Source organism: Cnephaeus nilssonii (genome assembly GCF_951640355.1).
Source record: "Cnephaeus nilssonii genome assembly, chromosome: 5".
NCBI lineage: Eukaryota > Metazoa > Chordata > Mammalia > Chiroptera > Vespertilionidae > Cnephaeus > Cnephaeus nilssonii.
This window is the reverse complement of record NC_137076.1, coordinates 19,289,929-19,408,350: the sequence shown is the minus strand read 5'-3', so window position 1 is coordinate 19,408,350 and position 118,422 is coordinate 19,289,929. Positions and strand designations below refer to the sequence as shown.

Genomic DNA, 118,422 nt, shown 5'->3' with positions numbered 1-118,422 from the left:
CGGGTACTGGGTTCTCAGTCCTAAGAATTTTTAGGGTAGAGATTTAAAATATATATATATATTTTTATTGATTTCAGAGAGGAAGGAAGAGGGAAAGAGATAGAAACATCAATGATGAGAATCATTGATTGGCTGCCTCCTGCATCCCCCCCCACTGGAGATCGAGCCCACAACCTGGGCATGTGCCCTTGACTGGAATGGAACCCGGGACCCTTCAGTCCGCAGGCTGATGCTCTATCCACTGAGCCAAACCAGCCAGGGCAAGGGTGGAGATTTTAGGGGAGGTTCCAGGGGGAAGATCTCAGTAGAATATTCAGCCGTGTTCAAGGCGTGTTCTTTTAGGGTTGGAGTCTCCACTGATGGATTGGTCGGCGCCAGGGCAGGGGTCATTATTCAATGCAGCTGGTCCTGAGGTCAGCTGTGGTGTCACTTGTCTGGTTTTGTTGCTCTTCAGGGCCTGGAGCTGAAATACAACTGAGGCCTAGATGTTATTTCTAGGGAGGAAAGGTCAGGGGTCCAAAGCGCCTGACCAGCCATATGCGAGGGGAGGAAATGTCACCCTGAGGAGGAGGCCCCACCCTACAGTTGCCGTTTGCTAGGCGCCCGGGGCTTTCCACACGGGTGGCCTCTGTACCTGGCCCAGCGTCCTTGCTCTGATTGTGCCTACCTAACTGCCTACCACATTTTCAACCCTACATATATGATGATTCACAGAAGAAATGAACAGGACAAATAACTAGGCAAAGCCAAGAGAGCTGTATCTGACTCAGTGCCACATCACAAACGGGCGTCTCACCATCCCTCAAGTGTCCATGGTTCCTCTCTAAAAACAGACCTTTACCAGTCAGGTGTCTTAGTCCCTTCAGGCCGCTGTAACAAATTACCATACATCGGTGGCTGAAACACCAGACATTTCTCATAGTTGTGGAGGCTGGGGAGTTCAAGATCAAAGCACCGGCAGATCTGGTATCTGGTGAGGGTTCTCTTCCTGGTTTGTGATCACTGTGTTCTCCTTGTAACCTCACATGGGGGAGAGCAGAGAGAGATCTTTCATCACCTCCTCATTTCATAAGAGCATCCATCATGAGGGCCCCACTCATGATCTAATTGAACACTAATCACTTCCCAAAGGCCCACCTCCAAACAGTATCATGTTGGGAGTTAGGATTTTTTTAAAAAAATATGTTTTTATTGAATTCAGAGAGGAAGGAAGAGGGAGAGAGAGAGAGAGAGAGAAACATCTGTGATGAGAGAGAATCATGGATCGGCTGCCTCCTGCACGCCCCCTACTGGAGATTGAGCCCACAACCCGGGCATGTGCCCTTGACCGGGAATCGAACCTGGGACCCTTCAGTCCGCAGGCCGACGCTCTATCCACTGAGCCAAACCAGCCCGGGCAGGAGTTAGGATTTTAACATATGAATTTGAGGGGACACAAACATTGAGTCTGTGTGATCAAAGGAGACATAATTCATTCAACAAACACTTGCCGAGGCTTACTGTGTCTGCCCCGGGGCTGCGCCCTCGGGAGCCAGAGAGGCAAAGGCCTGTCCTTTGCTGTTAAGGAGTGCCTGAGAGAGGGAAGGAAGCGCCGGGGGTGCTCAGAGGGGCTGTGGAGTTAAGGAGGGCTCCTTGGAGGAGAGAGATTTGTCTAGGGCCTTGAAATGCACAGGGAGGATTGGAAGATGTCTTGGAGAATACTCCAGATGAAGAGCACAGAGTGGACATAAGCTGGGAGGTGTGAATATTTGGAAAACAGGAGGCAGAGATCATCAGGACCCATCTAGAGGCTGCCTTGCACACCCATGAAGACTGTATGGCTGTGGGTGGCACCTAACCACCCCCAGCCTCAGTTTCCCCATCTGTGCTCCAATCTGAGCTGCAGTCACTGCTTCTCATCATAACTGAGGACTGCCTAACACATAGCTGGGGATGGTCCCGCTTCTAACCCATCATTGGCTTCAAAGTCTGACCATCTCCAGCGTTGGCTTCAAAGCCCTCCAGAATGTTTCAGCATCTTCTAATGAAAAAACAAACAAACGTTAGCAACAATGATGCCCGTTGACAAGGAGAATAAACAAATTGCTCTATAGTCATATGATAGGATACCATCTATACTAATAAAAGGGTAATATGCTAATTAGACTGGACGTCTTCCAGATGACCATCCGGACATCCTTCCTGACAAAGCCGGGCCTGGGCGAAGCTGCCTGCCCCGCAGTCCAGGGTGCCAGTGCCTGCAGCTGTGGTCCGCGAGATGGAGTAGCCTTCCACCCATGGTCCCCTGCGACTGCGGCCGGCCCTGGTGAAGCCAGCCCAGGTCTGGGTGCCTGCGGCCAGCCAGAGGGAGGGAAGCCTGGGTCCCGGGTGCAGGGCTGAGGTAGAAATGGTAAGGGGCGATCAGGTCAGCAGAGGAGCAGTTAGGGACAATCAGGCAGCAGGCAGAGGTGGTTAGGGGCGATCAGGCAGGCAAGCAGAGGGGTTAGGGGTGATCTGGCAGTCAGGCAGGCAGGCAGGCAGGCAGGTGAGCAGTTAGGAGCCAGCGGTCCTGGATTGTGAGAGGCAGTCATACATCCCCCGTGGGGTCTTGGATTGGAGAGGGTGCAGGCTGGGCTAAGGGGACTCCCCCCCACCCCCTGTGCATGATTTTTGTGCACCAGGTCTCTAGTACAGCATTGAAAATGAGCAAACTATAGCATGTTCAACCTTGAGTACAAAAAGCAAGTTGTGTCAGAATACCTACAGCATGGTTCCCCTTTATATAAAAGCCAAAAATACACAAACCTAACGATATAATTTTGGAATACATATTTATGCAGTAAAAGCATCACACAAACTAAAAGAATGATGAACCCAATTTTCTCTTTTTTTTAAATATGTTTTTATTGACTTTTTAGAAAAAAAGGAAGGGAGAGAGAGAGAAACATTAAAAAAAGAAAATTTTGTGAAATTAAAATGTCAGTGTTCAGGAATAGTGTTATTGGCACACATTCACACCCATTCCTTTATGCATTTTCTATGGTTGCTTTTGAGCTACAATGAGAGAGTTGAATAATTGAGCCAGACACTGATTTGAAAAGCTGAAAATATTTACTTTCTGGTCCTTTATGGAAAAAGTTTGCTAGGTGATGGGTATATGGATGTTCATTTTGTTATTTCTTAGACCTTATGTCTAGATTTTATATCTTTATCTAATATGGAGCCTCTATAAACAATACACAGTCCCTACGACATGCCGTGTCCTCTCTCATCCCTGGGCATCTGCGCATGCCATCCTCTCTAGGGGAGGATCCTTCTTGGCCTCTTTCAGCTTCGGTGGTTCCAGGGGAATCCCCAGCTGGTGGCCACATCACTCCAATTCCTCTGCCTCCATCGTCACCTAGCCGTCTCCTCCTCTATGACCATGACTTCTTCTCTTCTAAGGACACTTGTCATTGGGTTTAGGGCCCACCTTGGTCAGCCAGGATGATCTCATGTTGACATCCCTAAAGTAATAACATCTGCAAAGACTTTTTCCAAATAAGGTCACATTCACTGGTTCTGGGGCTTAGCAGCCTCCGTTCAACCCACTACACTTGGTTCAGTTAAAATCTATTGGTCTGCCTGGATAATTTTATTAATCAATGCCACCCCAATAAATTCAATAAAAAATAAATGAAAAGGAGAGGAAAGCAAAAAAGGGACCTTTGAAAACAAACAAACAAAAAACCTGTTGCTCTCTCTTGCACTCTGCATGGACCCCCTCCAAGGATTGTAACATCATGCACTGGCCATTAGTTCACTGAGTTATGCAGAGGTTACCACATTTCATTATTCAATATCAGAGAGTCAGATTCTTTAATAGAACTACCCATGTAATCAGACAAGCTTTGAAGTATCAGAAAGCAGTCAAGCTCACAGTGGTCGATACAGGTTTTTCCAAAATTCTGATTTTTCTCTTGAAAGCTTGAATTTTATTCTTGGAAACAATAACCAGCAGTTGTTTTCCTTGAAGTGGCAGGCTCATTTTATTCATTTTTGAGAACATTTCTGCCAGACAGCCAAGTCTAACCCATAGTTTGTCAGACATTTCAAGAAAAATAGTGCTCCCTGAAAAAGAGGCCAGGTTGAACTCCAGCGTTTCTCAAGTACTTTCCCTGGAGACGGTCACTGAGCTTACAGCTCCATTGGAGGGCTTTATGTGTACTTTCAATTTTGTAATGAAAAAGATTAAGACATGGACTTTTTACAACCTGGACCAGCAGAATGGCTCCCACAAAGAAAGGTGGGGAGAAGAAGGTCCGTGTTGCCCTCAACGAGGTAGTGACTGGAGAACACACCATCAACATTCACAAGCATATTCAATGGATCGGGTTTCAAGAAGGGTGACCCTCGGGCACTCAAAGAGATTCAGAAATTTTCCATAGAGAAGATGGGCCATTGATACCAAGCTCAACAAAGCTGTCTGGGCCAAAGGAATAAGGAATGTCCCATATGGTATATGGTGTGGTCGTCCACAATACGTAATGAGGATGAAGATTCATCAAACAAGCTCTATATATTGGTTACCTACATACCTGTCACTGCTTAAAAAAATCTACAAATAGTTCATGTGAATGAGAACTAACTGCTGATTGTTGAATCTATATATATAAAAGGCTAATGCGCTAAGTGCCCGTCCAGGGAATAACATCACGTAGCAACGCCCGGGTTCCTCTCCCTAATGACTAGCCTCCTTGCAGTTTGTTCAGCCTAGGAACACAACTTGCTTTATAGCCGGGTGCAAACATTTCACACTTTAATCAAATGTTTGTGAAGCATTTTCCCGTGCCTCATCTCATTTGATCCTCACAGAAGTCCTGGAGTAGGTAGAAAGGAGACTCAGTGGAATCCTATTTTATTTTCATTAGCCAGAAAACAGAGATTTAGAAAGCTTAGAAACTTGACCAGACTGAAAAGAAGTAAGAAATGGTGGATCTTGAAAATGACTTCAGGTTTTCTCACTGCACAGAATATAGTCAAACACTGCTGCAGTTAAATATTTTACCTTTGTTCTCCCTGCGTGACCTACAATAATAATCTGCTTTGTGTTGATATTTACTGCTGTGTTGCTGGCAATTACCTGAAAGAGAAGTTGGGGTGCTTCACTGGGTTGGAAAAAGTTTAGCTAAATCAGAAAGCAGGTCTATATTAAGCAAGTTTATTCTATATATATAAAAGGCTAAGTTGATTCGCGCATGCACAATACATATAAAGCTCTTGCTGGCGCCAATCACATGCGTGTATTTCCCTCTGTCATTGTCGATCGTGAATTTGGTTGACACTTCTATTATAGAGAAAGGGCGAATAGCAATATTAAAATATTTCTTCTAATTAATTTCCTTTCAATGTGCACGAATTCGTGCACCAGGCCAGTAAAGTTATAAAACTGCAAAAAAAAAAAAAAAAAAGTCATGGAGTCACCAGTTATGGGGTGAATTGTGTCTCCCCAAAAGATATATTGAAGTCGTAACCTCCAGCACCTATGAATGTGACCTTATTTAAGAAATAGAATCTTTGCAGATGTCACCAAGTTAAGTTGAGGCCACGAGATGGGATCCTAATCCAATGTGACTGCTGTCCTTATGAGAAGAGGAAGGCCATGTGGTGATGGAGGCAAAGACTGGAGTGATGTATTTCCATGCCAAGGATTGACAGCTATCACCAGAAACTAGAAGAGGCCAGGAAGGATCCTCTCCTCGAGGCTTCAGAGGAAGTATAGCCTTTTTTTCAGACTTCTGCCTTCCAGAACCATGACAGAATACATCTGTGTTGTTTTAAGCCCCTCAGTTTGTGGTACTTTGTTATGGCATGCCCTGGAAACTAATCCATCACCCAAATATCCTGAATGGACAGAGACTGCTACATGAAATGGAGAGAACTTTTAAAAATATGTATGTTTTTATTGATTTCAGAGAGAGGAAGGGGGAGGGAGAGAGAGAGATAGAAACATCAATGATGAGAGGGAATCACTGACTAGCTGCCTCCTGCATGCCCCCTACTGGGGATTGAGCCCAAAACTCTGGCATGTGCCCTGACCAGGAATCAAACCGTGACTTCCTGGTTCATGGGTCAATGCTCAACTACTAAGCCACACTAGTGGGGCTGGAGAGAACTTTTAATACATGGGACAATCTGGATGAACCTGAAAAGCATTATTCTAAGTGAAAGAAGCCTGTCTCAGAAGGTTGCATGCCGTATGATTCCATACATGTGACTTTCTCCAATACACAGATCTTTCATGACGGAGAACACACCAGTGGTTGCCAGGAGGTGGAAAGGGGTGTGAATACAAAGGAGGCAGCGTGACGGAGCCTTTTGGGAATCTGTGGATGCCCAAAAACTCAGCTAAAACTCACACTGAAGTCAGTTTTACTGTATGTAAATTATAAAATAACATGATACAATGAATGAGTGGAAAAAGACATACAAATTATGCTGTCGGTTGTTCCTTAGATGGTGGAATCACAAAGTATTTGTCTGATTTGGAGCATCTTAACCTGGACTTCATTGGCCCCATTCGAATCCAAGGACAGGAATTAGAGGCAAATTGTGTGCACGTGCCGTTTTCTAGGAAAGGGTCCAAAGCTTTTATTGTGGAGGTTGACGAGTGGTCTGTGACCCCAAAACCTTAGGAACCACAGGGCAAAAATGAGGCCAACTGTTGATTTCCAAAAGACCGTCCTTCTGGACCCTGCCAGGATAGGTTCAGTGCGAGGCATTGGGAGAGGAAATTAATCAGAGACTTTAAGGATGGGGCACAGACCGACCTGGGAAACTGGCGGCTAAACGTGGTCACCAACAAGGGCTGACATGAGGCGTAAGTTAATCCACACTAAAGTGATTAATTCAAAATACAGACCACAATGGGCCTGGGTTCCCCATCTGCAAACTGTGAGTGATCACAGTGGCAACACCCGGCGGGAGGTGGGACCAGGGCCTGGACTGGCGAGAGGCACTCACCTCCGGCAAGACATCTGGGGGTGCAAAAAACAACTAGTGATCAAGCTAATTTTTTCCTATTTAAATACATTTTTAAAAATTGAGGTTAAATTCACATAGCATAAAATTAATTCATTTTCAGTGTGTAATACAGTGGCACTTAGTACATTGACAATGTTGTGCAGCTACCACTATTAGCTAATTCCAGAACATTTCATCACCCCCAAAGGAGACCCTATCCCCATTAAAGTCACTCCCCAAACTCCTTCCCCCAGCCACTGGCAACCACTGATCCACTCTTTGTCATGATGGATTTGCCTTTACTGGACATTTCATATTGATGGAATCACACGTCATGTGGCTTTTTGCATCTGGCTTCTCTCACTCAGCATGATGTTGTTTTTTTCTTTAATATGTTTTTATTGAGTTCAGAGAGAGGAAGGGAGAGGGAGAGAGGAATAGAAATGTCAATGACGAGAGAGAATCATTGACCGGCTGCCTCCTGCATGCCTCCTACCGGAGATGGAGCTCAAAACCTGGGCTTGTGCCCTGACTGGAATCGTACTGTGACTTCCTGGTTCATGGGTTGATGCTCAACTACTGAGCCACACTGGCTGGGCATGTGTTTAACTTTTTAAGGACCTAACAGACTGTTTTCCACAGTGACTGTCGCAGTTTACATTTCTAGCAGCAGGGTACGAGGGTTCCAGTTCCTCCACATCCTCACCACTTGTTATTTTCTACTTTCTTTACTCTAGCCATCCTAGTGGGCATGAGGTGGTAGTATCTCATTATGGTTTTAATTCGCAGATAAATACTATTTTGAAGTAATATTTAAAAAAATACAATCAATGCAAAATATCCACGATGAGCAAAATAAAAATAAAAACAGGTTCCAGCCCTGGTTTCCACATCCCCTCACTTGCCTCGCTGTATTCAAAATTGTGACATCTCATTTATTGTGAAATTTCTCTTCATTGATTTGGATTTTAAAAAATTGCATTAAAATAGTTATCCTTTTACCACAATTTAAAAATTGAAAAGAGATTATTTATCTTTATTGCTGGTTTTTTGGGGGGCGTTACCCCCTCCCCGCAAATGTGTTCCAGGACAATGTCTCAGCTGCCTCCCCCTCCTACACTCTGGGGTTACAGCGGCTTCTGCCCATTCACGTGACAATTTCTGTCCTGGCCCCCAGGGGGCGCTGCTACCCTGCTCATGCTCCACGCAGGCACCTCGGAGGCTGAGACTGCGATTCCGTTTATAACCTCTCCCGGCCTGGATTTCTCCTCTGTAAGGTGGGGGTGATAACATTGGGCGTTTGGGGATGGCAGAGGCATGGAAAGCCCCTGGGCTCAGCACCTATCAACACAGAATAACCATGACCATTCCCTAAGAACACAGATGGAAGAATAGTTTACACTTTCACTACGGAGAATTTCATACATAAAAGTGGGCAGAATCATAGAAGGAGCCCCCAGTCCCAGCCCTGATCGCCATCACCCCCTAGCCAACCTCACCCCATCCTCCTTGCCACCTGGGATTATTTCTAAGCAGATCTCAGTCGTTCTATATACCTTATCACTCTATAAATATTTTTGCTATGTGTCTCCAAAAGATAAAGATTCTTTTATAACCTAACAATACCATAATCATACTTTAAAAGCTTTGAATAGAATTCTTTAACACCCATAGATCCTAAGATGGCCGACAAATAGGTTGGACTCTCTGTTCAGCTTGGGCAACTTATTGAATTTCTCTGAAGCTGATTTTCCTCATGAGTAAACCAGGTTAGCAAACTGAAGTCCCCAGGTCATGTAGTAGTGGAGAGTATATGTATTTGCACCTGAAGTTAAAAAGTTACCCAACATGTAGCAACATGATTATAGTAACACTAGAGACCCGGTGCATGAAAATTCATGCACTGGAGTGGGGTCCCTCAGCCCAGCCTGCTCCCTCTCACAGTCTGGGAGCCCTCAGGAGTAGGAGGTGACCTGGCAATCAGGGGAAGGCAACGCCCCATCACACCTCTGCTGCTGCCACTGCCAGCAGTCCAAGCCTTGGCTGGCCCTGGTTACCTGAACCTCGGGCAGCCGCCATCCGAGGCTTGCCTGCACCTTGGGCTGGCCCTTGGCGGCTGGGGGGCTGAGGGGACTGGGGGACTCTGGAGGCAGGCACCCCGGCGGGGCTGAGGGGACTGGACACCGCCATCTTTGAGGGAGTGACAGTCAATTAGCATATTCCCTCCTTATTGGCTGTGGGCACCGCCATCTTTGAGGGTGTGACAGTCAATTAGCATATTCCCTCCTTATTGGCTGTGGGCACTGCCATCTTTGAGGGTGGGGCAGTCAATTAGCATAGTCCCTCCTTATTGGCTGTGGGCACCACCATCTTTGCAATGGTGTGAGGGTCAATTAGCATATTCCCTCTTTATTAGATAGGATGAGTATATAACATGATAGAGCAGTGGTTGTCATCCAGGGGATGGAGGTTGGGACTCTGCCCTGCAGGGAACAAGGAGCAATGTTGGGAGTGGTGGTACTACGTGCATCTAGTGGGGAAGAGGTCAGGGACACTGCTAAACATCCCACTGTGCACAGGACGCCCCCCCCCCCCCACACACACACACACGAGGATGAACTGGCCCCAAATGTCAGCAGTGCCAAGGATGGGAAACCCTGCTCTAGAGACTTCGATTTTATTAACACCTGCTGGAACATGGACCCCGGAGGCGTTGATTCCAGACTCTGCCACTTGTTGAGCAAGTCTGGTAATAATAGTAATTAATCATATCCAACATTTTGAGGGCCTTTTGCATGACCCAAGAGTAGCGCTAGGCTCACTATACATGTGCATTTCATTCTCTTACCAACCCAGGAGGTTGCTGAGAAGACTCAAGTTCAGAGTAGCCATCACAAGGGGTCTCACTCTCTCTGGACCTCATTTCTCCATCCGTGGTACAGGATCACAATATTTGCCTCTCGGGTTGTGTGTGGACTGCCGATACCAAAGGCCAACCGGCTGACACCTCACGGACCCTCGACAGAAGCATCTGCTATATTGACTACATTAGCCTGGCACACAACAGTTAACTGCCAAGCCTGGCTAAGTGCCCAGCTAAGCCAGGGCCTGAGAACCACATAATTTCTTTCATTATCCCAGTTGCTGGGGGAATTGGCAGCGAGAGACCTGTGAAATACCTAAGACAAAAGTGACTGGGATTGCCAGGGGCTTGCCTTCCGATCAGTGCTGAGCCCCAGAAAACTTTCTTTTCCAACCTGCTTCCATAGAGGATTGCAAATTGGCCCTTCCGCCAGCAGCAGGAGTGAGAGGGAGGCTGCAGCCCCCCAGGAAACCCAGGAGGCAGTTGTGGCAAGTCCTTCCCAGGAAAGGCCGGTCCTGCTCCGTTGTCTGCAGTGACAAACAGGAGCTGAGGAAGATGGGCAGCTGTGGATGAGCCTGTTGATGTGACCATTATTTACTGAGCACCTACTATGCTCCAGGCACGCCGATCTTGACAGACAAGGTCCTTCACTCGTGGAAGTCACATTCTCGCAGGAGAGACAACCAGTAAACAAGTAAAGAAGAAACACCAGCTGGGGGTGAGTACCGTGCAGAGAATTAAAATAGGGTGATGGCGTCAGAGTGACTTGGGAGGTCACTGAGTAATGGGAGGGTAAAGGAGGGCCTCTCAGGAGGTGGCATTTAAGCGGAAATGTGGAAGACATGAAAGGATGAAGAATGGGGTATTCATGGCACGTGCAAAGGTCCTGAGGTTAAAATGAATCAGCTATGTTAGACCAGGGGTTCTTTTTTTTTTTTTATAATATATTTTATTGACTTTTTACAGAGAGGAAAGGAGAGGGATAGAGAGTTAGAAACATCGATTCAGCTGCCTCTTGCACACTCCTTACTGGGTATGTGCCTGCAACCAAGGTACATGCCCTTGACCGGAATCAAACCTGGGACCCTTGAGTCCGCAGGCCGACGCTCTATCCACTGAGCCAAACCGGTTAGGGCAGACCAGGGGTTCTTAACCAGGCATTGTTATAGCGAACCTAGTCAACATTGGCAATCTCTGGAGATAGTTGGTGTGTGTTTTTTTTTAATCTCACCATAGGATATGTTTTTATTGATTTTAGAGAGAAGAAGGGAGAGAGAGAGAGACCAATTGGTTGTCTCCCGTATATACCCTGACCTGGGGGGTCAAACCCAAAACCTAGGTACGTGCCTTCACTGGGAATCAAACCCACAACTTTTCGGTGTACAGGATGATGTTCCAACCAACTAACTAAGCCACCCAGCCGGAGCTGGAGATAGTTTTGATCGTCACAACCTGGGGAGAGGGGTCCTGCTACTGAAATCCAGTGGGTTGAAGCCAGGATGCTGGTCCACATCCTACAGTGCACAGGACAGCCCTCACTGCAAAGGATGACATCCCCACTGTCCGTCACGCTGAGACTGGAATTGTCTGGGCGAGAGGGAAGAAAGAAAGCCTAGTGTGAGTGTCAAGGTTAACACCTCCCAATCCTTCTATGGACATCAGATAATGGTAACCGAGGGAATGTGGCCCTGCACTGGAGTGGGGTCATGTCCAAGGGGCATCCTGGGGACCCAGGACGTAGGAAAAGGAACAGAGGTTTCCAGGGAGGCAAGTTCCAAGTCAGGAGACTGATGAAGAGAGGCTACGATAAGGCCCTAGACCAGTGGTTCTCAACCTGTGGGTCGCGACCCCTTTGGAGGTCGAATGAGCCTCTCACAGGGGTCGCCTAAGACCACCGGAAAATACAGATATTTACATTATGATTAATTAACAGTAGCAAAATTACAGTTATGAAGTAGCAACGAAAATATTTTTATGGTTGGGGGTCACCACAACATGAGGAACTGTATTAAAGGGTCGCGGCATTAGGAAGGTTGAGAACCACTGCCCTAGACAGACACTAGAGCCCAGAGCTGAGGCCTAGGAGCAGTCAGCAGAGTGTGACTAAACCAGAGGGTCTGGGTGGACTGGGGGAAGCTGGCTGGATGGCCAGGCTGGGGGTGGAGGTCCCTGGAGGAGAGGGATAGCAGTATTTGCTCCCCAATCCTGTGCTTCTAGGCTAGTGAGAAAGTTCTCCCTCTGAGCCAGTTTCCTCATCCATAAAATGCCGACAGCCAACTCCACATCACAACTTCCATCAGGCCCGCGCAGCAGAGGACTAACTCGGCAGGCCTGGCTTGCCCATACCCGGCGCAGGAAGTTCTGGCCTTGGCCTAGCTCCTGGGAGGTGCCCCTTAAAAGCCCTGGAAATAACCTGGCTGATAAGAGGGTCTTTGTTAACTTGGGGGCTTTGGGATATGCCAGGCAATCGATGCTAACACTCTGACTTGTGCCAGGGGCCCTAGGCCGTGCGGTATGAACTGGACTGCTGGAGGGGCTGAAGACTGAGGTCCGCCATGTCTAGATGAGCAACACCCAGCAAAAACCCTGGACACCAAGGCTTTTGTGAGCTTCCCCGGCTTGCAGCACATCGTGCATGTTGTCACACGTCGTCACTGTGAGAATTAAACCCTGTCCGCACGACTCCACGGGAGGGACGATTAGAAGCTCATGCCTCTTCCCTTGGCTCATTTCAATCTGTATCCTTGAGTGTGTGTGCGGCTTCCTCAAAGGGGCCTTCACGCCAAAACCGGTTTGGCTCAGTGGATAGAGCGTCGGCCTGCGGACTGAAGGGTCCCAGGTTCGATTCTGGTCAAGGGCATGTACCTTGGTTGCGGGCACATCCCCAGTAGGGGGTATGCAAGGAGGCAGCTGATCGATGTTTCTAACTCTCTATCCCTCTCCCTTCCTTTCTGTAAAAAATCAATAAAATATATTTAAAAAAAGTGGGGGGGGGGGGCTCAGTTACCACCCAGTGTCAAGCAGGAGCTTCCTGTTCATCTTTTCATGAAACCAGTGTTAGAGTCATCTTACACGGAAGGTCTCCTTTCAGCTCACCTTGTTTTAGTAATGAGACGTTTACAGAAGAAAGGGGACAAAAAAATAAAAATAAAAAATAATTTAAAAAAACCCCATACATGCACAAAAAGAAAAGGGGACATCACAGAGACATCAGGTGGAGCTGTTTTATTTAGAAGAGGCATGTTGGAGTTCTGAAAGACGACCAAGAACGCATCCTGTCTGTTATTTACTAACATTTAAATGGAAATAAGATATTCTAAACGGCCAGCATTAAGGTGTATAACAACTTATGCAGATGGTCCCTGACTTAGGATGGTTTGACTTAGACATTGTTGACTTTGCAATGTGGTGGGAGAGTGATATGCATTCAGTAGACGTCCTCCTTCGAATCCTGAATGTTGATCTTTTCCTGGGCCAAGGATATGTGGGGCGGAACTCTCTCCTGGTGCTGGGCTGTGGCAGGGGGCCCAGCTCCCAGTCAGCCATGTGGTCATGAGGGTGGACAACAGATACTCTACAGTGTGGCATTAAGTGCATTTTTGACTTACAATATTTTCAACGTATAATGGGTTTATTGGGATGTAACCCCATCGTTAAGGCGAGGAGCATCTGTATAATAAAAAGTAACTTTCCCTTCCGATCCAGGCCTCGAAACTCTCTGTTAATCTGCATTCTTTCACTGCAACAAACCATAATTATGAGTAAAACAGCCTTTTCTGAGTCCTGTGAGTCCTCTTAGTGAATCCCTGAAACCGAGGGTGGTCTTCCCAGAGCAGCAGTGTCTTTCCTGAATGGACAAGGCAGGGAAGGAAGTTGAGGCAGAGAAGGAAGAGGTATGGAAAAGCTCAAACTACTCGGTTGAACTGATGCTACCATTTCTTGAGTGCCCGCAGGCAAAGTGGGGACTTGACTTACCGTCTCCCACGTGCCCGGTGCACTTGCTGTTGGTCACGGGCATTTTGGCATTCATCTTGGTCTTCGGGCACATCGCGCTTCCTCATGTGCTGCCCCGAGGGGGGTGCCTCACTGTCCTCCCCCTGGCCCACCCCTGAGTGGGCCTCACCCCGTTTCACAGACCCTGCGGCTGATGTCCTGGGAGAGAGGCCACCTGCTTGGATCCTCCGGGAAGGCGGTGGAGGAGACGGCACTCGCGCCCGGCCCATGGACGTGGAGGTACAGCTCCCTTCGGCCTGTGCTTTACTAATATTGACAGGCGGGTGGGCAGGCCTGAGATCACCAGGGCATTCCCAATGAGGTCTAATCGTGAGAAGGTCTTTTCCTGGCCACACAGCCTGTGTTTTTTTATTTTTTTTTTCCTCGCTTTATTGTGATGTAATCAACACATACTATTGTTTAAGTTCGAAGTGTACGGCATGTGAACTTGATGCACGTATATGTCACAAAATGGTTACCATCGTAGGTTATCTAACGCTTTTATCACATAGTTACCATTTTGTGTGTGTGTGTGTGTGTGTGTGGTGAGATTTAAGATCTACTCTCTTAGCAAGTTTCAAGTATATAATACGGTATCGTTAACTATGATCGCCATCCTGTATGTCAGAACTCCAGGACTTATTCATCTGTTTTTGTGTGTGTTTGTTTGTTTGTTTGTTTGTTTATTTATTTATTTATTTATTTAATAGAACTTATTCATCTTATAATTGGAAATTTGTAACCTTTGACCAACATCTCCCCGTTCCCTTCACCTCCCCTACTCTCTGTTTCTCTGAGTTTGGCCCTTTTAGAGTTTACAGGTAAGCGCGGTCACAGTTATTTGTCTTTCTCTGTCTGACTTATTTCGCCTAGCACCGTGGTCGGCAAACTGCGGCACGCGAGCCACATGCGGCTCTTTGGCCCCTTGAGGGTGGCTCTTCCACAAAGTACCACGGCCTGGGCGAGTCTATTTTGAAGAAGTGGCGTTAGAAGAAGTTTAAGTTTAAGAAATTTGGCTCTCAAAAGAAATGTCAATTGTTGTACTGTTGATATTTGGCTCTGTTGACTAATGAGTTTGCCGACCAGGGGCCTAGCACAATGCCCTCCAGGTTATCCATGTTGCTGGGAGTGGAATGTTTTGCTTATTTCAAAGAGCTCATCCATTGGATGTGGGCAGGGTCCTACCTGCCCCTGGAGACTTGCTAATCTCCCTTCTTATCAAAGACAGCTGGCCTCGGCCCCAGGCCTCCTGCAGGCAAGGAGATGGGATGAGCTTATTTAAAGCTGCTTTCTCAGTTTCCCCGCACTGCTCACATTGGGGAACGGAGAATTCTCTGTGGTGGTGCTGTCCTGGGCTCAGCAACATCCCTGGGCTCCGCCCACTAGATGCCAATAGCTCCCCCTCCCCAGTCATGACAACCAAAGCGTCAGTGGACTTTGCAAGTGTCCCCTGGGGAGAAGAATGGTCCCCGGTTGAGAACTGCTGGTTTAAATAGTACACGAGGTGCTTGGACATTTGCTGGAGGGAATGGTGAGCGCAGGACCGGGTGGGGAGTTCCTCTGAGTGTTCATCCTTTGGGCTTACCCGGCCAGGCCTGGGCACAGCTCCCAGCATCCTACAGCCTCCCTCTGCACACCTGGGCCCAAGCTCAACTTTCATGGAGCCCCGGGGGACCCAGGTGTTGGAGAGGCTGGCTGGTCCCTGGGCCCCAGTGCCAAGCGCCAAGAAACCACAGTTGCTGTGGCGACTGCTGAGCTCTTAGGGCGAGAAGCTGGTTGGTTGAGGGGCAAAAGGCTCCGGTGCCTGGAGGAGCCAACATCCAGGGACCTTGGCTGAGAGGTCACAATCCAATGTCCACCCATTAGCGTTAGCAGACCAAGCCGAGCAGCGGGGAGCAGTTGGTTCAGTTCCCCAGGGACACTGCAGGTGACAGGGCTGCAGGTCACTGAGGGGGCCTTGGAGGGTGAGATAGACACACCCCACTCCGATGGCCCTGCCTGGCTGGCCTCCCAGGAAGGCCACTAGGCCACTGGTGTGAGGTGTCTGAGACCCAGTCCCTGTCCCGGGGAAAGATCGTCCGGGTGGGTGGACAGCATGAGCGCGGGCCCCCTCAGCCCAGGCACCCGCCGGCGGCTTCTCCAGGGTCAGGCAGGCCCTCTGCCAGAACCTCCATCCAACAGTGTGGCCATCTTCATCAGCTCCACGGTCTCAGGTAAGGGGCGGAGCAGGGCTTGGGTTTTCGAGGCCAGGGGGCTCTCTTGGGGGTGCCAGGGCAATAGGCATGGCTCACAGTGTCCCCTAAGAGACCTGGATGTGAATGCAGCCTGGCCAGTGACCCATGTGGGAACCGGTAAAGGGGAGCATCCCAGAACCTCTGTTTCTTCTTTGATAATCCAGGCTGGGAGCCTGACTTGACAGAGTTGCTATGAGTGGCAAATGATATTACAACTAACATTTCTGATGAATGCACAGTGCAAGAGGCTTAAAGAGTGCCAGAGTCTTCCCCCGGCCCTGCATGACTGGACTGCTCACCTCCCCAACTTTATCTCATACGACCCTCTCCTCACCCGTGTGTTGCAGTCACACTGGGTTCCAGCAGATCCTAGAACCCATGAATCCCCAGGCCCCAAAAGCTATAGTTATTTAATTTATGTGTTTGTTTAATGCCTGGCTTCCCCCACTAGGCTATGAGCTCCGCCAGGGCAAAAACTACATTGAGCGGTGTTCTGGCAAATATTTAATAACCTGATCTTCAAAAATTTTAAAGAAAAACAACAACAAAAACCACATAAGACACCTGATTTGCACTGTCTGCCAATTTCTGTGGTGTAAGTCCTCCACCATGGTCAATTTCAAGCTGCCAGTGTGACTTCATAAACATGGAGTGGGGAAGAACTGGGCAGTGGGTCCCCCCGCACCTCCCCCCCCCCCCCCCCACCGCCATCCTCTAGTATTTTTCTGCTACAAAGGCAATAGCAGTAAACAAACTCAGGAGCAGAGCTCACAGCCAATGTGGTAAGATGATTTGGAAGCGGTGACTTTTGAGTACTTATGATCTCTGCTTTTGCTATAATGTATTCCATTGCAAGTTCAGATCATTTAATTTTTCATAATGGCTATGTCAACAACCACTGGCTCGAAGAATTCCTGAGGATTTAGCCATCAGCTCTCCCAAGCCAATAGGGGCCAGCTCTGGCAGACTGCATTACTTATATATGTCTCATTTGCTGTTGTGCCCTTGATCTAAGCAGTGTCTAGATCTAAAGAAACTTCCCAGTTGGTATTTTATGGACAAATGTAAATAACCTGTGGGATCTATAAAACGGGCCTGGGAAGGGGAGGGGGAGGGACAAGATTGGCTTTGAGGTCAGCTCCTGTGCCAGGACCTGGGCAGCTTCTTTGTACCAGTGGCTTTGGGGGGCCTTTTATTTAATTAATTTAGTTAGTTAGTTAGTTCATCCTCACCGGAGGATATTTTTTTTGTTCATCCTCACCGGAGGATATTTTTCCATTGATCTTTTAGAAAGAGTGGAAGAGAGAGGGAAAACAGAGAGAAACATCGATGTGAGAGAACCACATTGATTGGTTGCTTGCCTCCAAGCGCCCCAACCAGGGCCCTGGGCCGGGGAGGTGCCTGCAACCAAGGTACACGCCCTTGACTGGAATTGAATCCGGGACCCTTTGGTCCGCAGGCCGATGCTCTATCCACTGAGCCAAACCAGCTAGGGCTGGGAGGCCTTTGAAAGACACTAATGTGACCTCCACCTGGCCAAGTGGAGAAAACAAATGCGTCTTCAAAACTTATGTTGCACTCGGTACTTTAACTTGTAGACTCAGTGGTTCTACCAACATTTATTGAGTGCCCGTGTTGAGTGCTGAGAAATCAGGAATGGCTGCGACGAGAAGAGGTTTTTCTACTCTGGGAGCTTGCAGGCCTGAAGAACAGAGGGGGAAACTGAGGCTAGCCTGACACTTGGCATAAGGCCACACCGCGAAGTCAGTGGTGAAGAAGGTCTTAGGATCCATCCAGGTGTGCGCTGGGTAGGGCTGCCAGATTTATCAAAAACAAACAAATAAACCAAAAACAAAACCAGGGTTCCCAATTAAATTTCATTTCAGATAAACCACGAATAATGGTTTTCTGTACGTCTGTCCCTTATGGCAACACATGATTTGTTGTTTACCTCACATGCAAATGGAACTGGGTTTATCAGATACGCAAAGGCATCCAAATATTGCATGGAACAGGACACACTTATGCTAACAGATTATTTGTTGCTTCTCTGAAGTGCGAATCGAACAGGGTTTATTAGAAATGCAAATTTATCCAAATGGTGTGTGGAATGGGCTATAGGTATGCTACCAAGTTATTCATTGTTTATCTGAAATGCAAGTTCTAAAGAGCATCCTGTAGTTTATCTGACAACCATAACCCAGGGCAACTACCCACCGGGTTAGCTGGGAGCTAAGGGATGTGGGACGTTTAGTGCTACTAGTTGGGAAGTCCCGGGCAATCCAGGAGGTTTGTCTCCTTAGGTTTACCTCCTGTGTTTGTATCTTTTGATGTCCCCTCACGGGCCTCCGCCTGGGTGGGAGGGGATGGAGCTAAAATCAGAGCCATGGACCAGGATACAGCTCTGGGTTCTCCCATCGAGCACCGTCCATGTCGTTCCTTGCAGATATGGATGCGGAGAGAGAAGCTCTGCAGACGACCGCGTACCCGGAAGTGCAGACCTTCTGCCAAAAGCATGGCCTGATGTTTGAGGTAACCACCACCCGCCCACGCCTCCCTGCCTCAGTTTCCTCTGCCTGGGAAGAGGGGACAAGGGTGTGCCGCCTGGGCAGTCCCCGCGGGGCTCTGTGCTCAGTTTCATGCTTTCCTGTTGAGTCTTGAAATTCATCGTGATTTTTGAACAAGAGACTCGCGTTTTCTTTTTTGCAGCAGACCCTGCAAATTCTGTAGCTGGCCCTGGCAACGGGCCAGGGAGATAAAAGTCTTTTGAAAAGGCAGGTGGAGGGGTGATGGCTGAGCGGTGGGCGCTGCGGCTGGCACAGGCGGGGTGACACAGTGCTAGGAGCGAAAGCCTTGAGACCCTGCTCCTTGGACGCGTCACTTGTATGGTGTTTTCCCTGCCCTCCTGGCCCTGCCTGCCCTGGGGCAGCTTGAGGACTGTGGGATATGCAGGATGGGTGTTGAGTGGGATGTGCCTTTTTCCGGAGTGCTGGACACAGTCGCTACTGGCCCCAAACAGAGTCTCCTACAGCTCACACCAACCTCGAGGTGGGGGTGTGGGGGGGCGCGGGGAGTCACTGCCTGCATGTTTTGTTTGTTTGTTTGTTTGTTTGTTTTATTGATTATTTTTACAGAGAGGAAGGGAGAGGGATAGAGAGTTAGAAACATCAATGAGAGAGAAACATGGATCAGCTGCCTCCTGCACACCCCCCACTGGGGATGTGCCCGCAACCAAGGTACATGCCCTTGACCGGAATCGAACCCGGGACCCTTCAGTCCGCAGGCCGACGGTCTATCCACTGAGCCAAACCGGTTTCGGCTGCCTGGACGTTTGATGTGGAAACCGAAAAACCATCTTTGGGGTCTCAGCTCTAACGGGCGCTGCCTCCTTGCCATTGATGACAGCAATTCAGCACCTCAAAGTCCCTGGATTACAAGACGAACTGCCATCGATATATTAGTACGAAAGAAGCAGTGCTGGAAATTCGACTGCCTGCCTTTGAGCAGGAGACACAGCTCCATGGCAGAGGCACTGGAAAGGAAAACCTACACGCTGAGAACGGATGAAACGCCAGTGTTCATCCCTTAATGTCTACCTGGGCGCTCGCTGTGCAGCACGCACTGCAGGCATCCTCCGTCAGAGACGGGGGACGGTGGCCCACAGTCACATTCACCCCGTGCTGTCGTTCACTAGGAATTGATGTGTCTTTCCCTCGGGGCAAAATAATTTAAGGAGGTAGGGGCTATTCTGAGTCCCACCCTCCCCGCTTCCTCATCCCAGCCTTTCAGGGGGTCAGCCTCGCTCCTTGAATTGAGCCATTCTGCCGGGGCCCTCCTCTGGCTAGCAGGCAAAAGTGGCCCGCAAGCGTGCGGTTGCCAAGGCGACTTGGCCACGTCTGATTTTGGCCGAACGGAACACCCTCCTTCGCAAAGAAAGCTCTGCGAACAAGCGTGGACATGTCCGTGCTTTAAAAGAAACAGCCTGAAAATGCTCAGGGTCTTAAATTTTATTTTTACATGTTTTTAAGAAAACTTCTACTTTGGGATGGAGATTGACAGGAAGCTTGTGTGGGATACAGAGTTCCCATATATCTTGCACCCAGTTTTTCTCCTGAATGTGAACATCTCACATTATCAGGTGCATTTATTTGTACAACTAAGAAATGGACACTGGCACATTGTTATTAACCAGCCTCCTGATGTTACCCGGATGTCACCACTTCTCTCTGGTCTTGAGCGCCCCCCGCCCCCCGCCCCAGGGAGCCCCAGGTGCATTTAGATGTCAGGTGTCCCCAGTCTCCTCCAGTTTGGGATGACTCCTTGGTCTTCCAGTGTTGCTCATGACCTTGGCAGTCTCTAGGAGGACTGGCCTGGCATCCTGCAGGAGGCCCCCGGTCTGGAGCTGCCTGATCTTTTTCTCATGATTACTCTGGGCATTCATTCACGTCCTTTTAATCCAGACATCCCCCTTCGGGGAGAAGCTGTCAAAAAGTTTTGAAAGAAACGTTATGCCTTTGCCAAAGGTAACGGAAAAGTCCCCCATCCCGCCACGTTCCTGACTCACCCACACTTGTCATCTCCAGGTCGTCGATCTGAGGTGGGGAATTCAGCACACGCAGGCCACGGACCACATGACCACGGAACTCTGCTTGGAGGAGCTTGATCGGTGTCGGAAAACATCCCTAGGGCCGGCTTTCGTTGTGAGTCTCTTGGGAGAGATGGGGTCACTCTTACGTCTCTTCTAGCACAGGGATATGGCCCCTGCTTCCCAGCCAGATCCAGGCGTGGAGGGACACGGGTGGCATTTCTGCTATCATACCCTATCTCCATAGCCTGTCTGTGGCAGACATTGTTAATCGTTTGCAGCACGTTTTCTGCAGAGCTAGCTGAGATCCAGACATTAACAGTCAAGTGGAAGCAGCAGGTAAGTTAGAGAGCAGAGTGTTGAAGTCCAAAGGGATCTTCGGATTGGCTCTGGACTTTCCATGAGCTTTCCCACCCCATCTACTTTATTTATTTATATTTTAAGTCTTTATTGTTGAAAGTATTACACATATCTTCTTTTATCCCCACTGACCTCTTCTAACCCGCCTCCACCCCCCACCCCAGGCCTTCACCACCCTATTGTCTGTGACCATGGGTTATGCATATATGCATACAAGTTCTTTGGTTGATCTCTTCCCACCTACACACACTCCCCCTTCTTCCCTCTGAGATTCCACAGTCTGTCCCATGCGTCTGTATCTCTGGATCTATTTTGCTCATCCATTTATTTTGTTCATTAGATTCCACATATGAGTGCGATCATATGATACTTGTCTTTCTCTGACTGGCTTATTTAGCTTCCCATAACACTCTCCAGGTCCATCCATGCTGTTGCAAATGGTAAGAGTTCTTTCTTTTTTAACAGCTGGGTAGTATTCCATTGTGTAGATGTACCACAGTTTTTCTATCCACTGATCTACTGATGACCACGTAGGCTGTTTCCAAGTCTTAGCTATGGTAAATTGTGCTGCTATGAACATAGGGGTGCATACATTCTTTCTGATTGGTATTTCTGATTTCTGAGGATATATTCCTAGAAGTGTGATCACTGGGTCAAAAGGGAATTCCCCTTTTAACTTTTTGAGGAAACTCCTGTTTTACACAGTGGCTACACCAGTCTGCATTCCCACCAGCAGTGTACAATACCTCTTATAATCATCCTTTAATTGAAAAAAGTGCCAAAAAACTGCCCAGCGGGTTGGAAAATCATCCCATGCACCAAAAGTTTGTGGGTTTGATCCCCAGTTGGAGCACGTTTGGGAGGCAACCAATCGATGTTTCTCTCTGTCTCTCTCTCCCTTCCTCTCTCTCTAAAATTAACAAACATATCCTAGGGTGAGGATTTCAAGAAAGAATACTAAAAACTAAAATAATCATTGAAAAGTATTCCAACTCTGAAAATGCCTTACCAGTTTAAAAAAAAATAAATAATTTTTAAAACATTTTATAAATATAGAGAATAAAAGAGACCAAAAACAAAAACAAAACCATTTTTTTCTAAACAAATGCCTTAACATTTATAAACTCCAACTAAAACCCCCAAAGAACCTGTGAGGCTCTCCAGTGAGGATTAAAGAAAAAGAATAGTAAAAGGGGAAAAGCCAAGAAAGTATTGTTGCCCAACACACCTTAATCACAAAGAAGCTTCGAGCAGCTACCAATAAAAATAAAAATACTCTGAACCTGTCCTGGAGAAAAGAACGTAGAATGTAGGAGAGTATGGTCCCATTTTAAAAGCTCTTTTCTAGGGAAATAAAGAGAACTAGGTGAGGTGTGTTTGGCCTTAGAATTGCCTGCCCAGAGCGGTAGTCATGAACCACATGTGGTGATTTAAACTTAAATTATGTAAAATCAGGCAGAAGCAAAATTTCAGTTCCTCAGTCCTCCTACCCACACTGGGATGGCAAGGAGCCACTGTAATTGGAGAACACAGATGAGAACACTTCCAGTGGTGCAGAAAGTGCTGCCCAAGACAGCAGGCCTCCCTACAAGAAACAAGGTGTGTGAGAAGTGCCTTTGTTATACATTGTTTTGTCTATACAACTAGAGGACCAGTGCATGAAATTCGTGCACTGGTAGGTTCCCTTGCTGCTGCCAGCTGCTGGCCAGGGTCTCCCTCCCTTCCCCCAGCGGGCCCTGCCCCCTGGTCGAACTCCCGGACGAACTCCCAGTCGAGGGGACAATTTGCATTCTACGCTTTTATTATATAGGATGGCACTTGGGTTCACTCTTTTGCTGTATACTTTTCTTGGCACCATCTTTTTGTCCCCTTTTCTCCCTGCCCTCTCCAGCTTTATTGAGATACTAGTGGCCCAGTGCATGAAATTCGTGCACAGGGTGGGGTGTTCCTCAGCCTGGCCTGCACCCTCTCCAATCTGGGACATTCCTCTCACAATCTGGGACTGCTGGCTCCTAACTGCTCACCTGCCTGCCTGCCTGATCGCCCCTAACCACTCTGCCTGCCAGCCTTCTTGCTCCCAACTGCCCCCCCCCCCAGCCTGATCACCCCCAACTGCCCTCCCCTCCTGGCCTGATTGCCCCTAACCTCCTCTGCCTCGGCCCCACCACCATGGCTTTGTCTGGAAGGTGTCCCGGTCTAATTAGCATATTACCCTTTCATTAGTATAGATAATTGATATACAGCATTGTATACTGTCTGTTTAAGGTATACAGCTTAATGACCTGACTTACATAAACTGTGAAGTGATTACTACAATAAGTTTCGTTAATGTCCATCATTTCATATAGATACGAATAAAGAAAGCAAAAAAGGAGGATTTTTTCCCCTTGTAATGAGAACTCTCAGGATCAGCTTTCAACTATCCCACGGGGCAGTGCTCAGTACAGCCGTCATATTGTACATTACATCCCAAGGACTTACGTATCTTGTAACTGGATGTTTTTACCTTTTGAACCACTGTTTTCGTTATTGTTGCTTTAAAATACAACCTAACATCTGGAAAGCTCTACACTCTTGCTTGCGTATCTCCTTCATAAATAATGTTTTCCCAATCTTCTCATTTAGCTTTCCAAATGAGCCTGGTGATTGATCATTTTGTTAAGTTTCAAAGAAAAAAAAATTGCTAAAGGGAAAAGGGAGGTGGGGAGAAAAAGAACTCCAGGAGGAATTGGATTTTGCAACCCAAATCGCAGGCAGTGAAAAGCACAACACAGTTTCCAGGTGACCGGGGAACCGGAGGCTGATCTCTGAGCTTCTCCCCCGCCCCGCCGGCCCAGGGACCTCGCAAATCCTTCCAGAGGGGCTCTGTGGGCGGCCGGATGGAGGACCCCTACCCACGGCCTGCTTTCCTGCTGCACCAGGCCCCTCCCCTCTGTTGCCCCAGAGTCAAGCTTCCTTCTCCTTTCGTGGCTCTGATTCGGGGGGCTCTCCGTGGAAAGCAGAGCTGTGCGGGGGGGCCCTTGGAGAGGCTTCTCTCTGGTAAATAAGTCATTAGGCGGCGTGGCAGGGGACCGCTCCCCAGGCACTTCTTCTCAAGGCCCTGGTCTCTTGGCGCACCAGAAGCTCCAGGGCCTCCAGACAATTGCTCCTGATAGCTCCTTGATCTCATTCTTTGCAGCTCTTCCCACTCCCCTTGCTTTGGTCCCACTGACCCCAGTATTTAATTTTTTAAAAAAGTATTTTTTTAACCATCTGTCTTCTTCCTAAGATCTCTGGTCTGTGGTTTGCTGGTGACACCTTTCTCAACTTCCCTCCAAGGCTGTGGCTATTGGGAAGGCCCTGGGAGAACCGCGTCCTCTTCAACATCCTGTCATCTCAGATTCCATATCCAGGTTTCCGGGGTGCACACCCCTGGAATATTCCGAAACAATCCCATGAAGAGGGAGGGGTGCTTGCTTCCATTTCATGAGGAAACTCAAGACTTGAGGCCCTATGTCCTAGACGTAATTCTCTTGCATTCCAGTCTGCACTTCCTCAGAATCTGTTGGGGCAGAGAGAGGGCCTCCTAGCATTCTCAGCACCAGAACCAAAATATTTGGTCCTCACCACACCCTACAAAATCTTGCCCATAGGATGGCCTTGTCTCCCTCCACTGCTCCCTTCTTATTGGTGCTTTCCTGCACTGGAACATGCTGTTTCCTCTGCTTGTACATGCCTGCACTTCCTGCCACAGGGCCTTTGCACATGCCGTTTTCGCTGTTTGCCAGGCTCTCTGTCCAGTGCATCCTTCTCAGATCTTATTCTGCAGCTCAATCCTCATTTCCTCAGGGGAATTTTCCTGACTCTACGGCCCACATGTTTATCCTTTCTTCCTAGCATCAGCTGCACTTTGACATTGGTGCCTGACTCACCTGTTAGGACTCCCAGGTCCAGGAAGGCAAGGACCAAGACCGTTCTGGTCACTGCTGTCTCTTGAGCAGCTGTCATGGGCTTGGCTCAATAAATATTTGGGGAATGACTATGTTCAGAAATCAGAGGTTCCACGTTGGGACCTGATCTCCCCCCCCCCCCCCCCCGCCCCCCACCATGACCTCAGACCAATTCCAATTTGGCACCTTCCCTGGGGCCTCAGTTTCCACATCTAACAAGGAGGAAGCAGGACTTCGGGTTTTCCAGGGAGCATTAGAGCTGGGAGGAGAGTGAGGCACTCGCCTGCAGCACGAAATTTAAGGGGGTGACAAAAATCGTAGTTATCAAGATAAATATTTTAGTGCAATCTTTTTTTTAAAAAAAAATCAAAATTGATCCAAAAAAATCCACAAGGAACAAAATATAAAAATTCTACATAAAGACAGGATCCTTCCTGCCCTGTGAGTCGTCCCTGGGCCCGGCTCCCTGGCTGCTGTTGGGGACAGGCCTGCTGCCAGGGCCACCTGCGGGCATGAGGCTTGAGCAGAACCCATGGAGCCTGTAGCTCTTGTCCCAGTGCCTACTCCTGGGGCAACCCAGGGCCTACATATGAGGAGCTGCCATTCTCTCTTATGTACAAAGAAGGGGAACACGAATGTCCTGGGGCTGCTGCAACGAATGGCCACAAACCAGTTGGCTTAAAACAATTGAATTTATTCTTTTGTGGCCTGGAGGCCAGAAGTCTGAAACCAAGGCGTCAGCAGGGCTGTGCGCCTGCCTACATTTCTCAGGGAGAATTTTTTCTTTTCTTTGCCAGCTTCTGGGGGCTCCAGGTATCCTTGGCTTGTGGTTGCATCACTCCAATCTCTAGCTTTGTTGTCATATCATCTTTTCCACTTTTGTTTGTGTCAAATCTCCCTCTGCCTGTCTCTTATTAAAGACTAGAGCAACGGTCGCCAACCTCACTGGTGGTCCATGAGGTCCGAAAGGTAGGTGACCGCTGGACTAGAGGCCTGGTGCACGGATTTGTGCACTGGTGGAGTCCCTAAGCCTGGCCTGCGGGGATCGGGCTGAAACCTGCTCGCTGACATCCCCCGAGGGGTCCCGGATTGCGAGAGGGCGGTTCTTGGGTGACGCATTCCGGAATCGGGCTCCCTCCTCTCTGGTTCTGGGTGTGTCAACAACTTCGGCTGCCAAGTCACTGCAGCTTGGCAACTCCCACGTTGAGCTCCTGCTCTCTGGTGATCAGTGTGTGTCACAACTACCGGTTGGATGGTCAGACGGTCAGACAGTCACTTAAGCTTTTATATATATATACTAGAGGCCCAGTGCATGAAAATTCATGCACCGGAGCTGGGAGGGGTGGGTCCCTCAGCCCAGCCTGCCCCCTCTCACAGTCTGGGAGCCCTTAGGGCAGGAGGAGATCAGGAGAAGGCAACGCCCATCACACCTCTGCTGCTGCCACTGCCAGCAACGCAAGCCTCGGCCGGCCCTGGTTACCTGAGCCTCAGGCGGCCCTGGGTAGCTGAGCAGCCGCCATCCGAGGCTTGCCTGTGCCTCGGGCCGACCCTGGGCAACTGGGGGACTGAGGGGACTGAGGGACTCTGGAGGCAGGTGCTCAGAGTGGCCGGACCCGCCTGGAGGTGGGCCCGGCCTTGTCGCACACCTGCCGCCCTGGCAGGCCTGAGGGGACTGGGTGCCGCCATCTTTGAGGGTGGGGCAGTCAATTAGCATATTCCCTCTTATTAGATAGGATATATTCTCAGGATTGCATTTAGGGCCCATCTAACTTAATTGCATCAGCAAAGATTCTAGTATTAGTGAGGGATCTCCAGAGAAACAGAACCAATGGGATAGATAGATAGATAGATAGATAGATAGATAGATAGATAGATAAGAGGAGATTTGTTATAGGAATTGGTCCACATGATTATGGAGGCCGAGAAGTTCTACCATATGTCATCTGCAAGCAGGAGACCCAGGAAAGCCAGTGGTGTAATTCAGCCTGTGTTGAGGCCTGAGGATTGAGGGCCTGATGGTGTAAATCCCATCTGAGTCTGAATACCTGAGAACCGATGTCCAGCAACAGAAGACAGATATCTCAGCTCAAGCAGAGAGGAAGATTGCCCTTTCTCCTCTTTGTTCGATGGGGCCCTTCGTGGGTTGGATGAGGCCCACCAGCACTGGGGACCATCTGCTTTACTCAGCCCACCACCTCCAATGCTGACTCTTCCAGAGACACCCTCACAGGCACACCCAGGAACCATGTTTGACCAGCTATCTGGGCATCCCTTAGCTCGGCCACACTGACACATGAAATCAGCATCACAACCTTTTTTGGTTAAAGGTACATTCACAGGGTCCAGTGATTAGGACCAGATGTCTTTGGGGGAGGGGCTGCTACTCAACTGCCACAGAGGGCTTCCCAAGCAAAAGATGCTCGCTCAGATTCCAAATGTACCTCCCGTGCTCTTGGTACCTCCGCACGCAGGTGCCATCTCTGCCTGCACTTCTTCTTTTTTAAAAAATATATATATTTTTATTGATGTTAGAGAGGAAGGGAGAGGGATAGAGAGATAGAAACATCAATGATGATAGAGAATCGTTGATCAGCTGCCTCCTGCACGCCCCCTACTGGGGATCGAGCCTGCAACCCAGGCATAAGCCCTTGGCCGGAATCGAACCTGGGACCCCTGAGTCTGCAGGCCGATGCTCTATCCATGGAGCCAAACCGGTCAGGGCTGCCTGCACTTCTTAATGTGATTTTCACCATGGCACTACAGCCAGACACATTTTTAGGAGCTCTGCCTGCCTCACCAAGGGTCATAGAGCTAAGTGCCAGAGCCGAGATTTGAACCCGTGCCCCTCTCTCTTACCCTCTCTCTGCCAGGCCCTCCTCGGTGACCAGTACGGCCCCTGTCCGGTCCCCACGCTGATCGAGGAGAAGGAGTGGGAGGCACTGAAGGCCCAGCTGACCGCCAGGCCAGGTGACCTGGAGCTGGTGGCTCACCACTTCCGGAGGGACGAGAACACTGTGCCCCCCAGCTACGTGCTGCAGGCCCTGGGCACCGGGGACACCCGCAGGCCGGAGGAGGCCACCCTGACCTCGGTGCTGCGCTGTGGAGCCCAGGAAGCCAGGAGGCTGGGCCTCATCACCCAGGAGCAGTGGCATCGCTACCAACGGTCAGGTGAGGTAGTGAGACTCCCCCGGGACCCATGGGAAATGCCCATGTGATCAGAATACACATTGAGGGTTGTCCAAATGCCACGGTCCGCATTTTCACAAATGCCAAACCAGCCTAGCTCCCCGGTCCTGAGAAAGGTCATTTGACAGATGACCCAGGAGAGTTCAGCCGTGTTCCAGTTAAATCTTGGTCTCTCGGGATCCTCCTCTCCTCCTCCGGCTCCATCGCTTCTCCCAGGGAGGCCCCTGGCTTTAGGGGACATGTTCTAAGACAACGACCATCCCTGTTGGCCTTGGACCAAGAGGCTCCGGGGATGCAGGACTGTTAGGCCAAACCCAGGACAATCCTGGGAAAACGGAACGCCCGAGTTAGACCCTGCTGAGAGCTCAGTCCTCTGGCCTTGCGGCACCTGCCTCAGAGTGGAAACTGAGGCCCCAGAAGGAGTCTCACCTGGCCCAGGGTGAGAGTAGGGATCAGACCCTCTGACTGCTGAGTCCATCACCCGCTCCCACCTGGCCCCTCACCTCTCACCCCACCCTCCACCCACGTCATCCTCCACTCCAGATATCAGAAAGATTTTTCTAAAAATGCAGCATAATCAGTTCCCTTCCCCACCACTTGCTGCCAGCAAGAAACAGGTTCTTATTGCTTGTGGGTTAGTAATACATCAGTTTGTGGGTTATTAGTATGTCAACTTATATTACCAAACATTACATGTAGGAATTTATGTTACTCAAACTATTAAATATATTAATTAATTTATCTACATATTCAATATATGAATTTAGATTATAAGTATACTAGGGGCCCAGTGCATGAATTCGTGCACCTTGAAAGGAACTGTGGGCTGCGAGGCTGCGGTGGACACAGGGGCGGGTCTTGGGCCATCATCCATGCCCCCGCCTGGCCCCTCCCACCATGGCCCCCTGTCCCCTGTCTGCTGGCATCCCCACTCCCGCCACCGCTGCTCCCACGCGCTGACGGCACCTGGCCCTGCTCACACCCACTGACTGTCAGCGGGTGCAAGTGGGGCCAGTGTCGTCAGTGGGTGCGAGCAGCTGCTGCTGCCCCAATTGCCCCTCAGGAGCAGGGGGAGGTGGAGAAGCCCTCAGGGGCGATCGGGGCCTGCAGCCGCTTGCACCTGCTGATGGCGCTGAGCGATCGGTGCTTGTGCTGGGCACCGGCAGCGGGTGCGAGCAGTGGCTCTAGTGCTGGCAGCAGGTGCGAGCACTGGGCGGGACCATGGCGTGACGGAGGAAAGAATTTTCAGTAACCACCAGAGGCTCACCCCGATGGCAGCGACTGGTGCCCCACCTTGGTCTGGCACCCCCTGCTCACCTGCTCCACCATTCCACCGCAGCCAATGCCCGCCATGTTCTGCACATGTTCCCTGGTGGTCAGCGCACGTCATAGCGACTGGTTGTTCAGTTGTTCCACCATTTGGTCTATTTGCATATTAGGGTTTTATATATATACTAGAGGCCAGGGGCATGAAATTCGTGCATTCGGCGGCAGTGGGGCGGGGGTCCCTTAGCCTGGCCTGCACCCTCTCGCAGTCCGGGAGCCCTCAGGGGATGTCCAACTGACAGCTTAGGCCCACTCCCCTAACCCAGCAGTCAGACATCCTTAGCATTGCCACGGCTTCTGGCTGAACGGTGCTCCCCCTGTGAGAGCACACTGACCACCAGAGGGCAGCTCCTGCATTGAGTGTCTACCCCCTGGTGGTCAGTGCATGTCATAGCGACTGCTTATTCTGCTGTTCAGTCAATTTGCATATTAGCCTTTTATTATATAGGATATATGTAAAATATGTGGATTTATATGTAAACATTAAATATATTGATTTATTTAAAGATATTGAATGTAGTAATTTATATTAATAGTATCTTAATTTTGTTAAAATATACTAATTATATATTTACTATTACTAAAATATTACATATATAAATTTATTTATAAACATATTACATATATGAATTTAATTTTATTAAAATATATTGATTTTATTTTATCTATTACTAAAATTTAATGTATGAGTTTATCAACATTAAATATGTGAATTTATGTTATGAACATTAAATATGTGGACAAATTTAATATATTGATTTTTTAAAGATACTAAATATAGTAATTTATATTAATATTTAAATTTTATTAAAGTATATTGATTATTATCTGTTAGATATATATTAATTCTAGTAATGACCTATTCACTTTTAAAAAATAAACTTTTTGGAGAGAGGATCATTTAAAAATTTTTAAAAATATATTTTTATTGATTTCAGAGAGGAAGGGAGAGAGATATAGAAACATCAATGATGAGAGAGAATTATTGATCAGCTGCCCCTTGGGAATCAAACTGTGACCTTTTGGTTCATAGGTCGATGCTCAACCACTGAGCAATGCCAGCTGGGCAAAGGGAGGGTCATTTTAGATGAACAGGAAAGAACAAGGTTATAAAGCTACCAAGATCGTGCAAAGTTCCTGTATGTTTTTTGCTCATAAGTTAACATCTTATGTGATCGCAGTACATTTGCTGGGACTGAAAAATTGACACTGATACTTAACGTCAGTACATGATGATTACCTAGACTCCAGACTTCATTCCGATTTCCTCAGTTTCCCCGTTAACATCCGCTATGTCCCAGGACCCCATCCAGGGCCCCACATTGTGTTTAGTCGGCATGTCTCCTTAAGCTTCTCTGGTCTGTGACAGTTTCTGTCTTCCCTTGTTTTCCCATGACCTTGACCACGTTGAGGAGTACTGGCTAGGTGTTTTGTAGGATGTCCCTCACTCTGAGCTGGGCTGGTGTTTTCTTGTGATTAGACTGGGGTTATAGGTTTCTGGGAGAAAGATCACAGAGGTGATGTTCCCTCTCCAAGCCATCATATCAGGGGTATCGGGTACTTGATGCCCACCTGATATCACATGTGATGCTAACCTTGGTCCTTTGGTTAAGATAGGAAAGACATATCAATTTTGAATACATGGTTGATATGACTAATGTTGATGACTACTGTTTATTGAACACTTACTAGGTCGCTATTGTTTGCTCCATGACAGGGAGCTAAATATGCTAATTGCTTTCATGACATGTCTTCCATCAAAGCCATAATCAGTATCTGGGATCTGTGCTTTAAAATGGGGCTGGATTTACAGCTCAGCCTGGCCCCTTTCCAGCTGTATTGACTTCTCGCAGGCTTATAGCCTCAGTTTTCTCATCTGTAAAATGAAACTAGTCAGAGTTGGTATGTCATGGAGTCATTGTGGGGTTTAAAGGGTCTTGTCCTAGCCATGACCTCATTGGAGCTCTGAGCAGCAATGTCAAACCTAGCCAGTTAAGAAGTCCCACATGAAAGAACAGATAGGGACTCCTCGAAAGTAGCAGGAAGCATGATGCATGTCAGCAGTGGCGTCTCGGGCATGTTGTTTTCCAGTTACCTTGCTCAGCTTTCTTTTCTAAAACCTTTTTATTTTGAAATTCACAGGAAGTTGCAAAAAAATAGTAGAAAGAGGTTCCATGTATTCTTTATTTATTTATTTTTAAAGAAAAAGGTTTATTACTTACCGGCCCAGGAGTGGATGAGGCAAACCACGGGGCACACAGCAAGGTGGTGGTGGGGAGAGTGCGCGAGAGAGCAAGCCTGGGGATCTGCTTTTTATTTATTTATCTATCTTTTCAAAAAAATTTTTATTGATTCCAGAGAGAAAGAGAGAGGGAGAGAGAGAGATAGAAACATCAATGATGAGAGAGAATCATTGATCGGCTGCCTCCTGCACATTCCACACTGGGAATGGAGCCTGCAACCCATGCATGTGCTCTGACCAGGAATTGAACTGCAACCTCCTGATTCATAGGTCGAACTCAACCACTGAGCCTTGCTGGCTGGGCTGCTTTTTATTTATTTATCTGGACATTCAATATTATTTTATATTAGTTTCAGGTGTGCAGTATAGTGGTTAGACATTTATATAATTTATAAAGTGATTCCCACCTAGCACCATTCATAGTTATTACAGTACTAGAGGCCCAGTGCAGCCTGGCCTGCAGGGATAGGGCCGAAACCAGCTCTGTGACATCCCCTGAGGGGTCCCGGATTGTGAGAGGGGGCAGGCCAGGCTGAGGGACCCCACCGGTGCATGATCGGGACTGGGAAGGGACTGCGGGAGGGCTCCAGGGCATGTCCAGCCAGTCTCGCCCAGTCCCTATTGGCTGGATCCCAGCAGCAAGCTAACCTACTGGTCGGAGTGTCTGCCCCCCTGGTGGTCAGTGCGCGTCATAGCGACAGGTCGAATGGCCGATCGGTGGGACACTTAGCATATTATGCTTTTATTATATAGGATGATTGACTAAATTCCCTATACTGCTATTTTGTCACTACCAACCAGGCATTCTTTAACCAGTTTCCACCAAAGGTAACAGCTTGCAAAACTAGAGTACAATATTACAACCAAGATGTGGACATTGTTATAATCCAGAGAGAGAGCGCTACTTTTACAGGCACACACTTGGTGTGTGTGTGTGTGTGTGTGTGTGTGTGTGTGTGTGTGTGTGTGAGAGAGAGAGAGAGAGAGAGAGTGTGTGTGAATGCAACTAGCCTATGCATGTGTATTTCATTCTGTGCAATTTTATCACCTGTGTAGCTTATAGTAACCACCACAGTCAATACACAGGGCTGTTCTCTTACTGGAAGGATCCCTCCTGCTACCCCTTTAGAGGCACACTTACCCCTCCAAACACCCAGCCCTTGGCAACCACTAACCCATCTCCATCTCTATAATTTGATTTCAACATGTTATAGGAGATGGAATTGCACAGTCTGTAATCTTTTGATTGGCTGTGTTCCATCAGCATAATGTGCTCAGCTTTTCACAGTATTAGTTCATAGAAAATCCTCAAAACAGCCCCTCACGATTGGACTGGTATGTCCATGTTACAGGGAGGAAACAGATTCAGAGAGGTACAGTGGTTTGCACAAGGTCACACAGCTTGAATATGGTCTTGGATTGGTTCATGCTGAAATGTGTTCAAGAAGGATCCCATTTTGGGACGATGAGTGGCCTTCACACCTGTTCACAGGGCTGAGGCGAGTGTGGGGTCACTCCAAGGAGGACTTTTGAGTGGCTCTTGTCATTGGCTCAGAGACTAAGTCCTGTCTCCAAGGGGCTGGCTCACTCAGCTGCAAAGAGCTAGGAGCCTCTGCTGAGTGCAGGGCAGCTTCAAAAATAACTTCTTAGGTCTGATTGCTATTTCCAAGCAATGGCTTCTAAGAAGTCAACGTGGCCCTTCGGTTCTGGAAAATATGGGTTCTCAGGGCAGCTGCTACCTGCTCTGGGACAAAGGTCTGGCAAAGGATGACCCGAGGACCAAATCTAGCCCACCATTTGTTTTCTTAAATAAAGTTTTATTGGGATATACTCGAGAGCATTCATTTGTCTAAGGTTATGCCATAGCACTCAGGCGCATGTTGAACTTCACAATCCCCACCTCCCACATGTGTCTCCCAAGTGTCCCCACTCAGGCCAGCGCGTGACACACACTCTCTCCCCTTCTCCTCTACTTTTGCAGTCATCGAGTGGGAGATAGAACGGGGTCTGCTGAGCTTGACAGATGGGGAGCAGGGGGCCACTGTCTTCTTGAGGGAGATCCAAGACCTTAACAGACACATCCTGGAAGACTGTGCCCTAAAGATGGTGGACCGGCTCGCAGACGGCTGCCTGGACACAGATGCCCAGAACCTTCTCAGCAACCTCAAGGGACGCATCGCTGACATGCAGCCGGGAGTCCTCAGGGCCCACCACCTGCCGTGGAGCCGCGACCTGGTGAATCCCAAAAATAAGGCTCACTTCCGGTACCTGCAGGAGCTAGGGGAGCAGTTTGTGGCCAGGGCTAACCACCAGGTCCTCGAGCGCCTCCGGGAGCTGGAGGCGGGCAGGCAGGAATTGGCATGGCTCTACCAGGAGATCCGTCACCACCTGGGGCTGAGTGCCGAGGCCACGAGGACCTTCTGCGGGCGCCAAGAGCTCCTGGCCCGGGTGGGACAGCGACTCCGGCAGAGTGACAATCACCCCCACACGCCCCTGGTGCTTTTTGGCCCCCCAGGCATCGGGAAGACGGCTCTGATGTGCAAGCTGGCCGAGCAGATGCCGGGGCTGCTGGGCTGCAAGACGGTGACCGTCCTGCGGCTTTTGGGGACATCACAGATGAGCCGCGACGCCCACAGCCTGCTCCAGAGCATCTGCTTCCAGGTGTGCCTGGCCTACGGGCTGCCCCTGCCTCCTGCTCAGGTCCTGGAGGCCCACACCAGGGTGGTCCAGTTTTTCCACACCCTCCTGCACACTGTCTCCTGCCGGAACTTCGAGTCCCTGGTGATCCTGTTGGACTCGGTGGAGGATGTGGACTCCACCCACCGTTGGAGGAGGGTCCCCTGGCTGCCTCCCAAGTGTCCCCCCAGGGTCCACCTCATCTTCTCGGCCTGCTCAGGGCAGCGGGGAGTTTTAGACGCTGTGCAGCAGACACTCATGGACCCAGAGTCCTACTGGGAGGTGAAACCCCTCTCCAGCAACCAAGGGCAAGAGATGATCCGGCTCCTGCTGGCGGCTTCCAGGAGGACACTGAGCCCAGGGCAGAGGGAGCTGCTCTGGGCCGGCCTCCCGGAGTGCGGGCACCCTGGGCAGCTGAGGCTGGCCTTTGAGGAGGCCCGGAAATGGGCATCCTTCACTGTGCCCGCCCCTCTGGCCTCCACTGCTGAGGAAATGCTGCACGAGCTGTGTGCCCGTCTGGAGCAGACCCACGGGCAGCTCCTGGTAGCCCACGTGCTGGGCTACATTGTGTCTTCCCGGTAAGTCTATGTTTTTGCCCGCATTAAAAAAACACACCTGGATTAATTTTATTTTTTACTAGAGGCCCGATGCACGAAGATTCGTGCAAGAATGGGCCTTCCTTCCCCTGGCTGCCAGCACCGCCTTCGCTCTGGCCAGAGCCGCATTTCCGCCTTGCTCAGGCCCAGAGTCGCCTTTCAGCCTTTCCTCTGGCCCGGAGCCGCCTTTCCGCCCTCCCACGCTGCCCAGAGGCCCGGAGCGGCTGGGGCTGTGTGGAACGCCTGTGTATGCAAATTAACCTGCCAGCTTTGTTGGGTTAATTTGCATACTCACTCCTGATTGGCTGGTGGGTGTCGCAAAGGTACGGTCAATTTGCATCTTTCTCTTTTATTAGTGTAGATGCTAGTAAATAGAGCTCATGTACAAGAAAAATATAAAACATGCTACATAGAAGTCCCTCTCTTAAAAATAAATATGATTTAGTGAACTAAGTTGTAATCTAATATACAACTCATATTATAATGCATATTGCTGAGAAACATTAGTTGCAATGCATTTTTTTCTTTTTTTGTTTTTAATCCTCACCCGAGGATGTGTGTATTGATTTTAGAGAGAGGAAGGGGGAGGGGGGAGAGGCAGGTTGCCTCCCCTACTGGGGATTGAACCCATAACCCAGGTATGTGCCATGATTGGGGATGGAACCTGCAACCTTACAGTGTATGGGACAATGCTCCAACCATCTGAGCCACACAGGCCAGGGCAGTTGCAATGCATTTTTTGGAAAGATGCTTTCGGCCTTATTTTTTACACGTAAAATAATTTTTAGTTTTTTTGAAAACAAGAAAATTCTCAGAAAACCTCAAGCAAAAACCTTGCACAGACCTGAGGGAGTCTGATGGCAGTTTATAATATTAATCTGACCTTTATTATTATTGTTATTATTTTCAATATTTCCTTGTTCTAGATCATATATTTTTTTCTTTTCCAGCCACCCCCATCCTCCTCCCCTTTGGCAACCATCAGCTTGTTCTCTGTATCTATGGGTCTGTTTCTGTTTCGTTTTGCTTATTTATTTGTTTAGTGTTTTAGATTCCACATATAAGTTAAATCATACGGTATTTGTTGTTGTCTGACTTATTTCACTTAATGGACAACCCTCTAGGTCATCCAGGTTGTCACAAATGGCAAGATTTCATTCTTTTTTATGGCAGAGTAATATTCCAATATATATATATAGTGGCCAGATTATTATGATCTCTGAATGCATAATAACCTGGCCATTCAGTGTATGTATGTGTATATATATATATATATATATATATATATATATATATATATATATTAGATGCCTGGTGCATGAATTCGTGCATGGGGGGGGGGGGTCCGGTCACCCTGGCCAGGGTGAGGGGACATGAGCAGTTGGCCGGCCTGCCTGCTGGTCGAACTCCTGGTCGAGGGGACAATTTGCATATTAGCCTTTTATTATATAGGATATACACTGAGTGGCCAGATTATTATGCGTTCAGAGATCATAATAATCTGGCCTCTCAGCATATATATATATATATATATATATATATATATATATATATATATATACTAGAGGCCCAGTGCACAAAATGTGTGCACTGGTAGGGTCCCTAGCGGCTGCCGGCTGGGGCCTCCCTCCCTTCCTTCGGCTGGCCCAGTGCCCTGGTCGAACTCCCGGACAAACTCCAGTCATAGGGACAATTTGCATATTATGCTTTTATTATATAGGATACCATCTCTTCTTTATCCATTCACTCATTGAAGAACATTTAGGTTGTTTTGATATCTTGGTTATTGTAAATAATGCTGCACTGAACATTGGGGTACATATGTCTTTTCCAATGAGTGCTTTGGATTTCTTCAGATAAATACCCAGAGGTGGAATTGCTGGGTTCATATGGCAGCTCTATTTTTAACTTTTTGAGGAACCTCCATGCTGTTTTCTATAGTGGCTGTGCCAATTTACAACCTCACCAACAGTGCACAAGGGTTCCATTTTCTCCATGTTTAACTCTTTTTATTTATTTATTTATTTATTTATTTATTTATTTATTTATTTATTTTTATTAATCCTTACTCAAGGATATTTTTCCTATTGGATTTTTAAAATATATTTCTTTATTTACTTTAGAGAGAAAGGGAGAGGGAGAGAGAGATAGAAACATCCTATATAATAAAAGAGAAACATGTAAATTGACTGTACCTCCGCTACGCTCACCAGCCAATCAGGAGTGAGTATGCAAATGAACCCAACAAAGATGGCGGGTTAATTTGCATACACAGGCGCTGGGCGGAGAGCAGAGTGGGAGAGCCAGTGGAGAGTGGAGAGTGGAGCGGCTTGGGGAACTTGGCTCCCCAAACCACCAGACGGAGAGCAGAGAGGGAGAGCTGGTGGCTTGGAGGACTTGGCAGAGCGGGAGGCTGTGGGATGGAGACAGAGCAGGAAGGGAAAACCAAGAGTGGGGGGAGCACCAGAATTCTGGGAATAGTAGTTCTGGTGGCAGCCCAGGACAGGAAGTGGAAGCCCAGAGCACCAGGAATGCTGAGAATCATAGTTCTGGGGGCAGGCGGATCTCCTAGACACTAGAGCAAAGTGAGCCTGGAGCAAGTTACTGTTGTGGTGGGGGATGGAGGGAAACCAAAGGTGAGAGACATAAGTCAAGTCAGAGTGTCTAGGAAAAATTAAAGGGAGGATATCCTAAAACTTCCAGGAAATCTCCACCAATGAAGCAAAGAAAAAAAAAAAAGCCTCTATTATTTTGTGAGCAACAAACCAAACTGGGTTGGGGTCTCAGACAATTCGCTCATATGATTGCAAAAACAGAAACTCCTGGATTGGAGAGGGCTCCCCTGAGGGCTCCCAGATTGGAGAGGGTGCAGGTTGGGCTGAGGGACCCACCAATTGATGACTAGTCAATGATAATAGAGAATCATTGATTGGCTGCCTCCTGCATGCCCCTACTGGGGATCAAGCCCACAACCCTGGCCTGTGCCCTTGGCCAGAATCGAATCTGAGATCCTTCAGTCCGCAGGCCAATGCTCTATCCACTGAGCCAAACTGGCTAGGGCTGATTTTTTTTTTCTTTAGAGAAAGTGGAAGGGAACGAGGGAGAGGGGGAGAGAGAGAGTGAGAGAGAGAGAGTCATCGATTGGTTGGTTGCCTCCCACACAGTGCACCCGAACAAGGCTGGGGATTGAACCTGCAACCCAGGTCCTCTTTTTAGACTTGACCTATAAGGCACGCAGTCATCTCCTAGGGCTGCTGTAACAAATGACAAACTGGGAGGCTGGCTTAGAACAAGAGAAATTTGTTCTCTGACAGTGCTGGAGTCCAGCAGTCTGAAATCAAGGTGTCCGCAGGGCCGTGCTCAGGTGCGAGAGGAGAACCTGTCCTAGGACTTCCTTGGGCTCCTTAGCGTCACTCCAGGCTCTGCGCATGTTGTCTCCTGGCCTCTCCCCGTGCGTGTCTCTCTGTCTGAATTTCCTTCTTCGTGTAAGGACCCTGCTCGTTAGATGAGGGCCCACCTTAATCCAGGATGACCTCACCTTAACCTGATCACGTCCCCAGAGACTGTTGTCAAATAAGGTCCCATTCACGGGTTCCAGGTTGACGCTTATTTGGGGGAAACACTATTCCACCCACAACAATTCATGTATCGTAAAGTTCACTCTTTTAAAGTGTGGCTCTGAGAAGGCTACAAAGGGCTAATTCCAATGCAACTCTGATATTTGGGGCTAGTGATCTGAATTCATGCCAGCAAGCTCAGTGTACATTCTTGATAACCTATAATTAAGTCCCTACCTCCTTCCCAGATACTGGTCTTGCAGAACCTGTTACTGTAAACAGTGCACTGCCCTGGAGGGAGGGTTATTAATGCTGTCGCCAGGCCAGTCCATCAGCTATGGCCTGGAGACCCCCAACACCTGGGGGCCTTCTTGCAAGGCCTGCGAAAAGGACCGGAAGCATGGTCCATATTTGTGGGACAAAGACCACAGGGAGATATAAAAAGAAGCCCCATGCATGTTTCCGCACTCAGATTTGGAAAGCTATTCCCTGAGTCCGCCGGTGTATTAAACAGTATCCCTCCTCTTCCTTAAAGCATTGCTTGGTTTTTCTTTGGTCTTCTGCAACAGCTCCATTGGTCAGGCATTGTCTTGTGCACTGAAAGGTTGCTGGTTCGATTCCTGGTCAGGGCACATGCCCAGAGTTGAAGGTCCAATCCCCAAGAGGAAGCCAATTGATGCTTCGCTCTCACATCCATGTTTGTCTCTCTCCATCTCCTCTTCCTCTCGCTCTAAAAAAAAATCAATAAAAATATTTTTAAAAAAGAAATTATAAAGTGTACATTTCAGTGGCATTTTGTACATCTCCAGTGTTTAGCAACCACTATCCATCTCCAGAACATTTCATCACCCCCAAAGGAAACCCCATCTGCATTAGCAACGCGCCCCCCACCCCCATTCTCCCTCCCCTGGTTCCTGATACCCACTGATCTGCTTTCTGTCTCTATGCAGACAGAAATATAAGATTTATTTTGTAAAATTTTTACTTTGAAATACTTTCAAAGTATAGACTAATGGAAGAACTCCCATAGTGCAAAGAATTCCCCTACATCAGGTTTTCTCAGCCTTGGTGCTACTGACATTTGGGGCCAGATTCTTCTTTGCAGTGTGTGTGGGCCTCCTGTGCACAGTAGGGTGGTAAATAGCATCCCTTGCCTCCACCCACAAGATGCCATCCTTATCAGGGCGACCAAAAATGTCTCAGGGTGTTGCCAAGTGTCCCCTGCAGGCAGAATCGGCTCTAGTTGACAACTGCTGCCAAATGCCCTTCCCCCAGAATCACCAATTAGCCACATTAGCTTTGTCTCCCTCCCGCCTTCTCTCCCCCCCCCCCTCAATCTCTTTTTCAATATGTGTTTATTGATTTCAGAGAGGAAGGGAGTGGAAGAGAGAAATAGAAACATCAATGATGAGAGAGAATCATTGATTGGCTGCCTCCTGCATGCCCTGCACTAGGGATCAAACCCGCAACCCCGGCTTGTGCCCTGACTGGAATCGAACCGTGACCTCCTAGTTCACAGGTCGACACTCAACCATTGAGCTATGCAGGCCAGGCTCTCCCTCTCATTTATTTATCAATGTTTTCCTTCATACTCTTCTATCTATCTATCTATCTATCTATCTATCTATCTATCTATCTATCATTTTTCTTTCTATTTTTTCTACTGATCTATCATCTATTTTTCACTAGCTAGCTAGCTATTTTTCTTTTATTTATAATCCTATTTATCTATCATTCTCTCTTTTTATTTACCTACCTATCTAATCTCTGTCTTAATATCTATCTATTTAAACACACACATAACCATACAAACACATACATAGTTTTCCCCTGAACCACTTGAGAATTTATTACAGGCATCACTCCTCTTTACCCTTAAATATGTCACATTTTTCCTAAGAACAAGGACAACCAGAACCCCACGTTGCCACAGGACAATGACAAAACTCAGAAAATGTATCACCAACACAATTATATTATTTAATACACAGTTTATAGTTAAAACTTGCCAATTGTCACAAAAATGTCCTGCATAGCTGCCAATTCAGAACCACACATTGCATTTAATTATCATCTCTTTGGTCTCCTATAATCTGGAATATTCTGTTGTCTGTCTGTGCCCTTTTGAAGAGCATGGACCACAGTCCTCAATTTTTAATGGGTATATGTATCCTGGTCCTGCTTTTGAATAATGGGTCTGGTACAGCAGGTCTGGGGTAGGGCCTGGGACCCAGGTATCACTCCTTCGATGCTACTGGTCCAGGGAGCACAGCTTGTGAGGGGGGGGGGGGGCGGGTGTGTAAGGAGATTGTAGGTCCTTCCACCTGATGTTTGGTCTGATGTTTCCTTGTGATCACATCCAGGTTAAACCCGAGTGATGCTTGGCCCTTCTTGGGCACGATTTTTCCCCCCACTGTAAATATGCAATGTTTCCATTTGTAATTACAAAACAATGTGCGGGGAGATTTCAGGAAAAAAAAATCTCCTTAAAGCAAACTTCTCTGGCCCAGCCAGTGTGGCTCAGTGTCTGAGCATCAACTTATAAACTAAGAGGTCACTGGTTCAATTCCCAGTCAGGACACATGTCCAGGTTGCAGGCTCGATCCTCAGTAGGGGGTGTGTAGGAGGCAGCCGATCCATGATTCTCTCTCATCATTGATGTTTCTATCTCTCTTTTCCTCTCCCTTCCTCTCTGAAAAAAAAAAAAAAATCTAATAAAAGAGTAAGATGCAAATTGACCATACCTTCACGACGCCCACCAGCCAATCAGGAGTGAGTATGCAAATTAACCCCAACAAAGATGGCGGGTTAATTTGCATATGCAGGCGCTTAGTGGTGGAGGCGGGGTGAGATGCTTGCCACGATGCAGGCATTCCGCATCACCCCAGCCACTCCAGGCCTCTGGGCAGCATGAGAAGGCAGAAAGGAAGCTCCGGCCGGAGCAAAGGCGGTGCCTGCAGCCAGGGAAGGAAGGCCCATTCTTGCACAAATCTTCATGCATCAGGCCTCTAGTATATATATATTTAAAAAGGAAACTTCTCTGAAGAATCAACCTCAAACCTGTATCTACATCTAATTATAGGCTTGTGGCATGGAAGTCAGCAAAATTGTAACAGGAAAATCTAATTCTATTGTGTTTATAGAGTTTAAAGAAATGAAGGTTGCTCAGCCCAGAGAAAGTTTTGGGGCTGCAAACTCTGGTGAAGCTGGGTCAGGATGGTCAGGAGGGATTGCTCAGAGATGCCAGGTGTGGACAGTGAGTCAGAAAAAATGAGCAGGAGCTAGAAGCGTGTTCATCTCACGCACCCAGCAGCCCAGCTGAGCTCCCGCCCCCAGGAGGGTGGATGGAGGCCAATTAGCAGACACACCAGGCAACAGAGCTTTAGCTTAATAAAAGCCGCCAGGAACGCTCAAGCCCATAAGCAGGGATGCTTGACAATGCAATTTTGCCTCTTCTCCGTTTTAGGGGCAGTTTTTCTCTTCCCGACCTTTGTCTTTTGCCACAAATCAGGCAAGGTGGGCGGGGATCACGGAGGGGGCTTTTTGTTTGTTGTTTGGTTGGTTTGCCAGGAACAGAATCCCATTCACACTAACGCTTAAGCAATAAGAGCTTTAAGCCGAGGCCGAGGGAGGCGCTCGGGAATCCAGGGCCACTCCAAAGCCAACTCCAGGGGGCATACCCCAGATTTTGCCAGTAGTACCCCAGAGTGGGGGCCTGGCATGGACTCTACAATGATAGACTGGGGAATGTTCCGGAATAAAGGGTTTGGGCCATCAGGCCACTGCGCTGCTGTCTTTATGGAGGAAGCAGGTTGTCATGGAAACAGGCAAGCCACAGGAATCAGGGCAGCTTTTCATCCCCTCTCCCTCTGGATCCGCTCCACACATCAGCTTTTGTGCTAGTCCCTTCCTTCCTCCTCCCCAGACGTCCAGCTTGCCACAAGCTTCGGTTGGCATCCTGAGCTCCCATCTCAGGGGCCTGACGCCATCGTCCTGGCTCCCCCTTGAATCCTGCTCGCAAAATCTGGGGAGACAGAAATCAATTGGCCTTTCTGGCTCCACATCTGATGCAATTAGTGGAGCAGAGGGGCCTCGCAGAGGGCAGGACAGCCGCTCCTGCGGGTGCGGAAGGCGCTTGAAGGTTGGTGATGACAGGGGAGGGGACTTGAGTGCCTCCAGCTCCATGAACGTATGCTGTTTACAGATGGAGTTGTTGGTGTGACGGTGGAGCCAGGAGTGTGCTCACCTCACAGCACCCAGCAGCCCAGCTGAGCTCCCGCCCCCAGATCAGAGTTGGAGCAGATCTGAGTTGTTCTAGGCCAGCGCCCCGCCCCCCAGGGAACACCTGGCAATGCTTGGAGACATTGTTATTGTCATAACTTGGGAGGGGGGTGCGACTGACATCTAATGGGTGGAGATCAGGGATGCTGCTCAACACCCTGCAGTGCTCAGGACACCCCCTCAGGGAATGATGAAGCCCCAAATGTCAGCAGTGCTGAGTGTGAGAAAGTCTGCCTTCCCCCCTCCCCATATCTCTCTCTCTCTCTCTCTCTCTCTCTCTCTCTCTCTCTCTCTCTCTCTTGTTGATACCCACCTTGTCATACATCAGAAAATTCTGAGTAGGCCATCTCTATATGTGAAGAAGGTGGCAAGTGTCTTGATCAAAATGAAGACTCTTAGATTTGATCAACCCTAACAAGGACTTTGCTCAACATAACAGAATTTAAAAAAAAAATCCACATGAGTTTCTAAGTGAGGTGCAAGCAGAAGCCAGAGCCTCCCTCGCTCCCCTGCTCCGAAACGAACTCTGATGGTCTCCATCCCTGCAAAGCTCCCACGCTCGCAGGTGTTAGAAAGTCCATTCAGTTCAGCACCAAAACCAGACGATCGCCCCATTTAAAGCCACTCCCTCCCTCTCACTCAGCCCTTTCTCAGGCCAGGAAATATGGGGTAGACTGGGGTGGGCATAGTTGGTTTCTGCATTATTTTCCCAAGTTACCTCCTCTCTCCCTCCCTATGCTCCCCTGGGGCGGGGACGGTTGGAGGTCCTGCAGCTGTGTGGCCGCAGAAGGAAAGGTCAGGAAAGACCTTAGGTGATGGGCACAGATGGAACCAGGCGTTGGTGCCCACTGGGCCTGGGCACGTCCAAATGCTGATCCTCAGGGTGACGGGCAGGACACTGTGCAGCGAGCTGGCCATGCCCCTCTATCCCTTGGCGTCTGCGTCCTCCACGTGCAGGAGACACAGGTGTGTTTCCCATCCTTCCTTCCTGCAGGCACGGGCTCTCGGAGGCTGAGCTGAAGGACGTCCTGTCCTTGGATGATGAGGTCCTGCAGGCTGTGTACCAGGACTGGGCCCCGCCCAGCAAGGAGCTGCTGCGTTTCCCACCCCTGCTGTGGGTGAGGCTTCGTCGCGACCTGGGGAACTGCTTGGCCAGGCGGCCTGTGGATGGCTTCACACTCCTGGCCGTCGCCCACAGGTAGGCCCAGTGCAGAGGCGACGCTGTCCGCGTGCCTAAGAGCAAGAGCTCGCTGACCAGGCTCCTCCTTGGCCCAGACCCTCTTCTCTCCCCACCCCCAGGAGTCAAGTCCACTTGGTCCAGCATTCAAGGGTGTCCGTGCCCCGACTCTAACATAACTAGCTTGTTGTCTATGAGGAGAAATTCACATGTAAAATTCACCGTTTTAAAGTGTACAACTCGGTGGCACTTCGTACATTCACAGTGTTTGCGACCAGCCCCTCGAAGTTCCAGGACATTTTCATCACCCCGAAGGAGACCCCGGCCCCAGGAGCAGTCTCTCCCATTTCCCCCACGGCCCCTGGCAACCTCTAACCCGCTTTCTGTCGCTGCGCTTTTGCCTGTCCGGGACATTTTATATCGATGGGATCAGCATGTGGCCTGTTGTGTCTGGCTTCTCTCACTCAGCATCATGTTTTCGAGATTCGTCCACGTTATAGCACGTGTCAAAGCTTCTTTCCTCTTTATGATTGCAGGGATGCATCACTATTTATTTATCTGTTCATCCACTGATGGATATTTGGGTTGTTTCCGCCTTTTGGCGAGTGTGAATAGTGCTGCTGTGAACTTGTGTGTGCAGGTTTTTCCATTCCCTTGGTAAATACTCAGAATATATATACGCATATATACTCTATATAATTCCAGGAATAGAATTGCTAGGTCATTCAATAACTTATTTTATGTTTAACACGAGGAGCCCAAAGGTATGTTTTTTAAATAAATTTATTTGGGGGGGGGGGGAAGATGGGCCCATTAAGAGATAAATGTTAAGTAGCAAATAGGATGGTGATTTAGGATGGACTTGCATTTGGGAACTGTCTCCTGGAAGGCCAGTGGTCAGCTCTGAGCTTGCCGGGTTCCAAGGCCCACCAGCCCATGTCCCCTCTCTGCAGACAGCTGGCTGAGGTGGTCCGAGAACGCTACCTATCAGGGCCTGAGAAAGCCATGAGGCACGGAATCTTGGCTGACTTCTTCTTGGGAGCCTGGAGCCAGGGCACCAAGAAACTCATCACCCTGCCACTCGTGGGGAAGCCCCTGAACCTGGACCGCAAGGTGAGATGTCTGCACCCCTGTTCTCCTCCACCTTCAACCTCCACCCAGCTGTGCGGGCAAGACCAAGTCACTATTCACACATTTCCTTCCAGTCTTTCTTCTTTTATGCCCAGGAGCTGGGCATCCTTAGCTGATGTGCTGCCCCCTCGTTTTTTTGTTTTGTTTTTGCCTCTCAAACACCTCAAGGCACAGCTTAAATGCCTCTTCCTACAGGAAGCCTTCCAGGTTTTTCTTCCTTCTCAATTACTTGGTCTTTACTTTGTGTTTCCTTCACTCCGAGGCAGAACTTACACGTTTTTAAAATCACTTTTTAAAATGATTTTTGGAATCATTTTAGATTTACAGAGGAGTTGCAAATTGAATACACAGACTTCCCCTGGGCTCTTCTGTCAATTTCCCCCGACATTAACATTTTCCATAACTGTAGCCCACTAGCAAATACACTTGCAAGTCTTCTGTTGTCATAGATTTTTTTTTTTCTTTGTCCCCTGTGATGGACACACAGGAGGCCAGAGACAGGGCCAGACCTGGTGGTTTCTCGTTGCTGCCCTTCCTCCTCTCTCAAGACTCACAGGTCTCCCTTGTGCCCAGAACCCCTGCAGGCTGTCGCATCCTTTCCCTCTGGGATGTGGTCTGTACTCCTTCCTGGCCTCCCAGCCTCAGGACCTTTAGTCCATCCTCCCAAGGAATGCTTCTGACAATGCAGTCTGATCATGCCTCTCCTCTAACACCTCCCATGGCTCCCCAGTGCCCTCTGTGCCCTGTCCAGCCTCCCCAGCCTGATATTCATGATCTTCTGCCTACAAACTCCCCAGTCTCTTTCCCACCATGATTGCCCACTATGCCTTATTATTCAGCCCTCCCCAAACTCTCATTCTGCTCTCTCTCTCTCACCTTTGGACGGTTGCACATGCCATTCCCTTGCCCAGGAATCCCATTGTTTGCCCTCACATTTCACCAGGCAGACTCCTATTTATCCTCTGAGGCTCTGCTCTAATGCCCCTTGGGCTCCCGGAACCCCATATCCCTCCCTCTGCCCCAGCCCAACGTGTGGTGGGTCTAGGGCATCTCTGTCGGGAATTGTGTCCCCGTTCCCCGCAGCATCACGTAGTGCCCGGCCTGGCCTGCCATCCCCTCCTCCTCTGCAGGTGGCCCCCCAGCCTTTGTGGTTCTCGGATACTGTTGCAAACCTGCGGAAGCTGAAGGAGTTGCCCTATCACCTGCTCCACTCGGGCCGCCTCGAGGAGCTGAAGGAGGAGGTGCTGGGTAAGCCCTGGGCAGGACCCTCCACTGTGCTACCCCTTTCAAGAGCCTGGGAAGAGTGAAGGGCAAAAGTCAATGTCCTTGGCTTCTCTTGGGCACTGGATCTCACCTGGTGTGGTTCTGTGCCCCCTTTTCAGGGGACACTTGGCAATGTCTGGAGATATTTTGGATGTCAAGACTCGGGGAGGGGGTGCTATTGGCATTGAGTGCTGGTTGATAGTGCAGAGGGCGAGAAAGTCAGCCTTAGAATGAGAACGACCCTGTCTATCAATATGGCAATTGTCCCTATCTGTTTACCTACCATCTTTCTATCATGTCTATTCCTCAATCATATCTACCTGTCATATCTGTCTATCATTTCTACCTCTATCTCTCATTTATGTCTTTCTATCATCTTTATATCTATCTATCCATCTATTATCTATCCATCCATCTTTCTTTTTGTCTATTTATTATCTACTAGAGGCCTGGTGCACGACATTTGTGCACTGGATGGGGGATCCCTCAGCCCGGCCTGCGCCCTCTCGAGAGAGGCTCCCACCACCGCCGCTGTGCTTGCCAGCCACAAGCTCAGCATCAGGCTGAGCGGCGCTCACCCTGTGGGAGCGTACTGACCACCTGGAGGCAACTCCTGTGTTGAGCATCTGCCCCCTGGTGGTCAGTGCATGTCATAGCCATTCCGCCGTTCAGTCAATTTGCATATTAGCCTTTTATTATATAGGATTATTATATAGGATTATCTCTATCTCTAATTATCATCTATATTTGTCATTTCTATATCATCTATGTCATCTTTATGTCTTCCCATCTGTCATCTACCTATTCATCCATCTTTCTGTTTATCCATCTGTCTATTCTATGTATCTATGTATGTATAGGTATATCTGTGTATCTATGTATCTATGTATGTATGTATCTCTCTATCTATCACTCATTCATCCCTGTGATTCTCAACCAGGGGTGATTCGGCCCCCCAGGGAACACTTGCCAATGTTTATGTTTTTGATCATCATGACTCGGGGGGATGCTACTGGCCTCTGGCGGGTGGAGACTGGGGATCCTGCTCTACACCCTGCAGTGCACAGGACTGCCTGCCGCAGAGAACCACCCGGCCCCGGGTCGCAGTGCAAGAGTGAGAAGCCCTCCTCACAGCCCTCCTCCCAGGATGAACTGCTCCTCACAGCCCTTCTCCCTGCAGGCAGCATGAGCTGGATTTCCTGCCGAGGTGTCTCTGGGGGCATTGAGAGCCTGTTGGATGATTTTGACCTGTGTGCCCCTCACATGGACTGCCCCGAGATGGGCCTGGTCCGAGAAGCCCTCCAGCTGTGCCGCCCGGCCGTGGAGCTCCGGGGCCTGGGTGAGTCGGGCGGGCCTGGCGGGGGTCCGCTCTGTACTGACCATTAGAAGCCCATTCCTCACTGAGCCACCTGCTGGATTTTTACTACCCAGCATACACCCGTCTACACCTTGGGCTTTCTCCTAGTCCAGTCTCTAGAACTTTAAATTGAACCCAGGAGAGTTTTGTAGTGAAAACTACCAAAGCAGTGTCTACCCCTCGCCCTGGCCCAGCACCATTTCTAGAAAGGACCAGATAGGTGACAGTTCAAGTAAAATCAAAGAAAGAAGGTCAACACTTAATATAACAAAAGAGAAAACACGTCCCCACAGATTTAAATATATATAGCTGATTTCAGAGAGGGAGAGAGAGAGAGAGAGAAACATCAATGATGAGAAAGAACCATTGATCGGCTGCCTCCTGCACGCCCCACATTGGGGATGGAGCCCATAACCCAGGCATGTGCCCTGACCAGGAATTGAACCCTGACCTCCTGGTATAGAGGTCGACACTCAACCACTGAGCCATGCCAGCCTGGCCCAACAGATTTTTTTTTCATTGATAAAATGTAAAACGTAATTGTAATAATTGAGCATGACTTTTTGCTAATTCAGGTCTACTAATGAGAAAGAGGAGGGAATCCTTGTTCTGAGGATTAACATTTTGCTTCATTGTGGTTCAAAGTCAGTGTTTCCTGTCATCCCATCAATGGCAAACATGGATCTGAAAAGTCCTTCTCCGCTCTCAGGGCAAGTCATGGGGCTGACCTAGGGACGGTAGAATCTCACATCCTCAGCTGATGCTCCGTCCAGCATGGCATTTGTTTGTTTGCTTTTTGTGGTAAAATACATGTAACATAAAACTTACCATTATAACTTTTTTTAATATTCTTTTCTCTTGATTTTTTTTTTGAGAGAGTGGAAGGGAGCGGGAGAGACACAGAGAGAGAAACGTCGATGTGAGAGAGACACATTGAGTGGTTGCCTCCCACATGCACCCTGACCAGGGCGGGGATTGAGCTTGCAACCCTTCAGTCTGTGGGCTGATGCTCTAACCACTGAGAAAACTGACCAGGGCCTATCGTAATCATTTTTAAGCACATAGTTTAGTGGCGTTAAGTCAATCATATTGTTCTGTAGCCATCACCACCATCCATTTCTAGAACTTACCATCTTCCTAAACTGAAACTTTGCCCCCATTAAACACTAACACCCCATTCCCCTTCTCCAGCCCCTGGCACTCGCCATTCTACTTTCTGTCTCTAGGAATCTGACTACTCTAGGGACCTCATGTAGCTGGAATCACACAGTATTTGCCCTTTCATGACTGGCTTCTTTCACTCAGCATAATGTCCTCTAGTTTCATCCATGTCATCGTATGTGTCAGAATTTCCTTCCTTTTAAATGTTGAGTAATATTCCACTATAAGGATGGACCACACTTTGTTTATCCGTTCACCCATTGATGGATACTCGTGTTGTGCATAATGCTGCTGTGAACATGGATGTACAAATATATTTTCAAGACTGCTTTGTTTTAAAAAAATTTTTTTATAGATATCAGAGAGGAAGGAAGAGGGAGAGAGAGATAGAAACATCAATGATGAGAGAGAATCATTGATTGGCTGCCTCCTGCACGCCACACACTGGGGATTGAGCCCACAACCCGGGCATGCGCCCTGGCTGGCTGGAAATCGAACTTGACCTCCTGGTTCATAGGTCGATGCTCAACCACTGAGCAACACCTGCCAGGCAAGACTGCTTTCAATTCATTTGGTGAATACTCAGAAGTGGGATTTCTAAGTCATACAGTAATTCTATGTTTAACTTTTTGAGGAACTTCCATGCCGTTTTCCATAGCAGCTGCACCATTTTGCAATCCCACCACCAGTGTCCAAAGGTTCCAATTTCTCCACATCCTCACCAACACTTACAATATTCTGATTTTTTAAAAAGCATTCTAATGAGTGTGATGTGGCCTGGGTGGCCTTTATCACATGATTCCCACCAGGTTGTGATTAGAGGGTTTTATAAAGGTGCTGAATTTCTATATCCCTCCCACGGTTCCCTCAGAGCTCAGCCAAACACTGCACCTCCAAGAAGCCTGTCCAGCCATCACTGAAGCTGAACACCCCCTGCCCGCCCCGCCCGCCCCCAGCCCTTGCTTTTTCCATCACTGCACCCTGCTTCCATCTGTCTTAGCTCTTATTTATTATTTCTGCTGGTTTTCTTTTACATCATGTGTCTGCCCCACCAGCTTGAGCTCCGTGAGTGTAGGGGTGTCATCCACTTGCTCCCTGCCAAATCTGCCCCCGCCCCCACGCATAGACCAGTACTGGCCAAGCGCATGCGTTTTGAGCCCCACTGTGTTGATTTAAATCAGGGCTCTCCCACTTACTGGCAGTGTGACCTCGCAAGCCCCTTATCCTCCCCACCTCACCCCACCCTACCCCTGCCTTGCAGTCCTCAGTTTTCCATTCTCAGCCAGGGCTCTACCAAAATGGAATGATGATTGGTCCTCCCACCGAGGGCTGCCTGGAAGGGTAGGTGAGTCAGTTCATGCAGAGCCTGTCCCCATGGTGCTATCGAGGGTCTTTTCACCGTCACACGACAGCATCAATATTGTAAAGAACCTTGGACGGGCCATTTCTGTAATGAGTGAGCCTCGCCTTCCATCATCTACATTAATAAAAGAGAAAGATGCAAATTGACCGTACCTTCGCAATGCCCACCAGCCAATCAGGATAGAGTATGCAAATTAACCCAACAAAGATGCCAGGTTAATTTGCATACACAGGTGCCAAGTGGCTGGGGGCAGGACGCTTGCGTCATCACCATGGCGACGACACAGGCATTCCACACCGCCCCAGCCGATCTGGGCCTCTGGGCAGCGTGGGAAGGTGAAAAGGTGGCTCTGGGGCCAGAGCAAAAGCGGTGCCAGCAGCCAGGGGAAGGAAGGCCCATTCTTGCACGAATATTCGTGCATCGGGCCTCTAGTCTGTGAATAAAGTGTCTAGGGTCCCACCCAAGTCGAGGCACTGGTGTCCACCATTAGTTATGCATTTCTCGCACAGTCTTGCTCACCAAGAGTTGTAAACCTCACAGGGAGTGATTTCCCAGGAAAACAGCCTTGCGCACAACTGCCTGGTTTAAGGGAAGAATTAAAAGCCCCAAAATACAGCATGTTCTTTGCAACATCCTTGATTGACAACCTGTGGCTCCCCCAGCACAAGGAGGTGTAGAAACAAATGTTGCCACCAGAGGACCCAGCTGGGCAACCATCTGATCTCTGCACATTCCAGAACTTTCAGCTCCTAACAATGGGTGGATATTACTGACTTCTGTTGCCTTGGGCACGGTGCCATTTATTACCCTGTTTTTATTTAAAAGACTGTTTTGTTCATCATGGTGTGAGAAATGGCTCACCTGTCCGAATTTCCAATGACAGACTGGGAAACAGAAGCACGGCGAAAAGGGGACTTTTAATACCACTCTCGAGAGCAGGGACACACCTGGGGCAGGGATCATAGCCTATGTAGTCCCTCCTCTGGTTCCTCATTGGCTGAGTACTATCTGGTCAACTGCTTCCTAATAGTTGCCTACGTCTTGCTGTCTCCCATTGGGCCATTAAAAAAAAAAATGGACTGGCTTTCTAGCTGACTCCACCTCCCTTTGTTTAGGGGAATCTTCCTGGAAAATGTGCTCTCAGCTCTTGTACCCTCTCCCCATCCATACCCTCTCCCCATTCCCCCACATCCTGTTTGCTCTGGGGAAATTCAGTAGCTGCCTGGCCACATGCTGTTTCTTTTCTATGAAGATGAATCAGAGGCATGTTTCTTACAATGGGTTTTAGGTACATTCATTTTTATTTTTAAAACTAGAGGCCCAGTGCATGATTGAATCATGCACATGTAGGGTCCCCTACACGCTTTCCTTTCGATCACGGGGGAGCTGGGTGCCTGTCTGCTCTAGCACCGGGCCTGTCGGAAGCCTCCGCCGCGCCGGAGGCTTCCGAAAGTCCTGGTGCACCAGCAGACAGGCACCCAGCTCCCCTGCTTTTGATGGTCCACGGTGGGACATGAGCTCGCTGCCCCAGAGGCCCCTTCTGTTCCGCAGCACAGCCATGGCGCAGAAGCTGAGCTCGCACCGCCGCTGGCAACGCAAGCTCAGCGTCCCGCTGGCCCAATCAGCTACCCCGGCCACCCAGAGTCCCGCCCCCTGCACCTCCAGCTGGCCCAATTGTGGGTGTAGCGGAGTGATGGTAATTTACATATTACCATTTTATTAGGTAGGATATGGCATTAAAATTATATTTATCTTAATGGTTGAGCTTATAGGCGCCACCTTAAATTCTGCATCCTTGATGAGTGAGGCACTTGCCCTCGGTCCTGGTTCTGCCCCATTTCACCCACCAGCAAACAAAGGCACAGGGCATTGCCACTACTGCCCCGGGACCCAACGACAGGGACAAAATAAACTGTCTGCCTTCAGTGTCCCTGGTCTTTACTTAGCATTGGAATCAAACTCTTTGGGTCAGATTCCTGCCTCTGACTGGCTGTGTGGCCTTATGCAAATTGATTAACCTCTCTGTGCCCCAATTTTCCCCTTTATAAACTTGGGATAATACTGATGGAGCCTCTGTGTGGTAGGCAGAAAAAACTGCCAACCCCTCACCCCAAATATATATTCACTTCCTAATGCCTGGAACCTGTGACAATCACCTTTTATGACAAAAGACATGATTAAGTCAAGGATCATGAGATGAAGAGTTCATGCCAGATTATCTAGGTCAGTGATGGCGAAGCTATGACACGCGTGTCAGCACTGACACGCGTAGCCATTTCTGATGACACGTGGCCGCATGCCGAGGATGAAACATTTGCTGCTCCTGAGGATGAAACATTTGCGACTAGAGTCTTGGAGTTAGTTTTTTCCTCAAAGTGACACACTACCCGAGTTATGCTCAGTTTTTTGGCGAAGTTTGACACACCAAGCTCAAAAGGTTGCCCATCACTGATCTAGGTGGACCCTCAATGAAATCACAAGTATCCTTATAAAAGAGAAGCAGAGAGAGATTTGAAACAGGAAAGGAGAAAACATGGAGACACACAGAGGAGAAGGCTGTGTGAAGATGAAGGCAGAGATCTGGGTGATGCAGCCACAAGCCAAGGACACCTGGAGCCCCAAGAAGCTGGAAGAGACAAGGAAGTATCCTATCATAGAGCCTTCTGAGGGAGCACAGCCCTGCCGACACCTTGATTGTGGACTTCTCGTCTCCAGAACTGGGAGAGAATAAAGTTCTGTTGTTTTAAGGCATCCAGTTTGTGGCCATTTGTTACAGCAGCCACAAGAAACTAATACACCATGTAACTGTGAAGTGCTGGGGAAATGATCGGTATTTCTCTAACCAAGACTTGCTGGGTGTCTATAAGGTTCTAGGCAGTAAGGACACAGCGATGAACGAGACAAACATTATTCCTGTTTCCAGGAAACTCCAGGTCTAGGGTAGTGGGGGTGGCTGGGCCCTGAATAAACACACAAAGAAATGCCAGATTGCAACTGCGATAAGGCCTGAGCATGGGGACTGTGTGGACTGGAGGGTTGGACTGGAGAATGCTTTTTTTCAGAAGTGACCTTTGAGCTGAGATGAGAATGAGATGATTGGCATGAGAAAAGGGAGGGGAAGGAAACGTTCCAGGCAGAGGCCCAAAGGCTGGAAACCACCTTGCACACTTGAAGTAGGGGCAAATGTACCTGGATAAGAGGCAGGAGAGGATCGATGGGCAAAAGGGGGCGTGCTTGACCCGGAAAAGCAGAGCCCCTCCCTTTAACTGGAGTCCCCTCTGTTGCAGAGAGGAGCATCCTATACACAGAAATCCTGGCCAGACTCCATTTCTTCGCTACCTCGCATCCGGCACTGGTGGGAGAGCTGTGCCAACAGGCCCAGCGCTGGTTCCGGGAGTGCCCACACCCTGTGCTAGTGCCTCTCGTAGGATTCCTCCAGCCCCCAGGAGGACCCCTCCGGGCGACCCTCACTGGCTGTCACAAAGGTGGGTCTCCCCCATGTAGCAAAAGTCCCACCAGGCCCCCCCTTGCCTGGGAACAGTGGAGGATAGTTGTTTCAGGCTACTCTCTGGGGCTCCCCTCTGCCAGGCTGGAGGCCCTGAGGGTGCCCACAAAGCTACCCTCGCTGTCTCATGCTGACTTGTGCTCTCTGGCCCACAGGGACTGTAGATTACTAGTGTGAAGACTGCTAATGAGCCCAGAGTGAGAGGATGCCAACTGCCTCAGGGCTCTAGTCTCTAAGAATTTAGTGCCCATCCTACAGAGTTTCTGCAATTTGCAGGCTGATGCTAGTAAGTCTGGGAGCTAAGGGCTGGTGCCTGACTGGCCCCTGAGATGCTGATAGAACTTGTAGATTCCCTGGGGCACCAGAATGTCAGTGGGCCAAGAGAATTTCATTCTCTCTATTCATTTGTCATCCATTTGTCCATGCGATCTTCCTTCCTTCCGTCTGTCCTTTCTTCCCTCCCTCCCTCCCTCCCTCCCTCCCTCTCTCCCTCCCTCCCTCCCTCTTCTTCTTTCCTTCCTTCCTTCCTTCCTTCCTTCCTTCCTTCCTTCCTTTCTTTCTTTCTTCCTTCCTTCCTTCCTTCCTTCCTTCTTCCTTCTTTCCTTCCTTCTTTCTTTCTCCCTCCTTCCTTTCCTTCTTGCCTCCTTCCTTCCATCCATCTGTTCATCTATTCATCAACCTATCTTCCCTTTCTTCCATTCATATATCTATCTGTCTGTCTTATCCATCCTTCCATCAATTATCCATCCATCCATCTATCCATCCATCCATCCATCCATCCATCCATCCATCCACCCACCACCATCCATACTTCCATTAGTTACCTTCCTTCCACCCTCTATCCACACCACTTATCTTTCTATTTCCCTCATCTGGCCATCTTCCATCCACTCATTTACCCTCCACCCATCCATACACTCAGCCATTCACCAGTTTGTCTACCCATCTATCAATTGACTCATCTGTCTACCCATTTAATACCTATCTATTCACTCACCTACTCATCTAACCAGTCATCCATCCATCCATCCATCCATCCATCCATCCATCCACCAGCCCACCGCCATTCATCCATTCCTTTTTCTGCTCACCCACAATCTCTTGCATTAATCAGGAGGCCACTGAATACAATTAGCTTGTGGTTCAAATGTCAGTTATTGCAACTCAGAACATTTCTATGCCACATTGCCTTGTAGGGAAAGCTATACTCCCAAGGCATAACGCTCCCAAAATAGAAATTCTAAGCAACATTAAGTAAATTAATGGAACAATTGGTTTAGGAACAGCCACTATAATGCTGTATTGAGAAGGATTCTGAGACTGAATCTGGTTTAATGGAAAACACTGTGTATTTGTTAGGATACAGTTGAAATGTTGTAACAAAGGCCAAAATAATAGCAGCTTAAACGAAATAAAATAGTTCATTTTTCTCTCACATTACAGCCCAGTGTTCCCTAGGGAGCAGAATCGGCCCTGGGTGGGAACCGCTGAACTAGAGAGACACTTATGACCAAGTTATGGTTTAGTCCCTAAGAGCAACATAAACATTACAGCCGAGATCTGAATCTGGTGTCTGATAGCTCTGGCTTCAAAGTCCTGGCTCTGCTACTTCCTAGGTGTGTGGCTCTGGACAGGGACTGAGTCTGCCCATGCCTCCGTTTCCCTGTCTGTGAAGTGGGGACCCATTAGAGGACCTCATGGCTGAGCACTTGTACATGGGAGCTGAGGTCCTCACTGTTGTCTCCCGTGGGCTGCAGGCATCACTGCCATGGCGTGGAGCCTGGAAGAGAGGCTGCTGGTGGTTGGCACCCAGGATGGCATCGTGGCTGTGTGGGACATGGAAGAGCATCAGGTGATCCACATCCTCACTGGACACACAGGTGAGGCTCGGGCGGTGGCTCAGGATCACCTTCTTCCTGGTGTCCCGCATCCATCCGTCAGTCCCCAGATCCCCTTCACTGCCAATTCACTTCCCTGTATCAAAACCCTGGCTTTGATCCTGCATCTGTGAGTTATCACCACACAACAAAACACCCCAAAACACAGTCGCTTCAAACAATAGCTGTTTATTGAGCTCACCTTCTGTGGATTGACAAGTCAGGCTGGACCGAGCTGGGCAGCTGTTCAGGTCTGAGCCAGGCGTGCTCATGCACCTGTGATCAGTTAGTGAGGCACCTGGGAGCTGATTGGCCCAGGATGTTCTCAGCTGAGACAACTCAACGGTGCTCCACGCGGTCTCTCATCCTCCAGCAGGCGAGCCGGGGCGGAGGCAGCGTCTCTGAAGGGCAAGCACCAGGTCTCTTAAGGCCCGGCACTGTCCTGGGAACTGGCACCCTGTCCCATTCTGCTGGCCAGAGGAAGTCACAAGAACAGTCCAAAATCAACGAGCAGGGAAATAGGCTTCATCTCTTGGTGGGAGGAGTAGAGCCACGCTGCAGAAGGGATAGACCAGGACGGGTAAAGCGCTGTGGACATCTGTGCAATTTGTCTAGCACAGTCAAGTTTTCATTTCTGCAGAGTCCCATCATCACTATAGTTCACTCATTTGATCAATCATTGACTGTCTACTTGCACCAGGCCCTGTTCTAGAGGCTGAAGCGGGACAGACCAGGGCTCAGACCAGGGTGAGAGGGGTAAGGCACACACTTTGGATGTACCATTTAAAGGGGTACCCTGCCCGGGCTCCGTTGGTTAGAGCATCGTCCTGGACGCCACAAGGCTGCAGGTTTGATTCCCTTCCTCAAGGGGTGTTTGGTTTTATAGAGTCATATCCCGCTTAACGAGAAGAATCTGTTCTGGGACATGCGTCGTTAGGCAATTCCATCCTTGTGGGAGCATCATAGTATACAACTGGCAGCGCAGGAGGTTTGTTTACACCAGCAGCATCACAAACACATGAGTGAGGCATTGCCCTACAATGGCTGCAATGTCACGCAGCCATAGGGATTTTTCAGCTCCATTGTAATCTTAGGGGACCACCATCGTATATGCAGTTGTTGACCAAAACGTCATTATGTTGCATAGTCATATAAGCGTTTGCAACCATGTTTGTTTGTTTGTTTTTTTCAGTTAACATAATATATTTTACCTTTTTCCATATCGTGTATATATCTCTAATTCATGTTAACAGTAATATAGTGTTATCTATGGGGATATATTCTAAAGCATTACTATTTATAAAAATGTTGCTTGAAAATACCCAAATTGCAACAAATAAAAATCACCCACTATCTTGTTGGAATTTAAATTATAAAGACCTAAAACTCTCTTCCTTTAGTCTCCCCTTTCAGTCTCCTCCGGGAAGTGATCAGTGTTCACAGTTTGTCGTATACCAATAGCGAATTTTCTCCAGGCTTATGCTAACATAACTCTCTATAGGCTCATATACTTTGAGTTTTTGTCAAAAATCAGATCATGCTATTTTATATACTGTGCTGCAACTTGCTTTGATCATAATATAATGTAACAATATTTTGTAGTGATTGAGAGCTTGGGCTCTGGGCTCAAATAGTACCTTCATTACTTATTAACCAGGTGGCTTTGGATAAGTTACTCTATTCTGCTGAGCCTCAGTTTCCACATCTGTATAATAGGATAATAGTCATATCTCACACTGTTACAAGGATTAAAGGAATTTAATGCATGTAAACCACTTACAACTATGCTTGGCTCATAGAAGCAGTAAGTGTTGGCTATTAAAATAATAATGATTATCATGGTCAACTGACATATATATATATATATCTTTTTATTTTTTTATTTTTTTATTTTTAAAATATATTTTATTGATTTTTCACAGAGAGGAGAGGAGAGGGATAGAGAGCCAGAAACATCGATGAGAGAGAAACATCAACCAGCCGCCTCCTGCACACCCCTCACTGGGGATGTGCCCGCAACCAAGGTACATGCCCCGACCGGAATCGAACCTGGGACCCTCCAGTCCACAGGCCGATGCTCTACCCACTGAGCCAAACCGGTTTCGGCTATCTTTTTATTTTTAATGCCTGCATAATATCTTCATATAAAACAATGATACAATTAAAGTCCTTTTATATTCTTATTTCTGTAAGACATTTCTAGAAGTGGAATTTCTGAGTCAAATTGTATGCACGCTTTTTCTTTATTCTTCTTTTTCTTAGCTATTTATTTTGAAATACTTACAGACTCACAAAAAAGTTGCCAACTAAAATAGTACAGAGCTCCTGTGTACCCTTTATTCACCTGAATGACAACATCTTACATAATTATAGTATATTATCAAAACCAAGAGATTGCACATTTTAACTTTTAATAAATGCCACCAAATTACCTTCTTACAAATATATGTCAACTTAAACTCCTATTAGCAAGGTAGGAGAATAACTGATTTCTTATGTCTTTGCCAGCAATCCAGCGATCAATCTATAAAATTTTGCCCATATGATGGATAATAATAGTATTAGTATTTCATCTTGCATTTTTGTGGTAACTATGAGGTTGAGCATCATTTCATAATGCTTATTGTCTACTGTACTGTTTCTGTCAATTTCCTGTTTATATTCCTTGTCCAATTTGTGAGTAGGTTGTTTGTGTTTTTCTTGCTTATTTGTAAGAACCTTTTGTTTATTAAGGAGAGTCTCCATTTATCTGTTATATACTGCAAATATTTTCTTCCAGTCTGTCATATGCCTTTCAGTTACATTTTACCTACTGAAGTTTTACATTTTTATGTAATCCAATTGGTTAATTTTTCCCTCATTATGTCTTCAAAATTTCATGTTTTGCTTAGAAAACATCTCTCCAAAATTATACAGTCTATAATTTTGCCTTGCTTTTCTTACACTCCCTGGATGATGCGGAACTTTTATTTAGTTCAATAATCTCTTTTTATTACAGACTCAACATCTGGGCAGTTGATTTAATCCCAACCGATTGTTACACTCTCATGTTAGCTTTGCCACATTCCATTATTTCTAACTTGGTATGTTCAAACCTATCCATCTTTTCTTTGGTAAACCAGGGAATTTCCAAGCCAACAGGCATTTTGGTAGGTGGAAGGTCAAACTGTTCCCAGGTAATATCCTCTCCCCACCCCGGCCTGCTGCAGGAGAGGTGAGGTGTGTGACAGTGTTTGCCAGAGGGACGCAGGCCATCTCCGCCTCCAAGGACCGCACCCTGCGCTTGTGGAACTTACTCTCTGGCCAGGAGAAATTCACCATTTGGGATGGAGGCTCAAAAGACCCCACTGTACCTCAGAGCCTTCATGTGGACGAAGCAAAGAAGGTTGTGTATTCAGCATCTGGCTCAAAGGTAACCAAGGTGGCTAATAAAAATTTAGTCACATGTGGCTTGCATTATATTTTTACTGGGCAGTGCAGGCTTAAATATTAGAGAAGTGTTGGTTGATTTAAAAACTGATTATGGAAATCATCTTTGTTATCAGCAGAAGTTTGCAGTTTTATAAAGCTACTGGAGGCCTGTTGCACGAATAGGCCTTTGTGCAAGAATAGGCCTTCCTTCCCCTGGCTTCGCTCCCGGCCGCCCGGGAGCCTGCAAGTCCCCGCTCCCGGAGGAGCACCGCTCCTGTAGCTCCCTCCGCCACCCCTCTGCCCCCTCATAGCAGGCGTCCCGCCCCTCCTGGCCGCTCCCTGCCTGCGTATGCAAATTAACCCACCATCTTTGTCAGGTTAATTTGCATACTCACTCCTGATTGGATGTGGGAGTAGCGGAGGTACGGTCAATTTACATGTTTGTCTATTATTAGGTAAGATTTTCATTGGCTCATACCCTTAAACATTCTTCAAAAAGAGGATCTTAGTGATTTCATAGGATTCCATCCCCTGGCTCCACTATAGTTTATTTAACTAATCCTTTACTGTTGGACATATTGGTTGTGTCCAGTGGAGCTTTCAAATAACTGAGATAACTTTCCTTATGCATATATTTTTGTGTGTATCTCTCCTTATTTCTTTAACATAACCCTAGAAGTAAAATTAATGGACAAATGTTTACTATTTAAATGGTTACTGCTAATAAAAAGATACCTTTTTTGTGAGGTTAAACAGGAAAACTTCTTTAACCAGTTAACTGCCACGTATCCAAAACGGAAACCATCCCCACATGTCATATTTTGAATTTAATTTAAAAAAACAATTTGCAATGAATATTATAAAAATAAATATATTACTCACAAATCAGGTGTTCTTGAATATTTTCAGCTGAAAATTCCCACAAAAAATTATTTTAAAGTTGGTCAGGCCTGCCACTTAGGGAAAAGATTTTTTTTTATAGACGCGCATGGCATGTGGGGAAGGTCTGCCGCTTGCATCTACAGACGCTTATGGTGTACAATAGGTTAATCAATAATTACTTGTAATGGACATATATGTCAATGCATATGGTATGCCTGGCTTTTTTCTATTTTTAAAACCTTTTTATTTTGCAGCAATTTTAGACTTATGCAAAAGTTTTAAAATGTTATAAAGAGTTCCCACATGCCCTTGATCCAGCCTTCTCTAATATCAACATCTTACATAACTACATTTGTCAAAACTAAGAAATTAATGTTGATAACTTCCATCAACCTAATTCCAGGCTTTATTTGGGTTTCATCAAATATTCCACAGATGGCCTTCTGCTCTTCCAGGATCCGATACCTCTCTCCAACCCCCTACGTTTGGAACTAGCAGAGCGTTGAAAATAAAATGCATCAACTATGAAAAAGAACAGGTCTTGCATTTGACTCTGGAAAACTTGCAGCCTAGGTGTCCTGCTGAGTTTTCTCTTCATTGTCATCCTTCTGTTAGGTCAATGCTTGGAATCTGGAAACTGCGGAGCTGATTTTCCATATCCGGGGAGATGCCTCTGACCCCTGGATCTGCACGGCAGCGCTGGCTTCCCAGGCCACGCTGCTGACCGTGTCTGAAGGCAGTGTGGTCAGTCTGTGGAGCTCAGCCACAGGAAAAGCGCAGGGGAAGCAACACTTGTCCAGCATCAAAGAAGAAACACCTACCTGTGGGGTCTCCATGCAGAAACCAGGACACATGGTTGTTGGGTTCAGCAAGGGCTCCATCTCTTTGGTAAGCAACTTTATTGAATACTAGAGGCCCAGTGCACGGATTCGTGCACCGGTGGGGTCCCTCGGCGTGGCCTGCGGGGATCGGGCTGAAACCGGCAGTCCAATGCCGCCTGCTGCTCCTGCCTGCTGCTCCCTTTCATCCTGGCCCCACTGTGCCCACCACGGACTCGTGCCCAGTCAGTCCCAATCAGGAGAGGCTCATGCTGCCCCAGCGGCACTTGCCAGCTGTGAGCCCTGCGTCTGGCACCCCTCAGTCAGCTGAGTGGCACTCCCACGTGCAGACCACCAGGGGGAAGCTCCTGCATTGAGCATCTCCCCCCTGGTGGTCAGTGCGCGTCATAGCGACTGGTCGACCCGTCATTGGGTTGTTCGGTCACTTAGGCTTTTACATATATAGTGATGTCAACATTCACTCAACTCTAAAGTGCTCAGATGTCCTAGAAGTTGGGAGAAACCATCTCACCATTGATCTTTTAATAAATGACACATAGCTTCTTAATCCTAGAGATTCACAATTCAGCGGAGTTCAGGAAACATCTAATGGTGTCTCCTGGGGGATGGCCAATGCAGGCAATTGTTGGCACTCAGCCCTGCTGAAGATGATGTGGGAGACAGTGTAAGAATGAGTTTTAGCGCTGTCCCCACCGAGGAGCCAGGAGTTGGGGGACTACCCACCAGCTCCATCAGTGGTTGGACACTCCCAAGAGCATTCATACAGGGGCCAAGTGTGATGGTGGGATGGGGGTGGGGAGTCAGAAAAAAATACCAACCCAGGTGCAGAGTTGTAGAGTGCAGAAAGCAACCTTCAGGAATAGAAAAGAACCTTGAAGGGATATTCACGGGCCACCAATAGCAAGTTATATAAGGAATTTTGGGTGGAGAAACAGGGGCATCACACCAGGCACTGGAGGGGCTGTGGAAGGACCAGGAGTCCAACTGCACTCTCGAGAACTCAACGTAGGCCCTGGTCGGTGTAGCTCCGTTGGTTGGGCATTGACCCATGCACCAAAAAGTTGCCGGTTCTACTCCTGATCAGGGCACATGCCCAGGTTGTAGGCTCAGTCCCCAGTAGGGGGTGTGCAGGTGGCAGACGATCGATGTTTCATTCTCACATTGATGTTTCTCTCTCTCCCTCTCCCTACCTCTCTCTCTAAAAGTCAATTTTTAAAAAAACCAAACTCAACTTAGGGAAGGAGATGAGCTTGCCAATGACATAGCCACCCTAAAAGAAACAGATAATTTTCAGTAGAGGTAGGGGTAGTGTGTTGGATGGGGGGAGGAACAAATACTTCTGGAAGAGGTGATCTGGGGAGGCTCCCTGAGGGAGGCATCCTTACAGCAAGAAGGATATCCAAGATGGAAAGGGAAAGATAGAGGGGATAGGGGATATCGTGGTGGAGAGGTAGGACATGCCTGGCATTTTAAGGAAAAGAGAGGTGCCATTAAAACAGGTCACAGAGGGTCTTCTATGCTGTGCCAAGGAGCTGAGAGTTTGATGAGGGGAGGAATATGGCCACTAGAGAACCATCCCAGAGCTCCACACTTCTGAACCTCATGGCCTCTTAGCCTCCCTGAGCAATCGAGGCATGTTTTATATTACCTGAGATCTTCAGAAATATACCCCTTACTTAAAAAATGCAACCAGCCTAGAGGATGGTATTTCCTGCAGCACTCAGGAAAACATTGATATGATCTTAAATGTTCATCTATTGAAATGTGGTGAAATGAATTTAGGAATAATATCTATACAATGGAAGATTATATAGCTATAACAAAATCAGATAGTCTTGCCCTAGCCAGTTTTGCTCAGTGGATACAGCGTTGGTCTGTGGACCAAAGGGTCCCAGGTTCGATTCTGGTCAAGGGCACATACCTCGGTTGCAGGCTCCTCCCTGGCCCAGGCCCTGGTCAGGGCACTTGCAGGAGGCAACCAATCGATGTGTTTCTCTCACATCGATATTTCTCTCTGTCTTTCCCTTTTACTCTCTCTAGAAATCAATGGAAAAATATCCTTGGGGGAGGATTAACAACAACAACAAAAATCAGATAGTCTTGAGCAGTGGTAGGGGAACTGTGGCCCATGGCCTGTTTTTCTGTAGCCCATAAACTAAGAATGGCTTTTCTAATTTTAGTAGTTGAAAAAAAAATTTTAAGTATCTTGTGATGTAAAAATTCTATGGGATCCATATTTCAGTGTCCATAATGAAGTTCCATTGGCACACCACACCCATCCTATATAATAAAAGCATAATATGCAAATTGACTGAATAGCAGAACGACCAGTAGCGATGACACGCACTGACCACCAGGGGGCAGACGCTCAACACAGGCGGGCAGTAAGGAGTGAGGGGCCCCTGACTGCGAGAGCCCTGGACTGCGAGAGGGCGCTGGATGGGCTGAGGGACCCCCCTCCCAGTGCACAATTTCGTGCACCGGGCCTCTAGTTTGTTTATATGTTGTCTATGGCTGTGTTTGTGCCATAACGGCAAAGTTGAGACCATATGGCCACAAAGTCTAAAATAGTTACTATCTGGCCCATTGCAGGAAAGATTTGCCAACTCCAAGCTAGAGCTATCTTCATGGAAATTACAACAAATTTTCAGGTAGTGCTCGCTGGGTACTAAGCATTATTCCAGGCACTTTCTATTTGTTAACTTATTCACCCCTCAAAGCAATGCCAAGATGTAGCCGCTGCCATTTTCTTTGTTACAGATAGGTAAACTGAGACACAGAGAGGCTCACACATGGGATTTGAACTCAAGAAGTCTAGCTCTAGGACCCATGCTCTTAACCGCTATGCTACCCCCTCCCCGGCACTATTGGCATTTGGGGCCAGGTCCTTCTCTGCTATGGGCGGCTGTGCTGTGCATGGCAGGATGTTTAGCAGGATCCCTGGCCTCCACCCACTAGGTACAAAGTATCTCCCCAATCTTCACAACCAGAAATGTCTCCGGACATTGCCCAATCTCCTCTGGGGAGGCAAAATCACCCCTCAGTTGAGAACCACTGTCCCAGATACATTAAGTGAAAAAGCAACTTGCAAAACATCTGTGATGGATTGTGCAACAAAGGATGCTCGTGTAAACATTTATCTACGCAAATGGATAACAGTCCCTTCTGGGGAGAAGGAAGAACATAGGGAAGGAGAAAAGATGCTCATGGTGTACATTGGGTATTTCTTAAAAAAAAAAAAAAAAAAATATATATATATATATATATATATATATATATATATATATATATATATATGTATGTATATTGATTTCAGAGAGGAAGGGAGAGGGAGAGAGAGATAGAAACATCAATGATGAGAGAGAATCATGGATCAGATGCCTCCTGCATGCTCCCCACTGGGGATCAAGCCCACAACTTAGGCATGTGCCCTTGAATGGAATCAAAACGGGAACCCTTCAGTCCATAGGCCGACGCTCTATCCACTGAGCCAAACGAGCTAGGGCTGGATATTTCTTTTTTAAAAATATCTTATACAGTATTATTGCTTAATTTTTTAAGGTTTAAAAGAATCACATGTTTTGCCATGGCTGGTATGCTCAGTGGTTAGAGCATAGGCCTGTGCACTGGAGGTTCGTGGGTTCGATTCCCAGTTAGAGGCACATACCTGAGTTGCAGGGTTGATCCCCACCCCCAGTTGGGGTGTATGTGAGAGGCAACCCATGGATGTGTCTCTCTCATATTGATGTTTCTATCTCTCTCTGTCTCTCTCTCTCTTCTTCCTCTTTCTCCTCCCCTTCCTCCCTCCCTCCCTTCCACTCTCTAAAACATCAATGGAAAAAATATCCTCACTCTTTGGGTGAGGATTAAAAATACATAAATAAAAATAAAAGCATCATGTGTTTAGCCCTAGCTGGTTTGACTCAATGGATAGAGCGTTGGCCTGTGGACTGAAGGGTCCCGGGTTTGATTCCTGTCAAGGGCACATGCCTGGGTTGCGGGCTTGATCCCCAGTGTGGGGCATGCAGGAGGCAGCCGATCGATGAGTCTCTCATCATTGATGTTTCTAGCTCTCTCTCCCTCTCTCTTCCTCTCTGAAATCAATAAAAATTCATTTTTTTAAAAAAGTTTACTTAAGCCCTAGCCGGTTTGGCTCAGTGGATAGATAGAGCGTTGGCCTGCGAACTGAGGGGTCCCAGGTTTGATTCTGGTCAGGGGCACATGCCCAGATTGTGGGTTCGATCCCCAGTGCGGGACGTGCAGGAGGCAGCCGATCCATGATTCTCTCTCATCATTGATGTTTCTATCTCTCTCTCCCTCTCCCTTCCTCTCTCTGAAATCAATAAAAATATATTTTTAAAAAGTTTACTTAAAAAAAATCATGTGTTTAAAAATATCAGCAGTAACATCCATAAAGAAATTCACTTTCTCCTGCACCTGCTAAATAAATGTTGAACAAATATTTTTAAATTCCTGGCTTGAATTGGTACAAAGGACTCACTTTCCTGGGCTGCCCACGTGTCCTGTTCCCTCTCGCCCCAACAGATAATGACCGTAATGCTTTCAGCACATGGCTGATGGCAGTCAGGCGCTCCAAACCCAGGGCCTGGATTGGGGCTGAGAATCAGGGTAAATGAATGAACCTCACTCTTAGATTTGCTCAAAATTGGCTCATTTCTGCAACTCGGGAATGAGGAGAACAGTGCTTCCTTCCTCTGGCTCGGCCTTGTGTTTTGATATTTGAGATCGCCAGATCTCCTCCGGGGGCAGAAAACAAATGCTGGAATGTTCTCTGGGTCCCTGAGTTTGTTGCAACAACAAACAATAACAATGTCAACAATAATAATACCTGCCACTTTGGAAGAGCTGACTATGTGCCTGAGGGTAGAGGGGTGAGGGGACCGTTCTACACACTTCTTAGCCCAGAATAGCCCTGTGTGGCAGTCCTGGTTTCATCACCCATTTCACAGATGAGGAAACTGAGGCACCCAGGGTTTAAGGAATTTGCTTAGGATCACATTGCTGGTAACAGCCCTGCGTCAAGCTCTTGACCCTGAACCCTTAAGCCTCTGGGAATGCTTGATGGGAATATTTGACTTTGTGCAGGTTTCCTCTGAAGGAGACAGCCTGCTGGGGAAGCTTCCGGAAGCTGTGGGGTTCCTGGTCATCTCTGAAGATGAGTCCCTTCTCGCCGCAGGTAGCGTTTAGCTCACTGGGGAGTGGTGAGGAGGCAGCTCTGGATCTGGTTGGAAGTGAAGAAGGGCTTGGGGAAAAGGCGGAGTCCTAGACCAGCGATCAGCAAACTTTTTGCAAAGGGCCACGTAGTACACATTTTTGGCTTTGTGGGCCTGACGGTCTCTGTCAAGACTATTGAACCCTGCCCTATAATGCAAAAGCCGGTGTAGCACTGAGCCAATAAATCTTCATGTATTCTGAAATTTGCATTTCATATTATTTTCATGTGTCATAAAATAGTCATCTTATTTTGAGTTTTTTCAACCATTGAAAAATGGAAAAACTCTTCTTAGCTCATGGGCCATACAAAAAAATAGGTGGCCAGTTCAGGCCCATGGGCTGTCTTTTGCCAACCCTTGTTCCGGGCAAATCTCCTAACCTCCCTAGGTTTCTGGTTCATTATCTTTGAAATGGGAGTGGATAGTCACAGGGACAGAGTGGGGCTGGGTGAGGGGATGGTGAGCCAGACCACACAACTCCTGCTTTTAGGGCTTCCAGGCTAGCAGGGAAGATGGACACATAGGTAGGCACAAGAAAGACAAGAATCAGGGGCCATGGAGTGTGTGACAGGGTTTCCTTCTTTAGTTCGAAGCAGTCAAGGAAGGCTTCCTAGTGGAGGCGACTAACAGATGCTTGAGAGCCTGATTTTTTTAAGGTCTTCCCCCCACCCCCACCCCCAGATCAGTTTTAGGTTCTTCACAACCAAATTGAGCAGAAGAGACAGAGATTCCCATATGTCCTTCCCTGACTCCCACACATGCATAGCCTCCCCCATTATCCACATCTCCCACCAGAGTGGTGCATGTTGATAATCAATAACCCAACATTGACACACCACCCAAAGCCCACAGTTTACATTAGGTTTCACTCTTGGTTTTGTACATGTTATGGGTTTGGACAAATGTATAATGACATGTATCCATCATTGTAGTCTCATACAGAGTATTTTCACGGCCCTAAAATGGGCCTGATTTTTGCAAAGCCGTTTCCAGGGGTCAACGACACTGTAGATCAGTGCTGTCCAGTAATGTGAAACACAAAGGTGAGCCGTGTTTCTAATTGCGAATGTTCTCATGGCCTTATTTCAAAAGGTAAAAAGAAGCAGGTGGCCTTCATGTCAACAATGCCGTATTTAACCCAACACATCCAAAAATTCAACATGAAATCAACATAAAAAATCATTCATGGTATACTTCACATTATTTTTTAAATTCTTGTGTGAAGTTTCCAAATCTAGTGTGTATTTGATTCTTATACTTATCTCAGCTCAAACCATTAACAGCCACCAATGGGACCCTATTGGAGAGTGCAGGGCTGATAGGTGAACACGTACACTCTGAGATCAAATGATAGGTGATAGATTGGTATATACCCTCTGTCCTATCTCCAAAACAATGTCAGATGGCTTAAACATGTGTAACATGTAGCACAGGAAAGGGGAAAAAAAAAAAAAAAACTAAGATGGAGTCAAGACCGAGGCCACAGACACTGCGGAGCTCAGTGACCTAAACACTTGTTACAGATCACCCGGCCAGCGTGGCTCAGTTGCTGGCTCGATCAGAGTACATGCCTCGGTTTCGGGTTTGATCCCTGGTTGGGGAGTGTACCAAAGGCAACCAATCAATGTTTCTCACATAAATCTCTCTCTCTCTCTCTCTCTCTCTCTCTCTCTCTCTCTCTCTCTCCCTTCCTCCCTCCCTCCCTCCCCCAGCACTTCCTGACTCTTTCCTTCCCTTCCTGATTCTCCCTTCCTCTCTCTAAGCACATCTAAAAACACCCCACAAACCCCTCCCCGCCTCATAGTCGGGTTTCAAGTGTGGCTCTTATCAGCAGCCAATGAGAAGAAGGAGCCTGGACAGCTTCCCCATTCACATGTGTTTTTTTTCTTTCTTAAAATATATTTTTATTGATTTCCAGAGAGTAGGGGAGAGGGAGAAAGAAACATCAATGATGAGAAAGAATCATTGATTGGCTGCGTCCTGCACGCCCCCTACTGGGGATTGAGCCCACAACCCGGGCATGTGCCCTTGACCGGAATTGAACCCAGGACCCTTCAGTAGGCAGGCAGATGCTCTATCCGCTGAGCAAACCAGCTAGGGCGCCCATCCACAGTTTTGAGGACCAACCTGTTGGTTAGGAGATGTAGTCTTCATTTACCCACCTCCCTGCTAGCAGTTTTCTCAACACCACATTCACCTCCAGGGGTCCTCAAACTTTTTAAACAGGGGGCCAGTTCACTGTCCCTCAGACCGCTGGAGGGCCGGACTATAGTTTTAAAAAAACTATGAACAAATTCCTATGCACACTGCTAAGTCGGCTGCTAAGCAGGACAGGCAGCGGCGGCAAAAACACCCGGCGGGCCGGATAAATGTCCTCGGCGGGCCGCATGTGGCCCGCGGGCTGTAGTTTGAGGACCCCTGATCCTAGACCATATGTGAGCAAGTGAGCAAGTCCCCTTGGGCAGCAGTTGCCAGATAAAATACAGAACTCGCAGTTAACTTTCAGATGAACAGCAAATCAAAATGTTAGTACAAGGATATTCCACACAACATTTAGGATATACTTATATACCAATAAAATGTCTCGTTGTTCATCTGAAACTCAAATTTAACTGTGTGTGCGGTTGTTGTCTTGCTAAATCTGGCACCCCTTTCCCTCCCGCATCTCCCCCTCCTTCTCCGCGCTCCAGCCTCCCTGGCCTCCATGCTGCTCCTCAGACACAGCAGGCCTGTCCAACTCCTGGTTATCCATCCCGTCCCTGCTGTTCCCCCTTCTCCCTGTGCCGGCCACTTCCTCATTCCTCTGAAGTCAGCTCACAGGTCCGGAGGTAACAAACCACCACGCAAATGCGGTGGCTTAACACAACAAGAATTTCTTCTCCGGCTGTTTTAGAAGCCAGAAGTCGGAAATTACAGTGCTGGCAGGGCTGGCTCCCTCCACAGGCTCCGGAGAAGAATCCTTTTCTGCCTCTTCCAGCTTCTGCCTTGTGATTCCTTGACTCGTGGCCACATCCCAGTCTCTGCCTCTGCCTTCACAGAGCCTTGTCTGCCACGTGTCTGTGTGACATTTCCCCACGGCACCCAGTCCCCTGACCACATTGCCCTTATCGGAAACTATAGCCTTTTCAGTTTCCTTCCTCCCTCCCTTCTTTCTTTTCTTCCTTCCTCCCTCTCTCCCTTCTTCCCTTCCTCTCTCCCTCTTTTCCTTCTTCAAAACAATTTACTCTGTGCCCAGCTTTGTGTTGCATTCTGGGATACCATGAGCAGCCCAGATAAGCAGTCCCAGTCATCAGAAAACTCATTGTCTTCTCATCATAAATATCTTTGTTCTGTGAGATTATTGATCACGGTCACCCCCCAACCCCCTCCTCCCAATGGTAGGCTCTGTGAGGACGAGGGCTGTGTCCATCTTGCTCACCATTGTATTCCTTCCTCTGGCACATAGTAGGTGCTCAAAAAAGGTTGTTGACTCAGTTGAATTACTCAAGCTCCTCCAGAAAGGAAAGGCATAACCCCGGTCCCTGTCATTTCAGGCTTTGGAAGATCCGTGCGGATATTCTTGGCCAACTCACAGGGGTTTAATCGATTCATGGCCACTGACCTTGAACATGAGGACACAGTGGAGACGGCTGCTTTTGGTCCTGAGAACAATGTGATTGTCACTGGGTCCCGGGACGCACTCATTCAGGTGAGGGGGGACCTGGGACCTGTCATCCTCACCTCTGCCTCTGAAATAACAAGTATGATTTTTTTAAAGGTATCTTTGACTTTCAAAATATAGAAACCCACAAAAAACTAGTGCAGGCAAAACAGGGCAGGTCATTGGGAGGATAAGGGGTGGGTGTCTCTTAGGACCCAGTCACAGACCTGGGGGAATTACCAAAATATTCAAAAGAAGAGATAACATTCCCACTAAACCTGAAAGACTAGGAGGATTTTGACCTTTAGAGTGGAGCCAGGTCTGGGGGAGGGGAGGAAAGTTCCTGTTAAGCTCAGAGTTCTCAAGGTTGGTTCTCTATCATTCTGATCTCACCACAGCTTTACATTCTTAAAGATTTTTGAGATACCCACCCCCCAAGAGCTTTTGTTTAAGTGGGTTATATCAATTTGATCTATATGTTTTTAATAACTGATTTATTTTGAAATGATTTTAGTATTTCAAGAAGAGTTATGTCTAAGAGAGTCCCCAAATATTTATCTACTCTTCACTCAGCTTGCCCCAACTTTCACATATCATATTATCTTGGTCTCTTTATCAAAACCAAGATATTAACATTGGAATAATACTCTTAACTGATCTGCAGATTTTGTTCCAATTTCACCAGCTTTCCCATAAATGTACTTTTTTCTTTAAAAAATATTTTTATTGATTTCAGAGAGGAAGGGAGAGGGAGAGAAAGATAGAAACGTCAATGATGAGAGAGAATCATTGATCGGCTGCTTCCTGCATGCCCCTACTGGGGATCGAGCCCACAACCCAGGGAATGTGCCCTGACCTGGAATGAACCATGACCTCCTGGTTCATAGGTCGATGCTCAACCACTGAGCCACACCAGCCAGGCCAATTGTACTTCTTTTCTATTCCAGGATCTAATTCAGAATCCCACATTGCATTTATTACTTATTGGCAATTACCATATTAAAAATAAAAAATAAGGAAACCCAAAAGTACTTATCCATTAATTCAGTAACATGAAATGTCAACATAATACCTTACTTTTATGAAAATAATTCCATTTTCTGAAACAAACCAAATAACTCATCAGAAGAGTGTCATTATTTCACATTTTGGCAAATCTCTTTCACATCTGACTTAATAGATGCCTATTGAACTCGCCTACTTGATTCTGCGTACTCCTATCTGTTATAATAGCACATGTCCCATAACTCTGGAAAACTCCACTGTTTGCTCATGAGAGGAATAGAATGAAAAAAGCAAATAATATCTTAGAATTATTATGAAAATAGTCTCACTTTTGCAGAAACCTTCAGGGGTTCCCTGGAACACACTTTGAGAACTGCCATGATGGTAGACTGGTGAGATGTAGGGATGTTGTAGGGGGTGGGGAGGCACGAAGGCCTTTGAACCTCACAGCCTAAGAATTCACTTTCGATGGACAAATGAACTTAAGCATATTTTCAAACTATAGCTGCATAAGGAAGAAGTCAGCTCTGCCCCTCTGCTCTCCATCCTCAGGTGTGGAGTCTGTCAGAACAGGGGACCCTGCTGGCCATCCTGGAAGGCGTTGGGGCCCCCGTGAGCCTGCTGGCCCAGGGTGGGGCTCTGGTGGCATCCGCTTCCCCGCAGTCCTCATCCTTCAAAGTCTGGGATCTCACTTACACTCAGAAGCCACGAGCCCCTGCCCCATTTCTGGACCGCACTGGGCTCACTGCTGTGTCACACAATGGAAGCTACATTTACTTCCCCAAAATCGGGGACAAAAACAAAGTCACCATTTGGGATTTGGCAGAAGGTTTGTATAAGCACGGTCAGTGTGTGTGGGTAAGCACTGAAGTCTCTTTGGGCCGCTATAACAGAATACTATCAATTAGGGTAGTGGAAACAGGGAAACTTGCAGTAGCCAATTGAAGCTTATGGATGATGAAAGCATTGAAAAATTGGAAAAACTGTGGAATGAGCATTTCTATGATCCATTCCTTTTTTTTTTTTTTAAATTGATTTCAGAGAGGAAGGAAGAGAGAGAGAGATAGAAACATCAATGATGAGAGAGAATCATTGATCGGCTGCCTCCTGCGCACCTCACATGGGGGATCCAGCCCGAAACCCAGGCATGTACCTTGACTGGGAATCAAACCTTGACCTCCTGGTTCATAGGTTGATGCTCAACCACTGAGCCACACCCACCAGGCTATGATCCATTCTTAAATTTTTTTATTTTTTTGTTAATCCTCTCCCGAGGATGTTTTTCCATTGATTTTTAGAGAATGGAAGCGGGGTTAGGGGTTGGGGGGAGAGATACAAGAGAGAAACATAGATGTGAGAGAGACCTATCGATTGGTTGCCTCCAGCACATACCCTGCCAGGGCCGGGAATCGAGCCTGCAATCCAGGTAAGTGTCCTTGACTGGAATCGAACCAGGACCCTTCAGTCTGCAGGCCGATGCTCTACCCACTGAGCCACATAGGCTAGGGCTTGATCCATTCTTGATGCAGGCTTAAACAACAGACATTTATTCCTCACAGTTCTGGAGTCTGGGAGTCCAAAATCAAGTGTTGGCAGACCCAGGATTCGGTGAGGGTTCTCTTCCTGGTTTGCAGATGGCCATCTTCTCCCCGTACCCTCACATGGTAGAGAGCAAAGAGAGAGCAAGTTCTCATGTCTCCTCTTATCGGGGCCCTCATCCTACTGTGACCTAACCACCTAATCACCTCCCAAGGACCCCACCCTCATGACCTAATCTCCTCCCAATAACCCCACCTCCAAATATCATCACATTCGGGGTTAGAATGTCAACATAAGAATTTGGGAGGGGCACAAACATTCAGTCCATATCACCCCCACACTACAGTAAAATTGTAAGTGGCTGATAGGAAACAGGATTTGGTTTTATAAATTTCTGGCACAGGGCAATTGATAACTGGTTGTCAGTCTCTGTTTTAGTTCAGGTTCCAGGGAAAGCAGGGCATGTGATGGGGAGATTTGCCCAAGTGGTGTATAGAGGGGAGCTCCCAGGAGAAGCCTGGGAGGTAGTGAGGAAGCAGGCAGGGCCGGGGCGGGGGGAGTGGGGGGACTGAACAAGGGCAGGGGGTTCAGCCTGGTCCCACGGGGAGCTCTAGAGCATAAATTGCACCTCAGAGTTTTCCCATTCAAAGCAAGGGGGCCAGCATTTTGAACCCCATATTAGGCAGTCATTGGCCTGATGCCATCCTTGGGGGTGGAGCGGGCATAGCCCCCAGGCATTTCCAGATGAAGGTTCCCTTGGTAAGGGCAGTGGGAGCCTCGGGTCTGGGTGAACTGGCCAGTAAAAGGAATCTGGGTGTTTTACCAACAGTATCTGCTCCCACTGTGTGAATAGAAATATAGAACTTCCTGTTTATTATAAAATAATGTAAGAAAAGAAATTCATTCTCAAGTTCCTGCATTCATTGATTTGACAGATGTTTGTGTAGTGCCAGGCATTGGGGGGTGAGTAAAACAGATTCTCGAGGTGCTTGCCTGCTCGTTGCGGGGCAAAACCAGATGAAAAGGAATGGAGTGTGGTGGGGGATAAGATAGGAGTCGGCAAACTCTGGCTCGCGAGCCAATTCCAGACAGACCCGCTTGTTTATATGTTGTCTGTGGCTGTTTGGGGGGATACCAAGGCAGGGTTCAATGGTTGCCACAGAAAGCATATAGTCTGCAAGGCTAAAGTATTTACAGAAGTTTGTAAAGGAAACATTTGAGATGAGGTCAAAGAGGTCATGTGAGAGGAGTGGGAAGTCACTGGTGGTATGCAGAGCAGTGAGATGGTGAAATTTTCTTTTCTTTTTGATTAATCCTCACCCAAGGATATTTTTCCATTGATTTTTAGAGAGAGTGGAAGGAAGGAAGAGAGAGAGAAAAAGAGACAGAGAAACATCAAGGTGAAACACATGGATTGGTTGCCTCCTGCACGCACTCCGACTGGGGCCAGGGATCAAACCTGCAACCCAGGTACATGCCCTTGACCGGGAATTGAACCTATGACTCTTCACTCCACCGGCTGTTGCTCTAACAACTTAGCAACACCAGCCAGGGCGAGGTGATGTAATTTTCTTTTCTTTTTTAAAATATTTTTTCAAGTATACTTTTATTGATTTCAGAGAGGAAGGGAGAGGGAGAAAGAGATAAAAACATCAGTGATGAGAATCATTGATCAGCTGCCTCCTGCACGACCTCTAGGTGGGGATCGAGCCCACAACCTGGACCTGTGCCCTGACCAGGAATCGAATTGTGACCTCCTGGTTCATAGGTTGGTGCTCAACCAATGAGCTACATGGGCTGGGCATAATTTTCATTTTCAAATCCTTGGATGGTTTTGTGGCAGGAGTGGCAGCAGAGAAACTTGCAGACGCCAAGTTGAAGCGTATGGCTAATAAAAGCATTAAAAAATCGGGGAAAAACAAAACCAAACCATGGAATGAGCATTCCTGATGTGGTCTTCTCCCTGTGGCAGGTGAAGAGCAAGACGCCCTGGACACCTCCAATGAGGTCAGGTGCCTGGAGGTCGCTGAGCAGGCCAAGCTCCTCTTCACGGGCCTCGTTTCCGGCATCGTCCTCGTGTTCCCCCTGAATTCCAGGCAGGATGTGATGTGCATCCCCCCTCCAGAGGCCCGGAAAGCTGTCAACTGCATGGCCCTGAGCAAGGGCGAGGAGCACCTGGCCATCGCCTATGACAGCATCGTCTTGGTGTTGGACATTAACCCTGGGGACCCCTGTCCGGTCATCGATGGGCCAACCTACACCTTCTACACCCAGCTGCCTGTGACCATATCCAGCGTGGCCGTTCTGGCCGACTACCGCGTGATTTACGGCATGACCGACGGCGACCTCTTCCTCTACGAGTGTGCGAATTCCAAAGTGTTCCCTCTGGAGGCCCACGGGAGCCGGGTCACCTGCGTGGAGGTCAGCCACAAGGAGCAGCTGGCGGTAAGCGGGTCCGAGGAAGCCCTGCTGTGTCTCTGGGACCTGGAGGTGTGCAAGTGGAAGTTCGAGATGAGTTACACGGTACGTGGCCACGCTAGGTCCTGGTGTTAGAAAATGAATGACCAGAGTCGTTTATTAAGTACACACACCATGGGTCATTGACCAGGGTCGGGACTAGGATAAGAAAAGTGAGGCACTTTTTAAACTTGGGAGTAGAGTTTAAAGGGGTACCCAAAACTCAGTAATTAAGAGAAATAATATTTTAATACAATGCTTAAAAAAAATCACAACAAAAGCAAAAGATCCACGAAGAAAAAAAAAATCAACATTTTAAATGAAGACAGGAAAAAAATCCTGTCCTGGCACGGCCCTGCCTCACTCGCCCCAATCCTGACCATGTCATTCTCTCACTCACTGGCTTTGACTGCACAGGCCACGGCAGGCTTCTTTCCAGCTCTGAGGAAGCAGCTGTCACCAGGGCAGACACCCACAGTCCCGCCTCTGGAGCCATGTTCTGTTCGGGGAGACACTAGATCCCTGTGAGGGCAGAATTTTTTGTTTTGCTCATTGAGATGGTCCCCATCCTTAGGAGAGCTCCTAACATATCCTCAATAAAAGTTTGTGGAAAAAATAAATAAAGCAGCAAATATATGATGGGTTGGGGAACAGGTCTTTGGGGAAAATAGGACAATGTCAAGAGGGTGCAGAGTAGCCTTTATTAAGTGCACACACCAAGGGGTGCTGGTTAAGGTCAAATAAGTCCTGTGGAGTAGCATTCTAGGCAGAAGGAACAGTAGCTGCAAAAGCTCTGAAAAGGGAAACCAGTGACTCCTTTATATACAAAGTACCTTGGAGTCCACACTGCCTATCTCAAGCAGCTATTATAATTTTGTATTAATATTATGAAGAACTATATTATATATTTACTAGAGGCCCGATGCACGAAATTTATGCAATAGTAGGCCTTCCTTCCCCTGCCGGCACCAGCTTCCCTCTGGCACCCGGGACAGGGGCTTCCCTCCGGCCGCCGGCAGGCACCGGGGACCCAGGCTTCCCTCGCAGCCCGGGCTTCGTCCGGAAGGACATCCAGAAGGACGTCCAGTCTAGTTAGCATATTATGCTTTTATTATTAGAGATATATTCATATTATATACACATTATATAAAAATATACATATTAAAATATTCTCTAATTTAACCCTCACAATGATCTTGTACCTTTGGGGTTATTATTCCAGTTCTTCAGTTGGGTAACAAAGGCTGTACCTTAGGTTGCAAGATGTGAAAATTGTTAAATACGGGAAGATGACCTTGTATTAAGTGAGCAGAGTATGAATAGTTTTATCTTAAAAAAACTTTGTCCCACCTGACTTACTTATTTTTATGAAGCCACTATGAGGTTGGGATGTAAATAATGTTTTGTCTTGTTAAGATGGGAAATGTCACTGTTGCAGTTACGGGTAAACACACCTACCTTTCTGGTTTTGTTATTAAAAAAACAACAACTTAATTTTGGAATGATTTTAGAATTACAGAAAAGTTTAGATTTACAGATAGTACAAAGGTTCCCATTTACTCACCCTTCACCCAGCTTCTCCTGATGTTATTATCTTACGTAAAAAGAATGTGTTTGTCAAAACTAAGACATTAACATGTTAATCGTATTTTACTAACTAAACTATCAACTTCATTGGGACTGTATGTTTTTGGCAAATTCCCTTTTTCCATTCTAGGATCCAGTCCAAGAGCCCATATTGCATTTATACAGAGCTTTTAATTAAAGTCAATTATAGCTAATACTTGTATAACTGAGGCCATTTAAGAATTAAATCCTAGAATTTCTGCTCTCTAATGCAAAGTATCTCTAAGCCGCACAATCTAGTCCCAGTGAAGGTATGTTTTGATCCTGGAAATATCAATACCACCTGTTTCGCCAGGTTTTCACTGGATCCATCCTCCATAGGGTGCGTACAGCCTTGCTTCTTACACACATGCCTTGGGGCTGGTGTCCTGTGTATCCTTCAGTCTGAAATCAAGATCACATTGTCTTTTTCAACAGAACTCTTACTGCCCAGGAGTCCAATGTGCTTGCTTCTCCAAGGATGACAAGTATGTGTACGCGGGCTTGAGGGATCGCTCCATAATTGTCTGGAGTGTGCTGGATGGTGAGTCATTTTACTTTGAGAACAGGACTGAGCTTAGATCTGGAGAAGAAAGCCCTGTACTGGGCCCTGGGCATTAGAGGTCCTATTCTGGCCTCCTCTAGCTGGTTCTCTCCCAGGCCTACCTGGAGCTACAGCTCCTTGTCTAAACCCATGCTCTAGATACTTGGAACTCACCCTCCCCATCTGGCCTTGAGGCCTCTTTAGGGCCTACACAGGCCTCTTCCCCAGGTCCATCCTTCTGAGGGTGGACCATGCAACTAATGTGCATACTTCTAGGCTCAGGGGGTAGCCATGGGGTGTGTGCAGGGAATCTGGATATCTGAGGCCCCTAGGAGTTTAGGATCAAGCTGGGTGTGGGAAGAGAAGGGAGCTGAACCACAAACAGCTGGAGGTTGGCTCTCCCACACCACTGCCTTCCAGCATGGAACTGCAGAGACTGAGAATTCTCAACCTAAACCTGACCTTCCAAAGGTATATCCATCAGTGTAGGAGGATAGTACATATTTCATTTAATAGTTTATTAGCTGCATTTGCAACATTTACATATTGTGTCTTATAGGATGTGAGCCTTAATTCATTCTCTTGCACCAGGCCCTGTAAAAGTTAGGAGCAGCCTAACTTTTGAAAACCCCACATCTCTTTGTCTGTTCAATATTACACTAGGGGAATATTAACAAGAGTTAACTCTTCTTTTGTACTGGGTACTGTCACTGAGCCATTTAATTTTCTCAACAGTCACCCTCATTTTACAGAGTAAAAGCTGATACTCTGAGAGATGGGGTGACTTGCCCAAGGTTACACAGTGAATAACTGGTAGGCTGTGGTTTGGAGCTGGTCTGCCTGCTCCCCATGCTCACCTTTTTCACCTTCCTATACTGTTTCCTATAGACAGTGGCTGAAGGGTAAGTGCCATTGCCATTTGACAAATGAAGAAGCTGAAGTTCAGAGAGGTTAAAAGACTATCCCAAGGTCACAAAGCAAGTAAGTGGCTGAATGAATATTAGGTAGAGTCAAATACATTATAATAGAATACATTGCAATCCAATACACGCAATCCAATACATTGTAACCTAATACATCGTAGTCTATTACAGTATAGCAAAGATACCTGGAAAATGACACATGCCTCAAAAGCTGAGGTCTGTGAATTGTGGCCTTAAAAGCCCATCCTGGGCAGGTTCAGAACTTCTCTTTCTACTCTTCCTCCAATAATAATAATAATATTCACTGAGCTCACTCTGGGCTGAAACTGATATTAATCATCTACATGACATCTTCAAACCTTCAGAATTCCCCTCAGCACATAGTTTCAGCTATAATTCTCATATTGCAGATGAAGCAAGAGGGACTCCGAAAAGTTAGATGTCATGCCTGACCACGTAAAGAGCATAGCAGATATTTGACCCCATGCAGCCAACTCTTGAACATGTGAAATTGAATCTTTATGGCCCTGATTTTCTCATTTGTGCTGCCCTGACCTCCACCCCTACCCCCCACAGGCACCCTGCTGGCCAGCCAGTTTGTCCATGCCATAGTGAACAGAATCATCCCAACCTCCAATGGCTTCATCGCCCCCACCAGACATGGCTATCTCATCCGTGAACGATTCCAGTGCCCTTCATCAAGAACTTCACAACAGGACCCTCTCAAGAACTTCAAGAAGGCAGTGTGGATGGTCAAATCAAGGCAGAGAGAAGAGTTGGCTGCTGCTGCAGGGGCACTGCAGGACTCAGGATTAGGGGGTGCCCAGAGAAATGAATGCAAATCAAACAAACGCTCACAAGTCTGCCTGATAGTGTAGCACCACCTGTGGGGGTATGGGGCTCCAATCTGGCTAAAGTGAAGAAAATTATGTGTGGATGTATAGCTGGACACAAGGCCTCATATCATGTGACCCAGACCTTGCTTCTCAATATCTTTCCATTCCTATATCCTCCTTGTGGGCTCTATTTGCAGACCTGCCATCCCTAGTTTAGCAGCATGGTAACCAATTCAGTAGAAAAGAGAGCTTCCCTTTCCTTACAATTTGAACTAAAATCCTGGCCTTGATTCTATTGACCCCAGTTGGCTCATATGCCCATCCCGAAACCAATCAATTGTCTAAGAGAATGTAGCACTGTGACAAACCATACTGGCCCAATGACCCACCTGCCCACTTGGGCTGTGCATGGAGACAACACCATCCAACTATGTGGACTGTGAATGGAAGAAGCTATTCCCAGGACAGAAACTGGGGAACTGGTACCAGGCAAAGTGGGGATGGAGGGATGTGAGACTGATCAACCCACAGGTGTGGATGACAAAGCCTGACAGTTTATAGAGCTCCAGGTGCTATGGTCTGATCCTTATCACAGCCCATACTTCAGGAAGGACATGAGTTTCTGCATCCATCTTACAGGTAAGGTAGCTGAGCCTCGCTGTGACTTGCTTAAGTTAATAGCCCTAGGTGCATGAGCTCTGAGAAGCAAGAACCAGGAGCCTTCCTGTCCCATCCTTCTTGTACCACCTGGCTCCAATTTTAGTCTCACAAGTACAACTACCTATTCCATAGGTGGCACACTGAAATGCCCACAGGGGCCAGTGAAAAAATCTTAATGATTATCATGCATCTGGGTGAGGAGCCGAGAGTGGAGACAATGGGAACATGGAGGACGCATGCTCAGTCTAGGGTGGGCATGGGCACCTTGACTGTGCCTCAGAATTTCCATGAGGAAAGCAGTCTACTTTTGCCAGAGCTTTCTGTTGTCAGCAAAATCAGAAGTCTGGACTTTTAGGCAAAATATTCCCATTTTTAAAAGTTGGTAATTGCCTCAAATTTACATCTCTAGACACATTTCACCTATGTTTCTCTAATTCATAAGCTGACTTCATGACCCAAGCTCGCGTTAAAATAATACACTCATTAGAATTCTTCCATCTCTACTCTCTAGCTCCCAAACTTTGAGGATAAAGATACTTTTTAAAAAAAATCTTAAAAACTGGAGGCTCTTAGAAACAGATGGAAAAAGCTGCCAATATCTCCCTGATATGCTTTTGAACCATCTCTGCCCTGTGCAAGTTCAACAGTCCCACTGTTTCCATTCCACTCAAGCAGATTTTGCTTCTGTGTCTGTAGTCTTCTGAAAGACCCACTTGGTTCTGGGGCTTTTGTTGAAGAATAGGAGAGTCCAAATCTTTAAGGTGCTATTCCTTCTTTCTTCTGTGATATGCAGAATTTCACAAAAATTACTTACTCTTTGCCACCAGTTCTCTGTCAGTCAGGGAACAGAGTGGATGTGTGACAAAGATAGATTTCTGGTTTAACATGCATGTGTCCATCTCAACAGCCTCAGTGAGAATTAATTGCTCGGTGGGTAAATACTAAATTGAACATAGAAAAGGAATTTTTACTAATAAAATGCTGTTCCAAATTGTTGCTCAGATTGGAGGCTCTGCAGTGCGTTTTCACTTGAGAAAGAGGTTGGTTGCTGTGAATGTTTGACAAGCCCTGTACTTGGAGGAGTGACTTGCCTAAGGTCTCCCAGCTGTGGCGGAGTCGGAATGAGAGTGGGGTTATAAAAATCCTCACGTTGTTCTCTTATGCTAAGTAGGACCATGTAATGTATCATCCAACCAGGGACACGTTTTGGGAGTAAAAAAGGGATGCTTTTACCAATTACTCCGAGTACCAAACTAAACTGGACTGTCCCAAGACTATTGAAATCTACAACCCCTCTAACATCAATGATGAGAGAATCATCGATTGGCTGCCTCCTGCACGCCCCCTACTGGGGATCGAACCTGCAACCTAGGCTTGTGATCTCCTTGTTCATGGGTTGATGCTCAACCACTGAGCAACACTGGCCAGGCACTATCAGCATTTTATATAAAAATGGAATTTGACCCCACACTTGCACAAACTTGCCTCGCTTGCCTCACCCTAATTCTAGCCCTAGTGATATCAAGACACATTATCTGTAAATACTTCAGGACAAATCTCTTAGGAATAAGGTCATTCTCCTACATAACCACACACACACACCTATGAAAACTAATAATCATTATTTAACATCTTTGAATAGGCGTACCTAATTTTCCTAATTAGCCCTAAAACATATGTTACAGCTGTTCCTTTCCAACTGGGACCCAATCAAGAGTAGTTCATGCAGTGTATTTAGTTGTTTTGTCTCTTTAGTCTCTTATAGTCTAGAGCTGTAGTCAGCAAACCACAGCCTGTGCGCCTGTCACCTATTTTTGTGAATAAAGTTTTATTGGAATATGGCCACGTGTATCATTTACATATTGCCTGTAGCGATTTTCATGCTACAGTTCAATGTATGACCCCAAAGCCAAAAATATTTGCCATCTGGCCCTTTACAGGAAAGTATGCCAAGCCTGTTCTCAGACTTGATTAAATTCAGGGTAGATATTTTTAAAATAGACTTTTAGAGTAGTTTTAGGTTCATAGCAAAATTGATTGTAAGGTACAGAGAAATTTCCCATATGCCCCTGCCCCCATACATGCATAATTCCCCCCATGATCAGTATCCCCCACCAGAGTGATAAAATTTAGTTTGAGAATAGGTTGAGATCGTTTCGGCCCAGAGTGATAAAATTGATGAACATATAATGACATATCATTATCACAGGATAAACATTTTTGACAAGATTACTTTATAGAAGTATTAGTTACCTATCTTATATAATGAAAGGCTAGTATGCAAATAGACCAAATGGTGGAACAACCAAACAACCAGTCGCTATGATGTGCACTTACCACCAGGGGGTGCACGCAGAACATGGCGGGTGTTGGCAGCAGAGCGGGGAACATGGCGGGCAGTGGCCACAGGGGGATGGTGGAGCAGGTGAGTGGGGGTGTCAGACCAAGGCGGGGCACCGGTCGCTGTCATCAGGGTAAGCCTCTGGTGGTTACTAAAAATTCTTTGCTCCCGTGTGCCACAGTTCTGCCTGGCACTCACACCTGCTGCTGGCAATGGCTCAGCTCACACCTGCAGCCGGTGCTGGAGTTGCTGCTCACACCCACTGCCGGCGCTCTGCGCTGGCCCTGATCACCCCTGAGGGCTTCTCCACCTCCCCCTGCTCCTGAGGGGCGATCAGGGTAGCAGCCGCCACTCACATCTGCTGATGGTGCCAGACCCGCTTGAACCCACTGCTGGCACCAGCCCCAATCACTTTGCACTGTCAGAGGGTGCAAGCAGGCCCAGTGCCATCAGTGCATGGGAGCGGTGGTGTCGGGAATGGGGCTGCCGGCAGACAGGGGACCGGGGGCGCAGAGGATGGGCTGAGACCTGCCCCTGTGCCCACCGCAACCTCGCGGCCCACAGTTCATTTCAAGGTGCACGAATTCGTGCACTGGGCCCCTAGTTGCTGTATAACAAGTTACCACAAATTTGGCAGCTGAAAATAACAGCCATTTATTACCTCACAGTTTCTATGGGTCAGGAATCTGGGCGCACTATGGTGGGGTGCTCTGTGCAGGCTCTCTGTGGGAGCTCATTGAGAAGCCTAGAGCCCTCTTCAACAAACACTCGGTCAGTTTGTTGGCAGCATTGAGCTCCTCGTAGCTCTAGGCCTGGGACCTCAGCTCCTAGAGGCTGCCCTCTCCTTAGGCAGTTCACAGGCTGCTTTCTCCTTCTAGGCCAGCAGGGACGCATCTGTTTGTTGCTTTAAGACTCTGCCTCTAGACCAGTGATGGCGAACCTCTGACACGCGTGTCAGTGCCATTTCTGATGACACGCGGCCGCTGAGGTGGCTGCATGCCGAGGATGAAACATTTATGTTATTTAAAGTATAAATATCGCAAAATAATGTTTTTTCCTCAAAGTGACACACTACCCGAGTTATGCTCAGTTTTTTGGTGAAGTTTGACACACCAAGCTCAAACGGTTGCCCATCACTGCTCTAGACTGTCTTTTACAGGGTGCCCCTGATTAGGTTGGGCCCAACCTAATCTCCCTTCTAATGAACTCACCATCAACTCATTTGAGACAGTAAATACACCTGCAAAATCCCTTCGCCTTGCCATGGTGGCATAACCTAATCTCAGGAGTGGCATGAATTGTCCTCCCAGGTCCCACTCACACTCCAGGATGGCGGATTTGACAGGTACCAGGGTGCGCACAGCAGGGCTGAGAATCCCAGGGTCCATCTTGGAATTCTGCCACAACATGTGATTCTGGACTTTAGAGATTTGGGTCATAAAGTCTGCCACCTGGGAAGACTTAGGTTAAAAACAGGACCTTTTGATCTTGTCTTCTTAACCTCGCCAAAATACTGTCTAAGAAAAGACCTACTTAAGAATCTTACCTTCATGTTAAACTTTACAAAATGTAAGGAAATTTGTGTTCCAAAGTTGGTCTATCTAAAGTATCAACTCTAAGGTTTTCAACTTACTCTGTGTAGATGAAAATGGTAAAGAAAAATATTTAGCTTAGAAACTTGTTATGCTTTATAAAAATAAGAATGACAAGATGTATGTGTACCATTGTCCACATGTTGACACATGCACATAAACATACACATACAGGTTCTGCAATAGCATGGGGGGGGGGCAGGAAATATTGCTGTGACCATTATGGGAAAAATACCTCCTGCTACCCAGGGCACTTAACCTAGCCTAGTGGGGGTTGAGGAAGGCTTCTTGGAGGAGGAGGCATTCTAGCTGAGTTCTGTAGGATGTGTATGCATGCACCAACACACACACACACACACACACACACCCCTAAGGTGGAATTGGCCTGTGGTTGCTTATTCTCCAAGTGAGTGAGAGCTTCCTCTGACCATAGGCGATCTATGAAAAGAATGGAAAATGAAAAGAGATCCTTAAAATTTGAATAGAATCGCAGTCCTTGGAGGCAGGGAGTATTGTGCGAGGACTCTGTCAGCATGTCAGAAGCTTACACACGCCTGGTTCTCCAAGACAGTGACTAAAAGATTGCCAGGTGGCACTGGTGTGAAAGGGACTATCGGGACAGCTGGTGGCCCAGTCCACCTTAGCTGCTGTTCCTGCAGGAACGTGCTGAAACCATGCAGAGTTCCTTTCTGGGCTGGGAGCCATGGGCTGCTTCCTTCACCCTCAGCCCGACTTCCACCCAGCACTATATCCTCTGTGTTTTACCTTCTAAATATGGCTCCCTTCCACACACCCGCCACCCCCCCCCCTTCACTGCTCCCATCCTGGTCTAAGCCACCATCGTCCTTTGCCTAAGGCAGGGGTGGGGAACCTTTTTTCTGCCAAGGGGCATTTGGATATTTTTAACATCATTCTCAGGCCATACAAAATCATCAACTTAATAACTGGCCTGCTATATTTGGTCAAACATTTAATTAATTTACCCCTAATGCCTTGGCTGGGCCAGACCAAATGATTTCACGGGCCTTATTGGGCCCTCAGGCCTGGCGTTCCCACCCCTGGCTAAAGGATGGAACAGCCTCTTTGCATTCTCCCTCGAATCCCCTCCAATCACTTCCCTGCGGAGCAGCCAGAGTCCTTTTGCTTCCAAATTCAAAGCTGCTCAAACACCACTTTGCATAAAATCCATGCACAATTTCTCCCAGTGTGAAATGCCAAGGCCAACATTCTTAACTCATCCCTTCAGGATAAGTGGTCTGCCCCTCTGGCCTCTCCACACTTATCCTGCAGTCCCAAAACATCGGTCCTTTTCCTTTTTTAGTTCAAATGGGCTGCACTTCTTCCCAGCTCAGGGCTTTGCACAGCTGTTCCCTCTGAGCTTCATGGTGAATGCCTACATCTTCAGAACTCAGCTAGCATGCCACTTCCTCCGGGAAGCCTTCTTCATCCCTTCCTACACTGGCTTAAGGCCCTGCGGTGGCAGGGGATATTTTCCCCAAATGGCAATATTTCCCGTCCCCCATGCTATTGCAGACCCTGGCCACTCCACAGCTTCTAGAATCTGTTTGCGCTCACCTTGCATTTGGGAGGGACTTCGTCATAGCCACTGTGGAGAGGCTGCAATGGAAATGATCCCGTGTGCCTTGAAAGACTAGATCAGAAAAGGAGATCTTGCATACGGCTTCCCCCCGGCTCAGTCGCTCCTCTCCTCAGTGCGATTGTGCTGGGAACCCAGCTGCCATGTGGGGGAGCTCCGGCTGCCTGAAGAGGCCACATGCAGGGGCTCCTTGCAGCAGCCCCAGCGGACAGCTAGCGGCAACTGACAGACAGGTGAGTGAGTCAACCTTCAGAGGATTCCAGCTCCAGCCTTCCAGCTACCCACCTGACACCAAACCTGCCCAAATTGCAATTATTGGAGAACAAAATAAATGTTGTAATTCTACATCTCTAACTCTTCAAGGAATGGGGTGGTTTATCACACAGCCACCGTAACTGGAATATAGTAACTTCTATTTGTACCTTCTCTTTAAAGTATCTGTTACAGTTGAAATTTTACATGTGTGTATGTGTGTGATTATTTGATTCCTGTCCTTGAAAGATTAAAAGCTCTAGGAGGGCAAAAGCCTTGTCAGTTTTGTTCACTTTTCTATTCCTGACACCTACACCCATTACCAATGTATTTTCAGCTTTCCCACACCTCTTCACGTATAAAAAGAGATGTCATTTGGTCATTGATTATATGCTCATTCATTTTGACAAATGCTCACGGATGGGGCTCTGTGTCAGGAATTTATGATGAAGCATGAAAAGATGATGTCTATAAGGACTGTGGGAGAGCAGAGAAGGGGTCAGTTCGGTTGTGTTTTGAAGGATGTACAGGTGTTCTCTGGGTAATGAAGAGACAGAACACAGCTTCTGGCAAGGGAGGCGGTATGTGCCAACGCATGGGGCCAGGAAGCAGGCAGGCATTAGCAGGAGGTTCTGCACAAATAGAGCATGGATGAAAAATTCTTCAGGAAATGGTTCTTTTTTTAAAAAAAATATATTTTATTGATTTTTTACAGAGAGGAAGAGAGAGGGATAGAGAGTTAGAAACATCGATGAGAGAGAAACATCGATCAGCTGCTCCCTGCACACTTCCCACTGGGGATGTGCCTGCAACCAAGGCACATGCCCCCGACCGGAACCGAACCCGGGACCCTTCAGTCCGCAGGCCGACGCTCTATCCACTGAGCCAGACCGGTTTCGGCAGGAAATGGTTCTTAAGGGCCAGATCCTGATGGCCTTCAATGCTGGGTGTAAATGCTTAGAATTCAACTCACACACAAAATAAATTTAAAAAAATAGGAAGGCTTTGAAGGTTTGGAAGCAGCTGTAGAATTATCCCAGTTCTTAATAGCACCAGGACTGGGAAAACTGGTTAAGTGGCTCCTGAACTGGTGCAGTGGGGACGTGATGGAGTCAGGACTTGGGAAATGAAGATAGGAGGAGAGGGACTATGGCAAAAGCCACTTAGCAAACATTCATCGCCTAGGGGTTAGGCTGCTGTGTCAGTGTGACATCAGCTCTAGAAAGCAGGGGCCCACCAACATTTTTTTAGTAAATATGTCAGGCTCTGCAAACCTCAGGATCTGTCTCACCCACTCATCCTACTGCTGTAGCGCAAAAGCAGCCAGAGATGATGGGCCACGGCCCCCCCCTCCCCCCCCCCCCCCCCCCATGCATGTGTTCCAACAAAACCACAGACATTGAAATACGAATTTCAGGATTTTCACGTGTCACGAAATAGTCTTCTCTTCTGGCCTTTTTCCAACTTTTACAAAATGTAAATATCATTCTGAACTTGCTTGTGAAGTCGGGCAAAAGCAGGTGGCAGGGGTTGGTTTACCCACCAGCGCTGTAGAAGGCGTTACTTACACAGTCCTTAGGTTTCAGGGGTGAGAGCTTACACAGCGAGGCCCTCACGGAGCCCCGCCCTCCCTGGCGCACAGGCCACGCCCCCAGGGCGGAGCGGCGCATGCGCGTCCTGCCCACAGGCGGGGGCGGGGCGGGCCGCGGCTCTGACTTCCAACATGGCGCACGCTGGCGGCGGCGGCGGCTCCGGGGGCCGGGGGCTGAGTGGCGCCCGCTGGGGTCGCTCGGGCTCTGCGGGCCACGAGAAGCTGCCGGTGCACGTGAGTGGTGCCCTAGCCCTCCCTCGGGAACCCCGTCGTCCGGCCCCGCGCCCCCAACCTGGGCCCCGCCCGGCCCCACCTCGGCCCCTCCTCCGTGCGGCCCGGGACCCCAGACCCCTGACCTCTCACCTCGGCCCCCTCGGAGGCCGGACCGTCCCCCTCCCCGCCGGAGACTTGCGCCCCCAGTTCCCTCCACTGACCCGGGCCCATCGGGATCCTCCCCCACCCCTTCCCCTTCCTCGCAGGTGGAGGACGCCCTCACCTACCTGGACCAGGTGAAGATCCGCTTCGGCAGCGACCCCGCCACTTACAACGGCTTCCTGGAAATTATGAAGGAGTTCAAAAGCCAAAGGTACCTGTGGGGCCCCTCCCCACCCCGGGGGGCCGCCGTCGGGCTGAGCGAGTGCAAGTGCCCCAGCTGCGTGACCTTGCACAGGTTGTCGAACCTCTGGAAGCCTCCGTTTCTGGAGAGTGTAGAGTCTTCCTTTGTGGAGCTGTTATGGGGGTTCCTGGAAGGAGGGCAAGTATGGGGGGGAGGCGAGAGAGGCGAGTCCGACCAGCAAAGAGTCTTTCTTCAAAATGTTGGATTTTTTTTTAAATGAATTTTGTTCATCCAGGACTTCAAAAAAATATTTTTAAAGCACTGCATTAAAATGTTATTTATCTTGATTATTGGATGTTTTGGCGCCCTCTCCCCCCTAAGTCTTGTCCTCAAGGTGAGTGTCTCACTCACACATCACCCTAGTCCCAGGCCTGCTAGGAAGTTATGCACATAAAATGCTTAGTAAGGGGCCTGGCATTTGAAACACATTAGCTGTGTTTGTAGGCACAGAAGCAGGAGGGTTAGAGGTCCGTAGGGGACCTCACAATCATGCCCTCGTGTGACAGGAGGCTCACTGAGGCTTAGGGGTCAGTGCAGGACTAGAACTTGGGTCCTCTGAGTCTTAGGTTCTCGATGATCACATACCTCCCATGCTGCTTCTCCCTCTGAGGAAATATGGCAGGGTCTGGTTTCTTCCACAAGCACTCTGCCAAGGCCTTGACCCTAGCTGCAGCCATGAGGGAGACCCCATCCCGCCCCTCGAATTTTTAAGCAATTCCCATGCTTGTAGGGCCCTTGGTATTTATGCATTGTAATCAGTTGCTGGGATCAACTGCTATGTCATAGTTGATCCCCAAGACATTTAAAATAAGGGAATGTATCTCATCTCATCATTTAGAGGGCTTGAAGTCCAGGACTCACAGTCACTCTCCTGACATTTTTGGCACTGAGTTACAGGTGCTTGGAGTTGGGGAGCTGTGCTGTGTGACTATTCTGTGGTTCTCTCCAGGGGCACAGGGAGCCCAGGCCTGGCTGCTCTGGAAGTAGATCACTGTCAGCAGATTCCCCCTGGTCACATTTTAGGGTGCTTTGTGGTCAGTGAGAAGCTGGTTACATGGCACAGTCATGGGAGTCTAGAATAGATTTTACTTTTGTTTCCCAAGACGCTTTTGCCCACTCGTGATCTTTATTCCAGCATCGATACTCCTGGAGTCATCCGACGAGTCTCACAGCTCTTCCACGAACACCCTGACCTCATTGTTGGATTCAACGCTTTCCTTCCCCTTGGGTACAGAATCGACATTCCCAAGAATGGCAAGTTAAACATACAGTCGCCTCTGTCTAGCCAGGTATGCTGCTGCAGTGGTTTGAGTGATCTTGGCCTTAACACAGCCTTCACTGGTCCTCGGGGACTCGGGTCGGACGATGTGTCTGGTGTATTGCGTTGCCGGAAAACCAGTGACAGTCTTTTTCTAGACATGCTAATCCTAGCACAAATCAAAATAGATAGAAACACCTGTACAGGCAGCCTCTGCTTCCCAGATTGTTCCATTTGGAGGGGCTGTGCTTGTTAATGTCAGGGAGGCATTCTCTTGTACTGTTTTATGTCCGGTCATAATAACCTCATCCTCGGTGGCCGAGCTCTTGCCCTGAGGCCTTCCCTGTGAGGGCACCAGGCAGGTCACGCTTGTACTTGGGCATGTGATCACTCTGATCACCCTTGGTGCCACCCATAAAATGAAGCCGTTGGGATGTGGGTGTTAATGGCCATTTTTATAATTACCAGCAGAGCCACAGCTCAGCTCAGGCTTGTGGCTTTGGTCTCTTCTCTCGAGGACAGCTTGCTGTCTCCTTTATCTGGAATCCGAAAGCCTATTTGAGCCTTACTTGTATAAAGTCATTATTGTTTTTCCCACCTCGGCCCTCTTGCCATATAAGGTATAATGTTTAGCTGCGGGTGGCGGGGGTGGGGGGTGACCAGAGCAGTGAGGGATGCTCAGTAGTTAGTGTCTCTGATTCTACCCACTAGGTCCTCACCCAGTGGAGGCAGTCAGAAATGTCACCAGACATTGCCAAGTGTCTCCTGAGAGTAAAATTGCCTCTGATGAGTACCACTGGTCTGAGTGAACCTGCTCTTACAACCTCCTCCATCTCTGTCCCGGGGGTTTTAACGGGGAAGGTAAAAATCTACTGTAGGGAAGCATTTTGCAGGTTTCTCCTCTGATGAGGGAGTGTCCTATTAAAGGAGGGAGTCAGGTTTGAAAGGAGAACGGTGAGAGGCCTACATAAGGCAAGCTCCGCCTTCAGTGTGTTGTCTTAGTAAAGCTGAGGAGCACATCTCAGTTTTAAAAGGGAACTTGGAAGCCTGTGGCTGCTGAATTCCGAAGAGCTTCCATTTCACATTTTCGAATGGAGCTGCAGGACCCAGATGTGGGACTCATGCCTCCAGACAGTAAAAGCCTTGGCAGGATTAATCTTTGAAACAGTCACAGCTGGGGGAGGAAACCAAGCTCGTTGGCAATAGTGTGCATGGAGCACTTGGTGAGTCTGAAGTGCCCTATAAACTCGGGGTGTCATTGCCATCATTTGCTAAGAAAGAGCAGGATGGAAGTTCTGAATTGTGCTCACTCTATGGACACGGCCTTTCTCAGTCTCTGCCTGTGGGAGTCCCTCTGCTCTGGGGCTGGATCTCCACATGAACTGCCCAGAGGTGGCCCTGCCCAAAATAGCCACAGTCCCCTGCTGTTGCACACTCCAGGGAGGGTTCTAGTAGAGAAAACAGACCAGATCAGTCTTGTCTCCCCCGGGCTCCCTTAGGTGACAAAGGTTCATTAACTTGGAAGGAAGGCGGGAGAGAACTTAGTTAACAGCTACTTAAAGGGCTTTATAGTCTTCTTTCAGCCGGAAGAAGCCACATCCAGGGCCTGCTCCCTCAGCTGGAGAGGTGCATTCTGGAACATACCAGCCCACACAGCTTCAGTCAGCAGTAAGGACCAGCAGGGTTTTTAGCCTCCTTTGTTAGTGTCCTCAATGCCAGGCACAAATGACACGGCCTCCTGGCGTCCTGGAGTCCTTTGAGGGGCTAGAATAGCTGGAGATCTTTACACGGCTTGCTGTACACCAGTGCCCTGGTGACTTTTTAGAAATTGGTTTTTATAGTCTCACTGTTTTGAAGTACAGCTTTATTCTTTTCATTTTTCACTTTTTCATGAATCCTGTCAACTACAGACAAGGAGAGAGTAGCTCTGAGGTGCGGAGGAAGAAAAGCAAGGGTGCTCCAGCCTTTGGGGAGCCCTTCGCGTGGGGTTTCTCAGCCTTGGCACCGTTGCCTTTGGGGCTGGATCATTCTTTCTCTTGGAGGCGTCCTGTGACTGTAAGGCACTGAACAGCATCTCTTCTTCACCCACCTGATGCCAGTAGCACTCCCTCCTCCAGGATGACAACTTAAAGGCGTCTCCAGACATGACCAAGTGTTCCCTGAGGGGCAGAAGCACCCCAGCTGAGAACACTAGTCTATAGAGGGGGACTGACGGACGTGCGCCATGATGAGGGAAGCATGGCCGAAGGAGGGCCAGGGACCATGGGAAGAACGCCCCCTTGCTGGGGCACAGCCTGCTGAGTCGGCACCATTTTGGATCCGGTCATCTGGGCCTCAGTTGTTACCTCACCTCTGCAGAGTCCCTCCACTGTCACCTCCAAGTCATTCTCACACCACACTTGTTTGTATATTTCAGAGTAGCAAAGGCAGGAAAAAAATTAAAAAGCCACTGTTTCTTGTTGATTTGCCTTCCCTGGAAAACTGGGAGTCCTCCTGATCAGGCATGACCCTCGCCTGTCTTGGTCATGACTGTGTCCTCCTTTTGGCACATGTTGTCGGAGAAACGATGTCAGTGGGTCCCCTTGAGGGCAGATCCTGTCATCTCGGAGCTGACTTTATGCTTGGCTGGGATGATGGCCAGCTTGGACAGAGATAAACAGATAAAACTTTAGGTGCCACTTGTAAGAAAGTGGCCCTATTGCGTTCAAAGGGAGGCCTGCTTTCCACTTTCTGGGGAGAGTCATTTGGAAGTTCAGTCACTTCCTGGCAGATCATCTCTGTGCCTAAGTCACTCACAGAGTAAGTATAGACATCTCTGTGCCAGGCCCTGAGGTTTATTGGAAGTTCTAGCTCTTGAGTTGCTTGCATAGATGAAGTGAGAACTGTTGCGATACAGATATGACCTACGTGAGCGAGTTCAACACTGCAAGTGCAAGATGGCAGGGGCAGGGCTTGAGGGGGGCAGCAGGAGCCGTGCCTGTGTCTGGGTAGGGATGGGAGTCTTCCTGGTGGTGGGGGTAAAGGCCTGAGGTAGGAATGAGTAGGTGTGCTTGAGAAATGTCCAGAAACCCAGTGGGTTTGGGTCATGAAGGCTAGAGGGGGGATAGAGAGACAGGAATGTGGGGCGTTGGTGGCGAGTTCAGGATAGGCCACTCTGGCTACTGTGCCAGCCGTGGACTGAGGAGCAAGGAAGATGTGTGAGGCCCCAGGTGATCCAGACAGTGGATGGTGTTGCAGACCAGGGGTGGGTATCAGAAAGGGAGAGGTCCAGGATCCAGGATGACTGAGCCCTGGGGGAAGGTTGAGGCCCCTGCTGAGATGAGCAAAGCCTGGGAGGACTGGGGCTGCTGCTCTGTGTTTAATGAGGCATCTCTTAAATATCTAGGCGGGGCTATATGTGCATGCTTAGATGGCCAAGTTGGCTGTGGAGGGTGGCTCATCAGTGTCTAGGAGGCGTTCTAACTGTGCCTAGACCAGGCCAGCCTCAGCTGGCAGATAAGAGAAAAGACTGGATTGTTCCGGAAGGTTCAGACCAAGAATTGGCAAACTATGGCCCTTGGGCCAAAGCCAGCTTGTTTTTGTATGGCCAGTGGTTTCTGTATTTTCTGAGTGTTACATTAAAAAATATTTTTAATTGTAATATTTACAAAACAAAATTCATCATTATAACCATTTAAAAGGGTCCAGTGGTTTCTTAGTATATTCACAATATCCTACAACTACCACCAATTCCTGAACATTTCTGTCACTCCAAAAAGATACTATACCTCCCAATTCTCCCCTGGCAGCCACTAATCCATCCCTCTCTCTATGGATTTGCCTGTTCTGGATATTTCATGAAAATGGGATCATACACTATATGACCTTTTGTGTCCGGCTTCCTTCACTCAGCATGGTGTTTTCAAGGTTCATCCATGTTGTAATAGAGCATCTATGAACCAGAGCTTCATTCCTTTTTATGGCCGAATAATAATTCCACTGTATGGATGGACCACATTTTGTTCGTCCATCAGCTGATGGACACTTGGGTTGTTTCCACCTATTGGTGATTTTGACACCTGTTTTCAGTTCTTTTGGGGTGATACCGGGGAGCAGAATTGCTGGGTCACATGGTAACTATGTTTAACTTACTGAAGAAATGTCAGACTGTTTGCTATAGCCATTGTACCATTACTGTCTGGCCCATTTTTTTTTGGAACCCTCGTCTCTTGGGATGGTACTCTGTCTTGTCACAGTGGCTCACTCCAGGGCGGGTGGAAGGGGAATGTGGCAATTGAAAATGCCCCCTCGGAGTGGAGTCATGGGGAGCTTTGGGTGAGTGCACAACCTTCTGTAAAGCAAACGCTGACCCCAAGGCTGTTCCCTCTCCCTGCTCCTTCCATCTTCCACTGGGAGGTAATTAGCAGGAGCACCCCCAGAGTGTCTTAGAATGAATTCACTGCCCAGGAGAAGTGGTGTTTAGAATTGTGACTGCTCTGGATCTGTTGTGTGTCTGCTTTCCTCAGCTCAGACTTTCTGGAGTTGCCTCTGTACCCACTGTTATGGGCTGAATTGTGTCCCCTTCCCAAATTCATACATTGAAGGCCTAACCCTCAGTGTGTTAGAATGTGACTATATTTGGAGATAGGGTTTTTACAGAGATAATGACCCCTAATCCAATCTAACTGGTGTCCTGAGGAAATCTGGACCCAGAGAGACCCAGGGTTGGGTGCACACAGAGAGACAACTGTGTGAAGACACCACGAGAAGGCGGCCATCTACAAGCTAAGAGGCCTCAGGAGAAACCAGCCTCCAGACTTCCAGCCTCCAGACCTCTGAGGAATAAGTTCCTGTTATTGGAGGTGTCCAGTCTGTGGTATTTTGTTATGGCATCTCCAGCAGATTGGTACACCCACCCAGCTGATGGGCAGTGTGCCCAGCAGTCCTCATCCCACTCCAGAGCCTTTTTGGTCAGGGGTTGGTGCAGGTGGGCTGCTGGGCACCTGGGCGATGGAAACAGTAGACTCAGTTTGTTCCTTCACCTGTTCATCTGATCATTCCCCAGCAGTGGAAGAAGCCTGCTCTGTCCCAAGCTCTGTTCCAGGCACTGGGGATATAGTTGTGAACAAAGTAGAATCTCTGTCTTCATGATGTTCGCCATCTGCTCAGGGTGGGCAGACAACAAAATAAGTACAATATGTTACAGTAAGAGAAAAACAGCAAGAAAGGGGCTCAGAGTGCTGAGAGACAGGCATTTTAGTTGGGCACAGGATGGTTCCAGAAGACTTCTTGAGAAACAGCCCCTGCTTGCTGGGGATCTGCAGGATGCCGAAGGTCATTCCCGACGGCCCAGCTCCTGTCAGTGGCAGAGGGAGGCTGTCATCAGAACCACATGCAAAATTCCAGTTTAGAAACACAAATATCACCTTGGGCGTGGGTCCTGTCCCACTAAGAACTAGGATTCTGAGTGCACAGGAGAGAGACGTGTGTGTCTTTTTTATTTGTATTGATGGGAAAGCACACAAATGAAGAGCATGCTTGATGGCTGGTCAGGGCCCATCTCTTCTCTCAAGTGACTTGCCCTGGGCTTAACACCAAAAGTCCCGCAGTTCCATGTAGCCTGGACAGTGGGCCCCCTTATCTGCAGGGTCCCAGTTTTATACCTGCTGAGGCAGGTGCTTTTACAACTGAAAACAATCTCGCTGAAATGGACTGGCAAAAAGTGTAGGAAGATTTCTTTTATAAAGAGGCCAAAACTCCACTCTGAAAAGGATTCAACAATCCACGTTTTATACATTTCTTGCAAATGCTAATTTTTTAAAGTGTAGGGTGTTTCTGAAACCTTCGTGTTCTCCGAATCAGTTGGAAAGGATCAGGCGGAGGCGAGTTCATAAGACTTGCCCAGGAGAGCACAGACCCACAGCAGGCCCAGGAGGAGCCACCTGCTTGTTCTGTGGGCTCCCCCATCTGCATTCCTCCCTCCAGGCCCGCAGACGGCACCTTTTTTCTGCATCTAATTGAAATACTTGGCTTTGTGCGAGGTTTTCCCTTTTCTCATACAGATAGTGGCGTTTGGTCTGGCGTTTGTCACAATCTGTTCCTGGTGTCGGGCTGACAGTCACTGTCATATTGTTGTCAGGAGAATTCGCACAACCACAGCGACTGTACTGAGAACTTCAAACAACAGCTGCTGTACAAAGAGGACAAACCCCAGGTGCCCTTGGAGTCGGATTCTGTGGAGTTCAACAACGCCATCAGCTACGTGAACAAGATTAAGACCCGCTTTCTGGACCACCCTGAGATCTACAGGTCATTCCTGGAGATACTGCATACTTACCAGGTAAGAGGCCTCCCTCAGGCCACACTCCTCTGCGGCTCTTCCTGGTGCAATCCAATGTCAGGCACATTTTCTTGTCTGAATTCATGGAATCCTGTAAAAATCTGATAAGTTCTTGTTTTTGCATTAATTTTTTTACTGTGATAAAATATAGATAATGTAAAACTTAGCATTTTAACCATGTTTAAGTGTCCAGTTCAGTGGCATTAAGTACATTCACATTGTTGTGCAGCCATCACCACTATCCTGCTCCAAAACTCTTTTCATCTTGTAAAACTGAAACTCTGTCCCCATTAAACACTAACTCCCCATCCCCTTTTCCAGCCACTGGCACCCACCCTTTTTTCTGTCTCAATGAATTTTTTGACTCGTCTAGGGACCTCACATAGTGGGATTATACGGTATTTGTCCTTTTGTGACTGGCTTATTTCACTCAGCACGTGTTGTAGCATGTGTCAGAATTTCTGTTTTAAGGCCGAATAATATTCCATTGTGTTGATGGAACAGATTTTGTTTATCCATTCATCTTTTGATGGGCATTTGAGTTGCTTCTACACTTTGGCTGCTTTGAACATGGTGTACAAATACCTATTGGAGTTTGGTTTAGTTATGATTTTAATATACTCCTTGAGGCAGCTCTGTACCCAAGGAAACATACATAAGAAGGATTAAAAAAGAACCTAAGGGGATGCTCTTGTTATAAGACAACTTCATTATTGTTTAGACCACACAGCTTTTATTTCTGCTGATTACAACTGTGCAGGCCCTGAGGCAACAGAGGTAAATGGTTGCTGCTGCTTAGGAGTTCAGTCTAGAAGTGGGAGAAACTTGAGATGATTAGGGTGGAAAAGAAGGGAAATGCAAAGAAGTATGTCAGGGTTAGTGGTTGCCAACCGTGTAAGGGTCAAGAGAAGATACTCAGGTTGAATCTTGACAAATGGGCCAGACCCATCTGGTAGACGTACAGATAAAGGATGGACTCTCGGTGTTGGGAACAGCCCAGGTGAAGGCCCAGGGGTCAGAAGGAGACTTAACGGGAAGCACAGGCAGGCCAGTGGTGAGGGACATCTGTGTCATGCAAGGGCTTGGACGTCATCCTCTTCCAGACGTGGAGTTTCTGACACCTTTTATTTTTCTAAGCAGCAGAACCCACTTTAAAAAATGAAATCTTCTGCACAACCTTCATAAGTGAAATAAAGAAGTGGGATTCTCTTTAGCATAAGTGTATACGGTCAGATAACTTGTTCCCTGAAAACCCAGCGGAGCCGTTTTGACACAACAAACTTTTGCCAAACTTTTGCTAGTGGTGCTGGCGGTGTGCATGGCCCCATCTGGCTCATGTCTAGTATGTAGTTCTTGTACAGCAGTAAGAACTTGCTTCTCACAGATGAGCAATTGCAGTGGCAGCTGTGAACATTGGATCTGGGGGTGGGGGCAGTGATGTTTGGGATCTTATGGGTCCTTCACAGCTTCCATGGGGTAGTTATAGCTTAGGGGCTGGAAGAACCATTATAGAGAGGAGACTGGGAGGTGTCTGTTCTGTTGATGGTAATGGGGCGGCAGAGAAGTTAGATTTATTTATCTAAGGTCATATTGATGGGACACAGACTCACTCAGAGAAGACTCAATGGTGAAGGTACAGCTTGGTGTCCTCCAACCAGAGCCACTGGGGATTGGTGCCTGGGACTCATCCCAGTTAGGACTCCTCACGTCTGGCCCAGCATCTGCATTTCAAACAAGCCTCCTGATGACCCAGACCCGAGGCTGTCTGTTTCTTCAAGAGGAGCTAGGAGTCTGAGTTTTTGTGTGAGTTATCTTGATTTTAGAACATTGGCTTGGATTTTTAAAAGACACTGTGAGGCCCACAGCAAGCAGCTCTGGGTAAATCTGGCCGTGTGTTCCTGGGTTTTATGTCTGTTAGGTCTTGGTTCAGATCTTAGCTCTGCCACCTGCACCCTCAGAGCCCTTTCCCTCACCCCCCTGAACCTCAGGTTCTAATCTGTAAAATGGCCAAAACACTGGTGGTGCTGACCCCTGGATTAAATGCAGCTTTCACGCAGGTCCTCGACGCACAGTGCTTGCCTTGGGTCAGCTGTGGAGAGCTGGTCCCATTGTCCAGCTGCATACAGATGTCCCATGTGTACTTGGATGAGCACAGCCAGTTCTGCCCTGATGTGACACTTGACATCCTAGAAGTGACCTTGCTCTAGAAATCGCACCCGCCACAGGGCTTATGGGAAAACAGGGTCAGGGCACAACACTGGGAAACTGTTAGTGACACGTTAAAGAAGGCACCTACTAAAAATGGTAGCTTCATTGTAAACATTAAATGGCTAAGAATGACATAAATACCACAGCACTTCTGGCACTTGACCTTGGAAAGACTTGTGGTTCATGTGTGGGTGTGGGAAGGTTGCAGCCGGTGGGTCACTGTGAGATGCTGGGAGGAGGTTTCCTGAAATGGGACAGACTTTGTAACTCCCGATGGGGATGGCTGGTCGCTCCTCACAGGTATGGCAGATTGCTCCTAACAGATGTTGAAGGGGGGCAGTTAGATTCCCACACTACACAGTGCAATTTTCTGCTCTTGCCCAGGGCTTCTCCCATATAAGCAATCGTAAAATCCACACTGCACTCAGATGATTCCTTAGTACATGTGTCAAGCTCAAACAGATGCGCTTTCAAAACAAATGTTAGAACAGAACTGACCATCTCTGTGTGTGTCCCTAAGTCTGGGTGTGCGTCCGTAACGTGGTCATAGATAGCACCACGCTTCCCAGTGCCAGTCTTCCTTTCCGCCTTGTGGTTCCCACATCCTCGTTGGAAAAACCAGTCCTTTTCATCTTTGTCGATCTGATGAGCTAAGTGGCACTGTTTGACGTTGTTTTTCTTTAAACATCATCCAGTTTGATCATCGTTTCACTTGTATAGAGTTGACTTAATTCTCTGAACTGAGTGGTCTTCACCCATTTTCCCTTTGTCTTTCACGTGTCCTGGTGGCTTTGGTGGGGGGTGGGGCGAGGCAGTTATTTTTACCCTCTTAAATAGGTGCTACGGGTGCAGGATTGAAAACTCACTTCCCTCAGGTGCAGCAGGCCGGGAGGAAGGGAGAATGGGCTTGTTCCCCTTTGTAGCTGTGGAGTAGTCATACTGATGGGAATGTCCTTCACTCTGGGAGGGCCCTGGCCTTAACACCTCTTTCTTGGTCATATCCTCGGGTGTAAAGTTGAAAGGAACTTATTTTTAACTAGAGGCCCAGTGCACAAATTTTGTGCATGGGGGCAGGAGGGGGGGTGACCCTCAGCCTAGCCTGCACCCTCTCCAATCTGGGACCCCCTCGGGATCGGGCCTAAACCAGCAGTCGACATCCCTCTCACAATCCGGGACTGCTGGCTCCCAACTGCTCACCTGCCTGCCAGCCTGATCACCCCCTAACCACTCCCCTGCCAGCCTGATCGACACCTAACTGCTCCCCTGCTGGCCCAGTTGCTCCCCAACTGCCCTCCCCTGCCGGCCTGATCACCCCCAACTGCCCTCCCTTGCCTGCCTGGTCACCCCTAACTGCCCTCCCCTGCAGTCCTGTTCCCCCCCCCCCCAACTGCCCTCCCCTGCTGGCCTGATTGCCCCCAACTGCCCCCCTGCAGGCCTGGTCCCACCCCAACTGCCCTCCCCTGCAGGCGTGGTCCCCCCCCAACTGCCCTCCCCTGCAGGCCTGGACTCCCCCAACTGCCCTCTCCTGCTGGCCTGGTTGCCCCTAACTGCCCTCCCCTGCCAGCTGGTCGCCCCTAATTTCCCTCCCCTGCCAACCCACTTGCCCCCAGCTGCCCTCCCCTGCAGGCCCGGTCGCCCCCAACTGCCCTCCCCTGCCGACCTGGTTCCCCCACAACTGCCCTCCCCTGCCGGCCTGGTTCCCCCACAGCTGCCCCCCGCCCCCCTGTTGGCCTGATTGCCCACAACTACCCTCCCCTGCCGGCCATCTTGCGGCAGCCATCTTTGACCACATGGGGTGGCCATCTTGTGCAAGGGTGTGAGTGTCAATTTGCATATTACCTCTTTATTATATAGGATATCCAACTTGAGTTTTCCTCTCGGCTTCCTGCCCTCCCAATCCAGGTCCCTGCCAGTCTTTATATTGTTACTTTGAGCTCTGAGTCAGGCCATCTTTCTTCAAGTGTTGGTGACTCTGGTGAACCGTTTTGTTGGGCCTTCTCTTTACCCTCTTCCCTTGAAGGCCCAGCACTAGTTCCACACTCCCCTGCCCAGGAAAACATGCTCCCTTACCCTTGGGAGGGCTGAGACCATGTCCTTCCATGGCTGTGTCCCTGTCCACATCCCCTCCACTCTCCTAGCACAGGCCCCATCCAAGGCCAGGGCTCAGGCTGTGCTGTGGAACTGGGTTCAGACACAAGCACATAGGACTGTTCTCCAGGCAGGGAAGCTCGATACGGGGCACCCCAAGGTGGGCCCCTCTCTCCCAGTAGCCGTTCTTCTGTCTCCTCCACAGTGGGATGCCTGAATGTCACAGCCTAAGTACCTGGTTCCTTGGCTAACAACTCATTTTCTTTCCCAATAATTGGCAGAAGGAGCAGCTGAGCACAAAGGGCCGGCCCTTCCGAGGCATGTCTGAAGAGGAGGTGTTCACTGAGGTGGCAAACCTCTTCCGGGGCCAGGAGGACCTGCTCTCAGAGTTTGGACAGTTCCTGCCTGAAGCCAAGCGGTCCCTGGTGAGTACAGAGCACCCACCCAGCCCAGGGGCACCTTCTCAGCAGGGCCCCATGCCTCAGTGCAGCCCCCTGAATCAGGCCAAGCTTGTCCAACCCCCAGGACATACTGGCTTCTCACAGGAGCCACACCGACTCCCAGGGAGGCTCCCATCACAGGCTCCACCTCCATGTCAAGCGGGAGTAGATCCTGAAGAGCGCTTCTCAGTGTGGACAGTGCCAGATGGCAAGGGCTGCTTTGGTAGGTGGAGACCAGGGGAGGAGACCTTGTATTCCTCCTGACCTTTAGTCCTGTGACAAGGACCGAAGAGCCACCTGCCTTGTAACCAGGGCTCTGTGGGCAGGTGCAGGGGGCGTGGGCTGAGTCTTAGCAATGACGGGGAGGCAGAGAGCAGAAGAGGCACCTGGGACAGGGACTGTGAGGATACAGACTGCATTGTTAGTCTGTCTCCCCCTGTTGTGGCCCAAGTTTTGCTGGACTGCCCTTTCCATTTCCTCTTTTTCATGAACATAAGGTGCTTGCTTGTGTTGTTGTTAATCCTCACCTGATAATACCTTTTCCATTGATTTTTTTTAATACATTTTATTGATTTTTTTACAGAGAGGAAGGGAGAGGGATAGAGAGAAACACCTATGAGAGAGAGACATTGATCAGCTGCCTCCTGCACACCCTGACTGGGGATGTGCCCGCAACCAAGGTACATGTCCTTGACCGGAATCGAACCTGGGACCCTTCAGTCCACAGGCCGATGCTCTATCCATTGAGCCAAACCGGTTAGGGCTTCCATTGATTTTTTAAAATATATATTCTTATTGATTTCACAGAGGAAGGGAGAGGAAGAGAGAGATAAAAACATCAATGAGAGAGAATCATTGATTGGCTGCCTCCTGCACGTCCCCTACTAGGTATCGAGCTCACAACCCAGGCATGTTCTCTTGACCAGAATCAAACCTGGGACCCCTTCAGACCCAGGCATGTTCACTTGACCAGAATCAAACCTGGGACCCTTCAGTCCGCAGGCCAACACTCTATCCACTGATCCAAATCAGCTAGGGCTCCATTGATTTTTAGAGAGAGTAAAAGGGAGGAACGTGGGGGTGGGGGTAGAGAAACATGGATTGGTTGCCTCTCACATGCCCCCCAATTGTAGTTGAGGGTGGAACTTGCAATCCAGTTGGTGCCCTTGACCGGGAATTGAACCCAAGACCCTTCAGTGCTTGGACTGATGCTCTAACCACTAAGCAACACCAGCCAAGGCACTTTTTTTTTTTTATTAAAGTAAAATTCACCATTTTAAAGCATACACTTTAGTGGTGTTTAATACATTTATATGTTGTACAAGCACTACATCTCTCCAGTTCTTGAACATTTCCATTACCCCAAAAGGAGAGTCCGTCCCCATTAGCAGTCACTCTGCATTCCCCTCCCCCAGTTCCTGACAACCACCAATCTGCTTTCTGTATATGGATTTTCCTGCTCCGGACCTTTCATATAAATGGAATTATATAACATGTGGCTTTTTGTGTCATATGCTATGGCTTCTCTCCCTCAGCATGTTTTCAAGGTTCATCCACGTTATAGCATGTGTCAGTGCATCATTCCTTTCTATGGCCGAGTAATAGTCCATTGTAGGGATGGACCATATTCTTTTTGTTAATCCTCACCCAAGGATAATTTTCCCATTGATTTTTTTAGAGTGGGAGGGGGAGAGAGAAAGAAACATTGATGTGAGAGACACATCAATTGGTTGCCTCTTGGGCGTGTAAGACGTGGGAGCTGGGGATTGAACCTGGAACCCAGGTATGTGCCCTTGACTGAGAATCAAACCCGCAACCCTGTGGTGCGCAGGCCGACGACACTCTAACCCCTGAGCCCAGCCAGGGCTGAACCATACTCTTTTTATGCTTTAGTTGATATTTGAGTCATTTCCACTTTTTGGCGATTGTGAGTAGTGGTGGTGTGCACATGTGTGTATAAGGATTTGTTTGAATTCCTGTTTTCAATTCCTTGGAGTCTACACCTAGGAGTGGAATTGCTGCATCTTGTTGCAATTCTGTGTTTTGGAGGAACTTCCCAACTGTTTTCCATAAGCAGCCGCACCATTTTATGTTCTCACTAGCAATTTCTCTCCATCACCAACACTTGGTAGTTTCCCTTTTTTTAAAAAAAAAATATTTTTTTTATTGATTTCAGAGAGGAAGGGAGAGGGAGAGAGAGATAGAAACATCAATGATGAGAATGAGAGAGAATCATTGATCAGCTGCCTCCTGCATGCCCCACACTGGGGATCGAGCCCGCAATCCAGGCATGTGCCTTGACCGGCAATCGAGCCGTGACCTCCTGGTTCATAGGTCGATGCCCAACCACTAAGCCACATGGCCGGGCTCCTTTATTTTTTTAATTATAGCCTTCATGGTTGATGTGAAATGGTATCTCATTGTGGTTTTTATTTTTATTTCCGTGCTGGCTAATGACATTGAGCTTTTTTTTTCATGTACTTATTGGCCATTTGTATCTTCTTTAGAGAAATGTGTGTTCAAGTCCGTTACCCATATTTTAGTTTGTCTCTTTGTTGTTGAGTTGTAAGAGTTCTTTATATATTCTGAACACTAGATCCTTATTAGATATTTTCCTTCATTCTGCATGTTGTCTTTTTTTTTTTTTTAGTGTCCTTTGATGCACATAGGTTTAAAGTTTAATCAAGTCCAGTTACCTATTTTTTCTTTCGTTGCTCATGCTTTTAGTGTCAAATCTAAGAATCTATTGCCAAATCTCCTGAATTCAGGAAGGCTTCTCCATGTGTTTTCTTCTAATAGTTTTAGCTATTATATTTAGGTTGTTGATCCCTTTTGAGTTAGTATTTATATAGAGTGTGAGGTAAGGGTCCAACTTCATTCTTTTGCATGTGGAGATCCAGTCATCCCAGCACCATTTGTTGAAGAAACTATTCTTCTGTTCCCATTGAATGGTCTTGGCACCCTTGTTGAAAACCAGTTGGCCATGATTGTATGAGTTTATTTATTGACTCTCTATTCTAATTCATTAATCTCCATGTCTTCCCTTATGCCAGCACCACACTGTCCTGTTTACTGTAGCTTTGTAGTAAGTTTGAAAGCCAGAAATGTGAGTCCTCCAGTTTTGTTCTTTTCTAAGAATGTTTTGGCTATTCAGGGTCCCTTGTAATTTCATAGAAATTTGAAGATCAGCTTTTCCATTTCTATGAAAAAGGCCATTGGGATCTTGATAAGGATTGCAATGAATCTTTCAACTGCTTTGGGAAGTATTGCCATCTTAACAATAGTAAGCCTTCCAATCCATGAACATGCAACATCTTTCCATCTATTTAAATTGTCTTTAATTTCTTTCAACAATGTTTTATAGTTTTCAATGTACATGTCTTACACTGCCCTGGTTAAACTTATTCCTAAGTATTATTTTTTTATGCTAATGGAAAGGAAATTTTCTTAATTGCATTTTTGATCGTTCATTGCTAGCATATAGAAACATCACTGCTTTCTGTGTGCTGATTTTGTAACCTGTAGTTTTTCTGAATTCATTTATTAGCTTTGTTTCTGTGCATTTGCTAGGAGTTTATGTGTATCAGATCATGTCACCTGCTAATATAGTTTCCCTTCTTCCTTTTCAATTTTAATGCCCCCCCCCCTTTTTTTTTTTTTTTTTTGCCTACTTGCCCTGGTAGAACCTCCAGTACTGTGGTGGGAACAAACATCTTTGTTTTGTTCATGTCCTTAGAGCAAAAGATTTAAGTCTTTCACCATTGAATATGCCGTGAGCTGTGGATTTTTCATAAATGCCCTTTATTGGATTGAGGAAGTTCCCTTCTCTTCTTAGTTTGTTGACTTCCACTTCCTCTTTTCATTTTCCTCTCTGTCCTGATGACGACTTGGAGTGTGAGCACAGAAGTCACACACACACACTTCACACTTCATCACCACCTCTCGTGGTTTCTGCTTCTGAATGAAGATGCTGTGAGGGTGGTCTCAAAGGGAGGCGATCAGGGGCAGCAGGAGTCTGGGTTTGGATGCCCTGAAGACTCTTGGTCCAGTCAGGCAGACTTCCAGTATGTGGGCTGGGGCTTGTCTCACGTGCCAATCCCCCTTCCCCCTGCCCATGTCACTGTCTCCAGGACACTTAGTGATATCCCTAAGCAAGGATGCCACCAGGAAATACTTCCAGATTCCAAGTTGGAAAAGCTCTGTGCCTATCAGTGGGGCTGATATTAAGTGCTGGAGCTGCAGCCCATCCTTTCAACCTGCTTGGAGCCCAGTGCATCCTCACTGAACCCTGTGAACACAGCCTGGACATGGCACTTGCTTGGCCTCCTTGGGTGCTGTAGGTAGGCTTGAGCCAGTGCCTCCTGGGCCTTGTTTCCTTCCTGCCTCCTGCTTAGATGGGAACCCGACAAGCTGTTGTTCTTCAAGTACCTTCTGCAAGGCCCGGGGTGTGCTCAGTGCTCCATCTTTCTTTTCTCGGCAAAAGTCCCTCCACTTCCTTCTCCATCCCTGGTAGTTCAAGCTGCATCCTGTCATACTCTGAAGCTCCATCTTGCCCCCTTGTATGCTTTGTAGACCCCTTGGTTCTCATCCTCTTGGATCTGGGCCTTGCATCTCAGCCTTGGCAGCTTTTTCCTTGAATTCCATCTTCACAGGGAGATGGGCACCTGCCTTGACCAGAGATAGTGGGTGCAGTGCCTGGAGCAGCAAGGGCTCATGATTGCACACCTTGGTCTAGTCTCACTTTGTCACCTTCTTGCTGTGGGAGCCTGGCAGGTCACTTTGGGAGCCTGTAGAAAGTGACCCTCTCTTCCTGGGCCAGTTGGAAAAATCCTTAGGGAAGTGCCTGGCCAGAGTGAGCCTGGGTCTTTGCTACTGAACCACCCTGGTAGTCAGTATAGTGGGTGGAGAATGCTGTCCATTGGGGTTTTGCGGGCATTGCACAAGAGACAGTAAGTAACTGATAAAATTGTCTGTCTACACTGTTTGTTCCAACTCCTAGCAATTTTGGGGCAAGGGTGATCTTAGTTCTGATGAAATTTCATCTTGATGATGATTCTTCAAGCACTGGTGGATGGCCAGTGAGTGGAGCCTCTTGTCCTCTGATGGATGTGGTCGCAGCACCCCCTGGTGGGCATGACTGGAAATTTACAAAATTGGGCATAGATACAGCCCATACTAAAAAATTAAGCATTTCCCCCAGAAAACTGCCTGCCCACATTTTCTTTAAATGGCATTTGTTATCAATTCAGCAGTTTTTTAGAGTATACTAGGTGATTAGAGCTACCTTATATATTTAGAAAGATTGAATCAGTGTTTAAATTATTAAAAACACCCATGTACTGGTACAATTTGTTATATAAAGTGATCTTTATATTATGTTCCTTTATATAAATACTAGAAGCCTGGTGCACAAAATTCGTGCATGGGGCAGGGGAGGGGGGGGGAAGGGTGTCCCCTCAGCCCAGCCTGCACCCTTTCCAATCTGAGACTGTCAGACATCCCTCTCACAATCCTGGACCGCTGGCTCCTAATTGCTCACCTGCCTGCCTGCCTGGTCGCCCCTAACTGCCCCCCCCCCGCCCCCGCCGGCCTGATAGCCCCTCACTGCCTCTGCGTGCCAGCCTGATCGCCCCAACTGCTCCCTCCCTGCCAGCCTGGTCGCTCGAAACTGCCCCCCCCCCCTTACTGACCTGGTCACCCCCAACTGACCCCCCTGCCAGCCTGGTCGTCCCTCACGACCCTCCCACTGGTCTGGTCGCCCCACACAGCCTGCTGTTCAGCCGTTTGGTCATCCCACACTAACCCCCCTGCTGGCCTGGTCACCCCACGCAGCCTACTGTTCAGTTGTTGGGTCATCCCTCACTAACCTCCAACCCGCCCCCCCCACCGCCGGCCTGGTTGTAGGCAGCCATTTGTGAGGGTGTGACAGCCAATTTGCATATTACCTCTTTATTATATAGGATTTGGCTTTCTATTAAAATTTCCGGAAAAAGAAACCAAGATGAAATTTGATGTTGTCCTAATTAAACCAGACTGTTTGGCCTAGGTCAGAGTTGGCAGATGTTTTCCTGTAAAGGGCCAGGTATCTGGGGCTTTGCAGGCCAGGCATCCTGTGTTGCAAAGACTCAGTTCTGCTACCCTTTGGTGTGCAGGCTGGCGCTCTTCTCAGGAAAGGAGCCTTGGACTGTATGTCAAGTGGATGTGCCTATGTGCCAATAAAACTTTATTTATAGAAACAGGTGAAGAAGCATGGTGACTATGCCAACCCCCAGCCAAATGGGCTTTGGGTCCATCTAGCTCAAGCGTTCATAAGTTGGAACTGTTAACTTATGTTAGCTAATGTTGCCCTTTGGCTGGACAAGCACTGGGTTTCCCTGTTTGCCCCCAGTCTCCATCCCACTCAGTGCATGTCATAGTGCCACTGCCTGTCTCCTTTAGGAATTGGTGTTTTCACCTATTCTTACATCTACAAAAGGAGATGAGAATTTTCCACCTAGTATTCTTAAGAGTAACTGAATCTTTAGATGAGTATTCTCCAAAGAACTTTTCCCCTAAGGGACAAGTGTGGCCTGTAGTTAACAATAAGATTTTATTTTTATTTTTTAATCTTTATTGTTCAGATTATTACAGTTGTTCCTCTTTTTTCCCCCCCCATAGCTCCCCTCCACCCGGTTCCCACCCCACTCCATGCCGTTACCCCCCCCCCCCCACTGTCCTCATCCATAGGTGTATGATTTTTGTCCAGTCTCTTCCCGCACCCCCCACACCTCTTTCCCCTCGAGGATTATCAGTCCACTCCCTTTCTGTACCCCTGATTCTATTATATTCACCAGATTATTCTGTTCATCAGATTTTTTTATTCACTTGATTTTTAGATTCACTTGTTGATAGATACGTATTTGTTGTTCATAATTTTTATCTTTACGTTTTTCTTCTTCCTCTTCTTAAAGAATACCTTTCAGCATTTCATATAATACTGGTTCGGTGGTGATAAACTCCTTTAGCTTTTTGTTTAATCTGTGAAGCTCTTTATCTAACCTTCAATTCTGAATGATAGTTTTGCTGGGTAGAGTAATCTTGGCTGTAGGTTCTTGCTATTCATCACTTTGAATATTTCTTGCCACTCTCATCTGGCCTGCATAGTTTCTGTTGAGAAATCAGCTGACAGTCGTATGGGTGCTCCCTTGCAGATAACTGTTTTTCTCTTGCTGCTTTTAATATTCTCTCTTTGTCTTTTGCTCTTGGCATTTTAATTATGCTGTGTCTTCGTGTGGTCCTCTTTGGATTCCTTTTGTTTGGGGTTCTCTGTGCTTACTGGACTTGTAAGTCTATTTCTTTCACCAGGTGGGGGAAGTTTTCTGTCATTATTTCTTCAAATAGGTTTTCAGTATTTTGCTCTCTCTTCTTCTGGCACCCCCATAATTCGGATGTTGGTACGCTTGAAGTTGTCCCAGAGGCTCCTTACACTATCTTCATATTTTTGGATTCTTTTTGCTTTGCTTTTCCAGTTGGGTGTTTTTTGCTTCTTTGTATTTCAAATCTTTGACTTGATTCTTACAATCCTCTAGTCTGCTGTTTGATCTCTGTATATTATTTTTAATTTCAGTCAGTGTATGTTTAATTTCTAGTTGGTCCTTTTTCATATCCTCAAGGGTTTGGCTAAATTTATCGGCCTTTTCTAGAAAATTCTTGAAAAACCTTATAACTGTGGTTTTGAACTCTATATCCAGTAGTTTGCTTTCCTCCATTTCTTTCATTTGTGACCTGTTTCTTTGTCTCCGCATTTTGGCTGTTTCCCTGTGTTGACAGAGTGGCTTTTTGTGCTAGGTGTCCTATAGGGCCCAGTGGCTCAGCCTCCCCAGTTACCTGAGGTGGACACTCTTGGTGCACCCCTTTGTGGGCTGTGTGCACAGTCTTGTTGTAGTTAAGCCTTGATTGTTGTTGGTGTCACTGGGAGGAATTGACCTCCAGGCCAATTGGTTGTGAGGATCAGCTGTGTCTACGCTGGGAGAACTTCTGTGCTGGAGACACCCTTATGGGGCAAGACTTGCTTCAGTGGGGCTTTGGTGCTCACTGAGTCTGCCCTTATGGATCTGAGGAGTTGTAATCTGGATGGTCCTACTCTGACTCCTGGGTACACTGGCTCTTGGATCTCCAAGGAGGTGCTAATTTAGCCTCTGCCTGAGGCCACCCAGCAGGAGCTATGGAGAGATCTGCAGATTCCTCTTCTTTGTTTGGGTTTTGGATGTGGCCAGATGAGGCCCAGCTGTGAAGCAGTGCAAGCTGCTGTGGGGCCTTGGGCCTTCTTTTGGATGTTCTGGGTCTTTCTGACTCAGCTGCAGTTTGTTAGGTAAGTTTAGATTTCAAAGGACCAGGCCATTCATATGCAAAAGCCTCTGCGCACAGCTTGGATGGGGCAGAGTCTCAGGGCAGAGCAAACAGCAATGGCTTCCCGTCAGCCCTGCCCTAAGAGGCCCCTGGGTCTCAGTGTCCTGCGGTAATTGCTGCAAGCCTCTGAGAGAAAGCCGCCCTCAAGTTGCGCCCGATGCCAGACAGTCCAGTTTCTCCCCCTATGAGTCTGGGTCCCAGAGTCTCACCTGGAACTGGAGTTCAGAGCAGTCGGGAGCTTGTGTGTCCCAGCGGTGAAAAAGCCAGCCCCATACTCAGTTGCCAGCTCTCTCAACACGCGAGCCTCCGAACCTCTGGACTTTACTTCCGCAGCTCCTCTGAGTCTCAGTGTGCTTTTCTCTTCCCTTCTAGTTGTAGAATTTCCACTTAGCCAGCCTTCCTGTGGTTCTGGATGATGTCGGTTTTGTCTTTTAGTTGTAGTTTTGAAGTGGTTGTGCGCGGCAGCAAATTCAGGTGTTTACCTATGCCGCCATCTTGGTTTCTCCCCAGGATAAGATTTTATTACTGTCATCATAATCATTATAAAATAGTAGGGGCTCATGAAAAAATCAAGTATCAGTAAGAGTATCAAGTATGAAAAGTAAGTTTCCCTTCCTCTCCTTAGTTTCCCAGTCACTGTCCTCGGAGTTAAGCACCCACAGTGTCTTGTATTGAGTCCCTCTAGAAATTTCCACTGCATGTGCAAACAAATGTTTATCCTTTTCTTTATTAATCCTCACCATGAGCATATTTTTTCCATTGCTTTTCAGAGAAAGGGTAGCAGGTAGGGAGGGAGAGAACGGGAGAGAGAGGGGAGGGCCGAGGAAAACATCGATGTGAGAGAGGCATCCCACACGCACCCTGATCAGAGCTGGGGAGCGAACCCACAACCAAGTATGAGGTACTTGTCCTTGACCTCTGGAGTTGAACCTATGACCCTTTGGTGCTCAGGTCAGTGCTCTAACCATTGAAAACACTGGCTAGGGCTATCCCTTTTTTTTTTTTAATGGCATCCTGTTTATTCTGCTTAGATTTTTTTTTCTTTTCTGTTTTACATAACAGTGTATCATGTACACTGGTCCCAGGCAGAGTCACACAGATGCGGAGCTCACTCTTACCTGGTAGATGCTGCTGTTTTGTTTGGGTGCAGCATGACGTGCTCACCCAGCCCACGCTTTGGGCCTATAGCACGTCCTTTATGTGGTGTCTCCCCGTCCAGGTCCCATGGTGGGGTGGGAATGACAACGTGGTGGGTGACTTGGAGTGCCTCCCCAGCCCTGCCCACATCCTGCAGGAAAGCTGCAGTCTGTCCACCTTCCTCCACCCACTCCAGCTTTCCAGCACATTCACATAGATGCAAGTTCTGACTAGATTCTCCCAGACGCGTTTTTTGTAAATGTTGCTAACTCCCTATAGATACCCCACTTGGGAGAAACATCCCTAACCTGTTCATTGATGGCTGGTGTGGAGCCCGAGTACCAGCGATGAGCTCCCACCGAGTGCTGACATGCTCATTCATAGGAAAGAATACACATTGGGCTGGAAACCCACCCCCACCCCGCCCCCGCCAAGTGACCTGGAGGCTGTCAACTGCTTCCTCTTGCTGCTGGGGCTCTGTGCGTGCCAGTCCCCTCGTCTGAAGTGCTTTTCCCTTCTGGATGCACTTGAACACCAGACCCTCGTTATCAGTGGTCCATGGGTGAGCCCTACACACCCAGGCCCAGCTCCAGTGTTCACCCTGTGGCCTCCCTCGCCTGTCAGGACCCAGCCTCCATCATGGCCTTCTGTGAGCCTTCTCCCAGCTTCCTGGTGTTTGTCACACTGTCATGATCTGGGTACATGGGTCTCTCCCCAGTAAATGTGAGCATCTCGAGAGTTGGGATCACCTCACATGTGGACAGAGCCCCTGGCCCATGGCAGACAGTGCTCTCTGGAGCCGGGGGCCAAGCCGAAGGCTGTTCCAGGCACTCAGACAATGGAGAACCAGCACTGATGGGCCCGGCCGTGTCCCTCCAACGCTAACCACCTCCTGTGTGTGTGTTCTTAGTTCACAGGAAATGGGCCCTGCGAAATGAACAGTGTCCAGAAGAGTGAGCACGAGAAGAACCTGGAACACAGCAAAAAGCGCTCCCGGCCCTCCCTCCTCCGTCCTGTGTCGGCACCGGCCAAGGTAATCGCCAGCCTTGGGTGTGGATATACATGTGTGTGGGCACACGGCAGCCTTGCCTTCTCTGTACATGAACTGGGGAGCAGCATTCTCAGGCCCCAAGCAAGCAGGCCTGGGGCAGGAGGCTGAGTCTGGGCCCTGGTCTGGCTTGAAATGCACTGGCTGTGGGGCCTTGGGAAGTCGGCTCACCTCCAAGGGTGCTGCTCACCGGTTTCCCTGGATCACAAGATTGTTGTGAGGAGTGTCACCTCCTCCTCGAGAAACCAGATGTAATGCTCACTCTGCTCCTTGTCACCATCATGGCTCTGATGGGCAGGGCCCAGGTACAGTTGTGCAGGTCGGTCCCTGCACCGGGTGCCCCGCTGAGGGATGGAAGGGGCTGAGATCTAGCTCCTGTCGCACTCATCACCCGTGACAGTGATTTTCTCATTCCATCATTGTTTCTGCATCTAGGTGACTTCCTACTATGAGGAAGGACTTCTCTTTACCCCATTTATTTACTTACCTATGTCAATATGAACTCCGAGTTATAATCCGTAACTACTAGTTTATCTTGATGCCCAAACTGTCCCACAGTTGTTCAGTGCGGTCCTTTCGGGGTGACTCCTGTGTCCCCTTGACACGTCTCCATCATTCTTCAGGCATCTGAAGATGGTTTTGTGGCCTCAGGAGTGCAGCCAAGTTTAGGTCCTAGTCAAGCTTGGAGACAAAAGTCTTCCAGAGACTTAAAATCTGGCCTCTGTGGGATCCCACCATGCTGTCCTCTTCCTGTCCCTTTCCCATCACGGCCATGGCTCACAGGGTAAAACAGGCAGGCGGGGTTTCTGATATTGTATCCAGGGGCATAGCCCCCTTGCTGTTCCAACTTCATGATGTTTCTGCCTGTTATCAATAGCCCTAAGCTGTCGAGACTTAGATCCCAGATTATGGGTGGGGCAGTCCTGTAACCTTCACCTTCACTAGGCTGTGGAGGTGAGTGGTTCTGAGACGGTCATCCACAGGGGTCCTGGGCAGACCTCATCCAGCACCCAATGACAGTTTGTCAGAAGAACCCAGTGCTGGCCATGCTGGCTCTGACAAAGATGGATGCACAGAGCACTGACCATGCGAATTTCTCTCCACAGAAGAAAATGAAGCTGCGTGGTAACAAAGACCTGTCCATTGCTGCCGTGGGGAAGTACGGGACTCTGCAAGAGTTCTCCTTCTTTGACAAGGTGACTGGTCGGACTCGGGTGTGCAGAGCGGGAGCTTCTGGGAAGGGAGCAGGGGGAGGAGGGGAGCTCTTGAGTGGGTCTGGGAGAAGGGCTGGCACCAGCTTTCACAGTGGAAGGGAGTGTGGGCCATCATTGAACAGATGGCAGGTGGTGCGCTGTAGGCGTCAGAGCTCGGGGCCGAGCTGGATTTGAGAACACATCTGCCACGCCCCAGCTGTGTGACTTCTAAAGCAGAGCTCATGCTGGGGCTCCCATGGGGTCAGTGGCCTGAACCAGCAAGATGGCCCGTGCTATCTGAACTGTGAATGCTCAAGGAGAGCGTTGCCATGCAGACCACGGCCAGTCACTTTAGAGCAAGCCCATGTTGGTGACTTCGTGTACCTAGTGATGGCTAAGCCAAGTAGGCACAGGGCCAGGGTTGGGTCCAGCCCGCAAAGCCTCCTGACGTACTCTCCCTACAGGTGCGCAGGGTCCTGAAGAGCCAGGAGGTCTATGAGAACTTTCTTCGCTGCATCGCACTCTTCAACCAGGAGCTCGTGTCCGGCTCCGAGCTCCTCCAGCTCGTCAGCCCGTTTTTAGGGTGAGCAACACTGCGCCAGGCTCTCCACAAGTTTTGCTTCTGTAAACTGTCCACCTTTCTTTGGGCTATTGTTTTGAAAGATGATAGGTACTTTTTTTGATACTGTCTTTAAATGGAAATTGTTGTGGAGATGGTTATAGATTCACCGGCAGTAGTAAGAAAGGACACAGATCCTAGGACTGGTTCCCCCATGGGAACATCTGAAGTCAGCACCACAACCAGGATGGTGACACTCGGGCAACCCACCCATCTGTGCAGGTTTCCCTATTTCTAGTTTGCGTGAGCGTGCGTGCGTGCGTGTGTGTGTGTACAGTTCTATCACCTGGGAAGGGAGTGCGTCTCACTACAGTCACGATACTCAATGGCTCCAGAACCACAAGGATCCTGTGCCGACCTTTGATACCCAAGCCTGTGTCCCTCTTGCTTCCTGCTCCAGTCCCCGCCACAGGCCCCTGGCAACCATCTCTGTGCTCCATCTCTAACACCTACACAACAAAAGTGTTATATAAATGGAATCAGGATCAGCTTTCCCACCCAGCATAAAACCCTGGAGATTCCCTCAATGTAGGCTTTTAAATTCTAACAATCAGAAATTGCAGGAAGAATGAAAGACTAACTAGCATCCCAGCCACCCAAAGAGAAACTGTTAACGACCAGCTTCCAGCACATCCTGCTCAGTGTGTGGGCAGCCCCAGGCTCGGGCAGCAGCTGGGAAGGTGGGGATGTTCTAGGACAGTGGTTGCCAACCTTTCGGACCTCACAGGATGTTCTAGGACAGTGGTTGCCAACCTTTCGGACCTCACAGACCACCGGTTGGCAACCGCTGTTCTAGGAGGTAGACACGAATGCACAGTTCATGCACAGTGAGCTTTAGGAAAGGGGGTTGGCCAGGTCCCAGCATTGCCTCCCCCTCACCAGCCCTGTCATGTTGGGCAGGTTTCTTAGCCAGTCTGACCTCAGTTTCAGAAAGCTCCATGTGGGTTCTGTGCATAAGACCCTTCAAATAGAATCAATAATATGGCGAGTGTGCATTGTATATAACTGTATTTGTGGCCTATTTAGCCCCAAAGAAAACCCCAGGGGAGGAGCCTGCCTGGCTGTTATGGCAGGATCACTGTGCCAGCTGTCATAGTGACTGCACTCGTGCAGTGGGCTTTGACACTCATTTAAACATAAATCCAGGTGCCATTGGGGTGGGTTGCATGAAAACCTTCCCATCAACGTGCATGGCGGTTACATGACTTATGAGAATGTATCCATAGAGGGTGTTCCTAGGAGGGTCTCCCCGCTGGGGGAGAAAGACTCCGGAACAGAGCTTGGCAGACTGATCTTCGAGGTCCAGGGGCTAGGACTACCCAACTCTGACATTGTGCAAAAGAAGCCACAAGCAGTGTGTCAGGATGGACATCACTGTGCCAGTAAAACTCGATCTACAAAGACAGGTGTGGGCAGGTTGGTCGACCCTGGCCTCTTCCAGTCAAGGAGCATTGCTGACCCAGCTTCTGCCAGTCTAGGTTGTCTTTTCCAGAGTGTTTCAAGGCCTCCTCAAGTGGTGGGCCTGACTGGCGACAAAGTTTTGGGGGGCAGATTCACTCCCAAGTGGGGACTTGATGCACATCTGGTGCTAGGTTCCGCCTCCTGCCTCTCCTCCCTGAGCTTGCTTTCTGACCATCTTTAACCACAGATGTCTATATGGAGCCGTTCTGAAATCTCTAGATCCCTCCCACAAAGCCCTGGGGGTGTCGACTTACCATTTGTTTTTAATTCTGAAGGAAATTTCCAGAACTTTTTGCACAATTCAAGTCCTTCCTGGGGGTGAAAGAACTATCATTCGCCCCGCCCATGAGCGACAGATCTGGGGATGGAATAAGCCGGGAAATCGACTATTCATCTTGCAAGCGCATTGGATCCAGCTATCGGGCGCTCCCCAAAACTTACCAGCAGCCCAAGTGCAGTGGGAGGACGGCCATCTGCAAGGAGGTAGCTCCCTGGGGCTTACGTTGGCTTGTGTGGTGCATGCCCCCCCCACCCCCCAAAAACAACAACAACACACCCATCATTCTCATATATCAGATGAAAGACTGAATGTCAGCCCCCTAAATGTTGAGTAATGGATGTGCGGGGATGTGGCAAAACAAAATACCTGAGCAGAGGTGAGTTACCCTGTTGGCAGTTTTGGTAAGCCATGGAGCCCACGGCACCAGCATAGGGTTGGCACATTCCATCATTTTGCTGAGCCTGCTCTGTCCTGGGTTTCACTGCCCTCAGTATGGTTTTGTTTAGTGTGACAATTGAATACTTCTTCAGGGTTAGAGGACAGGCTGTTACTGTATATCCAGAATTCAAGAGTGCCTGCTGGGTTCCAGGGATCAGCAAGGAACCGCCTATGGGCCAAATCCCAGGCCATAGCTGGTCCATTGGTTGTGTTTGTCAGTAAAGTTTTATTTTCACACAGCTACGCCCATTGATTTGCATATTGCCTGTGACTACTTTACTAAGACTAAGGCAGAATTGAGTAGTCCCCACAAAACTTGAAATATTTATTATCCGGCTTTTTTGTTAATATATATATATATATATATTTAAAATATTTTTATTGATTTCAGAGAGGAAGGGAGAGGGAGAGAGATAGAAACATCAGTGATGAGAGAGAATCACCGATCGGCTGCCTCGTGCATGCCTCCTACTGGGGATTGAGCCCGCAATCCGAGCACGTGCCCTTGACTAGAATTGAACCTGGGACCCTTCAGTCCACAGGCCCAGGCTCTGTCCACTGAGCCAAACCAACTAGGGCTTTAATATATATTTTTATTGATTTTAGAGTGGAAAGGAGAGGGGGAGAGAGAGAGAAATATCAGTGATGAGCGAGAATCATCGATCAGCTGCCTCCCACATGCCCCACTCTGGGGATCGAGCCCACAACCCAGGCATGTGCCCTGACCAGGAATCGAACTATGACCTCCCAATTCATAGGTCAACGCTCAACCACTGAGCCACACTGGCCAGGCTCATTTTTACAATTATTGAGGTAGATTTTTATGTCTCAGGTGGCTGGGAAATCACTGACAGTTTCTGGTCCCAGTAAGCATCTGGGCCGAAACGAGATGGGAGCCCAGGCATGTGATGCTTGCCTTGTGGTGTATACAGATCCATGGAGTGAGCCCATGGTTAAGTTAGCTCTGATTCATAAATGCATCGTGCTGGGGGCATTGCCCTGAGAAGATGGACTTACTGGAGGTGTAGTTCTCATTGGCATGTGTGTGCATAACATGTCCCTCCCTCTCTGATCTTCTTCCTGTCCTGACTCTGGTTCAGGGTCGGTGGCTGCTTGGCACTTGCTTACTCTTTTATTAACTCTACTAGAGGCCTGGTGCACAAAATTTGTGCACTCAGCGGCAGGGGGAGGGGTGGGATGGGGAGGAGGTGGAGGTGGGGGATCCCTCAGCCCGGCCTGTGCCCTCTCGCAGTCTGGGAGCCCTCAGGGGATGTCTGACAGCTGCAGAGGCAAGAGAGGCTCCCGCCACCACCAATGCACTCGCCAGCCGTGAGCCCAGCTTCTGGCTGAGCGGCGCTCTCCCTGTGGGAGCGCACTGACCACCAGGAGGCAGCTCATGCATTGAGCATCTGCCCCCTGGTGGTCAGTGTGCATCATAGCGACCAGTCATTCTGCTGTTTGGTCGATTTGCATATTAGCCTTTTATTATGTACTATGAGTTGAGGAGCCAGTCCAGTGGGAGTGTGCATTATCTGGCTTTTTACAGAGAAAGTTTGCCAACCCCTGAAATACTATGATTGGTTCACTTGATCACATTTACTGTTTGTATGATAAGGGAATTTCCTGTAAAATCAGGGTGATATTACTTCTTATATTTTCTACACTGAACAGTACAGTAAACAGTTCTGGCAGCCAGGGCTTGTTGCCTGGGGTAACAGCATTTCCTCTTGATGCAGGTGCTGAACGACACCTGGGTCTCATTCCCGTCTTGGTCAGAGGACTCCACCTTTGTCAGCTCTAAGAAGACACCCTACGAGGAACAGCTGCACCGCTGTGAGGACGAGCGTTTTGAGGTGTGTATGCTGGTGCTGCAGGGCCCTCGGGTGGTCCTGAGTCCTGGCCAGGATGGTGAGGACATGGGGTGTGCCTTGTCCCCCATCCTCCATGGCACTGCCCTCACTCTCCCCTGCTCATCTCCCTCTCCATCCTGGGATGTATCCTGACCCTTCTTAACCTCCCCTGTCTCCTCTTGAGTGTCAGGGATGCCAGCACTTTCCAACAGGGCAGGTCCTCACAGATCTCTTTTCTGCCTTGCTTTCCTTCAGGCTGGGTAGGCAATGTATTTGAATTTAATTTCTTTAATTAAAATTAAGTTAGCCGAAACCGGTTTGGCTCAGTGGATAGAGCGTCGGCTTGCGGACTCAAGGGTCCCAGGTTCAATCCCGGTCAAGGGCATGTACCTTGGTTGTGGGCACATCCCCAGTGGGAGGTGTGCAAGAGGCAGCTGATGGATGTTTCTCTCTCATCGATGTTTCTAACTCTCTATCCCTCTCTCTTCCTCTCTGTAAAAAATCAATAAAACATATTTTAAAAAAAAATTTAAGTTAGCTTGCCCGGCCGGTGTGGCTCAGTGGTTGAGTGTCGACCCAGGAACTGAGAGGTTGTGGGTTCAATTCCTGGTCAGGGCACATGCCAGGTTTTGGGCTCAGTCCCTAGTGGGGGATGTACAAGAGGCAGCTGATTGATGATGTTGCTCTCTCATCAATGTTTCTATCTCTCTGTCCCTCTCCCTTCCTCTCTCTAAAAATCAGTAAAAACATTTTAAAAATTAAGTTAGCTTAAGTTAATTTTTTGAAAATTTTGCTGACATGCAGCGTAAGAAATGACACAGCAATCAGGTTCCCTTCCCCAGTGGTAACAGCTTATAAGTCCCTGTCACACTAGTACAGCGAGGTCAGTGACACTGGCACATTTGCCCCCTTGGGCTGTATTTTTGTGTGCATATGTGGCATGTGCATGTGTTGAATTGTGCATACACGTGTGTTCAGTTCTGCATGTTCCCACCTTTGGTGGTTCCTGTATTCACCACCACAGCCAAGATACTGAGCAGCACCTTACCACTAGAACCCCTCCTTCTGCCCTTTATATCTGAACACCTCCCTCCCAGCCCCACCCAGCCCTGGCAACACTGACCTGTCCCTTCATCTCTCACTGTGGCACAAATGGAATATCCCTTTATGTCCCCTTTGGGGATTGGCTCCCCCTGCACATGCCCTGAGAGTCTTCCAGGGGCTGAGTGCACCACGGGTCTGTTCCCTTTTTTTGCCAAGCAAAGCTTGCTCTCTGTGCCTGTGCAGGGGGTCAGCCAGCAGTGAATGGCCCATGGCTCTCGTCCCTCAGCACCAGGTCCTGCATTTGTGCCTCCCCTGACGATTCCAGCCCAGTAATCAGCCTCATTTGCTCAGGGCCCCACCTTCTAATGCCTGTCACACCCCTCAGACGTGCAGTTTGTTAGCTCCGTCCAACCATCCCTTCTGCCAGCCCAGGCTCTTCCCCAGGGCCCCACTGACCCCTGCCCGCCTTCCTCTCCATAGTTAGACGTCGTCCTGGAGACCAACCTGGCCACCATTCGAGTGTTAGAAAGCGTGCAGAAAAAACTGTCCCGGATGGCCCCGGAAGACCAGGATAAGTTCCGGCTGGACGACTGTCTGGGGGGCACGTCGGAGGTGATCCAGCGTCGCGCCATCCATCGCATCTACGGGGACAAAGCTCCTGAGATCATTGAGAGCCTCAAGAAGAACCCTGTCACTGCTGTCCCGGTCGTTCTCAAAAGGTTCCCTCAGCTCTGGCCCCTGGGCGCTCGTTAGTGTTGGTCACAGATGTCATCACAAGGTGGGGAGGGAGGTGGGGGGGCCCCTGGGGCCTCAGGCTGCCTTCCTGGGTGTCTCAGTCTTCCTTCGTCTTCCTCTTCCCCTCCCGAGAGGAAAGCACGGGTAACACTTGTCCTAGTCCTTTGGCCACCACACACAAAATTAGGTCGAAACATGAAGAGTGGGACCTGTCTCACAGCTTGCCTTGTATTTAGTATTGTGTCTTAGGAACTTGTCCGTGATAGTGAACAGGTATTAAGTGCTGCCCTCAGTTGGGTGCTATGCTTGGCCCTGGGGTTGCAGAGCTGAGTAAGACCCACACAGTCCCTTCCCTCATGGGGTTCACAGTTGAGCCAACAGCTACATGAAATATGGTCAGTGGCAGGGAGGAGGTTGGTTCCGGGGCAGCGATGTTTGAGAAACCATAAAACTGTCCACATTGGTCCTCCAGGACCATGGCTCCCTCCTTCCCTCCTTTACTCAGTACAGACAAGCCTGGAGCTGGTTGCCCACGTGTGCAGTGCATGGCTAGGCTGTGGATGGAAGACAGGCTGGTCCTAGTGCAGGGATGACTCAGGCGGGTGTCACAGGCTGTTCCCATGCTGTCCTTGTGCTGAGCCCCTCTGGCCCCCACAGGCTGAAGGCCAAGGAGGAGGAGTGGCGGGAGGCCCAGCAGGGCTTCAACAAG

The 118,422-nt window shown here is 48.2% G+C and overlaps 2 protein-coding genes and 1 pseudogene across 3 annotated transcripts in view; all 3 read left to right on the top strand.

The window, feature by feature from the left end:
• The first annotated feature begins 4,245 nt into the window (after positions 1-4,245).
• On the top strand, positions 4,246-4,606 carry LOC307100636 (large ribosomal subunit protein eL31-like; annotated as a pseudogene). Its single transcript has one exon. The product of its transcript is annotated as a large ribosomal subunit protein eL31-like (transcript).
• An 11,326-nt stretch (positions 4,607-15,932) lies between these two features.
• Positions 15,933-78,600, top strand: NWD1 (NACHT and WD repeat domain containing 1; the record flags this gene model as incomplete). Its single annotated transcript, XM_079772104.1, has 19 exons — positions 15,933-16,050; positions 18,518-18,603; positions 20,655-20,771; positions 27,816-28,113; positions 33,681-34,953; positions 43,804-44,007; positions 44,940-45,099; positions 46,248-46,365; positions 47,561-47,719; positions 53,549-53,746; positions 55,524-55,646; positions 58,853-59,055; positions 60,552-60,824; positions 65,882-65,972; positions 69,543-69,697; positions 71,207-71,483; positions 74,166-74,716; positions 76,694-76,799; positions 78,299-78,600. The coding sequence occupies 19 exons, from the start codon at positions 15,933-15,935 to the stop codon at positions 78,598-78,600; spliced, it is 4,812 nt and encodes a 1,603-aa protein (XP_079628230.1).
• Positions 78,601-86,700: 8,100 nt separating this feature from the next.
• The window catches only part of SIN3B (SIN3 transcription regulator family member B), a 43,032-nt gene continuing 11,310 nt past the window's right edge, over positions 86,701-118,422 (top strand). Inside the window, exons 1-12 of the mRNA XM_079772105.1 lie at positions 86,701-86,825; positions 87,071-87,177; positions 88,343-88,496; positions 94,584-94,784; positions 99,362-99,505; positions 109,956-110,078; positions 111,200-111,289; positions 111,751-111,869; positions 113,642-113,849; positions 115,821-115,937; positions 117,459-117,697; positions 118,371-118,422. The exon at positions 118,371-118,422 is cut by the window's right edge and continues 132 nt beyond it. Of these exons, the coding sequence (XP_079628231.1) occupies positions 86,724-86,825; positions 87,071-87,177; positions 88,343-88,496; positions 94,584-94,784; positions 99,362-99,505; positions 109,956-110,078; positions 111,200-111,289; positions 111,751-111,869; positions 113,642-113,849; positions 115,821-115,937; positions 117,459-117,697; positions 118,371-118,422 (1,656 nt within the window). The 5' untranslated portion in view covers positions 86,701-86,723. The remainder of the gene's footprint in view (positions 86,826-87,070; positions 87,178-88,342; positions 88,497-94,583; positions 94,785-99,361; positions 99,506-109,955; positions 110,079-111,199; positions 111,290-111,750; positions 111,870-113,641; positions 113,850-115,820; positions 115,938-117,458; positions 117,698-118,370) is intronic.